Source organism: Hesperophylax consimilis, chromosome 9 (genome assembly GCF_061612785.1).
Source record: "Hesperophylax consimilis isolate HC1 chromosome 9, BYU_Hcon_1.0, whole genome shotgun sequence".
NCBI classification, from domain to species: Eukaryota; Metazoa; Arthropoda; class Insecta; order Trichoptera; family Limnephilidae; genus Hesperophylax; species Hesperophylax consimilis.
Window position 1 is genome coordinate 35,602,048 of NC_142844.1, and position 144,179 is coordinate 35,746,226.

The window sequence follows — 144,179 nt, forward strand, 5'->3', positions numbered from 1 at the left end:
ATCACCATCAGCATTCAGCCATATCGCCCATAGGTTAAGATGAAGTGGCCCAGAAAGTCAAAGTGAGATAACTCGATACAGCTGAAACATAAAGCGATAGGCCCAGCCTCGCCTCGCAGTGATGTCCCGAAAATCTCAGCGATAACAAAAACAACACCAACACATCTCTGGGAGATAACTCAACTCAACTCACTCATTCACTCAATCCACATGATTACATTACTCAAGGTAAGAACAATGTGTTGGCACATGTACGAGTACATATTGTACCTACAATATGTTAAGTGTTATATACCAACATTGTTGGTAGTTGTTGTGCAAATGTTTTATTAAAATTAATCAAGAAAACACATATCAAGCCTACAATGAAGTAGATTTATAGTATGACTATGGTTCCCAACCTGTGGGTTGCAACTCCCAGTGGGTTAAATATTGTTAAATATTTTTATGGAGGTAGATAGTTTACTATAATAAAAAAAACTTTTCAAATGGAATGCTTAGTGCCGTATCTTATTGATTAGTTTCTTGAAATCCTTTAAAAAAATATATTTAAAATATATAAATATATATGTGTGTAAGCATCTCCCGTCATTACAATACATTTCGTACCGTGATTATAGTAAGGTGTGACATGTTACTTAAAGTTATCTTATATATTTATTTTTTTTACTATTATTAACAAACACAGACCCGTGAAATCATAGGATTGTATGATCTGTAGAGCTAAATTGATATAAATATTAGAATAAAAACTAAAAAATAAAAATATATTTTTACTTATGAAAATTATAAAAAACATGAAAATTATAAACAACATAAAAACGGCCACGGCTGAAAACTGCATGTTGACCGTTTATTACACCACAAATTATATTCGTCGGCCTCCGCGGTCGAGGGATAAGGCTCTTGACTAGCGAGCTGGAGGTCGCCGGTTCAAATCCTGGCATGCGCAAGTAGATTGTATTTGATTAATTTGTGTTGTTTCACAAATGACTCATTTTTAATAACATAATAATGTATTTGCTGCACGTTCCAGGGTGGAAGATACTCTATTTCTACTGACTCTTATTTTCAAAATTTACGAACAATATTTTAGAAAAACATCGAAATAAGGTTAAACTTATTTGATTTTATTACTTTATAATGTGTGGTTGTGCGGAAATCTTTCGTACGCAATTGTGCGGGGGGTTGCGGTATTGCGGATGCGATATAGACTAAGACAAACAAAAACGAACGAATTGAATTGCCTTAGTGTTTTGCAAGAGGAAAATGAGTAGGAAAGGCCAAAGACTTACCCTGGTCTCGTGTTCCTTAAGCCGCTGGTTTTTTTTTCTCTTATCAGTTTGCATACAATTAACATTAACACTTAACACAAAACAAAAACACAGTGACATTCACTGCGGCGGGTAAAAATGTTTCACTGGACGATTGTGCTCCAAAATAATCACAGCCGAGTTCAAACATATGCGGGTTTCAATATGACACGAAATGTTTGCGGGTAAGATGCAACGATAACAACTGATAACATTACTCCTTGTCTTTGGCCCGGATCACGGAAAGGGGACAAGGGGCAAAGGGGGGTGAAGGGTACACATTTAAGGCTATTCAATTTTAAACCTCACGCGCAACTAATGTGTATAATTTGGTTATTTATTCCTTCAATGTGGATTAGATATTTTGTAGGTGGCATCGAACATATTTTAAAAGGGGTTCGCGATGTCCAGAATGTTGGGAAGCGTTGTTATATAACATTCATATGAACAAACACAATGTACTACAAAGTCTCAAAACATATTAATTATCTTGGCAAGGTAGTTTGCATATTGTTATCTTAAAAGAATACCAGCTATTTTACTTTCCTCCGCTATTCTCAAAATCGTGAGATCACACTCACGTGTTTATTTTCTGTGTGATGTTTTCAATCAATTAAAAAAATATATAATACAACAATTTGAAATACTGATCAACTTGCGGAATACACCATTCTTTGTATTTTTAAGCATATATAATACAACAATTTGAAATATTGATCAACTTACGGAATACACCATTCTTTGCATTTTTAAGAATATATAATATGACAATTTGAAATATTGATCAACTTACAGAATACACCATTCTTTGCATTTTTAATAATATATAATACAAGAATTTGAAATATTGATCAACTTGCGGAATACACCATTCTTTGCATTTCCAAGAGAAATTACGTTTGTCTATAATGATGATATTTATTTATTATAGAATGGGTAAATAATGTTTACAATTTTAAGGTTAGTAATAAACATTGGGTTGTAAAAATACTTTCTTATATGTATTACAGTGGTTTAAAATTGGGTAAAAGAAAACAATAATGGTAATAGTAATAAACTGAAAATATTATAATAACAATATCTTGACATAAAAAACATGTTTTTAACATTAAATTGGTTGTATTAAAAATGTCTAGGTATTTTGTTCTACATTCCTACATCATTGGTATTTTCGTTTGCTGAACTATCTAGGCAAAGAAATTGGCGAGTTTGGTACATAATTTGTTTGTGAATGGTGACATTGAAAAAGGTTCTATGTGCGTCGAGTAGGTACTCTTAAATTGACTAGACTTTTGAATTGAATTTAATTAAAATAAAAGTTCGCAATAGTCGAGTTCCGAATTTATTATTTTTAGGAATCAAGGGTCCCTTATCCTTCGGCGACACTCAAGTGTATATATTAATGTTTAAGGTATTTAATAAAAATATATTAATATAATATAATTAAAGTAAAAAAAAAAGCGCAAACTGGTTCTCGTTTAGAAGGTCACCATCTTTGTTTTGCCAATATCGTCGTTATGGATATGAGTATTAAAGGTCAAACATATTACATATTTCAGTGGTCCAGATGCACCCCCGCATATAGAGCGCCTAAACTGATTTGTGAATATACTTAGATAAGCAATACTCAAAGTAGTGATTATATTTTTGAAATCACTATTTCGAAAAATAAATAAAACGGTACATAACCTCTTTTAAAAAATTCTGCTACAGTTCCATCTGCAACATCATATTGTGTTGATGTGTTCCTTAAAGAAGGTAAAACGGTACATTATTAAAATGGAAAATATTTCAGATTATTATTTTAAGACAGTTAGATGGTTTAATCTTATTGAAAGACGTTTCGGGAATGCATTTTTTTATTTTTTTTACAATAAAATTTTTTCATACATATATAATTATACAATATATGAGACAGTAAAAAAGAATCCCACAAAGTCCAAGCCTGTGCGTGGGCATTATAAATTATGTATACAAAATAGTGGTGGTTAAATAAAGAAAAAATAAAGTGCCTGTGATGTATGGTAATAAGGTTGAGTATTTAAGCGCTAGTCATAAAGCTTACTCCAGAGTCCGTCAGATGTCGCTAGAGTGTAACAAGTACTTGGGAGATGACATTTACAGGGAACAAGCTTCTCAAACCAGAGAATTACCAACCTTCGGGTAATGAACAGTGTAGCTAAATCCAAACCTTTTTATTGTAACTTAAAAAAACACAATTATAAGAAGAACCTTTTACTTTTAAAAAACAGTTCCCAGTACCGAAATCTGAATAGCAACACAGATAAAACAATACCTTTAGATATATGAATGTGATTTTACTGGAGTATCTGCGAATTAAAAAAAAAAAAAACAGTGTTGATGAAAAATAGAATTTAAAGTAATTTTAAAAGTATTTTTTTGTGTTAACGGTAATGGCATATTTTAGGCATCATAGGCGTATTACAAATTATGGAAAAATGTTCCTCACTTCGAGATTTTGTCTTTAAACATTTATTTTATGCGAGTTTAGGTTTTGGCACATGTTGATGGAATTCGGCAAGGAATTAAACAATTTTGGGGCAATATTGTTAATGTGTCTTTGGGCCAGCCTGGTTTAGCAGTGGGGCACTGGATTTGGGTTTTTAATGGACGAGTGAATATAAATTTAAGACATTGGACACAGTAGATCCGCCTTAGTTCCATAATTTCAGTTTCCTGAAATAAATTGATCGGGGGGATATGTCTTTATAACTTCTGGTGCATTATCTTTATAATAGAATTCTGAACAATTTCTAGAGGTTTCACATGGTTATTGTATGTTGCTCCCCAGGCAATTATTACGGGGGAGGAACATACATAGTTAGGTATCTCTTAAGATAAAGTAAAACAAACTTTCAGTTTATTATTTTTTGCAAGGTGCTTTATTACCAGAGTCTATATTGGCATACCCAAAGATATTAGAAGAACGAGATGTGCTATGCGCAGTTCGTACTGAGTGGAATTGTTTTGCCGAGTGTCGCCGGTTTTGTTCACCAATACTACTGCACACCTTCACTTACGCTAAGGCATCGCTAAGGTATCCGCACTAATACATAGAGCAGATTTCTGTGCGTACACGTCCCGATGCCGTTCAAAGTACCCTAATTAGGTAGTACTCCGGCTACGGTCCGGCGGCCAACATAGCATATCTCGTTCTTCTAATATCTTTGGGCATACCATACCACCCACACAATTCCAGGAAGAGTTGTCGGATATTTTTGTACAATAAATTAAAGTTTTCGAAAAATAATTCAGAAAACTTCTAAGAATACGTACTATTCAAGTCGATGACTTCATAGAAGAAAAGATTTATTTCATTGCGAATTTCAATTATTCTATTTCAAGAATCACAATCCTTTTTTTAATATACATACAGAAATATAAGTATTAGAGTAGCAGAAATATGAGAAATATTAGCATTACAATTAACTTTGTAGCTCTGATGGAATAGGTATATACAGTTTTTGAAATTAATGCTTTTTATTTCACCTTAAAAGTAATACGTCCTTTTATTTTACTTGAAAATTAACACATTTATCAAAGGAACATAAAAATTATGTGTATTACATGGGATATTTAAGGCATAGTTCATGGAAGATGTGTTATTATATTGGTTTTGTAAAACTACAAGTACTTAAAAACAGATTTTCTTCAACGCGAAACACTATAATTACAATTTTGATATCCAAAATTGTCCTTCCCAAACCAAGTATATCCGTAATACAATAAAGAACTGCAGTCCATTTTTTCAATAACGATCTTCTTACTGAAATAACAGTATTTTGTTATTGTTTAGTTAGTTTTAATAGTTAAAATAAATTTCAAAGCTTAAATTTTTCGGGTCTCCCCAAAACACATCAAATCTATGGATGTGACCCGTGACGTCACCAGTCTCAAAAAGCTTACCTTTTTTTCAACGGTTATGCATTTTTTATAGATTACCCGATTTTAACATTGAAGAATACAAGCTATGTTAGCATTTCGTCAGTAATATTAACGTATTGAACCAAAGCACAAAAATGCATCCATGACTGCACTTTACCGGTGTTTAAAATACTGTATTAAAACATTTTCATCGGTTGAAACGTTGATGTGGACCAGAGTTGCCAATGCATATGTTCTATAATACCCACAAGAGATGAAGAGTCGTTCAAATTCCCCACAAAATCCTAACAAGTGCCTTTACCTCCAAAATGAAATAAAATTGTATTAAAATTGGCATTTAGTGTTTATTATCTCGTCATTATCGGATTTTCTCTTCCGTTCAGGCTTTAAAAATTGTTCTCGAAATTCAATTTGGTTTAATAATCAAGGAAAGCCCAGAATCCCTCAATTTCCTCACAAAAAGGTTCTCCCCGCAAAAAAACTAATTCTTGAAAAATTTTATAAATTCCCCTCATTTTGGAGTATTCTCTACGAATTGGTCATACGAACAGGTTGTTGCGGATCAGCAGATTCAGTCGTACCAACTATACGGTGTTTTAGTGTGATTGTGTTTTATTGGTTTTTAAATGACAATTTATATATTGTAAGTGTAAAAATATGTCTATATATAGTAAAAATCTATTTATTGTTTAAGACATATTATTTTTCAATGGAGTTTCATGAATTTTGTGGTCGGTTAAATAGATTCAGTTATAGCTTCTTGCACTAAAGAGTTAAACCAATGAAGTATGATGTAGGCGTGTAAAATTGTTTTCAATTGTCGAAATTCTTTGTTGATCAGATAATAATTTCATTTGCCTGTCGGAGGCCTAGAAGCCGAAATTTCTTCTAGGTATTATGTGGTTAGTGGCTTATAGCATATTTATTAGAGATGTTCCGACTAGTCGGCGACTAGTCGGTAAAGCCGACTATCCGGCCACTATTGTAGTCGGCGATTAGTCGGCGACTAATCGGCAAAGAGCGCCGACTATCCGGCTTCTTACGTTGTATGTATTTCTCAATAATATGAATGCGGGGGAACTACATGAAATAAAAACCTTGATTATATATATTTTCTTTTTATAATCAGTCTTATACATTAAAAAATGTAAAGCAATCTTTCCTTTGGTAATCACTTTTTAAAATTACTTGCTTGTAAAGAAAACATAATTATGACATTTATTGAACAAAATTAGCATCTATCCTAATTAACATAAAAAACAACATAATATCTTCTTATCTTCAATGAACATTTATAAGTATTTCTTATTATTAAAATAAAAAGTAGATTTTTTAAATTAACAAACTCAGTTATATGTATTAAATCAAAATTGTATGTACAAGATGCACAGTAATATATGTATATATTATATATATATATATCCAAAAATTCTAAACATGAACTGTTTGATAAAAACAAAAAAAAATGAAAAAAACATATTTCTTATAACCATACCTACATAATCTAATCAAATCAAAGTCACAATTGTGACAACCAAAAATATCATATCTCCTTATATTTTTTATAACTTACTTATATTTTTTAATTAAGGGTAAATTATGATGTAAGAAGACTAAAGCTTCTGCCTTTCTGGTAGCAATCGATTTCTTTTTGTTTCATATACGTTTCCGGCCTCTGAGAACAGCTTCTCACTGTAAACAGAACTTGCGGGACAGCAGAGGTACACTTTGGCCATGCGCGACATTTCAGGGTACCTAGAACTATCCCCGAAACCGTAATCGGCTTAGCCGACTAGTCGGCCGACTAGTCGGTCTTATTACAACCGACTAATCGGCTAGTCGGCTAGTCGGCGAAAGTCATAATCGGCACATCTCTAATATTTATAAATAAAATAAGACTTTTGGTACCAAAATATACGACAACCTTGGCTCAGACACCATATTTAAATAAAAAAATATATTTACATAAATTTTTTTTTTTCATATATATATGGCTCTACTCTCCAATTAAAACACGACAAACGTTTTTCTCTATTGAATTGGGTAGTTACGTTATATAGAAAATATTTTATTGTAATTAGTTTTTAGAACCATATGTATTTCTTCTGTAAATCTGTCATTTGTATGTATTTCAAATAAAAAATAAAAATAATATATATATATATATATTGCGAAAAATCCCGATGATTTACAAGACGCCTTCATAAATCTTGAAAGTTCTGCCAAAAATATGGGTCTTGTAGTAAACCAGCAGAAGACCAAATACATGGCCGTAGGATGTACCCAACAAACCCCATCTCTCCTATGTGGAAGCCAAAATTTTGAAACGGTACCAAGATTCACATACCTGGGCTCCCTGATAACAAACAATAACAACACTACAGAGGAGATCCAGAAGCGCATCGTGAATGCAAACCGCTGCTATTTCCGCCTACAAAAACATATAAAATCCAGACTGCTTTCCAGAACCACCAAGGTATTAGTGTACAAAACACTAATTAGACCAGTGCTTACGTACGCAGCCGAAACGTGGGTTCTAACTAAGAAGAATGAGCGAGCACTGGACGTTTTTGAAAGGAAAATTTTGAGGCGCATCTTCGGACCGGTTCTAGAAAATGGATTTTGGCGCAGACGTTATAACAATGAGCTCTATACTCTATATCGGTGGCTAGGTCATGTGGAGAGAATGACCGAGCATCAAGAACCAAAGTCCCTGCTGAGCTCAAGACCGATAGGGAGAAGGAGCCTGGGAAGGCCAAGGTTAAGATGGAGCGACAACGTCCTCAAAGATTTGTCTGCCTTGGAGCTTCGAAACTGGAGAGAGCTGGCGCGGGACCGAGATGAGTGGAGGAAGACTCTTGAGGAGGCCAAGCAAGACCCACCAGGGGTTGTAGAGCCAAAAGTGATGATGATATATTATATATATATATACGGAGAACACTTAGTGATATAAAATATTGTTAGTTATTTAAAAGTCTGGCGAAATTATTAGTTTTCCCATTAAAAACGGAACTACAGGCCTTTAACGAATGTATTGTCAGGTTTTATAACAATCTATCAATAAAGCAAAAAAATGTTATGGGGATTATAAATTAAATATTATATTTATTGGGACAAGGCCACCTGCATGCACACGTGTTCAAATATATTCTGAATGACTAAAAAAAATTTCTAGGAAATTGTCATGTAGTCGCATTTTTAACAGTATTTTAAGGATTAGTAGGAGAAACGACCTTACGTATACAACAAACTGTCAAGCTACCGTAGCTACCGTCTTGCATTTCCACTCCATATTATTTATTTATTTTTATATTTCCTAATCGTCGTATTTTTAACCATATGTCTAAAAATACACTGTTTTATTCATCTTTTACACACCACACACTTTATTAATTCTTCTACGTCAATAACATTGCAATTAAATATTTATACTGTACCTTCCTGTCACCCACCCCCATCCTACCTCAGAAAAGGTTACATCTAGTGAAGTGGGTAATGTAAAGAAAACAATTAAATTACAGGAGTAATGCCTTATTACTAATAGTGTTGTTTACTTTTTGTGAAAGTGTTAAATAAATATTATAATACACGCCGATTTATTGGCACTGAATAGATTTGAAAATACGCCATAAATTAATCCATTGTTTTTTTATTATCAATTTAATGATTTTGCATTTGCTGTTGGTACCAACTATTGGACTTGATCAGACTTCATTGAGGAAATAATCATTGGGCATCAGCATCAGTACCTGCAATAATCAACGGGCATCAAACAATAATCATATTCATGTTGAATAATTTAAGCGTAACGAGTCAACAATTATTATATTGCTGAATGCGTCATGAAATAACATTTTAACTATAGTCGAAACAATCAAATATTCAAATCATTGCATTCCCAAATAACAGAAGCTAACAACATATACTGACATCAATAAATTATAGAACGTGCATGTGTACATTTAATAATGAGTAGCTTTTATGATTTCCGAAGCACCCAAAAGATTTATTTTAACAAATGTACCAATATGACTTAAAATACTATTAAAAATGCGAAGGGTGGTGAGGGTGGGGAGGTGGGATGGTGAGGAGTTTTGGGTGGGTGGGGAGGGAAAAGAGATTTGATGAGGAAGATAAGGAAGTACCTGTCTATTTAGATCTTGTTGAGTTATTGTTGTGTGAGGATGATAAGGTGGCCTTGAATAAGTACTCCAATAGATTTATTAAGACCGAGTATAGGATTGGGGAAACGTCTTGAATAGTTAGCAGAAAATAGAAAAATCATCGAGATAGTGATGTTTCTTTTGAGAAATCATATAATTCCTATAAAATAATAAATGTTTTATAATGAAGTAGGTAGATATATGTACCTACTTACATATCCTATACTATCAGAGGAAATTTTGATTTATTTAATAAGTGAAAATTAGAAACGTACTTTTTTACACGCATGTTCACAGAACTACTAGTTCGACATTCACCTGATCAGTGTACAAAGTCTACGTGCGTCGTTTGCGAGCCGAACCGCGAATCATGTGAAAGGAACAAACCAACGGACGCTTGTTTTAAGCTGAATTAATTCCGACATACACCAGTACAAAACACGATCACAAAATCAAATACACTTATCGTCATCTACTTACACGACTAAATTTGGAATTAACTCCTTACAAAATATCGCATTTAAGCAATAAAACTCATTACCTAGTAAAACATCCAGCAACGAACAAAAAATGGCCAGAGCTCTTAAAAGCTATTTCCTCAGCAGTTTTATTAATGAGTGACACATTCTTTCTTTGGAACTTCAAAAGAACTTCTGCGTTTATGTGTTTATGAAATATTTTCCATTTAACTGTATTTAGTCTGTCTAGTCTGTTTTAAAATCTATGTACACTGTTCATTGAACTCCCTTTTAAATTAGTATTCTAATGTAAAAGTAAGTTCTTTTTATTTTATTAATTTTAATTAACGTTGTCTTTCCCGAAATGAGTTTTTTTAAACTAACTGGGAATAATATATTTTTTCCGACTTTATCTCCGGGTTAAATCTTCCCCACAGGAAAAAACTAAACCCTTCCACACACTTTTCCACAAATGATCATCTAGTCAATACACATTATGCAAGCGCATTATGTAAGCAAAATAAATACAAAACAATACAAGAACAACACGTCAACTCACCAGAGATCAAATGGGAAAATAATTCACCGAATCCAGATATTTTCATATCAGAGGGTTCGGCTTGGTAGAACTCCTAACAGGGCCTATAAATCCTACTGATCCCTCAACATAAATATTTAAAAAATCTTTCGTTATCCTACATGTATTCAAAATGACCGACTTTTGCATGTTTATATATAATTTTTTTGATAGATTTTTTTTGACGCCTAAATTTTTAATGAGAGAGCTAGGTATAATGATAATTATATATTGACCATAACCTTAGATGGATACCTCACATCAAACAAATCACAAATAAACTTCTCAAAACAATACTCATTTTCCTAAACATAAGAAACATATATAAAATAAAACAATTGAAAACAATATATTTTGCACTTTGCCAATCAATAATAGAATATGGAATTATTGCTTGGGGAGGAGCAACAAACTCGGCTATCAATTACATAGAAACCGCACAGAAAACGATCTTAAAGGTAATACTAAAAAAAACATAGACTGACTGATACAGACCAAATATTCAACAGCTGTGACGTACTAGATATACGCCAATTATACATTAAAACACTACTAAACTACATTTTTGACAAAAATATAAATTTCAACATACACAAAATAACACTAACAGACCAGTTAGACAAGCGTACAAAGAAAACATAAAAACTCCGACAGTAAATTCAAGCTTTGGACAAAGGCACTACCAATACCATGCAATAAAAGCTTTCAACAGTTTAAAACTTGAAATTAATATTGAGGAAATTAAAAATAAATTCACACACAAAATTACAAAATGGATAAAAGAACAAAAAAGACAATATTACCAAAATTTCATAGCATAAAATAAAAATAAAACCTACACGTAACACACAAAACCAATATAAACACACATCACTCCCAAACACACAAGATTATTTTCAATGTACTATTTTTTTTAATTTTAAATATATTGTTATGTATTTTTAATTTTAAAAATATAATTTTTCTCATTAAATGTATTATGTAGTTTATATTTTCATATTATAAAATGAAGGCCTCAGCACGGGCAAGCCACCCAGTGAGGCCTACATTACTGGAAAACTTGAATTGTAAAAAATATTGTACCTAATAAAAAAAAATATTTAAAAAAATGCCAGTAGCCGAAATAACAAATGGTAATATTTTTATAGTCTGAGAATGCCAAATTCTTTTAATCTCATTTCCTAAATCTGTGTATTTTCTTATTTTTTCAGAAACAGATTTTTGAATATTATAGGAATTTGGAATAGCGACATTATTTTTTAATGTATTATTACTAAATAAAACAATATTAAAAATGTCGTGCAAAGTGTAAATGTTCTGTGTTTGCTATTCGAGTTTATTTTAAACATTGTATTCATAGTGTTTTCTTTTTTAATATATAACCTTAATAAAATTATGTATCTCGTGTGCTTTGCCACACTGGAGGGAAAAATGGCATCGGACATTCGGAGTTTCTTTATAAAACGCTCAAAATAACTTTGTTTTTATTTACCAAAAGCAACCAAAGAAATGTTTTTTTGCTGAAGATAAGATTTTAGGCTCTACTCCAACCAAAATATATGGCATCGTTCTCTTGATGTGTTTGTTATCTTTTTACGTAAAAGTTTAAGTGGTGCTGTGTGGTGTATGGAATGGTGCTAGGTTGGTGTGTATGGTGCTAGGTTAGTGCTAGGATGGTGCTGGGTGGGCGTCGCGGCGGTGGAAGAGTGAGTAGATGTGCATAAACTAGCAGACCTGCTTGCTATTTGGAATGTGAGATGGGCGGATAACATTAGTCGTTCATTTTGCACATGATACAGCTGGCACAAGGTTTTCTATTAGCAGAAAATTTCTTCAATAACCTTTTGGCATTCAGAGTTTGTAAATAGGCTTCCCTCAAATACTTTCATTGTTTTCGCTTCTGTTTAGTGTGCAGGACATTTCGTCGACTCTTCTCATATATAGGAGACGTCTGCTTCTGCGTCATCTATGCATTGTGCCACGTGTCCAGTATCGAGCATGGGTAGTCAGGTTTGAGGGTGGAGATCGTGATCGAATTGACGATAACCTTTTATTTACTTCTAATTTGGCAGAAATATTTTGTACTTGTAAATAATTGAAGAAAACTAACTCATTGGATAATCAACACCTCAACCATAGGTCACCCGTATACCCAAAGTGGTTTTAGTCAAGTTTGGTGACTTAGCAGAAGTGACCGGGTTCATGGGGTGAGGTTAATCCAGTTCTTGACGGCGGATGCGCCTGTCCACTTCTCTTATTTTTTTCTTCCTCTAAAGACCCTCCACAGAGCATCGCTAAAGATGACGCAAGTCCTGAGGGAAAATAAATTTGCTCGTGACCCCAGTGTGGAGCTTACGTAAAAATATTTAAAACATACTACAAAAATAAATCTTTTCAACGGAACCTCATTTTTCCTCAATTTCCCTATTTTTTCACCACTAAGACTTCCAATAATATCTTCATCCCTTGTCTACAGTTAAATATATTAATTAATCCATCCGTTCATCCTCGAGTAAATACACACTGCAAAAAAAAAATTACCACTGGAAAAAGCAAACAAAAAACGTTGCCATCTCGGTCGCCATATTGTTTACTGCTTTCTACATTATCGCTGTCCTTGGCATCGCCATTCTAGCTCCAATCGGCACTTTCTACTGTTGCCACCCGCTTTATGCACGGAACATAATGTGTCTGGTGTTATCTTATAGCCGGGGAGGAGGTTCAACGATGGTGATAGCTACACTTAATATATGCCCTCAACGCGCGACATTCAATCCAATTGCACGCTAACTAGAGCCGAATACCAATAGGCCTAGCGAGGACTAGACTAATAAATGTTACATCCAGAGATGTGCAAAATGGGTACCCAAAACCATTTGAAATGCCAAATGGAAATGGGTCAAAACTTTTCCATTTGAAAATGCAAAATGCAAAATGGTTTTTAGAAAAGCATTTTAAATGCAAAATGCAAAATACCTATTTTCAAAATGCATTGAAAATGCAAAATGGTTTCTCAGGTTAAATAATTATAGAATTTTTAAACAATTTTGTCATTTAATAATGGAAATCAATGTAGAACAAACATATTAAACGATGGTAAATCCAAAAACACCACGACTACAGATTATGAAACCACAAAAAATTTGCGCGGGACTTATGTTGCCAAAGTAAAAACATAGAAAGCGTCATGGCCCCATGTTCAGTATTTGAATCAGTATTTTTTGTAATGGTATCACTCAATTGCCAGGGCTCCTACCAGGGAGCAACTTGACAAATGAAAATTATCTCTCATAGCGAGGTTGAGGACCGACTGATATTTGGGGCTTATGAAAAAAGATGAGAGGAGATAGGAAGAATGTTGCAAAAAAGCATTTAAAATGGAAAATGCATTGAGAAAAGCATTTAAAATGCAAAATGCAAAATGGTTTTTAGAAAAGCATTTAAAATGCAAGAAAGAAAATACCCATTTTGCATTTCCGTTTGAAATGGATTTATTTGAAATAAAGCACATCTCTTGTTACTGAAGACGGAGCTCACTTAAGTGTAAACTGATTTACCTGATTACATAAATGAAGAATCATGATACTGCCTTGGCACAGCTTTATTCAGAGTGGTACACATACCTATATCTATACTCTTGGCAGGGCCGGCTTTGTGCCAAACAGCACCTGGCCAGTACAATCCTCAAGGGCGCTGTGTTGGGCATTAGATAAAACAGCGCCTTAGCTCCTTGACTCTTTGACGTCTTGACAACTCGATGACTCTTTGTGAAAGAACACACATCAGTATCAAAATTTCGCTTGAAATATCTTTATACCCTGTTTGGTGGCCAGATCTGAATAGCCAGGTAGGTACTTCCTCGCCCGTCCTCTCCACATCTCCTTCAGACTCGCGAGATACCACAATTGGGGATGCCATAGTTTTACTAACTCCGGGCAGTTGGTACTCTAGTGCGCGCACCTGGAACGAACAACATGAATAATATGTTTCACATTTTAAAGACCAGCATGAGCATTGAACAAATACTTACCTTTACAGCCAGAGTCGCTCAACTTGGGTACAGACAGGGGCTTTCTTGTATCTCACATAAAATTTCAAATAAAACGACGATTTAAAAGCACACAACATTTTGTGCAATTGTGAGTTCTTACCTACGAGCATAGTGACAGTTAGGTACAAAACAATCCCTTTTAATTAATAACAAATATTAAAATGTTTTATTTTTCCTTTTGGAAATTGGCAAAGAATTACTGCACAGAAAATACGATATTAGCACCATCTATCTTTAAACGGTAGAATCAAAATAACAAATCATTCGTTCATTTTATCAATCAACTCCCACTGCAACGGGAAAATCGAAAAAAATATTGACATTTTTGTAACGGAGATGTTGTAAATGATGTGAAAATAATAAAATAAAAACTAGCACAAATAGGAATATTCTTACGCGACCTTTTTCGATGAAATTAAAGCATCAATAAAAAGTAACGCCGGAAAACCACCCACAGAACTGCGAAGTTACCTAGGCGGTCGAAAATGGAACTAACGGACAAAAAAAATAAAAAATTTTCCTAATGAAATATTTCGCTTTATATGTCGAAAAAAAATCCATTCTATTTTGTAGTGCAGTACCTAGCCAACTATTGAGCTGAATTCGATGGTTCATGGTTGTAACTTATGTTAAATGATATATGTAGGTATACGTCAATTACATAATTTCGCCGAGAACACGATATTTAATTTATTATCTCAATATTTTCGTAACTTTTTATGAGTAATAAAAAATCATAATACCAATCATAGATATTCAAATATTGATGTCATTATTTCGTTAATAAATTCATACGTTCATCTTAATTATTCATTTTTCTGTCGCACTTTATACTTTATTATTCTGATCTTGCAGAAATGAACAAATCTTTTTAATAATCGACTGTTCCAAGCCTAAAAGACGTAAGTCAAAATAAATTCTCTAATTTTCGGAAGCGCAAAAAATAAATTGTACCATTGGTATTCCTACGATTTAAATTTTAATGTATGCATTTTGGTTTTTTCAAAGAGTTGTATTTTTTAGTCTGGAAAATTCTTTTGGCCTGGAATAGTTAATATTTATATTTTTGCGCTGTGAAATGCGTAATAAATATAAATGGATTCACTACGCTGTTGAAACTTTTGCTATTGTCTTATTATACACTAAAACAATACAATTAACCCGTTATGAAACACTGAAACTTTCAAACATTTTTCATAATAATGTGAAGTAACGGAGCAAGTACCCCTACCTACAACTGCTGTTCTCTGTTTATTTTCTCTCCGTAGTTCCTATTGCTCCCGCCAGGTGCAGTTTTGTTTGGACCAATGGGAGAGCAGCGTGCGCCCCTTGGTGCGCGCGAGTTCTGACAATGCCGAATGTCGGCGTCTGTCAATCGCCGTTCTCGGCCTCGTGTACTGTGTGTTTGATTTGTTTGTTGTTTTTTTTGCATTTAAGTGAAAACTAGTTTGCAAACATGCTAAGTGCATTATTTAGTATTTGTTGACATTCTGTGCCGGGATTGTTTTCAGTCATAACAATCAACATTTTCGTAAATATAACCTTAAATCCAAATGACTAAACTATGTTGATATGAACATAATAACCTGAAGATTCTATGAAATGTAAGTGTTTTGATCATTAAACCATATTTATTAAACAACTAAATGCCCCTTATAAGCGCTTTCGATATGTATTTAATCTCAGGTATTCATGTCGGTTTATTTTTATCGAATACAAAAGCTACCTCCAGACGGTGTTTTTTTATTATTATTTTTCTCCCAGTGAACCCGTGTGAACCGCGCATAATTGCATTCAATTTTATTTAAATGTGTATTGTTATCCGTGAGGTTTGGCCTAATTTACTTAATTATAAAAATCAGACGATATTCAACATATTTCTCGACGAGTCTGGGATTGTTCTAACATTCTAACCAGATTCTAACTAGAATGGGTAGGTCCCTGTTTATTTGTCTTATTTTATTTTTTTAAATGGAATATCGAAATAATTCGCTACGTAATTAATTATATTTCGTCAATCTTTTAGAATTATTTGGAAGCTTCTATAACGTAATGGTCAACGCATTTGGCTTCGAGTCGTGAAATTGCGGGTTTGTTTACCCTCTCATTGCAAAAATAATCGATCAGTTTTTTTTATTTCTAATTTTTATATTATTTAGGCCTTGCCGCCGTATTTTTATTTTAGTTTTACTTTAATAAAAAACAAAAGTTAAAAAATATATTGGGTGGTAGCTAGGTACCTACCCACCTACTCTACCTAATGTTTACATCTTCAAAAAAATCTTTATTGTGCTGCTTGTAACGTGGTAAGTATCTACGTGTGTTCACTTTAGAATATAATCTTATTTTTAACTGTTATATACATGAGTCAGATATATCGCGTTGTCAAGAGCAAACGTTCTAAGACTATTTCGTATCTCTTCCAGGATGTTGAGATTACGGCAAGATGGCTTCTAAATTTCAATAATGTGATATTTACATCGATACGGTCTGACATGCTGATACAAGCATGACCCCTAACCTTCAATCTGTGTGTCGACCCAGGACGCATGCGTGGCTCCATATTACATGTTTGGGTTCCTACCTACTCGTGATCACTATTTTCAGTGTTGAATGAAATATGTCTTCTGGCCATACGCCAACAAGTATGATCTGAATGTTTACAAATACGCCAACTTTAGATCTTTGTATTTTTTTTTTAATTGTAATAAGACTTACAGCCATGATGCTTACAGTCGTGTTCATTGGGATTATAATGAAACGGGGGAAGAGGGACCCTGCGTTCACCCATATAATTACTAAGCTATTTATTCTAAATGTTTTTTTTTTATATTTGTTCCACCTGCGCGGAGGCAATGAATTTTGTAGTTTAGGGAATGTTGTGAGGAGGAAATTGCAATGGAAAAGAGGAAAAAGAATTGTTTGGCAGTACTTGGCTATACTATATGCATAGCTATATCCATTCTATAAGCAAGATTCTCAACTCCCGAGCATGAAAGAAATTGGATGGAAGATAGTGGTTTTATTTTATGTGAGTACTGCACAAGAGTACCAACTACTCCCGTCTTGAGCCGTGAGACTGCGGCATCCCCAATTCGGATTTGTTGTGATGCTGAAGGTAGTGGGGAGGGGAAGAGGAAGGTGGGGATATACCTGGCTATTCAGATCTGGTCACCAAACACGTCTAAAGCAATTTTAGCGAACGTTCCGATTCTGAATGGTGATCTTTCACCAGGGAGATAAGTACTGAAACAGAATAAAAGGGACAAAAGAAATTCCTTGTGGACGTGATTCGTAATACAAATATTTGCCCAATCGGGGCTTGAATTTCCAATACAAAACTGTTTTTACGAAATTCAAATAGGATAGAGATCTACGATTACAGGCGAGTGTAAATGAGACGGAGCGCTGGTCTTTTGGGCTAAATGCAACACTTTTTGCCATTCAAATTTGTATGGAAGGCACTTCTAGTTTTCTTAAAAAGTATCTACCACTATGAAACTCTGAAAGCTTTTTAAACTGTTTTCTACTGATAACTGAACACAGCTAAAGCCATTATATGTATACCTAATGTGCATATTTTTATATTAATATCTACGCTAAAGTAAAAAATCTGATTTTTAGTTTCGCTGAAACCTTATAACGGTGAGCTCTGGCGTCATGAAATTTACTCAGTTTTTCTCTCCAGATTTTCTAGTCAATTTAAGAGTATTTTAAAATAAATATTACTTCATGTGTTTTTGTATCGCAATTTCAATCGGTCAGACACCGCTTACCTACTTGAATAATTTGAGTTCGTTCCAATAATGCGTTTTTGGCAATAACCTTTACTTGCGCAGTGCAAAAACAACTTTTACATTCGCTATCGGAATTCCAAGTACGATGACCCTTTTTACCCAAACAAACTGCTTTTGTGAAAGCTCGATTTTGGGCCGGTTGGTACCTAGAAACTTGCATGCTAAACTTAACCTAAAGATATAACAGCCCACATGTATAAGCTATTCCTATTTTTATTATTATTGAACGCCCGTGTGGCTTTTACAGTATGATTAATACGTGTCGAACAATAATAAGGTAAATATGTAACATTGGTTCGTTGAACCAAACTATATAAATAACATTAAAAACTTAAAATTACACAAGTACCTACACACTAAGAACCGAAAACTTTCAAAAACAAACAAAAAATATTGCCAAAAGCTCTTAAAAAGATATTTCAAAAGTAGCTTTATCAACAAGTTACACAATCTTTCTTTGGAACTTTCTAACTTTTGTATATTAACTTTCTTAGGACGGGTTGATTCGGAGTATTTGAACAATTCATCAAATTTCAACGTTCATTTTCAAGTTCTGTGAAAGATTTTTTCAAGTTCTGTTTTTATTTCAGTTTTGTCAAGCAACTAGCCTATAATGATATAATAACAGAACTTGAATTGGACTTTCACAGATCCCAGAAATGAACGTTGAAATTTGATGAATTGTTCAAATACTCCGAAACAACCCGTCCTAATGTTTTTTTATTGAAGACACACTCTCCCGGGTTATGAATAACCTGACAATATTTGAAAACCTCCTACTTGAAAATCTCCTACTACCACCACAGTTAGCGGAAAATGTTGCTTGTGTTGTGTTGGCGGACTTAGCCAGCCGAGGAATTGAACACACTACGCCTGAGTGGGACCCAAGCGCGATGTCAGCTCAGCCACCGACCGTTCGAAATGATTTTTTTATGAAATACTTTTTAATTAACTTTATTATACAAGACTATGCCCTAAAATAAAGCCAGAATCTTACCAACGGAAGTGAAGCAGCCGTGCACAAAAGTATGCGACGCGCGGCCTTCGTGTATTGGACAGACCAGCGGTTGAATTTGCCCTATCAAATCTCTAAAATAAATTGCGAATCTTTACGACATAAGTGGTGAAGTCATGCAAAAACAATAATCGGCGCGCAGCCCGTTGTAATGGACGGATCTACGATCGATTTTGCCTAGTAGGCCTAGTATTTCTATCCGTGGAGGTTATTTGAATTATTATGATGAACGTATTACTAAAATCTCAAATATTTCTAAAGGAAGTTTTTTCCCCGGGAAGTTACTAATTCATCGTTTATAAAAATAAATTCTGGTTCTTGTTGCTAATTTTATAGTTTAAAAAGCTTTTATAAATTTTTCATTGAGTTTATATAAAATATTTTAATGGTTAGGTCCCGTTTTTATTAATCTTAAATATAAATAACTTACATCCCTCTAAAGGTTTTAGTAATACGTCCATCAGAAATAATTCAAATGTGACCGTCGAGCAAACCCCCGTTTAAATCCCACCACTACGTCGTGTAACATTTTAAATCGGGCCACTAACAATAACACTCTTATGTAGATGGCGACAAGGTTTATATTCCCGTTCAACACCAGCCGCACGTTTTGATTTACTTATGAAGAAAAAACATCGCCCAGAAGTGTGTATTATTTTATTTTGCCAAGTTCGGGCACAAATATTTATTTTTTTTACGGTTATTTATCAAACAACAAAACCATAACCGAAAATGGGTTCGTAAGCAGGAGATGTTGAACTTTAAAGCAGTTTTCATAGGCCTGATGCTTAATTTTTTCTGGACCTTAAAATAACTTTATTTATCGCATCTCACTATACGTAAATCATGTTTTTCTAAATCAACCTCACTAAGCCTGTATCGAGGTTAACAATTTACATTTGAGTGAAAAAATAGAGTAATCAGTAATCACAAACATAAAGTAATACTGCATATAAACACAAAATATTTCAAAAAAATATGGTTCGACGAGTTACCAGATTGGTAATTTGACAGTATGTTGTAACAATATTTGAACCATAAATATGTATTAATCATTATTTTTAAGAAGAAAAAAAACAAGTAAAAGACAGACAGAAAGTAAAAGACAAAGACAAAACAAAGACAGCTAGGGTGACATTCAGTTTTTAGCAAATGGGACTTATATAAAATCTTATTATTTAAGAAAGGGCAAGGATGAAAAAATATTACGAAAATCGTCTGTCAATACAAACTTTAAAATTTAACTAAGGAATTGGTAGACTTAATATGATTTGGAAGAATATTAAACGTATCAATAAAGTGGTCGAATATTTCAAAGGCCAAGATGTGTTCTGCTCACAGTATTTAATGAAAGTATCTAAAATATTTGTAAGCGATCAAAATTTCAAACCAAAAACACATGATTTTGCATTTCATGCTTCGCCTTAAGTCTTCAGTCCTGTTCTAAAATTATGTTTCTACACTTCATTGAACTTTCTTTTAAATTCGTATTCTTATAATTTATTTTTAATCATATAATGTTGTCTTTCCCGAAATAAGTCTTCTTAAACTCGGTGGGAATACTGTATTATAAATATTATTGTCATTATTTTGTAATACATTATTACTTCAATAAATAAATAACCAATTGTTTTTGCTTTGATATATACTATCGTATCTTCTAACCCCTTTTTGGGTCGTCTTGCATATTCTTACGTCTTACCGCCCCCTCTTGTTCCTTCTAAACACTTCTTGCTTCTTCTTGCATTTTCTCGCCCCTCCTTGGCTAGTCTTGTCTCTTCTTACCTCCTCTTGCCTCTTCTTACATATTCTCGCGCTTTCTTGTCTCTTCTTGGCTCTTCTTGTCTCTCGCATCTTCTCGCCCCATCTTGTTTAGACTTGGCTCTTCTTCAATCTTCTTACTTATTCTCGCGGCTTTTCGTCTCTTCCGGACTCTTTTAGTATCTTCTTAGCTAGTATAAGAATATCATTAATCACCTAGAAAGTAGCGGTAGTTTTAGATTGGACATGTTTTGTAGCAGATATCGTTTACAGGTTTGTATATGCTTACATATTTAAGCATACATATCAGTGGTGTGCTGCCCATAAAGGTTGCCTATCATGGTGTAATGATGTAATGATAATCAACACCTCTAAAACCTACCATTACAAACATTGGCATATGGTAGCTCTGCTACGTGTAGAGCACTGAATACAGCTGAATTTGAAAAGTATACGTTGTGATACCCAATGCTTCGCTATGGCTAATGTCTTCATCGGGTGTCTCCGACTTTTTCCACCATTCACTACTGTATACGAGAATGTTACTCTTAAAAAACTACATTACATCGACTTTATCTCTCTTGTATCTCATTCCGGTGCAGATATATTGCATCGAGCATTCCTCCGGCGTCCCCGACTTATTCTACCATTCAAACTAATCTCTAAACATTCCTGGCACTAAAAAGAACAAACTTTGAAATTTTCAGCGATATCGGTTGATTACTTTTCGAGTTTTGCGAGCGCAAACATTCGCACGCTGAATTTGTATATATTAAGATTATATGTGTTTTTTGGCAAGATTTTGATGGCAGTAAGACGTAAAGAAAGTAATGTTCATTCTTCGAAATAAAATAATATACCGGCAATAAATTTAAAAATTTACAATAATATCTGTGTAACTATCTAATTACTTTCTAGCACCGCTTATTATTGTATTTTTGTCTACGGGTACTTATTTGTCTATACTTTTTGTCAATCCTTACGTCTTAATTTTGGTTCCATGATAACTCAACACAGTGATAATTTAACACACTTTTAAAAAGTAATATACCTAAAGTCATTAGAAACGATGAAAAAAAATTTTTTTTAACCTAACCTAATCTAATCTACATAACCCCGTTAATAAAGTTTTTGTTTCATCATTTTCCATGACTTTATATAACTTTTTAAAGATGTGATGAATTATCATTGTGATGATTTATCCGGTTACCCTTAATTTTATGTTTACATACTTTGTATCCTGATGATGAAACCTTGTTGATATATATAAATAAATATATGTTTTTTTTTTAATAATAACTAATAATAACTTTTAAAATCTTGGTTCTCCCTCCCGTCTTCTGTCAAGAACGACTTTTTTCTGACTTTTACTTTCGCTTTGCAAACAATTTTTCAATTTTAAAAGTTTCTACCTTGGAATATGAACAAATTGTAGAATGCTTGTATAATATACTGACCACCTTACTAATAAACGTGTTTTGAATTTTGCCTAGCTGATAAACAACCATTTCCGATACATCAATGGTTTTTAGTAAGGCTCTTACAAAATAAACCTAAGCAATGGGGTGCAACGAAATTGACTACAATGTAAATGCAACAGGTTAGCAAAACAAACTTTCATGATAAATATCGTTCATGAGTCTCCTCTCTGATTTCCAAATGACCGTTTTCACCTTAAACGTAATTAAAAGTGATAGCAGAAGTCGTGAAGTAATTTTTTAAATTCGTTTCTACCCTTTGGTTGTGAAAATTGGCTATTTAATAGGAGTCTCTTTGATGGGTGTCTAAACACACAAAAAAGAAAGAAAAACATCATCAATAGGTAGTATTTTTTTAGTTCCATAAAATCACAAAATTAGAAATAAAAAGTCACGCCACACCGCTGCCCGCACTGCAATCCGTGTTTCTCACTCGTGTGCATTACACCTGCAGACAGCATGGTATGAAGGTATTCATATTATTAAGTACTGATTGAAATGATCGTGTTACTGCGGAATTCGTTATTCGATCGGTTCTCGTCTTTCAAGGATGAGCTCCTAGCGAGAAGAACGTACGAATAACTAGTTTTCTTCTGATACATTTAATACATCGTTTCTAATAAATTAAATTATATATTTCTATTATTTTCTCCCTTTCCTACATTATTTAAAAAAAATTAAGACCGCATAAGATATGATATAGTCCGCCGTCCAGAGCCAATGACACTATGGCACCCTCAATTAGGTGTATGTTGTAATGCAGAAGAGAGCGGAGAAGCGAAAGGTTGGGTAGCACCTAGCTATTCAGAACTGGTCACCAAACACGAATAAAACTATTTCAAGTAACGCTTCTATTCTAAGTGCTAGTGTTTTTACCATGGCGATACTGAGAGTATCTACCACATTATTTGTAATAATTGGGAATTTTCCACTTGAATTTTAGCACATTATCAAGTTTTGTCAGTTATTTACATTATTATCTGTTATTTTCTCTTCATCTAGATTAAAAACGATACATCTGATAGCTGCATCACTTTTCATCACCTTTGGGGTGTAACGTACTAGAGCATGCGCTCTATCTCACTTACATTCTTCTGACATCGTTGATCTCCATCCCATTTGAATTTAGTAATTGTTTGGAATTGTTTAGTTTTGTATTGGAAGTTTGAGGACCGATTGGGCACATAAGTACGTACATGTATTTCATGTGTTCTTCTTTAATCTACGTCTATGAAATAATTACGAAAAGTAACACAATTATGTATGTATAAGAAGTAGAGATAAATGCTGACAACATCACAATATTGGTTACTGTCCATGTAGTTGAGTTAGTTAGAATGGAAATGGGCTGACCTTTCAATGACCTTTTAAGGTGTCTCCATAGGTGTCAGTGTGTACCACGTGATAAAGACATCTGTCAGACGTTTGGGTCTAACACCCGAATGGTTACGAAGAAAGTCGATGTTAGCCGATCAACAGGCGAGCATCTTCAGTGTGCAATTCCCCCGTTTCAGAATAACTTAGAGCATCCTGTTAGATATTCATTGTAAATACGAAACGATAATAAACAGACAAAAACAATTACCATAGTCAAAATGATACAAGCAATTGCAATGCCGTTTATTTTTTGGGATGGATTGAGGGATTTTTGTTAGCTCAAAAACCTTTATATGTTAGCTATTTGATCTTCTTATAAGAAAATAGGCCTTTCACTAGACATTTCATCTTCTTTATATTCTCATATTCGGGTAGAGGGCCCATCGCATAAATACTGCTTATAACGCAAATAAATTAAATAAAATCGCGATCGCTTCAAAAGGTCTCCTCGCATAGCTTCTGGAGTTGTAAGGATTTTACACGATGCATTGTTCATACCGATCCTTATTTAGAAACTATATGAGGACCCACATGAAAAATATTTAATTTACACGATCATTATTTTCGTACTTACGATTTTAACACTGAAAAAAAATGCTGGTAATTTACTAAAAAGAATCCTCAATTTATTGGTAATTCCTGTTAAAAACGGGATTGCAGGTCTTAGGAATGAATTAACAGGCAGTGGCGGCCTAATAAATATCTGGACGTGGATTATTGGGATTTCCGGATAAACTTTTATCAAATTACGTTATATTCGACAATCGACACCCGTACACATGAAAATCCTAATATCTTTGCATTACAATACGAATATTTTACGGTAATATCGTCTAAAATTCCACGGCAAATAGTTTAGTATCCGAATAAAATGTAATTATTATGATTTTGGACGAATGCCTTACTAGGAATTGTAAGAATAAATTATTACTCATAAGGGTTAAATATTACTTTTATAATGTTTTTTTTTTGTTTAATCAGGATATATTATACAGCACCCTTGAGGTGATTTCTCACGAAAACGGCGCTATATAAATTAGCCAAATATTATTATTATGAAGGGTAATCTATAAAACATCCCTAAATTGATGTTTTATAAGGCCTGTTAGTTTATCGTGACGGCAATAATAGATTTCTCTCCGTGAACAGATAGTTGCCATTAGAGAATAAATAATATTTTGGGACGGTACTAAATCGTATAAAAATGGCAACACTTTGAACATATCATCCACAGATCACATTCAGTCATTTTCCTGAGCCGTTACCGTCAACAATTCATCAAAAAATACACGTGAAATTCACAATACCAAGCATTAATACACGTTCACAATCAGTGCACGGAATATAGTTACATGAAGGCTATAGTAACATACCTTAAATATTAATAATTGATAAAAAAGCTAAGCATAATACTATCATTCTGCGTTGATTTTCAATATAACTAATTGCAAACTTTTATTTCTTGATGACTGTTGCAGTAAACTATTATGTACAATAAATAATGATAATTATAAATAAATAAATTATTGTTATTTGTTATTGGGGTGTTATGCCGTGTTGCGCTAACTCCTTCTTTAGCCAACGTTTCGGACAGCATTGCAGTGTCCATCATCAGGGCAACACCCCAATAACAAATAACCAAAATACTTTTGGCCGTGAAAATCTGAAATCATATTTAAATAAATAAATGAAGATAACTGTACTGTAGACCAATTTATTTATGCGGTGGTTAAAAAAATCGGAGTTTTATCATGTCCTTTAACGCATCTACCAGGTTTTTGGATTATAATGATTTACACTCAAATTTATAATGCTATAAAAAAATTGTTAAACTGAATAATAAAAAAATACACACCTTTTTTTCGTAAACGGTCGATAGTTGCAATAAATTTTGTGGTTTAAGCAAAGTATTTGTTTTAAATCAAAATCGACCTGTTTTATTTAGATTTCTAATCAATAAACTAATTAACTGACATCAGCGCTAAAATTTTCTTGGTTATATTAAAACGCGTAACCAACGTTTTGATCGCAAGCAAAAAGATAGTGTGCAAAAATCGTACGTAAAAAGGTCGTAACTATCATTTGATCCCACGGAGGAAAATGAGTATAGTTAATTTATTAACAAATATGATTTAAGATTTTCACGGCCAAAAGTATTTTTTTTATTTGTTTTTGAGTTGTTATGCTGTTTTGCGCTAACTCCTTCTTTAGCAAACGTTTCGGACAACGTTACAGTGTCCATCATCAGAGCAGATGTGTGTCGTCGCATGTCGTCATTATATATTATCAAAGCAATTGCAGGTACATGAACACGTGTTCCGATATATTAGGAATTTACTAAAAGTTTATCATAAAACTGCCTTTAATCCCGTTTTTCACCGGATTACCAGTAATTTGAAGAGATTCTTAATAAAATAGCACTGCTCATTTTTCTCCGTGCGTAAATGATCGTAAATTACAATTTGATCGTAGAATTTGCTTATTATTTGCCTACGATCATTTGAGAGTTGCAATCATTTAAGAATTACAATCATTCGATTACGATCATTTGATTACGATCATATGATTACGATAATGTATGATCACCATCTTCGTAAGCACACTTCAAAACTATTATGCGTTTTTTTTGTACCCCATGTACAAGCGTTTTGAATTGTTTATCAGTGCAGTGCCTGGTTGTGTGGAGTAATGCGGGCAACTATTTGTAAAATAACTGAACCAAGCGACAAGATTATGCCTTTATCCCACCGCACCTATCTTCGAAACCCGGATTAACTGCTAGCAACATCCCGTATAGCTATATCTGACAATGGCAAACGGTTCACTTATTTCAGATTGATTTATCCTCTGCAATATTGTTCACTAACGCTTTCTTAGTCGAATTTTAAAGGAACAGAAGTTATTTTTGACTAGACCATTGAAAAATCACAGAATATTCTCGGCGAATCAGTTGCAATTTTTAAAATCGCGATTTAAATGTTTTTTGTTGAAAATATTTTATTATAGGTACTAACTTAGGTACTTTGTCGCTTGTCTGAATTCTTCAAACCTACATAATATATAGATTTTGAAATTAGTTCACCATTACGAAAATGACACTTGCATTCAAACCAAAATTGAAAAAATGGAACAAGATTTCATCCAGGACTAACGCACACACGGAGAAAACTTACTCACATAAAATATTGATAATTTGTTAAGAGTCTTTTTAAATTATTCGTAATCCGGTTAAAAACTGGATTATAGACCCTTAACGAATTAATTGACAGGTTCACTAATAAACTGTAAAAAAATACGAACGTATTATTACGATGTCGGAACACGTGTTCATAAAAATGCTAATATATCAGCATTTCAAAATTATTTCATATGTACTTGTGTAAAAGCCCTACTGGGTAAAATGAATAATCATCATTTTTTACATGGCAACTGCAGGTGCATGAACACGTGTTCCGATATTTTAGGATTCTACTATTATCAGGAAGCAGCTTGCAATCCCGTTTTTTAGCCGGATTACCAATAATTAAAGAGATTTTTAATAAATTAGCAATACTCATTTTTATCTGTGCAGGCAACAGAAATTAGTATGTTTGATATTAATAAATTTCAAAAGTAATTTTTCCAAATTCGATTTGGAAGTCCTTATATTAATGAGGCCCTCAAGTCAAATAATTTCCCTACCTTTGATGGCCTTTTTAGGGCACAATTATTATGGTATTTCATGGATAAGTGGCAAGTATACTAACCAGCCATATATTAATGCGGCCATCAAGTTAAATGATTTCCCTACCATCGATGGCCTTTATATGGCACAATTATTATGGTATTTCATAGATAAGTGGCAAGTATACTAACCAGTTGTATATTAATGCGGCCCTTAAGTCAAATGATTTCCCTACCATTGATGGCCTTTATAGGGCACAATTACTATGGTATTTCATAGATAATTGGCGAGTAACCAGCCACCTACAAGAGCAAGACGCGAGTTTAGAACCATTGGTGTTGTATCTCTATGAAGGAACAGGATAAAATGTTATTTAAATATTATTTATCAAGATATATTAATTCCTCTTGCTAATTTGTTCGGTTTTGGGAACAAACAGCTAGTAACCGTAGAGTCAATTTGTTGGCTTTTTTTGACAACTCTTGTTATGGTATCATAGAAATCGTTGTCTCCATTTCCGTCATAGTTAGAAATATGAACTAAACGATGTTAGAAAGAGAAAACACCCTGCTTTATATTCAAATCAAAGCTATTTCAATACATTATATTCTAATATCTTTGGTTCAAATATTGAAGTTAACCACAGAAAAATGAATAAAGGATTGTTTCAGAGATTTTGAACAAATTCAAATTTAAAACTTAATTTTCAAGTTCTGTCAAGTAACTGCTCTTAAATGATACTTTCACAGAACCCGAAAATGAACGTTAAAATTTGATGAATTGTTCAAATTCTACGAAGCAACTCATGTTTAATGAAATTGTGAAAAATTTATGAAATTTTGTGTTGTTTTTTATCAACTATTTTTATATGAAATGACAAAAAAGTGTGGCTTTAATGTAAGAAAACATTTGTTTAAAATATGTGTTTTTTATCAGTAATTTTAGTGCAGTGTTTAGACCAAAATAAATTAAATGTGTAAAATTTGAATGTGTATTTAATCACTTTTCAAAAACAGTTTTTAGTATCGGATACGTTCAGAAATATTCCATTTATTTGGATTTTATTGAGAAGCGGAAATAAATACACACAAACTCTCCGACTTTCTGACAACTTCTTTAAAAATATAAATATAATAGTCATTGTATAATAAACAATATGTTCAGACGAAATAAAAAAGATAATATTCTGTAGGTGGGTACTTAGTATGTACTGATTTTTATTATCCATTGAGAGATGTTATTCCATCCAGAGATGTACTTTATTTCAAATAAATCCATTTCAAATGGAAATGCAAAATGGGTATTTTCCATTTTGCATTTTAAATGCTTTTCTAAAAACCATTTTGCATTTTGCATTTTAAATGCCTTTCTCAATGCATTTTCCATTTTAAATGTTTTTTTGCAACATTCTTCGTACTATTTCCACTCATCTTTTTTTCATAAGCCCCAAATCTCAGTCGGTCCTCAACCTCGCTATGAGAGATAATTTACATTTGTCAAGTTGCTCCCTGGTAGAAGCCCTGGCAATTGAGTGATACCATTACAAAAAATACCGATTCAAATACTGAACATGGGGCCATGACGCCGTAATATTAAATGTTAGATAGCTGTTTCTATGTTTTTACGTTGGCAACATTTATCCCGCGCAAATTTTTTGTGGTTCATAATCCGTAGTCGTGGCATTTTTTGATTTACCATCATGTAATATGTTTGTTCTACATTGATGTCCATTATTAAATGACAAAACTGTTTAAAAATTCTAAAATTATTTTAATTGTTTGACTTGAAAAAACCATTTTGCATTTTCAATGCATTTTGAAAATAGGTATTTTGCATTTTGCATTTGAAATGCTTTTCTAAAAACCATTTTGCATTTTCAAATGGAAAAGTTTTGACCCATTTCCATTTTGCATTTCAAATGGTTTTGGGTACCCATTTTGCACATCTCTGATTCCATCGAGGCCTTTATTCAAATCTTCTATATAAAAAGGTTCAAAGTAAGGTTACAAACATAAGCTTATCGTATTAAATATTCTATGTGGCGTGGTTAGGATATTAACGATTTATTTTTGGAAAACCTTTGCCCTTTTCTCGTCAATTTTAGTCATTCTATTTTATTTATAAGAAAACTGTTTTTGACTAACCTTTTGATGGGGGAAAAAAGCAAGCTTAAATGCGTATAGAACTTTACAGCGATTCGGATTATTTTTACTGTAGTAGTTAGGTATGTGATTTATAAATTTTATATACGAAGATGGAACATAAGCATATCAAAAGTTTAAAATTATTTTTTAGCATATAATCTTTATTTAGGGTTATTTACAATCATGTGCGCTACCCGACTCACTAGACAATATCTGTTCTGAGCCGGGTAGCAGTATCATTACATAGCAAAAGAATACATAAAATAATTTAGATATATATAAAAAATAATTGAACAATCTTAATCTGAACTAAGTGCTTTTAAATCTAGATATGCAGTGACGTATTTGTATAAATTTTTGTTTTTTTTTCAGTTTTCAATTGAAGGCCTAGTGTGGTGGTGAAATGGTCGGTAACCGTGGAATGAATAGTGGATGAAATGGTTTTATTTTTAGTTTTAACAAAAATATGATCAATACAGGATTTTGACTCTAGTGAGATTCTTGTCGATAGTGAGCTAAAATACTTAAATATTCATGAATACGTGAACAATGTATCTTCATATCTGTGATATCCTAGTGTAGTTTATATATACGAGGATAGAACATAAGCATAGCAAAAGTTTAAAATGTATCTTCATATCTGTGATATCCAACTGTAAAATATGTTTTAAGATTTTCACGGCCAAAAGTATTTTTGTTATTTGTTTTTGGGGTGATATGCCGTGTTGCGCTAACTCCTTATTTAGCCAACGTTTCGGACAACGTTGCAGTGTCCATCTGCCCTGATGATGGACACTGTAACGTTGTCCGAAACGTTGGCTAAAGAAAGAGTTATAGTTAGCGCAACACGGCATGACACCCCAAAAACAAGTAACAAAAAAAATATACTAGTGTAGTTTATATATACGAGGATAGAACAGAAGCATAGCAAAAGTTTAAAATGTATCTTCATATTTTTTATTTTTTATTTATTGAAACATATAAACAAGGTTACAATTTTTTTAACAATATAAACACCAATATATCAATCACTCTCCTAATAAAGCAGCTGCTTGTGTTTAGGAGAGGACAACAAAAATATTTTTACATTTGTTTAAATTAAACAAAAAATATTAGTAATAAAACAAAAAATAACACAAAAAATAACAATAAAAGTAATAAAAATATAGGTTAGTTAATAAATGATTCAAAGAATTTAAAAGGCAAAAACATATTTCTAAACAATAAGTAAAGTTATGAGGTGGTACAAGAGTATTTTAATTTAATTTTTTTTAAATATTTTTCGTAGTTTTCTTCCGATCGTATATCAAGGGGTAATTTATTAAATAATTTTACACCCTTGAATATATAGTGATGTTGTGCTGTTGTGGTTCGTGCTAGTGGCACGGTTAGTCCTCCAACAGATATTATTCTTTTGCTAATATTCAATTGTGGTAAATTATTTTTACTAAAGAAATCTTTATGTATTTGTAGAAATGCAATTTTGTCATAAATTTTTGTAAGTGGGGGAACCGGGAAATCTTGAAAAACATTTATAGTTGGGTAGTAATATGGCTTTTTTAAGATGATTTTTATTAGTATTTTTTGAATAGTTTCCAGTGATATCTGTGATATCTTAGTGTAGTTTATATTTAGGCCCACTCCTCTTTTCCATATTTTCTAACGATATTTCAGAAGTAATTCTGCGCGCTAGGTTTGTTATCTTTGCTGATGACCTAAAACTTTTCTTAGAAATACTAACTTTAGAAGACTGCTATCGACTCCAGTCGGATATTGATAGTATTGTTGAATGGAGTAAAAGGAATCGAATTGAGTTCAATGTTTAATGTTGTCATTCACTAGGGCGAGTCATACCAGGTATTACCGGTATACAATGGACGCCCGAAGTTTAAAACGTGTCTCCACCATGAAGGATCTTAGTATACAATGAACGCTCGAAGTTTGAAACTTGTCTCCACCACGAAAGATCTTGGTATACAATGAACGCCCGAAGTTTAATACATGTCTTCACCATGAAGGATCTTGGTATACAATGGACGCCCGAAGTTTAAAACGTGTCTCCACCATGAAGGATCTTGGTATACAATGGACGCCCGAAGTTTAAAACGTGTCTCCACCATGAAGGATCTCGGTATACAATGAACGCCCGAAGTTTAAAACGTGTCTCCACCATGAAGGATCTTGGTATACAATGAACGCCCGAAGTTTAAAACGTGTCTCCACCATAATGGATCTAGGAATCTTGTTTGATAGTAGGCTGACATTTCATGATCATATTGAGACAGCTTGTAGCACTTCACTGAGAATGCTGGGATTTGTTGCACGCACTGCAAGGAATTTTAGATATTCCCAGGTTCTCATAGTTTATTCAAATTTAGTATGTCAAAATTACGTCGGTAATTTGGATTCTATACCAGGTAAAGTATTCTCTTAGGTTGGAGAGAGTACAGAAGATTTTTATACATGGGGGAGTATGGCTACTACCCGTGGCTCTATCCTACCAACTTTCTTTAGGGTATGCTCAGATTGAACCATCTACGAGTCAGAATCAGAAGGGATGTACACATTGCTACACATTTCTTCAGTTCGTCGATGGTTTGAAAACTCGGTTAACATGGAGAGCATTCGTTTCTATAATCCCGATGGTTATCTCCGTCACCGACAACATACTATTCTATCTCCCGGCCTGCAAAACTAACTTGCCAATGGTCATGTCGGTGGGGACAGCAATCTTGTTGTTATTTCGGATATCGACATTTTTAGCATCAATGAAGCTGCCTTTAAAAGACAAGCTCCATTATTAATAGTATAGTTGATGTACCCACTGTCTATATTTATGTAAGTATTTAAAAACGCATTAAAATGAACAATGTTGTAATGTTTTTAAAATTAATGAATTGATTTTATTTGAAAGAAGTTACCCGTAGATGGCACATAGCTGTCGATAATGCATGAATTGAGGCGATAATAAATACCATTGCAACTTCAAGGTCAAAGCCCGGAATAATTCCTACCGCCTGCTAAATAAGCCATCAGAGCTCATTGTTATCGTTCACAAATAAAATCGCATTGTTCCGCTGACCCCGGAGTTTTATTAAAAGAGTTGTGAGACAAACCCGGAGTTACGACAATGAACATAGCAGGGTTAAACTGGTTCAGTCTAAAATGGATATGTAGAACCAAAGATATAAGTTCTTTAATCATATATTTCCGATGGAATTCCACCAAAATTAAACCGCTTGAAAAATTCCAAGATGTTCTAATTTACATGAGCACATGATGTCTTTATGCAATTGAAGAAAGTACACTTTTCATAAGAATCGTTATATTTATCGGTATATATGAGAAATTGTAAGAATTGGTTATCAACCTTTAGTTTTTAATTTTTATTATATTATAACCATTCATTTTTATCAATCAGTGAGTAAGTACATGCACACAAATACCGAGAAATAAAATTTTATCAATATGACAAATTAAACGTATGATTTTTACTTTGGTATGCAGTTCGTTTGAACGATTGCGTACCTACCGCATTGGGGACATCTGATGGTATTGGTAAGCGTTTATTTTATTGGTATCATTTGGGAGGTGTTCCAAAGAAGATCTTCGGCATTGACTAATACACACTGCACAACCTAACGCAAGCCCAATATAAAATTTGAACATCCATGTGTTTTTTTTATTGTAATATAAATATAAATATCCATGTGTTTTTATTGTAATGTAAATGTAAATATCCATGTGTTTTTGATTGCAATGTAAATATTCATGTTTTTTTTATTGTAATGTAAATGTAAATATTCATGTGTTTTTATTGTAAGTAATGTAAATGTAAATATTCATGTGTTTTTATTGTAATGTAAATGTAAATATCCATTTGTATTTTATTGTAATATAAATTTAAATTACATTTTATAAGTACCTAATTTTCATTTAAGGGCATTTTTGGTCATCTATAATGTATACCATCTGAAAAGATGACGTGTTCGAACACGTTTTCCGAAATCGTATTAGAAATATACTAAAATTTTATCACGAAACATGTTAATTCATTAAAGGTCTTCAATCCAGTTTTTAACCGGATTACAAATAATTTGAAGAGATTTTTAATAAATTTGCAGCACTATTTTTTACGTAATAATAGATACATAATAATATTTAATTTGCTTATATTATTTATAAAATAAATTCTTGATAGATTATTGTAATTTCTATGGCTTGATAAATGAATATAAGGTAGGCGACAATTAACGCTGCACGCATCATGGCTTGGTCTATTTCAGCATATCTCTCGCCATATACTACCAATGCGAATGTATGGCGAGCGATACGCTGAAATGGGCCAAGTCACTAAATATAGCGCGCTTACAGCGTGGTCAGTCACGAGCTTAATGGTTTTCTATTTTCGTTGTATTAAAATTAGATGTTTTAAATTGGTTTTGATTTTTCGCATAAGTTTGTTGTAGGTATTATTGATTTTCCTTGATATTTTTCTCTTTAGATATTTTTAAATCGGAACTTTCTTAAAATACATTCAAGGTTTGGTAGTGCAGACAGTTAAAACTTGTTTTTTTGAGAAAATTTAAATAATTGACAATTTTCACATGAGATTGTGCCGTTTTCTTGGCACGTTTTAAGTGTTTATAATTTCACGATCTTTGTGTTTCCTCTCTTCTACAAGTTTTCTTTCTCTCCTAAACTTTTTCAAATAACACGCACAACATCCTCAATCTGTATGAGGGAAGCCTCAGGGCCTCGGAAGGAGTTCATTTTATTTTTAAATCTCCATTTTTCCCTTTCCCTATTTGGGTCTTCGATAAGGCACCTCCAGACGTCTCTCTCATGGGCTAGTACAGCCTCCGTTCAAGCAGGTCCATCCAGCCTCTCCACGCAGTCTCCTTACCTCGGCTTTACCTTAGACGTTAAGTCGTCCTTCTGGAAACATTTCCTTTAGTATTTTGTGCAGAAGTCAAGAAGCCCAAGCCATATCAACTGCAACTTTTTTGTTGTTTATTAAAAAACAACAAAAAATTCAATGGGCTCATAAATCTTGTTGAAGCGAACCCCTAAATCTTCAATTTTGGCAGAATAAGCCATTTTAAATTATGAAGTATTAAAACTTAGTGATGGATGCTAATCAATCACTAGCAGAAGTGCGACGCCACGGGAAGGTCACTAATATATATATTGCGATTCTTTCAAGGACAAAGAAACCATCCTGTCATTTCGAATGCAATCAACAATGTTCTCAAAATTTGTTTTGACAGCATCGCCATTCCATTGTAAGAATATTATGTACTAAATACACAATTTCGCTGTCCTGAAACGGGAATCCTTCCCAGTTGGACAGACAAAGGTTCATTTTGTTTTGTATTATTTGTAATTTATATATATAAAATAAATAAATAAATATATATATAAAGATATTCATTTTCGTATTTCTGCAAAATCATTCTCGTTTATACTATCATCGGCAATTTATTAATATTATTACTATCATTTGTATAACAACGCGGAAGTTGTTGGAAGTTGAACTCGTTGCCGCTTATCGTGCAACTTTGTATCAATTTCTCATCGTATGATTTATATATATTTAATTATATAAAAATTTATTTTGCAAAATAGCGTGGTAGGCCAATGCAGCTTGCATAAAAGGCCCGACACGTACAAGCAAAGTGGTTGCCGAACTTGTTAAAGCATAATTGCAGCCAAATCTGAAAACTTCTCGTACACCGAAAATGATCAAATATTGTTAGAAAAAATCAAACATTTATAACATCATACTCTGGAAAAACATCTCATGGGAATACACGAGGACGTAATAATCGAATATTTTTAAGGTAGGTTAACCGCAAGTCGGTTTTATAATGATAGATTTTGATATAGTTTTCATCAAACTGAATTTTAATTACATAGTAATTGACGGCCTCCGTGGTCGAGGGGTGAGGCTCTTGACTAGCAATTCGAAGGTCGCGGGTTCAATACCGCGTGCGCATGTGAATTTTATTTTATGAATATGGGTTTTTTCACAATTTATTCATTTAAAATCATATATATAGTATATTTGCGGCATGTTACAAATTAGAAGATTCTCTCAGTATCGCCCTGGTGTAAGACCACCATTCAGAATTGAAACTGCTTGAAACGGCTTTGGCCGTGTTTGGTGACCAGATCAGAATAGCCAAATACATCCCTAACTTCATCTTCCATATGTCCTTCCCTTTCTCAGAAACTTCAGCCTAACAACATACCCCAATTGTGGATGCCATAGTCTCACAGACGGTTGGGAGCAGTTGGGACTCTGATAATGAGCTATTTGCTCCTTTTATACAAATTAGTTAATGGCTCAATGGATGCACCTGACATAACAAAGCCAATAAGTTCCGAGGACCAAATCGTAACACGAGGCTTCCGTAGTTGTTCTTTGTTTATTCGTCGAAAACAAACTATTTCATTCATTCCCCAGTCTAAAAGGCCACATAGGCTTAGAGATAAATTGAGTTACGTTTATATTTACATTTATTGTACACTAAAATTTAAATCAGAAATCTGTATTTTTGTTCATTTTCACTATTTATAATAGAGACAGGGACCAACGCTGGGTTTAAATATTGTATATACTGTGTTATGCACTATTTTAATGTATGTATGACTTGTTTTTATATAAAAGCCCTAAAGATGTTAATAAATAAATGTATAAATAATTAACTAATTTAAAACCTGAAGTCATGGGAAGACCCAAAACACATAGAGCACGTCTAATTGATACTGAGGCGATTGAAATTTATAAAATTCCATTTAATTTTGATAAAGACGACGAGGCTTATCTCTATGGTTCTTGGTATCCGATAATTAACGGCTACATCAAAACTAAACGCAGAAAACCATTTTAATTATACTGTAACATCAGCTCTTAAGCACATACTTCACTACAATATTTACACATCAGCCCTAAAAATTCACACTGTAATGCTGTCGGAAACGTTGGCAAAAAAGGAAGTAACGCAACACGGCATAATACCCCAAAAAAATCACTAATACTTTTGGCCTTGAAAATCTCAAATCATATCCTACTTCAAAGGTCATAAATACACCAATTATATGAATTCATTACCAATATAATAATATGTAACTATGTACATACGATTCTTACTAATCAGTAAACATACGATGAAGGTACGTACAACTTCTTATCATTAGGTTCGTTTTATTATGCTTATTCCTTCATTTCTGTTTATTGATTCTAAAGTTAAAATATCTTATTTACTGCGATACGTTCGTTTACAGTTCTTATGATATTTCAGATGAGTATTAAAGTTTGTTTTTTTTTTTTCTAATAGTGTTACAAAGTACCTACCTAGATACTGAATGAAAATATTATGCTGCTATATAGATACTTACGGGACATAGTTGATTTTATTATTATTATTATATTACATTTGTTTACTGAGTATTATCTAATAATAACAATACAAAGCGGGTAATAATGTGAACCTATATACAGCAGTAGTTATACATTAATCTTTCTAATTTTTCAATCTATGGCAACATTTTTTCAATATCGTGCACAATGAACTTTATTTTGTTCTTTAAATGTGTACAAGTGTTATTATGTCTTCGACGACCGGTAAGTGGCTGAGTTGGCATCGCGTTTGGGTCCCACCCAGGCGTAGTGTGTTCAATTCCTCGGCTGGCTAAGTCCTCCATCACAACACAAGCAACATTTTCCGCTTACAGTGGTGGTAGTAGGAAATTTTCAAATATTGTTAGGTTATTCGTTACCCGTAAATGTTTGTGTTCTTTTGAAAAAATTTCGTTATTGTATGTTAGTTCCTAACTAGGCACTCGGAGAAAAGGGATTCTGATAACATATTAGTCATTCAGAATATATCAAGAAAACGTGTTCTTTTCCTAATAGATATCATAGTGGAAAGCTGCAATATAAGCATGTCGGTATCAATATCGGTTTTTGTTGAACACGTTTTCCGCCGTTCTCATAAAACATTTATTTTGGACTTATACTTTGTTAGGAAATGTTTCAATTCATTCGGCATAGGCCCGCAGTCCTCTTTTTAACAGGAAAACGGATAATTTTACTAGATTTTTAATAAATTAACTTTATTCCGTATCAGTATCTTGATACAGGAATGCCCTAGTGAGATGTGCAGAGTATGCTTTTTATGTAAAAACTGTTTTTTGAATTAAATAAATAAATAAATAAAAAAAAAAAAAAAAAAAAAGTATGTTTTCTCGGTACTGATTGCCTTTTCTAAAGAACCAAATGCACGCGAAAATTCTAATGCCATTTGAAAAATAACAATATAAGTTTTTATTAAAACTATTAAATAAGTGGTGGCGAAGTCGAAGCAGGTATTTTTATCTTAACTTTGTTAAACTTCGTAATCATCATCTCTGATGCACAGGGCAGAATAAATCATCGCTAAATAGTAGAAAATAAAGTTTTAATCCGCGTCCGTCTGTTTGTGCGCTTAGTTCTTCTAAAATACGCAACGGATTTTGATAGAATTTTCACTGTCATTTAAAGCATTTTTTCTGGAAGGTTTACATATATGACACATACATATTATATTTATAGAAAGTAGAGAAAAGTCGATGTTTTATAATCAAGTCGTAAAAATATATTTTCGGGCACTACATTACTAACTCTGGCTTAGCCTCATGAGATACATCAAAATAATGTAGTACGGAATTGTTTATCTTAAAAAGGCCCACAGCAAAGTCCGAGATGGTATATGTCTATCTCCTAAGGACAACCCCCAGGCATGCCGGGTATAAGTCAGCTATTTGATGATCTAAAATCTGAAGTATTTCACTACACAGTAGTGAAGTATTGAAGTGTTTCACTTTCAATACATTTCGATGATCTTATAAATAGTTTATTGGCCAAGATAACGGAAGAAATGATAAGTTTATAGTTTCAGTGTTGCCGTCGATAAAAGTCACTGTAAATATTTTATAAAGAACCGTCTGGTCTGAAAGTCGACCATTGAACCGAATCTGCGGCGGATAGAGCAAATTAAGCTATCAAAATAAATTGTTTTAAGAGCAGAGATCTATTCAGTCATTTAGTAGTTACTTAATTTGTATTCTCGAACGATTTGTGAATACTGTACACTTATCTAAAGTTTTGTCTGTTTTCAGCAACAGGAAAAACTCTTGAACAATCGAAATTGGCACAGATTATGGTATGTCTGGAATTTCTAATTCATCACAACTACAGGGTTTTCCAATAAGAGGTGTTATTTTGATATTCAATCGTAAAAGATCAATGGGTTCGTTGCTTGTGTTGCACGTAGCGCCGTCTTGTTGAAAGTAAACGTTGTCCAGATCAATACCATCCAATTCCGGTCATAAAAAATCATTAATCATCTCTCGATAGCGCAACCCATTCACCGTAACTGTTGCTCCAGCCTCATTTTCGAAAAAGTAAGGTCCAATGACTCCGCCGGACCATTAACCGCACTAAACAGTCACACGTTGAGGATAGAGAGGCTTTTAAACAATACCTCTTGGGTTTTCCGAGCCCCAGATTCGACAATTTTGTTTGTTGACGAAGCCACCGAGGTGGAAATGGGCCTCATCACTCAAGATGATTTGCATTTGATTCACTCAAGTGAATTTTAATAATTTCGATGCGTTGTTGAAGCGTGTACCGTCCCATTTTTATCAATGGCGTAGTTTCTACTTGTCAAATGTCAAAAAATGACAGCTTCAAAAGTAACATCTACTGAAATAGCGGGCTATTCAAAATAACACCTCTTATTGGAAAACCCTGTATTATGAGCTCGCGACGTTATTTCCAGCCCGATGTATGTTGCTTTGAAGTATTTTAAAAATAAACGACCTCATCTTTGTTCTGTATATTTTTTAATTGTTAGAAAAATAATATTGAATGTCTTGCAAAACCTGGCAGAAACCACTAGTTGGTAACTACATAGATATATTTATAAATGAAGGTTTTTTTTTTGTACCCTATATACTCGAAAACTACTGGACCGATTTCGCTGAAAATTTCAACGATTATTCTTATTAGTGCCACGAGTGTTTAGAAAGTGGTTTGAATGTTAAAAGAAGTCGGGGACGCTAAAACTTTACGCATTTCCTCTGCAAATGAATGAGATACATGACCGAATTAAAGACGATGTGATGTTGTTTTTTTTAATATACAGTATTGAATGGTGGGAAAGGTCAGGGACGCCGACGGTTATATCTGCACTGGAATGAGATACGGAGTAGAATTAAGGTCGGTGTAGTTTTTTTAACAATGTGGATTTCACGATATACTACAAGTAGTGAATGGTTTTCAAGTGTTTACTGTAGTATTATTTTCACATTAAAAATGCATCCAGTTTTCAGTTACATTGGAATTACTACCTCAAAACTTTATTCCAAACCATTGATAACCCCTAGCAACGCCGGATGCAAGTCAGCTATTATAATATATAATAGCTGACTTATTATAAAAAGCATAGGCTATTGGTATTGACATGCTCAAATGCTCAGTTAAGAATGTTGAAATTGAGTAGGTACCTAATAATTAATTGGAATTAATTAGGTACCTATGCAGGGTAAGTAACGTATAGTTAACAAAATGGTAGGAATTGGGCTACCTATGCAGGCTAGGTAACGCATAGTTAACAAAATGGTTGGAATTGAGTATCTACCTATGCATGGTAGGTAACGCATAGTTAACAAAATGGTTGGAATTGAGTATCTACCTATGCATGGTAGGTAACGCATAGTTAACAAAATGGTTGGAATTGAGTAGGTAACTTTGCAGGGTAGGGTAATAATAGTTCACAAAATTCGCTAAAAGTTTTTCATTATGTTTTGTGAAATCGCTGGTTAGTTTTCTATTTGATGTACTTATTAATTAATGAATCGTCAATCATTTTTTTAAGTTTCGAAATTTAATCTACAAATTAATTACTAAACATATTAACTTCGGTTATCTGTGCATGGATGTGTGAATTGACATTGTATTCAAGTTATTTAACTTTTAATTTTCAAAATTGGAACTGATAATTATAAGGCAAATTATCTTTTCAATTGGTGTTCTCTTATTTGAAATATATATTTCTGGTATTTAAATGTTTGACAGAAATTTTGAGACAGAGCGCGTGGTATCATTGAACTAGGTGTAGGTCCAGTGGACAAATTGACGTTCTTTATCTGTCCTTCATATAGCTATTTCGTACGTACCTACACGCGTATTATTTGAATTGCTGTCCTTTTCATAAGCGGTGCTACATTTTACGTTCGATTAGCATGTATTTAAAGTGTCTTGTATTTTAATTAGGTTTTTTTTAAATATATTTTTTTACTGAGGATTGATCCTTCTTTACCAGGGACTGGCTCTTAACTGCTGTAAGCAGGTATGACTGACATTTATTTCGTATATTAACTGCTGTAATGTCATCCTGTTTTAGAGAAATGCATATATGTACGTGATTGCCACAAGGTGATAGAATGCATTGCTATCAACAACGAGTCTATCTGCCGAGTGTCAGCTCAATCGGATGTCGGAAAGTGGGTTGATTTCCGCTTCCAAGATTTGCATTAATTTATTACCGAAAACAAAAGTGAAATTAAAATAGATATTTTGAAAATAAACGTCAACATCACATTATTATCATTTCTGTAGTACCTACTCATAGAAACCTTAGCAAAATACACATAATTTTGTTCCAATGGGAATATGGGTAGTATAATTTATTTTCTCTTTTACGACACCATAATGCATGACTGCATGCCCATTTCTTAGTAAAATATTAGTCATTCAGAATATATCTGATCACGTGTTCACGCAGGTGGCCTTGTCCTAACAAATGTAATGGACGAAATGCGAAAACATTATCATTTGAATACGCGTTCCGACTTCCCCAAAACATATTCGTGCTTTACTGATAGTTCGTTATGAAACCTGTCTATTCGTTCGTTAAAGGCCTGCAGTCCCGTTTTTAACAGGAAAACGAATAATTTTTCAGATTATTAAGTTTTCTCCGTGTAGAACCCGACCGCCAACCGCAACTTGTTAATCCAAGATTCCTTTTTTTATATTTAAGTGCCAGCCTATTCATTTATCTGGATCATTTTAAAAGCGTGGCCCATCAAGGGGAGATGATCCTAAATCCTATAATGGCTTCTGTGCATTAAAAAAAAACACTCTCGCAGAAATCTTCATGGTACTGTTTTTATTTTTTTATTTGGAGATTTTCTTTCCTTCTCTTTAAATACATAATTACAGCGATATTTCAGTGGCAAAGACGCGCTCTTCCCAGTTTACATTAATTTATTTCAGTCCGTTCGGGCGCAAATTAATGGTTAACTTTTTCCCCAAATTAACTCCGACATTAGAGCGACTTAAGGAGATTTTATGGCTTCTGTTTTATTTTTATTTATATAATGCTTAAGTGGTTTTTATTTGGCTATGAATTTATTTATATCTACTGTGCGGACAGATGTTGCGGGTACACACACTAACCTAAGTATATCTAATGTGCAGATAGATGTTGCAGGTACACGCACTAACCTATTTATATCTAATGTGCGTACAGATGTTGCAGGTACACTCACTAACCTATTTACATCTAATTGTAAGGAACGATGTTGCAGGTACACGCACTAACCTATTTATATCTAATGTGCGTACAGATGTTGCAGGTACACTCACTAACCTATTTACATCTAACTTTGCGAAAAGATGTTGCAGGTACGCACACTAACCTATTTATATCTAATGTGCGGACAGATGTTGCAGGTACACTCACTAACCTATTTACATCTAACTTTGCGAAAAGATGTTGCAGGTACGCACACTAACCTATTTATATCTAATGTGCGGACAGATGTTGCAGGTACACTCACTAACCTATTTACATCTAACTTTGCGAAAAGATGTTGCAGGTACGCACACTAACCTATTTATATCTAATGTGCGGACAGATGCTGCAGGTACACACACTAACCTATTTATATCTAATGTGCAGACAGATGTTGTAGGTACATCCACTAACCTTTTTTTTAAGAGTTTTATTTTTTGCAATGTATATGCATTTGTTACTTAATTTTGATAATTCGCTACCGGTTTCAACTCGTCGTTAACAATTTTTTTCACGTGATTGGTTAATGCCCTAGAAATACAAAAAAACTATTTAATTTATCCAACAACGGTTGAGTGGTCCAATGCATCGGATTTCTACCTAGACGTCTAGTAGCCCAGTCAATGAAGGTTTTGTGTCGGAACTAATTCCCCGGAAGCTGAATTTTTCACAGATGTTAGAAGACCTTCAGACGTGTATTTTTACAAAAGTCCCCGACTTTCCCCCTTGTGCTTCCTTCCCCACCCCCTCTTGAATATATTTTTCAAAGCCTTTCGGAATACGCTAATATCTCCTTAACGGTTTTATTAAATCAAATTATTTATTTTTTATTTAGTTTTTAATTAGTTATTCTAAAAAATTGTATTCTTTCATTTTTGCGAGAAAAGCTATACAATCTCTACAATTTATTAGTAAAGGACAAATATCAGTTTTTAAAAAAGTATTTCAGAATATATTTGCACATAACTTTTTTCTGAGCCTGTTAACGAAAAAATATAAATCAACAAAACTTGTAGACAATATATTTAGCTATAAAATAATGTATATAATGATGGGTTTTAATTAATAATAAGGCACGTAGGCTGTTAATAAGGAGCACGGCGCGCAACGGCTCGAACGCGCAGCGGTTCGCGGCGCAGCGAGAAGTTACAAAAACCTGAGGAAAGTAATGATTAATTCATGTGTTTGCTTTATTTTAATAACAAATTCATCTAACGTTGAAGAGTTTTATTGTTATTTACGTTTGATAGTTCGGAGGGGAGGGGGGGAATATAAATATTTTCCCCTGCCCAATGAAGCGCTTTCATTATCCACTAACCGCCGTGCCCCGGTCTGGCTAAACAGTCATATTATGTTGTATGATTGTTTGTAACTTATTATTTAAATAAAGGTATGTGGTAAATTTATGGGAATCAGTTTATGCGTCCTCAACAGTAACCCACATGCTCCAGGAACATGAATATTCTCGGGCAAACAGAGCCTACACTTTAACAGCAGCGTCTCTTTTCCACGTAATGAGAGAAGAATACCGAGATATTGATGGGAAATTAAGACAAATAGAAAATATGTATCAAGATTTAGTTACGTGGAAAAAAGATATGGAGGAGGTTAATAATTATGACAATCTAAAAGAGACGATTCCATATACTGAAGCAAGTGAAGACAGGATTAAGGAATCTTCGAGTAGGACTGCCAAGTTGTGGCTTTACCTACTACATTGAATCGACCTCATGCTTAGATTTATATTTGTCCGGGAATCGGAAAATGCACTTAAATAATATTGTTGATAGGCTTCCATTTTTCCATCGGCAGGACATTTACCATACAAAAAATCAGCACATATGTATGTTCAAAGTATGTTGCAACTCGAATCAAGAATAACTAAAGAAGAATATAAACTATTCACTGAAAATGGGTGCTTTACAATAAGAAGAAGCGACAGATATTGGTCCGGTACGTGGACGGACATGATCATCGAGCAGTGTCTCATGCGACCAATGAAGTCAGTAGGAGGTTTGACACATGGGCGCGGAATCACTGACAGCGCTTTGTCAAAGTGGAAACTTGGAACCACTTACTGCGTGAAAGTGCAAGAGAGCATTGAAGAATTCATCGGTATAGAATTTCATTTTACTGAACAGCATGTTGAGCTGCGCGAATCACGGAAGAAAAGGGATGAGCTAGATATAGGAAAATATACATCATGGCTAAGACACCACAGCCCGTTCACCAAGCTCTCAGGGGAGCTGATGTCCTTTATCTTCAGGGTTTGTTTCAGATAATAGTGTCAATTGTGATAACGCCTATGAGGTGGTCCTGGCAGCTATGCAAAAAATGAAAGGATGTAATTTTGGAGATATACGACTGAAAAGGAAATACATGGTGACTACCCAGCAAGATTCAAATCCGCAACTGTTAGGACGAGACAAGTTGCATTAAACCCCCAGCAGCTATTTAACAGAATACTGTGCATTATTGATAGTCCTAGCAAGCTTTAGACCTACTTAGGATATGAATTGGCTTCAAGACCCCTTCAATTTTTGATGAAGTCTCCCTTCGTAAAGGAACAAAATCATGTATGGCGAAAGTATTTAGCGAAAGTATTCTTGATGAAGTTGATTTGGAAAATGCTGCAATAGTCATCGATGGGGGATACCTCCTATACTCTGTTGTTTGGCAAACTGAAACAACTTACGGAGACATCATTAAATCATACTCACTTTTCGTCCATACTAAATTTGGCAAACATTCTATTGTCGTTTTCGATGGATACCCTGAAGAACCAACTGTAAAATATGAAGAGCAAATACGTAGGTCGGCTAACAACTCATTGTGCGATATTGAATTAAACTTCACTACACGTTGTTTGACTAAGAAGGAAGCTTTCTTATCTAATAAGAATAATAACAAAAATAATTATTGAAGCACTGTGTCATGAATTTAGTGAATCTGGTTTGAAAACTGTCGCAGGTGATGCCGATATTGACATTGTACTAACCGGCATCGAACAACTCAACATCTTCTCACAAGTGATTGTTGTTGACACGGATAGTGATCTTTTGGTATTACTTGTAAGTCTTGCTCCTGAAGGAAAATCTATTTTTTTCCGTAAAGATGTTGGTGGAAAGGCCCCTTCAAGAACTTTCTACACCATAGAGAAACCTATAATGTTACATAAAGATATTCGCAAAACATGCTATTTACCTATGCCATTACGGGCTGTCATACAAAACCTCATTTTTATATAAGTAGGAAAGATAAAAGCTGTTGATATAATGAAAAACAATCCCGAAGCAAAACGCGCAGCGAGGCATTTCTGGAAAAAGATGCAACTGAAGAGAACGTTTTGCAAAATGGAGAAAAATTCGCTCTCGCCATGTATGGTCTTGGTAGCTACTCTAATTGAAACGAAGCTCGATACTATAAGTTTACCAGACTAACGACAAAATCAGCTTTTAAATCTAAATTTGACTTGGAAAAACTACCACCGACTTCAGAATCGTGTCATCAACATTTGTTGAGAGTTTATTTGCAAGTACAGTTTTGGTTAGGAAACAAACTAAACCCTATAAACTGGGGATGGAGGCATGAAACTGTAAATGAAAATGGTGGAAAGAAGAAATTTTTGAAACCATTTGCTCCTGATGACCTTCTTTCTCTGGTGTCCTGTTCCTGCAAGTCTGGATGTGGAAATTACGGTGGCTGCAGAAAATCTGGATTTACCTGCTCTGCCATGTGCTACAACCGTAACTGATTGTAGTATGATGAAGAAATGGAAGACTCTCTTGACTAGAAAATTATTTGAATATTTGCCTAGTTTTGTCATAGATAATATTTATATATAATATAATTTACAAACCGTTTTGTCATTATAATATTTTAAGGTATATTTTAAGAAGCTTGTTTGAAAGTAAACCATTTTAGATCTATGCTCTATTTTAAGTGATTTGTTGTTTCGGTATTTTATTGTTGATAGGTGCACATAATAAAAAAGTGAGAATTACCACAAAAGATTTTTTAGAACTTCGCCATAACATAAGGTCTGCAATATTTTAATGTGGAGAAAGGGTAGTCCCACGCTGTTGTAGGTATTTTTGGCTTATTTCATATAACTTCATTTAAATAATAAGTTACAAACAATCATACAACATAATATGACTGTTTAGCCAGACCGGGGCACGGCGGTTAGTGGATAATGAAAGCGCTTCATTGGGCAGGGGAAAATATTTATATTCCCCCCCTCCCCTCTGAACTATCAAACGTAAATAACAATAAAACTCTTCAACGTTAGATGAATTTGTTATTAAAATAAAGCAAACACATGAATTAATCATTACTTTCCTCAGGTTTTTGTAACTTCTCGCTGCGCCGCGAACCGCTGCGCGTTCGAGCCGTTGCGCGCCGTGCTCCTTATTAACAGCCTACGTGCCTTATTATTAATTAAAACCCATCATTATATACATTATTTTATAGCTAAATATATTGTCTACAAGTTTTGTTGATTTATATTTTTTCGTTAACAGGCTCAGAAAAAAGTTATGTGCAAATATATTCTGAAATACTTTTTTAAAAACTGATATTTGTCCTTTACTAATAAATTGTAGAGATTGTATAGCTTTTCTCGCAAAAATGAAAGAATACAATTTTTTAGAATAACTAATTAAAAACTAAATAAAAAATAAATAATTTGATTTAATAAAACCATTAAGGAGATATTAGCGTATTTCGAAAGGCTTTGAAAAATATATTCAAGAGGGGGTGAGGAAGGAAGCACAAGGGGGAAAGTCGGGGACTTTTGTAAAAATACATTTCTGAAGGTCTTCTAACATCTGTGAAAAATTCAGCTTCCGGGGAATTAGTTCCGACATTGGGTCTTTTTTTCCCTTCATTGACTGGGCTATAGGGTTCAATAATCTGCGAGCTAACCCATCATCGTTGCGCAAGCAAAGTGTTCTGATTGTAATGATGGAAGTAGAAGAAATTAAAATATCGTCAGGTTATTCGCAACCTGGGAATTTCTGTATTTTTTGCGTTACCCCTTTTGAAAGAAAATAACAAAACGTATGCACATTATTTGATATCAATAACCTTAAAATAAGAGCATGGTTCGTTTTTATTAGATTTGCTCAAATTTTCCTCTTTCCTACGATAAAGGTATCTTCAATACCCTACCTTAGCTCAAAAATACCTCAGCACAGCATGACCAAAGATGACATTCACCCATATGACGTAAATGATAAAAATTTCAATCGGAATCTAATAAAAAAACAAAACCAGTTATTGTATAAATTTAATGATCCTAAAAAAATTAAAATAAATTTAATAAAAAAAGTTGTTTCACGGAATTCGAACAATTCATCAGATTTCAATGTTGATTTTCAAGTTCTGTGAACGTTCTTTTCAAGTTCTGTTATTATATCATTATTGGCCGGTTGTTTCACAAAACCGAAATAATAAAATAACTTCAATAGAACCTTCACAGAACTTAAAAATCAGCATTGAAATTTAATAAATTGTTCAAATTATGTGAAACAACCCGTCCTTATTTTTTTTTACCTGCTCCCTACTTAATAGAATTGATATCTTCACGATTCTCTTATTTTTGGTATTAAAATAAATTTTACACTAATTTGCCAAGAGTCTGCGGGATCACCTCCATTTGAAGACCGATGTCTGTATTTTACATTCCGTGAGAGAACTCGCTTCATATAAGGATAACTAGTTTGTGAATGCATTCTCGTGCCCGGCTAGCCAGGTATAAATATGTTCGGAATGGGATTTAATAATTTTTTCTATCTGCAGATTTGCATCTCTTAGAGGAGTGTTGGCCCTCATTACTTGGATACATTCAATATAAGTCGATTATTTTTTTTTCAGGCTTTTGGTAATTTGTTTCTTTGTAATGTTAGGTACTTACTTGCGCCGTATTTCTATAATACTCATGAATAAATTGCTCATAAGCAATAAGCAATAATTATTAGTCTCAAACACAAATATAAATTGAAAAAATCTTCCGGGAAAAAATAAATGCCGCCGACGGGAATTGAACTCGCACCTTGTGATTGCCAGTCAGGTGAACGGAACCACTGTGCTACTTCGGCTTATTTCTAACTGCCAAATAATTATATAAATACCAGTATTTCATTCAACTATTACCTCTTGCTTTTTTTCACCTGAAAACAATCGCTTTGGTTGGTTCCGTGCAGCTGACCGCCAATCAGAAGATGCGGGTACAATTCTCGTCCACGGCATTTTTTTCCCAAAAGATTTTTTCAATTTATATTTGTGTTTCGGGCTAATTATTATTGCTTATAATAATTTGTTTTCCTTTCTGCTTTGCCTAAAACCTTGTCTTGTAAACATATGTGTACCTTTAATAATTATTAATAATAAATTGCTCGCCTGCTTTTAGTCCTCCTTCACACGCCCATCGCCATAACAGTAATGAAGGAAAAAAAACTTAATTTTTGCACCGTGTAAGAATTGAACCCGCAATCTTCCAAGTTAAATTCAAATACGTAGACCAATGCGTTACGGAAACCATTAGTAACTGAACAGGTGATTGCACTACTGATCGCCTATTTTAATTACCTATTTGTACAAATAGAACTGCAACTGAATACAAACTTATGTGTAAAACAATACAATGCACAAAAAATACAAGAAGGTCGAGAGTGTAGACAAACGTGGAGAAAATAATCATGTATTGAATTCCGCAAGTCTAAACATAAACTTTAGGGTGCACAATTTACACCCGCGCTGTGCAAGCGTGTTCCCTACAGAGCATCGGACCATCCCATAGAGGAAGCTACAAGCCAAATATGTTTATATTCTTAGTATACCTTATATTGTAGGGTAGGTAATAGGCATTAAAATCGCCTTACAAACGGAGTCTAGAAACGTTCGATTTCAAGCACAAAACGGTTTTTTTTTTATTATTTTGTAAATAATTTTATAGCAGAAGTCGGGGACGCCCGAGGAAGACATGGCACGATCAAGTGAATCGGATACTCGAGTCGGGCCATGTCAAGAGTCAGAATAATAGAAGAGTATGTATGAGACGATGTATGAATGTGAATGAGGCAAGGAGTGTGTGCCAAGACCGAGTTGTTTGGCGGTCCGTCCTCTCTGCCTACCCCTGCGGGGAAACGGCGTGATGGTTAGTTAGTTAGTTAGTTAGTTAATTTTATAAGAAAGCAAAAAAGTTAATCAAGTAAAACTGTCACAGATAATCTTAGCTACAATACTGCAAAAGTTGTTTTCTTCATGCGGGTCATACATTTCTGTTGAATAATTTTTTTAGTAGTTTACATTAGATTTTTTATTGAGTAATTTATTTTTTATTTGTATTCTACTCAAGCGAAACGATAGGAAAACCCTTCAATTTATCTAAAGCATATTCTTTGGTATTCATAATGTACACCAATTCGTTATAAAGATTAATCAAAACAATTATTTAGCACTAAGCTTCGCCTTAGAGATATTGACTGAGCATAGCGAAGTCCTTTTTCAACTCGACCACTTTTTATGTTTTCCGGGTCCAGTCAATATGGTAGCCGTGTTTGATAATACCTTTTATTCCGCTAGAGCGTTCTGGCGCACGATCTGTCAAATCGGAATAATCAACATTGCGCGAAGTTTACTGTTACAGAACTACTAGTTGCTATTAATTTATTAATTTGTTGAAATGTGAAAAAATTCACGCTGCCCCAAGCGCCATTTGACTCTTTCGGCGTGGTTTTGGAGACTGATGTGAGTTCTAAATATTTTACTAACTCGGTTCAAGTCTTGCTTTCTGCAAATAGATTCTGCAGATTTTCGGGGGCCATCTGTGTTTTCTAAACGTCAAAATGTGGCCGGGCTTGGTTAATTTTTACAAGCCACTGTTTAACAATTATATCGCTGCTTATCGTCAACTATTCCGCCTACTGAGATACTGCAGCGCTACGGAAATGTTCCTGGAGGGACGAGTGCACTCTTTCAAAGCACTTCTGACGGCCGGCATAGTCCAGTGGTAACGCATTGGACTGCCATTCCGAAGGTCGCGGGTTCGAACCCGGCGTGCGCAAATAAATTTTATTTGATTAATTTGTGTTATTTCACAATTAATTAATTAAAATAATATATAGTATATTTGCGGCACGTTCCAGAGTGGAAGATACTACCAGTATCGCCCTGGTGTAAGACCACCATTCAGAATTGAAACGTTGCTCCAAATGGCTTTAGCCGTGTTTAGTGACTAGATCTGAATAGCCAGGTACTTCCCCACCTTCCTCTTTCCCTTCCCCACTTACCTTCAGCCTCACAACATCCCCCAATTGGGGATGCCATAGTCTCACTGGCTCCAGACGGGAGCAGTTGGGACTCTTGTGAGGTATTCACTATAAAAAAATTTAAAAAACTTCTCCGCCACCACATGGGAAGCTTATGGCGCAGACTACGTCAACCAAATAATCCTGAGTTACTCCAATTAATCAGCATCCACATACCCAAAAGATCTTGCCGAAATTTATTAAATGCTTTTGTTGTAACATTTAATTTTTTTTTTTCATTTTTCGTATTATTATGTTTCCTTTATTGTTTTAATTTTTTAGAATTTATAATAACTGTGATACTCTACTATTAAACTTTGTAGTGTGTAAAAGCCCATTAGGGCGTGTAATAATAATTAAATAAATACAATCATCACTCCCATGTTTGCCTGGATGGAGTCCCCAGTAATGGCCCTCTGGAGACATTTTTGTATTTAATATTTTTCACTTCTTTTCCGCATTTATTTTTGGTTTTCTTTGGTTTCCTGTTTTTTTAATTTATTTTTCTTATTATTTGTCCGTTTTCTTTTTTTGTTATTTCAAAATATTCAATGTATTGCATTGCACTACTCCTGCATATATTCGTTATTATTATTACTAACATAATTCCTTGAGATTAGACGCAGTAGTCTGATGTCTGAATTCATGGCGGGGTTATCATATTTTTAGAATTTTGTCTGAGAGATACGGGGTATCGCTGTTTTTTTTTTTAATTTTTAAATATATATTCATATATTAAAATACAAGGTTTTCTTGTGCATTGTTCCGACAGTTTCGTTAGCCAGTATGGTTTCGCTGTGTAACATAATATATTATGATAAAAAATAACAAGTAAAGAATCAATGATAAAAAGCGACATAAAAAGGAGATTAAGTCATAAACACGAACCAGCTATACAATTTGTGTGGTAACGTGGAAACAGAAGAAAAGCCGGATTAACCTATAATAAGCTTCCCTAAATTTTTTTATTTACTATTATTTGTTTACGACTTAACATATTTGAAACATCATTCGATAATGTGAGCCTTACTGGGTTCTTTACCTGTGCTAAGATATATAATTATCGATAACTACTATTATTATATTATATCATCATTATTAAATAAACGACTTAACTTTTTTATTCAAGATTCTAGACTGTTGCGAACTTCTGCAACTCATAAACTTACGAATACCTACAATAACAACACGACAAAATACACTATTCCACTGCAACACACATATGCGCGAATACATTGCGAACTCCCCAATACAACGGTTTCACACTATGGGAAACCAATACTTAAGTGATGTCGATATATTTAATATTAACTTTACGAATTTTGTAGATTACGTAAAAGACTTATTTCAACACTATTCCTAAATGGAAGTTATATTTTTGTAAACCAGTCAAATCGCTGTATTTTTTAATTTATGTTCTTGTTATTTTTAATTTTGATTCTTGCATATATTATTTTTTTATGTAATTTTATTTTTATTATTTCTTTCTCATGTTTCAAAACTGTCATTAAAATTGTACCACCTACATGTAAAAGCCCTCTGGGCGTTAAATAAATAAATAAATTATTATCTTTTAGAAAGGATTACATTTATTTGCCCAGAACGCCACACCATAACGATTTATTTAGTACTAGCTGACCTGTACCAAACCTCATATATCACAAGGCCGGGACACTGAATCAAATCAGCCTCCTAACTTGTAACTAACCTCCAAAAAATGATTTTTTTTAATTAACTCTAATATTTTAAGATGTTTTAATAAATAAGAATAAATTGAAAAAAAAAGCAATTTTTTGTCAAATTTCATTAAGTTAGGAGGCTGCTTTGAATGACTGTCCCGGCCTTATGATCTAGAAGTTTTTGCATGTACCTGGCATTGGTCGAGACTATGAATGGTTTAGAGTTTAGAGTAAAGTTTTAAGCCCCCGCATACTCAATTACTTTGGATTTATATCAAATTTCTCGTTAACATTTTAAAGTTTTTAAGTGCGAAAAAAAAGTTATTTTTTAAGACATTTTCCATGTTCGATAATAAAAATCGCAAAGTAAGCTCTGAAAATTATTAAAAACACGTTTTATTCTGTTATTATTAATTTGTTATAGACATGAAAAAATTCAGTGTACTTAAATGCAACTAAAGCATTTGTAGAGAGATTTTCGCTCTATTTCAAACCAATCGTATTTTATTAAATATTTTCGCTTAATTTTTTTTTTTTTAATATTAGCGCGCTCCCTCTAACATTTGTAAATGCGTATCTCCCTTTCAAACCATCTGTGAACGCTTACTACGGTAATACGGTGATATTACGCTAAGTCATCTTCGGGTGTCCCCGCGCAATGCTGAATACCACATTATTACTATTAAAATCTACATTATATCGAATTCGATTCTGTATCTCATTAGTAAGTCTTTCTCAGGTGTCCCCGACTTCTACCATTCTCTGAACACTTTTGGCGCTAATAACAAATATTAATTATCTGCCAAATCGGTTCGTAGTTTTGCAGTTTATAGGGCACACGCATACGGACATTGCATTTTATTTATGTCGAAGGTACAACATTGTAAATCTAAATACTCGTATATCCGCAAAATTCATTAATGGAACTTATCTGCGTAACATGTGTAGTCATTTTTACCAGTACGTTGTAAATATAAACTATATCGCTCGCAAAACAGGCCAAGCCCACAAATATTAAGAGAGTATAGCGATCGTGTGTGACTAGCATAACTTGCATATCCACTTATGCGTCATAATATCCTTTTCTCCAGTTAACATAATAAAAAACAGGTTTAATATGTCCTAACAACCGGTTTCGGTTTAAACTTGTTTAAAATACCTGCGGTCAAATGGTTTAAATATGAGATTGTAAGAATGATCCATTTTGACTGCCTCCGTGATCGGGGGTAAGGCTCTCGACTCGCAAGCCGGAGGTCGCGGGTTCAAATACCGGCGTGCTCAAGTAAATTTTATTTGATTATTTTGTGTTATTTCACAAAGTAGACAAATATTTTTTTTATCAAAAAACATTTATTTTTATATAATAATATATTTGCAGCACGTTCGAGAGTGGATACTCCTGGATGGATGGCTTTGGCCTTGTTTGGTGACGAGATCTGAATAGCTAGGTACTTCCCCACCTTCCACTTCCCCATCTCCTTTCTCTCCCCACTACCTTCAGTCTCACAATATACCTCGATTGGGTATGCCATAGTCTAACTGACTCCAGCAATGGCTGAAGCAGTTATTAATCTTGTGCGGTTAAATATTTAAAAAAAAATTGTTCTCAAATACTTCGTAAGCATTTTTTACGTAAATTAACGATAAAATAAACGCAGTTAAATATTTGAATAAAGAATTCGTAGTAACTTTCGTCGCTTTGGCAAAATTTATTTATAAAAATGGCCTTAATATCTAACCATAATAATAAATATAAACCAAATTTCTTTCACTTTCATTTATATTCATTTGTTCAGGTTCCCATTTTCATCTATTTTCACTAATCCCAACTCTGCATATTTTGACTGAGTTAAAACACTATTCTTTATGTATTTGTATATTTTTCTTGATTCTTTTATTGTATTTGTTTATATTTATTTCATAGTACTATTTTTTTTTAAATAATTCTTCTAATTTTGGAAAAATCTGTTCTTTTAAATAACAAAAAACACCCACTACTATTGTGCACAGGTTCATATTTTTATAATTTTGTTATTACCTATTATTACCAGCTCTGTATTGTTTTTGTTAAGTTCTGTTTATGTTATGTTTATGGTAGGTTTAGGTTTATGTTTATGATATGTTATGTGTATGTTATGTTCATGGTATGTTTGTGTTATGTTTATCTTTATGTTTTATAATCACATTTGTTTACTCTCATATGCTGTGTTTGTTTATAAAATTACCAATTTCATAGTTCTGTTTAAAAAAAAAACGCTACTAATTTTAGAAAAATCTTTGGTTAAATAACGAAAAGCGCCCAATTGTACACAGGTTCCTATTTTTATAATTTTGTGATAACCTACTGTTACCAACTCTGTGCTGTTTATGTTAAGTATGTTATGTTTATGTTATATTTGGTTTATATATGTTACGTTATGTTAATTGTAAATGGCAAAGATCACCCCTAATGGGTGAAAGCCAAAATAAAGAATTTAAAAAAGTTTCGTCGCTTCCGAAATATTCGTTAAATGCGCTGTTTCCGCGTTTGCATTAGGAAGGAATGGCGAAATTCTGAAAGTTTCCCGAAAGGCTTCCATTCAATAATGGTTCCGAACCACGCAACGAATTCCCGCGAATCGAAATTTGCATATTGCCGAAAGTACCTACACCCCATCACGAACATCAAAGTAATGAAATGTTACAAGGCTTTTGGAGTATCCTAAACTTTTATATGTAGACCTGAAGTGTTCATGATGAGTACCTTTATAAGTACGTGTTTGAGTACCCCGGTTCATATCCGTAAAGTGCCCATTTCGCCCGGTGTAACATTATTATTATGCTACATAGTGCTTATTAGCCATTTTAAGCCAAAACGTATGTGAGGTGTTTGTGAACGCAAGTAGGTAGTAAAAAGAATTGGAATTAGAATAATGGTAGATAGAACCTTAACTGGATTGCAGAGAATGTGTTTGTCTGTTTGTGAACTCTTAGCATGCCCAATAAGGAAGTCCAGTCCTTTATTTTTTTTATCAATAATGCCTTCTAATATATTGTAATTTTTTATAGTTAGTTTTAATATTTTAAAAAAATTTGAAAGTTTTCATTTTTCGGTCTCATCAAAACGCACCAAATCTGGTTCTTCTCAATGATTTGTATGTGTGACGTCACCAGTCACAAAAGCCTACGTTTTATTTTAACAGCCAATTTGTATGGCTGCCGCGGCGTCGGAAGTCAAGACTTTTTTGTTCTTAAGTTTAACCGCTTTTAGTACTGAAGAACAGTGGGTAAAATGTCAGCATCTGTGCACTACTGTTATTGTATTATACCAAAGTGCAAAAATACCTGTTAAACAATTGATCAATGCATATTTGTAATAAGCATTTACTTTGTGGCTCGTCATAATTTACAATAAAAGATATAAATTTCTTTTAGCTCTAAAACAAATTTATATCTTTTATTGTAATTTATCAATGTTCCAAAACCTGCATTATTGTGAAGAAAATGGTATTACGCCATTAAATTAAGCATTAAGAAAAATGCTTCTTTATCACTTGGGTCAACTGTATTTTGTGCCGGGGATCATTTTGATGCAAGTACAATAGTTGAATTTAAGTGATATAATAAATGTTTGCTACAAATTTAACCTATATTGTGTTTGTAAGTTTGATCACACCTTGGTGTTTCAACTGCATTTATTCTTTTAAAATTTAATTATAACCTGTGCTTATCATTAATTTTCTAAAATATAAATTATAGGCGCCCTAATAACGTTTCAATTCGGTCGACATTGTTAAACAACAGTAATAAAATCTTTTAAATACACGCAAATTGAAAATACTAAACCATAATGAAATGTGACTCGTGACGTCAGAATCAAAAGTCAAGATTCAGTCGTGCCAACCAAACAGGGCGGTTTAATGTGGTGGTGTTTTATTCATTTTTAAATGACGATTTATAAATTCTAGATACAATTATATACCTTTAATAAAACTTATGTATTCAGAATCAGCGTTTGTTGATCTGTATGATTTTTTAAGCCGTAATATTTTTAACAAATTATTATAAGCAATAATTAGTCACCTGAAATATCCATATAAATGCCGCCGACGGGAATTGAACCCACACCTTCTGATGTCCTGTCAGGTGCTCTGGACCACTGAGCTACGTCGACTAATTATTGCTTATAATAATTTGTTATGCATATAAAACCTTGTCTTATATTCACTAGTTTATCATTAAAAAATACATAATATTTTTCATTGGTGTTCTTTATTGGGTCATGTTGTGAGGCTGAGGAGTGGGGAGAGGAAGACGAAGATGAAGATTGGGATGTACCTGGCTATTAAAATCTAGTCAATCCATTTAAAGTAGCGTTTATATTCATGGTTGTTGTATCTAGGTAGGACTGATTCCGAAATGATACTAAAAAATGTAAGTCTAGAAGACAAGGGTCCTGGGTTCGAGTCCCAGATGTGACCGTTTCCTTTTCTGATTTTTCTGTTTCAGATTTTCGTTTAGAAATCACTAATATTGTCTTCAATATTTAAAAAATGTAATTTGAAAATTATTTATCACGAACGCCTCTATGTATTTTTATGTATCTTTTTGTGTATCTTCGTTTAAACATGCTTATTTTAGCTAGTCTTAAATCCTGTATTCGTCTAGGATAACTTGAAACCTGTAAATTTGACTGTCCTAAAAAGGGAATCCTTCCTAGTTGGACAGTCAAAATCATAAAATGTAATCAATATTATTAAAAATAAATATTATGAACTTGTATTTTCACCAGGGTGATATTGAGAGAATCTACCACTCTTAACCTAAGTTGTGACAGTAATTGAAAAATCGTTAACAAAATCAAGTAAATCATCTAATAAAATCGTTAAACCAGGATGAGGCCTCAGTCTCGTGATAGTAAATGGAACAAAAAGAAGATTTGTGCGTGTCTAGAATACACGTATGCAACTTAACCGATTGTATTTGCAATTCAGATCGCACTTGGTCAAAATAATGGTAATTCTTACTATGCCAAGAATGCATTATTGAGTCTTTTAAATGGGCAGTAACACGTTTAAGTTTATGAAAGAAATTTAAATTTTAGTACATCTATTTAAATTTTGATTTTGTTTTCTTTAATGAATGAATGAAATGGAATCATTGGATGTGTTTTTTAACCCACTTGCCGACATGAGCTGAAACTCGGCATATGGACTCGATGTCGATGACAATGCACTCTTTTAACTTTTGGCGTAACACGAATTTTTCTAAAATTGGATCACATAAAAATTTACAGCGGTTAAAATACGAAATTAAACTCGGCACCATCCAATCAAGATTTGGCGTAAGTAGTAGCGCGGTTCACTAGTCAGTCTCTGGGGAGGAAGGTTTAATCCTCAAATAATCAGTCAAATAAAAAAAAATATTTTTTAAATTATAGTAAAAAAAAATTGTTTATTTATTTATTTTTATAAGCAATAATTGTTCGCCTGAAACACTCATCCACATTGAAAAAATCTCCTGATAAAAAATACATGACGCCAACGGGACATATGACATATTTACATATTATTTTACAGTGACATGTCCCGTTGGCGTCATGTATTTTTTATCAGGAGATTTTTTCAATGTGGATGAGTGTTTCAGGCGAACAATTATTGCTTATAAAAATAATTGTTATCCTTTGTGCTATGCATAAATAAAATCTTGTCTTTAAAAAACATTAATTTATCAAAAAAAATAATAGTTTATTTATTTTTTAATCGATTATTAATAATAATTTGGATGATTTTTATAGCGCTGTTTTATGCAAAATCACCTCAAGGGTGCTGTACAGCCTATTATTAACATTACAGGTTTGAAAAAAGTTATGTGTAACGATTACCATGTATAACTATTTCACATTGTGTACCTACATAATTCCAAAAGTCTTATTGGCTTCAAAAACTATATAATCAAATTCCATCCCCATTTTTAACGGCCTCCGTGGCCGCGGGGGTAAGGCTCCGACTAGCAATCCGGAGGTCGCGGTTTCAAATCACGGAATGCGCAAGTAAATTTTACATGATCAAGTTGTAATATTTCACAATTTATAATTTTAATATAATATATAGTACCTATACTTACGGCACGTTCCAGGGTGGGTGATACTCTCGGTATCGCCCCGATGTAATACCACCATTCAGAATTGAAATTGAAAATCGACCAGATCTGAATAACCAGGTACTTCTCCACCTTCCTCTTCCTCAACTCCTTCCCCTCCCAACTACCTTCAGCCTCACACATAACCCAGTTGGGGTTACCATAGTCTCACTGGTTTCCAGATGGTTCGGAGTAGTACTCTTTTGCGATATTCACATTTAAAAAATTAAATTAAGGCGATGCAATACGTAGTAATGCAAAATCGTGTTTTTTTGGTTTGAAAATTTGGTCGCCTAGAAATGTTTCAGATGCTTTAATTAAATACTGCGAGTAGAATACATCTTGGCCTTTGAAATAATCGAGTATTTTTTAGATAGTCTTTTTATAAGCCCAGAAAAAAATAATGTATAAGGCCCATGATAACTTCTTTAAAGTTCAAAATCTTCTTCTTACGAACCCATTTTCGGCTATGATTTTACTGTATAATGTTGCAAATTAAGTTATTTATAAAACGATCGGAAAAAAATTAAATATTTATGCCTGAACATCCACAAAATAATATAAAAGGCACTTTTTGGCCATGTTTTTTTCTTGCATAAATCAAAACAGGCGGATGGTGTTAAACGGGAATTTAAACCTTATCGCCATCTACGTAAGGGGTGTTATTGATAGCGGCTCCATTTAAAATATTACACGATGTAGTGCATCGCCTTAAAACATTTTAGTCGCGCAAAAGGTTGAAACTTTTTCGATTGTGTTTTGTGTTTCTACTTCGAGTCATGAACCATACAATATTTACAGGCTGTAATGAATGTTAGGCTGTTATGGGTCGTTCAGTGTACAAGATATTGAGTATTATTGAGCTCAAATAATTCAATTTGGCTCCAATTAATTCAGCACTCATGAGTTACATAGAATCCCAACCTAGGTACAAAACTAGATTAGGATTGGGATACATAGTAGGATTCTATCCTATTCATTCACTACACATGTCGTAGAATGAATAGAAATCTGTTATTAAAATAATTCAATCGTTTGAAGCTTAATACACTGACTCGGTTCCCCGAAACTTACATACTAGTACTTAGATACTTGAATAAAGTTTCTATTTACGCAAAAAAAAAAGTTTTAATAAATTAATGTAGTGTTATTTTACATAATATTATTAGTATATATACTTATTTTATTTTCATTTGTTTTTTTTCCGATTTTATGTCCGGGTTAAATCTTCCCCATAGGAACAACTAAACCCCTTCCACACACTTTTGCACAAATCTAGTCAATCAACATTATGCAAGTGCATTATATAAGCAAAATAAATACAAAACAATACAAGAACAACCCGTCAACTCACCAGAGATCAAATGGGAAAATAATTCACCGACTCCGGATATTTTCATATCAGAGGGTTCGGCTCGGTATATAACTCCTAACAGGGCCTATAAATCCTACTGATCCCTCAACATAAATATTTAAAAAAATCTTTCGTTATCCTACATGTATTTAAAATGACATTTTTAAATATAATTTTTTTGATAGATCTAATACGCCTAAATTTTAGGCGTATTAGATTTTAGGTATAATGCCAGTAGCCGAAATAACGAATGGTAATCTTTTTATAGTCTGAGAATGCCAAATTCTTTTTATTCATTTTTATTATAATTATTTTGTTTATTATGTAATATATAATAAACAAAATATAATGTTTATTATATTTATTATTATTATGTTAATAATTATTCATTCTATCCCTCTTATCATTGTCAATATGGTCACCCTATTATTGTGGCTGATAAGCCAACACAGGTACTTTGTAATACTTATTTAGTGAACAGATGTTATTGTTGCCAAGTTTAAAAGTACTGCCCCACTTTAAGTTTTGTTGAAACACATTTTCCTGCACATAAGAAACATATTTAAAAATAACAAATTAAAACAATATATTACGCACTTAGCCAATCCATTATAGAATACGGTATAATTGCTTGAGGAAAAGCAACAAACTCAGATATTGGTCATATGGAAATTACACAGAATTTATTAAGTTACTTTATTTATACTGGGTTTTTACAGATGATCTCAATTACACAACAACAATCCAGTTATAAAAACTCGGTTAATTCACAAATAGGTTAAACAATTACACAAATCTTCTCAGACATAGGATACGTTAATGTTCATATATCTAAATATACATTCACAAATAAAAATACAAAAATATACATAATATAAGTAGCGCAACATGTTTTTTTAGCAACAGCAGAACATTTTTTCTGAATCCGTATAAATTATCGACGAAAATGTCTACTTCAGCACACTCTATCTTATAATATAGTCGACGCATTTATGTCACAAGGCTAAAATAGGCGATATTATTTTAAAATATAAAACATTATAAGTCGTCTTAAACAATATTGCTAAGACATAATGCAGTATCAAGGCGGCCGTGAATTATTTTTGTGTAAACATATTAGATAAGTCAATTGCCTTCTAATTTTAAATGCATTGATCTTGAAGTTTTTGCATTTTTTTAATAGATTCTCCAATTTTTTTGTATTTAGAGTAATGTGGATTCCAAATAGTGCTTCCACATTCAAGTTTACTTCTAATTAAAGCACTGTAAAGGGTTAAAATTGATTGAGGGTCTTTGAAAGGTTTACAAATTCTGCGAATAAATTTTAAGTGATTTGCACTTAATGTCGTTAATGTGTACATCAAATATGAATTTAGAATCACGAGTGATTCCCAGATATATGGAAGACACTATTAAAAGATTATAATTATTAATAACATAGAAAAAATCCTTTATAATTCTATTTCCAGTGATGTTTAAAGTGTAACATTTTTCAACATTTAAGTCCATATCATTGACATTACACCAGTTATCGAGTGTGACAAAGTCATTTTGAAGCAGTTGATGATCGGAAACAAAAGTAAATTTGAAAAAAGCATAATCACCGTTTAATTTTGAACCAAGGTCTTTAATGAATATTAGAAAAAGCGAAGGGGGCAATATTTGACCCTTGTGGTACACCAGAAGTTATAAATATTACGTTATTTATCGTAATATACATATTTTATAAATAATTTTCCCATTTATTTTGTTGCAGATTGAGACTGACCTGTTAATGATTCTCCATAATGGATACCGGATATTTATCAAAAGAAAAATTGGCAGGATTCGAAGCTTACAAGGTAAACTATTATATTTAATCATTTAGGGAGATAATATCAACAACAATCTCAACTGATACTGTGATATCCTTGATATTAGTATATGAGCTCATGAACCCATAGATGACACAATATTATTCTATTAAGTTACCCATAGATTGCTTTAGCTGTCGATTATTGTAAAGACCGAGGGGATAATAAAAAGGTGAGGTGATACCGAGGGGATAAAAACTCACTGCACATTGTTCCGTAACTACTTTGATGGTACCCACTTACTTCTTTTGTACTCTTCAGATAACAACAAAAATAGAAAAATTCAGACAGAACAAAAATATTCAAATAATAAATTTTTTTGGCAGTTTTGTAAGAAGTTCATCCATAAATTTGTTTTTCTGATTCATATTTTAGTTTTCGAGATATAATACTTTTGGTAGAACCCTACATTTTAATGTTTGGGGGGAAGCAAGCGGAGGAGGAGCGAGTTTTTTTTGTGAAAATACTCCCTTATGTAGGTACTTTTAACATGCAAAATTTCAACATTCCCCTAATTTTTCCAGTTAGGGCTGATTTTTTGCCTAGATTATTGGCTGGGCTATGTACAAACTTATTGAACTCCTTTGTACAAATTTATATTGTAGTAAAACTACGTACTTGTATTTTACCTGGATTTTTGTGTGATGATTATTTTGTTTTATGATATAATAATAGTGAGATTTCTTAAGAATAATATTTCACGTGTATTAATGTAACATTCGGCTATTAATGTTAAGCATATTATTTCGGTGACCTCTTGACAATTATGGTAGGCCTTTCCTTTGCGATAACAAGAGTTCAAATTATAATAATCAGTAATTTATATATTCAAGATTTCTGATCCTTATGAAATATATATAGCAATACTAAATCCATCCTTTTATTTAAATACATTCATGTATACATATTACATTTCGGTATTAAAAATAAATCCACCCGAAAAAGTTTTTTTAATATAATATCTATTTTAAATTTTCTATCTAGTTGCTCCATCTCTTGGGCCGGTTAGTAGCCAAATTCTATTATTTTTTTTTGGTTTGACTGAGGATTAAACCTTCCTCCCCAGGGACTGGAGTCAATCGAGCTAACAACTGAGCCAAATCCCGGTAGGGTAGGACTGACATTTATTTCGTATAACTGCTGTAATGTCATCCAATTTCAGAGAAATGCATATAAGTCCGCGTGTGTATGTGATTGACACAATCTACAACGAGTCTATCTGCTGAGTTTCAGCGCGATCGGAGGTCGGAAAGCGGTTTAATTTTCACTTACAAGATTTGCACTAATTTATTAACGAAAACATCAATCAAAATTCCAATAGGTATATTTCATAAATAAGCATTTGGAAAACATCTAATATAATATTTATTATTTATATATTTAGGTACGTTCAGCTAGTTTATTATAATTTTTTGTGAGTCCCAACTGCTCCCAATCTTCTGGAGCCAGTGAGACTATTGCATCCCCAAGCGGATGATGTTGCGAAGGTAATGGGGAGGGGAAGGAGATGTGGGAGAGGAAGGTGGGACAGTACCTGCCTTTTCAGATCTGGTCACCAAACACTGCTAAAGCCATTTCAAGCAAAGTTTTAATTCTAAATGGTGGTCTTACACCAGGGCGATACTGAGAGTATCTTCCACTCTGGAACTTATTTATCACAAATATACTATACAGGGTGTATCGGCACGTACCCGACAAAATTTAACCAGATTTTCCTTAGCACATTTGGAGTAAAAAATCTTATGGGCACTTTGCTGTCCGGTAACATTTTTTTGTAATAAAAAATGTATCATTCATATTTTCACCACATGTCACCACTGTTACACCCTGATACACCCTGTATAATGTTTTTAAGATGAATACATTGTGAAATAATACAAATTAAACAGAAAAAAATTACTTGCGCATGCCGGGATTTGAACCCGCGACCTTCGGATTGCTATTCGAGAGCCCTAACTCTCGACCACGGGGGGCCGTCAACAGTGTATATACAGTGTGACCTTCCTCTTGTTTTGAAGGTCAAGTCCACTCCGCCCGCATTAGACAATCTTATCTATATAAACAAATAAATTCAGAGATTTACGTACTTTAGGTCTATTCAAGTAGTCATTAGCGAACCGAAACGCGAGCCGAGCCATGAATTGAGTGATTACGTTTTTCTCGCATCTGCGTTTGCTTTGTTCCTTTCTCACAAGTCATGGTTCGGCTCGGCAGTTCGGTTCGCGTGTGTATAAGCAACATAATTGTACGTATACATTTGCGGAGCGAAACGCGAACCGAGCCACGAATTACGGGAAAGGAACGAAGCAAGCGGCGTTGCTTCGCTCCTTTCCCTTGAGAAAGGTTCAGCTCGGCAGTTCGGCTCGCATATGTATAAGTAGCATTAGGAATTGAATATGTGGTAATAATATGTACGTAATAATTATTACATTGGCATGAGACTAGTATTTATAGTTGTCGAGAGAATTCAAATAATTTGTAATATCTAAGCCAATTTTTAAAAAAAGTGAGTGGGATTCTTTGACTAACTTTTTCGTCTTCATCAACTTCGACTACTTTATTCACCGTTCACATGATTTAAGTCGGCTATTTTTAGTGCCTACGCGCGTGTTTCTGATTTCTGAAGCTAACAGGTACCTGCCCAAACAAGATGTGTGGGTGGGATTTGCGCGCGTAGATTTTTCAAAAGAGTTTTTATTTTATTTTATCGGCCATCAAAGACCTGTCGTAACTTGACCATTTAGCACTTCATCTGTCAGTAAATTTGTTTGTTTCGTTCCTGTGCCGGTTCAAGATGGTAGCCGTTTTAATGGATAGTAAAGATTTGTTTTTAAAATGTTAAATGATTATTAATTATTAAATGAAAAAGCACAATTTGTAATACCACTTTTTATTGAATTAATAACTGACAGCCAACAAGGTTTTGCTTATCTCAAGCTTCTTCAGGGCTATTGTATTAACTAATTATAATTAGATACAGATACATAAGAAAATACAATGAGGGAAAGAGACAAATAGTGAAGAAAACATCTTATTGGTGACAAAAAGAGATACAAATAGAAAAGAGGGAGACAAAATATTATAAGATGCTCAAAATATTATGATACCTTGTTGGCTATCAGTTATTAATTCAATAAAAATATTATTATTTAATAAGGTACCTTAACCTAGGTATTTAAGTACTTACCTTCTTACTTACAAATCTTTTTGTCAAATAATGTTTTGATTCTTTTATTGAATAAGAGAAAATTAGAAACGTACTTTTTTGGACGCGAAGTCTACTTTTCAAGAACTACTAGTTTATTATTATACAACGAATTTGTTTAACCCTTCAGTACTTTCATCACTTTTGTTCTGTTTGCAATGTTTTCTGTGAATTTGAAATGCGCTATATACATCTTATTTTTACCGTAAAAACAAAGACTGTTTTAGAAACTAGATATTTATCTTTTCGGTGTATGTATTTAAAATAAACATTACTATTTCTAAATAATAAAATATTAATATCAAACGTGAAAATGTTGTCAAAACTAGCCGCTAACCACATTTTTACTTAATTTTTACTCCAATCATAGAATAATTGAGATAACTTGATATTTCGAAAACACATTCGTTTTGTTTGGGAAATTTGTAAGAAAAATGTACCTTCACTTTTACCTCGTTCATATAATAAAAAAATAAGAAATAATTTTTAATGTTAAACCAATTTTTACGATAGCGGCGCGAAATATGAATGATTCATTTTTCTATTTTATTCATGGATTCCAGTATAACTATTTGAGGCAAACTGAAAAGACTTATTATTTTTCTTTATATTGTCAAAAAAAAGTATTTCTACGCGATAGAAAAAAAAAACTTTTGTAAAATATGGACACCCGGTCATATATGACCCTAAAATACTGGAGGGGTTAACTATCTACAATTTCCTTTTTGCCAGTGAATCAATAATAAACATCTTTATCAATGGACGTATGATAACGTATTTTACTCCAATCATAGAAAAATTGAGAGAACTTGATATTTTGAAAACACATTTGTTTAGTTTGGGATATTTCTAAGAAAACTGTACCTTCACTTTTACCTCGTTTATATAATAAAAAATAAGAAATAATTTTTAATGTTAAATCTATTTTTACGATAGCGAAATATGAATGATTCATTTTTGCTATTTTTTTGTTTTATTCGTGGATTCCAGTATAACTATTTGAGGCATACTGAAAAAGACTTATTATTTTTCTCCGTAATGTTAAAAAAAATTATTTCTGTGCCATAGAAAAATAAAAAACTTTTATAAAATATGGACACCCGGTCATATATGACCCTAAAACCCTGGAGGGGTCAACTACCTACAATTTACGTTTTGCTAGTGAATCAATAATAAACATCTTTATCAATGAACGTATGACAATAATATGTATTAATAAATATTCCGTTGTGTTTATCGCAAAGGTTCAAGGTTAGTTCAATAGGAGTTCAGCTCGATCTTTTGTAGGTTAAGAAAGTTATTTCGTAATTTATTTTTGTATTTTCTTCTAGATAACAATATTTCTAGACTCGGGCGGGCCTAGATAATAGTTAGCATCTTTGTGCTAATTGCGTGCTAGGGATGAATCTTCCGCAACTGTAAAGAAAAAGAAGATTGAAAAATCATCAATATTATTTAAGGCGACACGAGACTCTAATAACGAGGGTTTACTTGAGGCTATATTTCAATTAATTCCGACGAATTCGTAACTGTAATATATTTTTTCAGACCAATACCCACGGATTTAATTTATTTATATTTAAGATTAATAAAAACAGCACCTTAAGATTAAAATATTTATAAAGTGTATTTTTTTTTATAGTGAATACCTCACAAGAGTCCCAACTGCTCCCGTCTGGAGCCAGTGAGACTATGGCATCCCCAATTGGGGGATGTTGTGAGGCTGAAGGTAAGTGGGGAAGGGAAAGAGGAAGGTGGGGAAGTACCTGGCTATTCAGATCTAGTCACTAAACACGGCTAAAGCCATTTGGAGCAACGTTTCAATTCTGAATGGTGGTCTTACACCAGGGCGATATTGGTAGTATCTTCCACTCTGGAACGTGCCGCAAATATACTATATATTATTTTAATTAATTAATTGTGAAATAACACAAATTAATCAAATAAAATTTATTTGCGCACGCCGGGTTCGAACCCGCGACCTTCGGAATGGCAGTCCAATGCGTTACCACTGGACTATGCCGGCCGTCATATGTATACAATTTAGCGGTAAGCACTAGTTTTTATCTTTCTAGACGATGAATTAGCAACTTACCAATGTTTTCATTTAGAAATATCTGAAGTTTTAATAATACGTTTATCAGAATTAATTCAAATAAACCCCGGGAAATTTCAATTTTCTAGGTCTGCCAGGGCAAATTCGACCGTTAGTCCGTCCAATACGCTGGGCCGCGCGCCGAATAATTTTTACACGTCTTCTTCGCTTACGTCGTTAAGATTCCGACTTTATTTTAGGGTATCGGGTCGTCTTACGAATTGTTTTATCTGTGTGTTCAATTTCTTCATCGAATTTTTTTTTAATCCACTGGAGAAATAATGGATGGCGATTTTTTGGAGTTTTTTTAATTATTCTTTTTATGATGATTTTTTAACAGTTCGTAATAGATAGTAAAAAATGTCTAGATGGAATACTAAGAAACAATAAAAACAATATTTTTTTATTATCTTTTCATAAACCTAAAAAAATATATTTTATGAGACCTGAAAATGTTATCCAGTTGATATTATTGTAGAGTTTAATCGGAAACCATTAATTAATTATTTTGTTAATTTTTTTCCAGTATAACTCAATAGACACATGTGTTCTCAGTGTGTATGTTATGCACCCATTTTGGAACTGGTGTGTTCAAGTAAGTCAAATGATTTTCTTATTATTACTATTTCATTTATACTAGGAATGTCTTTTTATGTACTGAAAAATATTACAAAAATATATTTGTTGACTAATGTGGAAAAAATCTATTGAGAGACGTACATAGGCCCAGTGTATCAGTAAGTTTTATCCGGAAAGGTAGTGTCCAACGTCATTTTGATAAAAATTGTATATTGATAATATTTTTATGAAATTACATAATATTGCAATATTTTATTTATACGGTGTCCGGAAACTTGTAGTACAACCGGGAAAATGGTTAATATACCATTTGGAGTCATTTTGTGGTGTAACTTTTTTGATTCGAGCTTTCGTTTTACAGAAAATCGAGTCCGAAGTTGGAGTTTTTTAGGTCAAATTTGAAAAATACGGACGCTGGGGTGTTAATCCATCTGTTTAATTTCTTTTACAATGCATCAATGAGTAGACCTCCAAATTTTTTTTAAATCGAAAAAAGTTTAAAATAAAGAATTGCCCAGATCGAATTTTCATCAGAATCCAATTTCCCGTTTGTAATTTCCGGACACCGTATTAAATGTATTTATTTTTACAAATAATTAGATATGTACTTTTGCATTATAGTAAAGTATGAAAGCTGTGCTTGTGTGTATGGAGGGTATTATTAATTTAGTTATTATAGAATTTATTCCTAGGAATTTATACTTGTATACATCCAAAGTTTTTTTTACATATTGGAATTGGTAATGCATATTTTTGCTTTTCTGAAATGTGCTGTTTTATTTTAAACATCTTCTTCATGTCTGTAAAGTTGCGTGGTACCGAGGTGTATTTAATTTTGTAACTCAAATTCTTAAATATAAGTTCGGAAGAATAGAAAAATGATTTATTCAAGATTATTCTAATTGTTAGTTTTTGTGCAAATATAAAGGAATTGTGAATGAGTTTTATAAGAGCAACCCCATCCTATTATATCATAATATTGATTTATGTATCGACAGAAAGCGGAGTAGTATTAATATTGTTAATTGTTTGTCGACATTTGAATATGTTAATAAATACGGAAATATTTTTTTCAATTTTTACACATGGGATACGTTCCACAAAATACCGTATTATAAATAAAAGTGTAAAAAAATACAATGTGTAGGAAAATGGGAGATATATTCTATTGTATGAAAATCGCTACAGGATATCAAAAAATAAAACTCCTTATTGTTTATTCCTACGCTATTAATTATTGGGTAGTGTATGTACAAGGAAGGGAAAAATCTAGGATTCTAATAATTTGGATATTACTATTACGCTTTGTTGACTGTTTTAAGTATATCAAAATAGTGTAAAATCTGAGGTACGCATCAATTTTGTGACACGATGAGCAGCTCAATAATAATTTTTTTATCACAGCATTTTTTAATATTTTTATTTGATAAAATGCTTGTATTGTTGTTTCCAGTATTGTCCACAATGGGTAGCAGCTAATTTATTAACCTTCACGGGCTTCTTGCTGACGGTACTGAACTTCTTGATCTTCTCGTGGTTCGACTATGGGTTCTACGGCAACAGCGCCGGGGACTCCCCGGATGACTACCTGCCCAGCTGGGCCTGGGCCTTCACCTCCATCAGCCTATTTGTCGCCTATACTTTAGGTAACAACTATTTATGTTTTCCGGAACATTGATCCCCACCAGTAGTTGTACAGCATCTTTGGACGAAATTCTATCAAGCCGCTGCGCATGTTCAATGACCCATCAGATGGAATGGACAGAAAGCAAGCGCACCGCACTGGTACAGCGAAGTTAATTGACCACAGGCTGACCTTATTCAACATCTGCAACAGATTTAACTAACCATCATGACATATTCGGCGGTGCTGATCCCCACCTGCATCTGCAGACGCACCGCCTTCGCGCCTCTGAGCATGTTCTTCATCATTGCAAATAAATAGTTTCTTTAATATTCCAGATGGAATGGATGGAAAGCAAGCGCGCCGCACCGGCACCAGCGGCCCGCTGGGTGAGTTATTCGACCACGGGCTGGACTCGTACTCAGCGGTGCTGATCCCCACCTGCATGTACAGCATCTTTGGGCGCAACGCCATCACGCCGCTGCGCATGTTCTTCGTTATCTGGAACATCTGTCTCAACTTTTACCTCACGCACTGGGAGAAATACAACACCGGCGTCATGTTCCTGCCGTGGGGATATGACTTCACCATGATTGTAAGCGACTTTTTACTTGGTTTTTGAAGAGTTTTATTTGTGATATTATTAACTCCACACAGGCCTATGTTATTCTTGGGAATAAGCACAGATTATTTTTAAGTGGAGAAAGGTAAAGGTAATCATACATCTTGTAGAGAGACTAATGTTGTACGTAGGAAGGAGGAAACACAAAAACCGGATAATCGTTCCAGAGCATAGAAATGTATCGTAAAAACGATCCGTTCAACAATGAACTAATGCTGGGCATGCATTTGACATGTCTCCCAACTGCCCATCGGTGCTAAAGGGATTGTAACGCTTCTTTGAAATAGCAGTATAAAAACAGCTTTCACAAGTCATCGTCAATCGATCTGTCAAGATAGAGGAGTCTATCAGACGGATTGCCCGTTTTTGCACAGAGTCAAGGGTTCTAGGAGCTCCAAACCAGGGGCGGTTATCAATAGGTTCTGGTTCGTCAAATCCTCGAATGTCAGTGTGGTTGTAAAAACTTAAGTAGTTAATAAAATCATTACTGTGAGATGATAACAATAAAGAATAATTTGTTGACTTGTCAATTCTGAAAATGCTCTACCTATTAGCTTGATGCAATTTCTGATAATACTCTACTTATTGACTTATCAATTCTGAAAATTGTCTTGCAGACTTGATCTCAACTCAACAACAAAAAATGATTCTATAAGGTCCATTACTTGTTATTCATTGACATTATTTAGTGAAAAACATGTGTTGTGATTCTACTGATAAACAACAATGTTAACACTGAAATTATTTAATTCTGTTGAGGTATGGTTTAATTCTAAATAAATCATGTACTGTATAATTTTTTGTAATTGCTCACTATAGCCGTGATCTTTATAACCAAGTTCGACTGTATATCATATTCCTTTTAAAACTACTACATTCGTATTTATTACCTTAGTTATTATTTGTACCTTAGTTCACTGAACCCGAAATCTAACGTTTGAAGCTTTCGGAGAAACTGACCACCAGATCAGTGAGAATAGTTAAAATACAAGGATGTCGCTCGACACCAATATTTGTATAAGTTATCATTCGTAACTTTTGGAGATACACACTACCGAATCAGCGATAACTGCCAAAATACAAGTTCTAACTTAGCTAAACCCATGGTACAAACATTTTGAAAGATACAGACTAGGCGCCCAGATTGTTTTTTTTGCGTGGTAGTTTTTTTTTATCAAAATATTTTGTTTTTTTTTCAGGGAGCCGTATTGGTGCTTTTCGTGACGGCACTAACTGGCCCCAAGGCCTGGGATATTCAGTTCCCGGGAGGAATAACTCCGGGATTGGTGTTTGAGCTCACCCTGTACTTTAGTGCTATGATTACTAGTCAAACAGTCATTTTATGGAATATATACAAGTATGTATTATAGTTTATTCTCTTTCAACTTTCAACATCTGCCCCTGCATTTAACAATTATAAGTTGGGAAGAATTTATGTGCGTTGAAAAACCTTCAACGCACATAAACAATATCGATGTCTTAAAGACAAGATATTGTGTTTCCATAAACTATTATTTTGATGGAAAATTTTATTTTAGCGCACTTTATGATAGAGATAGTTATGTAAATATGTATCTTTGGAATGGTTGGAATTAGAGATGTCATATTTAAACAAATACAAATTTGGGTTCTCCTTAGTCCAGTTTATAATTCATGTTCACCAAAACGCGAAGACCCGCCTTTAACTCGTTCAACGATGCTTTTTTTGTTACCGTTAAAAGTAATTTGGTCAATCACTCCCACGGGTTACAATGGTTCTTAATAGCAATAGTAACAACAGCTCCTGGCAGCGAATGTGTTAAGCAAACAATTTGTGCATCTCACGAAATAACACACGAAAGACACAATGATAAGAAGAAGAGGAAGACTAAAATTGTATCACACTTTTTTATGCATGTACAAAATACAGTTGGGAACTTAACCAAAAGAAATAATCATGTAAAAATATATCGGATAGCAATGCCTTTCCCACCAGAAAAGTATGACCGGCGTTAAAGGTAGATCTGCCCTTCCTGCTTATAGTGTGTTAATGTAATGTTTGATTCTTTTTCCAGATCATATCGGGATAAAACAGGAAAGATGAGAAGTTTGACGGGCGCCATCAGGCCGCTAATTCCTCTAGTCATATTTTTCATAGTCAGTTCTCTGTGGGCCGTTTACTCCCCCAGCAATATTATCGACAGGGACCCTAGAATATTCTATGTGCTTACTGGAACTGTCTTTTCTAATATAAGTGTGAGTAAACATCATTTTTACCCTCAATAAGAATACATTATGAAAAACAATTTATAAACATACACAAAGATGGTCAAATAAGTTAGAGCCATAATTGATATAGTGAAACTCTCTTGATGCACTACGTCATGTAATATTTTGAATCGATCCGCTATCAATAACACACCTTACGTAGATGGTGACAAGGCTTAAATTCCCGCTTAACACCATCCACCTGTTGTGATTTATGCAAGAAAAAAACATGGCCAAAAAGCGCCTTTTATTTTATTTTGTGGATGTTCAGGCACAAATATTTTTTTTTTTTCAATCATTTTATAAATAACTTAATTTGCCACATTATACAATAAAACCATAACCGAAAATGGGTTCGTAAGTAGGAGATTTTGAACTTTAAAGCAGTTTTCATAGGCCCTATACATTTATTTTTTTTGGGCTTATCTAAAAAATACTCGATTATTTGAAAGGCCAAGATGTATTCTACTTGCAGTATTAAATTTAAGCATCTGAAACATTTCTAGGCTACCAAATTTTCAAACCAAAAACACATGATTTAGCATTACTACGTATGGCATCGCCTTAAGGTTAAACGCAAGTTATAATCTAATTAAGAAGTGTTCCAAGGAACCGGAAAGTATTAAGACATCTGCAACAGATTTACCAACACTTTAACTAACCATCATGACATTTTGTTTAATTTACGGCCACCTTGGTGTGATTATTCATAAAATCGGCGCTGTACTAATTATCCAAAAATCTTACAGCATTATTAAATTAATGCTTTGTACAGATGGTTCCATTCACTAGCTACAAACATAATGCTGCCATCTCAAATATTCAAAGAGAAATTACATTCTAGTCATTATTATTATTGTTTGTTTCAGTGCCGATTAATAGTCTCCCAAATGAGTAACACGATCTGTGAGATCTTCAACCCGCTGCTTTACCCGGTCTGCCTGGTGACTTTCCTGGTGCTGACCTTCCAGGTGTCTCCGCTCTTAGAACTCTTCCTGTTATACATAGTAACTTTGACTGCAACAGTGGCGCACATACATTATGGTTCTGGTGTGGTAAGTTCGTTAACCACTTCGCCTAAATAAATAGTGATTATCCCTTGCAATCGTAATGCTAAAGCAATAATGTTAAGGCGATCGGGGTCCTCACAGTTCGAAATGACGTATTATGCCACCCAATAGTTGGAAGCCCGCTTATAAAACAAACGATGCGGGGGCCGGCTGTAAGTGATTAATCTCAACTATAATGCATAAAATCGGTCTGAAGCAGTAAAAACTTCTGAACGATGAGATCTTGATTTATGAAAATTGCACAGCTTTTCCATCTGCAATTTCTGAACTAGCAACCACCAGTCGGTGGCCGAGTTGACATCGCGTTTGGGTCCCACCCAGGGGTAGTGTGTTCAATTCATCAGCTGGCTAAGTCCTCCATCACAACACAAGCAACATTTTCAGCTTACTGTGGTGGTAGTAGGAGATTATCAAATATTGTCAGGTTATTCGTAACCCGGGAATGTTTGTCTTTCTTTTAAAAAAAAAAAAAATATTCATTTGACTGTATGACTAGACTTCATATCATTTTTTGTTCCGTTTCTTTCTTATAGAAAGAAGAGTTTTTAAATGTCCAGTAACAGTAGTATTCAAATCTTTGATCAACTGCTGTTAATATTTATTTTTCAAGGTAAACAAATACCTATTTATTCCAAATTCATCATTTAAAATTATTGTGTCGAATATTAAATAATCTTCATAATACATAATCAAAAAGTAAACATATAAATTGGTCCCTTGTTGATTAGCTGACCGTTAACTTTCAGCCATAAAAGGCTTTAGGGGATATGAAAGATTAGGAGATTGTAACAGTTACATGACAAAATTACTCCTACTGGAATTACACAATTCAGAAACCTAAGCTAACATAACTTTTGTTTTTTCCAATACGAAATTCCAACACAAGCACTTGTTTTAGTGTTGAGGATATCGCAACCAAAAAATGTGTATATTCTTAGTGTGCCTTATATCACCACGAATATTGGCATAAAAATCGCTTGGCAAATGGAGTCTAGAAACAGTTGATTATAGTGCAAAAGTGGTTTATTTTATTTTGTGAATAATTTTATACGAAAGAAAAAAAAAGTTAATCAATTGAAAATGTCACAGATAATCTTAGCCATAAAATTGTATTTTTTTTTTAGAGTTGTTTTGTGTGTTCGTTCATACATTTATAATGATAAAATACATTACAATACATATTAATATATAAAAATTCAGCCTGCATGTGTTTGTGCTCGCAAAACTCGAAAAGTAGTCGACCAATATCGCTGAAAATTTCAAAGTTTGTTCTTATTAGTGCCAGGAGTGTTTAGAGAGTGGTTTTAATGGTAGAATAAGTCGGGGATGCCCGAGGAATCCTTAATGCAATATCTCTGCACCGGAATGTGATACGGAGTTGAATTAATGTCGATGTAATGTAGACTGTGGTATACAGTAGTGAATGGTGGAAGATGTCGGAGATGCCTGAGAAAGACATTAGCAATAGCTAAGCATTGCGGGGTCTACTAGTATTTTTCATAGTAATTAACAATTTTATTATAATTCTACCACAGGAAAAGCTTCAATTTATCCTAAGCCTGTATAAAATAGTGATTTTGCATTAAGCTAAGCACAAACTTTAACACTAATTTAAACATATTAAAAACAGATTAATAATTCCAGTAGGTGTAATTCTCTCTACGTGTAATTCCATCCGTGTATAATTTCCTCCCGATATTAATTGTTTCCAACTATTTGATTTCATATTGCGTTGTGGAAAACATAGTTATGACCAGTGGCGGTTTATGGTCCTTTTCACTGGGGTTTCAGAATATCAAGAGAAGTTATTATATTTGCGTATCTATTTTTTTAAATTTTACAGATTTCTCTCATTTTTAATTTTAAGTCCTTTTTCATACAAACTCGCATTATTTTTTTCAAGTAAATAACACTACATCTCGCCATTGTGCAATATTAGCTATAACAAATAAGAATAAGTGCGTCAAAATTATTAAATGCAACTGCTTTATTGTCAAAAGTTGAAACCAAACAAAGAAAATGCAACACAATATTGCATTACTAGCTACTTAATATAATTAAGAAAAAATCTGTTTTACTGGTAGTTTTTTTATAAATGCCATTAAAAGCAAAAAGTTGTAGAAACGCAGGAACAAGAAAATAAAAATATACAAAAGTTTACTAAAAAGCACTAAAGAAAAATAACCTCTATAAAGTGCAAAGTTCAGCTGTCGGCGCATGACATCAAACATTGTCTATCACGGCGCACAATGATTGTCTTGTTTTGGCGTACGTTATATCATTTCACCGTCAGTAGGAGTATTTTGTTTTAGTTTTTTTTTTTATGAAGTATTTTGTGCTAATTCTATAACCGTGTTTTTCAGTCTCTTCAATTTTACAGGCAGAATTTTAATGGCGCGCTTTTTGCAATCTCATATTTTTAATGAGGGTTCATTGCACAAACGCATTTTAGAGAAAACTGCCACTGATTTTGACCCATTTGTTATTTTTTGTTTATGTTTCATTAAATTTTTCTTTCTCATTTCAGGTGCTAGAAATGTGCAAACATTTCAAAATAAGGTGCTTCCATATAAAGAGTAAACCACAAACGTAAGAGGACTAAATGTTCACACAAAATAGTCAATAATGTTCCAAAGAATTAATTTAAATAAGACTTTTAGCTCAATTCTTTTATTTTAAGTTGAATCTCATGTTGTGATGTTTTATTGTAATCTTGGCATTTAGTTGTAGGTAAATGATTTACTTAGATTTCCTTTGTAAAATGCTTGCACTGTGTTATTCATATTTAAACGAGAACAATTGTTGTAATTAATTGCGTTAAACAAACTTATTAGTTGCAAATTATTGTGATAGTAATTACTTTGCCAAATTAAGTGTTTCTTTAGAAAAATATTAAGCGAGCTTCTAATTCCTATTTGCTACTGTAATCGATAAACTAATGACATTTCCAGACTGAACTGTTTTCTTCTTAAAACCTTATGTGAATTATCTTATATTTAAATTGAGGAACTGAGTTTTTTACAAGAATAAGAATTTATGATAAAATTAACCATGTTGTTTGCAAGAATCATATTTAGCCAAAAGAAAGCCAAAACAAAAATATTATAATTAAATTAATATTAAGTGACCAGCATTCATTTTTTTATTAGGTGACGTCAAATCTATTCACTCATTTGGCGATCAACTCATTTGAAAAGCATTTTTATCAGGCTCTTTTCCTGATCTACACAGCTTATATAATCCATCGGCGGCAATCCCCGTACGCGGATGTCGCATGTGTGATCCATCGGCAGCTATCCACGTACGTCGCATTAAAGCCAGAGTTGAAAGCAATAGCAATACAACATGGGTTATAAAATTCACCACTCTTCTACTTTTATATAATCTATTTTAGATGTAATTTATGACGACCTAAAACTATCTAAATAAAAATGATCAGTCGACATACATACATTAGAACCAATACAATATCGAACAAATCTTGAAAACGGGTCATTCGATGGAATGATTTATCTGTATACTCAATAAATATCATGTCAATTATAATATTGTCAAAACTTTACATTTACATTTTACAAAATTTGATCTAGATTAAAACTACAAATTTAGTAACCTGCTTTTTAAAGTTTTATAGAATTCAATAAAAAAAAAGATGTCTTCAAACCGTGCTTAACAAAACTGCGAATAACTAAGCAATACTTATATATAAAATCTTTATTTAAAACAATAATAATATAACAATGTTTTTTATATTATGGAATGTTTGTTCGCAATAATCTCTCAACTAACTTTGATTGTATATAAAAGTACTATTTCTCTATTTTTTATATAAACCTATTTCAATCACGTTTTATATTCTGTGAAGATACGTAATATTGTATTTAATAATGAATAACCATATCTACTTTAATCATTATAATATATTAAATTAAATAAACGGTAAATTTGTATGTAAATGGTAAAAGTGTAATAAATATATATTTGTGTAAATAAGTAATACATACTCATTTGAATATAACTGTGTTTTGGATGAAATACTTAATAAAAATATAACATATCCATATTTTGTGTTAGTTACTGGAAAAATATTCTAGCGCTACTAAAACTGAAATACAGAAGGGTGAACTCCTGCTCCAGGACTGTTAGCTTCTTCTGCGTCAAGGCCAGAGCCTGGTTTATTTGTGTGGAGCCTTTAGCCAGCTGGTCTTCAACGTTCTTCCTTTCCTGAGCAATATGTTTATTTACAGATTCAAACCAATGCAAGGAGTCCATTCCTCGATCCTAGAAATAGAAAACACCACACACATCAATATTACACTGTTTTATTATTTATTAGTTTACAGATAAAACGAAAAGAAAAATGTGTTCTTACTGAGGTACCCCCTCATAAGGTCAAATTGTACATGATGTTGATATAAAACATCAATTTAGTTAGTACATGCAATATTAAGGGGCACTTCACCACCCTCTCTATAGCCTATCCGTAGGATAACATATATTTTCGATTAATTTATTTAAAAAGTCCGAGTTTACTATTCGGTACTCAAACCTATGTATAGTGGCTATATACAGATACAGAACTTGCTACCATCAATAAAATAACCCTGACCTGGGTACCAGGACATAAAGAAATTGGGGGCAAAGAGCAGGCTGATGGACTAGCAACGAAAGGGGCGAAAGCACCACATGCGGGATCCAAGCCGGCCGTAGGAGTAGCAGCTTGCCATACCAAAATACATATTGAAAGGTGGGTCAAATCCCGGCACTGGGAGGAATGGGAAAGGACACCCGGAATGAGGCAATCCAAAGTACCCATAAACGGACTTGACCCAAGGCGAACCAGACTACTCAATATGGACAGAAACTCACTGAGGGAACTGGTAGGACTACGAATGGGACGCTGCCATCTCAGGAGAAATATGCAGTTGTTGGGAGTGGAAAACACCAACAGATGCAGGAAATGTGAAGAGGATGAAGAGACTCCAATTCACATTTGGTGCCAATGTCCCGCTCTGATGGGAACAAGGCTCAGATACCTGGGAAGACACATTGTACAACCAGCATACATAGCCACATATCCAATGACAACCCTGGTGAACTTCATTAAAGGGATCGGATTACTGTTAAAGGAATGAGTTAAAATGGGAGGTAGCACAATGGGCCTATGGCCTAAGTGCTCACAGGAACCTTATGTCAACTGTCTCCTATAATAAAAAATAAATATATATATCAGTCAAGTTACCGAATTTTCTACCTATTGCGAGTATTTATTCCTTTATTTATTAATATACGTTATCCTATGGATAATCTATCAAGAATTACCACCTAGATATTTTTTGTATCTATGTAATAGTATGTAAGTAGTAACATTAATAATTATTATGAAGCAAAAAAATATTTCAAAAGTACATAAAGAGAATGATAGAGAATACTTCATAAGTACATAAAGAGAATAATGATAGAAAATACTTCATTAGTACATAAAGAGAAGAATGATAGAAAATAAAAGTAATGCCTAAAGGTTATAAAATGTGATAACCGGACAAATCAACACACCTTTGAAAAGTGATTAAAAAAATAACCAGGTTAGTTTTTTTCATTGTTTTTAATGACTTTATATTACTTTTCAAAGGTTTGTTGATTTTACTAAAGCATTATTTCAAAACAGACGTCTAAAGTTAGTAAAATCATGGATAGCAGCGGCTTTGAAAATGAATTGTTTGGTTTATTTACATACCTGATCAAGTAATCGAAGAATGTAAGCTAACCCCATTGCAAAGCCATCATCAGTGAAAGCCGCTCCCGTTGTGTTCTTTTTGCTCATTTTATCTTTGCACAGAAGTAAGTTTTCAACGAAATTCAATGTCAACGGAGGTATTATCATGAAGAATGTTTTTAAATGCACATTTTCCGGATTCCTAAACACAGGTGCAAACACATCAACCAGCAACTTAAAGTACTCGGTTCCGTGGGAAAAGTTCATTGTTAGATTGTTGATTGTCGATTCCAGATTTTTTAAAGCTTCATTCATGGTGTTATCAATGTGTTCTCCGAGTTGTTCTTCGTAAGATATCTCTTCCTCTAGAGAAGGAAGGAAGACACTTGCGTTAGCGCAGCAATGTAAACCCCCGGATCGAACCATCCTCACATACCCCATTGCATTTCCAATATGGCTGATAAGAATTCTGAACAAATCTAGATAGCTTAGACCGTCTTCATTCAAGCCCAAATTACGTATCCCCTTATTAAACTTCTCAGCCCTCTTGTAGCTGTACATTTGCTCAGTTTCTGTGCCGGATTCCCTGAAATGTCTCATATCTTTTATAAGCCTTGACTTGATTTGTTCATCATACATGAATTGAGAAAATGTGTAAAATTTTTTCCTCAAAAATTGATAAGTAAAATTGACAGTTGTGTTCATTATACCGGCTCCGTGAGTTCGGATAGAATTAGCAATGTGGATTATGTTTATCGTGTTCAAACTCTTCTTATTGCTGCTCTGTTCGATGAATATCTGGTTGTTGAGGTTGTATAAATATTTGGATACAAACACGTGAATGTTTCGCATAATATCGAGAGCATCTAAGCCCTGCTCCAGGGTCTGCGTGGGAAGGCCGTCTTCCACGGTTGTCAGCTCAAATTTGAACTGAGCCAACTGCCTCATTTCTCCGTAGGTTTTCCAATCATGAAGCACAACTGTTGTTAAATTGTAGAACATTTGGGACAAGTAATTTTCAATGCCGCAGCTGACGGAAACGTAATTATTATCAAATTTAAATAAATCTAGTTTCAGAAGAGGATTATAATCTTCAACCGGCACAGAATATGGGTTCATAGAATCGAGCTGCAAGTGAGAATGCGTGTGTAAACGTAGGTTTGTCTCTACTTGCTGCCCGAGGGGCTCGATGATCGTACCTCTGAAAAACGTATCTACATCGTTATAAAAATGCGTAGAAACTGTTCCACTGGAAACGCATTTTTTGAAAACATTGACAGCTCTAGAACAATCATTGAGAGCTTCAAAAAAGACACTCAATCTCGGCATATCTTTTTTGGAAGCCAATACATTTTGAAAATATATCGGTACTATGGTTTTGTTCCAATACATAAACATACAATCACATAGACTGTTCATTTTGGTCTGAAGTTCGATAACTGTTTCTATATTCTCCATAAGAGAAACAATTTTGTTATAGCCGTCATCTGCGAAAACTTGGGTAGGTATTAGTGACAAGGCAACATTAACGACAATTCTTCTCTGCAGAGTCAAGGGCCCGCGAAGAACTCTCTCAGCAATGACAATAGCCGTTAGTTCATCCAGACGTTGTTTGGCGTAGTTCTTGTCAGCCATCAGACCTTTCTTTGCCAAACTAAGCTTAGAAATTATTTGAAAAGCCAAATGTTGAATAATTAAATTCACGGAAATGGCAATTGAGGCATAATGATTGTGAAAAACAGTCTGTAATCCTTTCAGGATTTCAATGAGCTTGCATATCACCATTAACGAACTCTTTGTCATGGGTAGTCCTTGAGACATGTGTATACTTGTGAAACATGTTACTATAAAATTAATTTGAGAAGCAAACTTTACCCCTTGGCCCAGAAGTTGCATTCTGTGGTTCATTTGCACAGAGTTTAAATGCGATTCTCCGATTGAAAAGGTCTGCACCATCTCCAGAGACCACCGACTACTCTGTAGTTGGGCGTTGATAGCATCTCTCTGTAGACTTTGTTTTTTATTGCTAATATAGACCTGCCTCGCTTTACCCATTGTCTGTGACAACTTGCTGGCATTAGAACACAATGCGTTCGCATACCTCAGAAGAAACTGTTCAGGATGCCAGACTACCAGACCAAAGAGAGGAACACTGTGGGCCTGGAAACAACATAATTAGATTAGGGTTTGACGTTGACTTCAAATTTATTTTCACTGCATTTTCAAAATCAATAAATGCTTTACGTATTGCATCACCAAAAGATCGTAACAGACAAAACGAAATTTTACAATAGACGATTTTTTAAGAAATATACTTTTACAATGTTTTGATAATATTATCATTTTTAAAACATTGCAAACAACATTATAAGTTACAATGATTAACATAATGTATCGCTAAATAGCCGGGCAAAACAACATAACCGCCATTTATCCTCAAAGCAATGCAAATTTTCATAATGTAAGTTGGATGGTATCAATAAAATAAACATACGCTATCAATTTTGGCACTCTAAGGATACGAGGGTGGTCTGAAAAGTTTCCGACCTCAACGCAAAGATGGCGGTACTCGTCAATAAAAGCTAGTGAATATAGTTGTGCATCTTTTGACAGTTACTCACCAAAGTTTAGGCCATTTTTACGCAAATCAAAGATGAGTTGGACTCTGTGTATGGGGACTCTGCACCATCATTTACCACAGTGAAATTTTGGGCAGCTGAATTTAAACGTGGCCGTAGGAGCTTGGGAGACGATGAACGTTCGGGACGTTCCAAAAACTGCAACTACTGACGATAACATTGCTAAACTTCACCAAAAAGTGTTAGACGAGCGCCGAATTAAAATGAGAGAGATAGCAGAGGTTATGAAAATGTCCAAAGAACGCTGTCACATATTAAATCAAGATTTAGACATGAGAAAGCTGTCCGCGCGTTGGGTGCCGCGTTTGCTCACGTTAGACCAAAAACGTGTTCGAATGAACATTTCCAACGCTCTGTTGGCGCAGTTTAGGCGCAATAAATCCGAGTTTTGGCGCCGATTAATTACTGCAGATGAAACTTGGATACACCATTATACGCCCGAAACAAAAATACAGTCAAAACAGTGGACTGCAAAGGGGGAACCGGCTCCAAAAAAAGCAAAAACTGTTTTCTCAGCTGGGAAAGTGATGGTGACTGTTTTTTGGGATAGTCATGGAGTTATCTTAATTGATTATGTTCAAAAAGGAAAAACTATAACAGGAGCATACTACGCATCATTACTCGACAAGCTGAAGGCAGAAATTGCGGAAAACGGCCACATTTGCAAAAAAAGAAAATTCTGTTTCACCAAGACAACGCGCTGTCTCACACCTCAGAGGTTGCCATGGCAAAAATCCACGAATTACGGTTTGAACTGCTTGACCATCCGCCTTACTCACCAGATCTAGCCCCAACCGACTTATTTTAGTTTCCTAATCTAAAAACTGCGATCGGAGGACAGAGATATTTTAATTTAATTTAATTTTTAATTTTTTTTTTTTTAATTTTAAATACATAAACGGCTATACTGCCTTGTATAAATAAACATATAATAGAGTACAAAAATTTTTCGTCTAATGAGGAGGCAATCACCTTTGTGAACAATTGCAGAGATAAACGCCGAGTACTATTTGGATGGGTTAGAGAGATGGGAGCATCGCTGGGAGAAGTGTGTAGAGTTACAAGGAGACTATGTAGAAAAATAAATAAAAAACTTAGGAAAAAAAACCTAGTTTCATTGTTAGGTCGGAAACTTTTCAGACTACCCTCGTACTTGAATAGAACCTTCACCGAATTTGAAAATCAACTTTGAAATTTGATGAATTGTTCAAATTCTCTGAAACAACCCATCCTAAGTATATTTATTTCTATGTAAATCTAAAAATCACAGCCAGCCTGTCAGATTCAGACATACTTCAAAAACTCGAGTTGTTTTTTCTGTCTTTTGCTAAAGTCATCTAGCAACCATTGTAACTCCACTAACGCTAGCGAAAAACGGAGTAAAAAAAACTCAGGGCAGTTGTTTTACTGAATATCATAAGCAACACAATAATTGTATGGGACGTGCTGACGGGATCATGCCAGCACGTGTAATATGGTCACAACTAGTAATGTGAGCCCAAGGCGGGACTCGGCGTGACCACGGGCCCGTTAGTCAGGCGGCCTAGTGGGAACCAGCTCTCCCGGTTCGGTTCCCAATTAAAAAATGTGTGTTTTAACTTTGTAAAATATGCACTTTCTGTCACGGGAGTATTTGTAATTGTTATGTGTTATTTGTAAAATAAATACAATGTCGAAGTGAGGCTAGCTAACAGAGAGGTTTTCAATGAAAAAGGATGCCGGCCGTATGCCAACCTCGCTTTCTGCTAAACTAAATTTTAGACCACTGTAATATATGACAAAGTGTATAGTGAACAAAATTCATTTTGGGCACTATAATTTGGTATGTTCACATTTAGGACGCTTATGATCAAAAAACGCTATTTGAGCATAACCGTCTGTTACAATATTTGGCGATCATGGCTCGATGTAACTGAACTGTGCATACCTTTATGTTGACATCCGTAAGAGTTTTAAAAATCCTTTTATCTGCATTACCAAACACATGGAAATGGAATACAAACAAAGCATTCACTTTGACCCACTGAATGGCAGAACTGGACTCGTACACATCGATACTTGATTTCTCTAAATCACTCAAACAAGTCTTCAAATACGTGGAGAATTCTTCTGCAATCTGAATACCGTTTTTGACCACCAATTTATTTTTGACAGAAGTCAATGCATCGAGGCAGTTTTGGAATATCTTGTCGGACAAAGCCTTGTCCTCAATGTTGTTTAGGACTGCGTCAATTGAGTTCAGACTTTCAATTGTTTGGTTGAACTTGCCAGGATTTTGATGCAGTAATTTCTTGCATTTCCTATATGACATCCAATGACTCTGTATTGGTGAACAACATACTAAATGATCCAGAGATACCAAAACCAATAACATATCACCAAGGTAAGAGATGATGTAACTTAGTTTAATGCCCTCTGTAAATAAAAATTAAATACAACATTAGAAAAAAAACACAGTATCCCTGCAATACACGGGGTGACAAACTTACATTATTTGAAGTAAAAAATGTTGTGGAATTTTGGTCTCCGGTGATTTTTTGCATGTTGTGATGTGTTTTTTACATGTCGTCACTGGTCGCTCAACCAAGTAAACCTCCCAACCCCTCACAACGACCCACACTCTACAGAACCTACTGATTTTTTTAATGTTTTTAGTTGGAGATCAAAATCTTTGGAAATGTCACCGGAGACAAATATTTCATCTAAATTTTACTCCGAATAATGTCATGAATCGGTGGTTGAAGTAAGTCAAGTATGTCCCTTAACATTTGATTGATCATGCAATGTCTCTTGGGCCATCGCTGACTTCTTCCATCTATTTACACTTCATGTACTCTCCTGAGACTATATCTCCGTCTATCCACTTCACATGTCCAAACCATCCATGCATATTATCTTTCTCAACCTTGTTGATTGCGCTTACAACAGCATTGCATTCTTTTCGAAACTCCTCATTTGTAAAACAATTGTGGATGGTTTTAAGACACATTTGCCATGAAGATCTCCTTTCTACAGCAGTCGGTCCATTTCAGTTCCATGTCTCACTGTCATACATCAGGGCTGGTATCAAAACACAGTTGTGTACTGCTAACTTGTTACCTTTGACAACTTTTATTAGGGATTAAGGACATTAATCCTCCCTCCCTTAATTGAAAATCCTGCATATATCCTTCTTCCAACTTCCTTATCAGCCTTCCCATCTTTTGTGAATATATTTCCCAATTACACAAACTCGTCCACTAACTTAAATTACTACATACATCAATGGTCAACATTATTAATAATAGATCTCGCCACCAGAGATCAATTCAGTTACATATTATGGTGATTATGAAAATGACAAATATAACTCACTTAAATTGATAAGACCACAAGTAAACAGTTCGCAGATTTGGTTGCAAAGATTCACAACAACACTGTGGCATCTCTTGACAAAAGCAGTCAGCGAACTGAGGTTTACAATCAAACTGCTCACATACTCCTCTGGAGTTACATTGTTCTCTCGAAAGTTCTCCCCGTAAAATGCTAGGAAGTAAAAATGCCTGAAACAATTATAATAATTAACATACTGGTCATATGCGGTATGTGGCTGAGTTGACAAATGCATTGTGTTCCCACCCAGGCATTGTGGGTTTAATGCTCTGTTGGCTAAGCCCTCCATCATATTATACTATTAGAATAAATAAAAAAACATGAATACAGTGGGAGTGAATATAATAAGAGTGTGGGGTGCCTTACATTTAAGATTATCTGATTAAATAAAATAACATTCTCCTATCTTAACAAACAGATCGCAATCTTCAGGGAATGCTGTCCTTGTTCAACCAGTATTTCAGTGGAAGATGCCCAAAGGAACTAGCGTTATTTATTCCTTTGGCACAGTGCATAGTCCTGAATGACGCCAAATGTGCATCCAACAATGGAGTTCCACAGGGTTCACACCTTGGCCCAATCTTATTTATCTTGTTTATGAATTATCTTACAAAAAATGTTCATGATGTATCTATCTTACTTTTTGCTAATGATCTCAAAATTTATAGAACTATTCAAAATATTTACCATTGCAACATTCTTCAAGACAATATCAACAAATTATTAATTTGGTGTAGTGAAAATAGACTTTACTTAAATATCTCAAAATTTCAAATAGTAAGATTTTCTTGAATAAAAAATCCAGTGATTTTTATTACAACATTGATAACAATGCTCTTGAGACATTAACACAAATCAAAGACTTAGGCATCACTTTTCAATCAAATCTTTAATTTGTTAACCACGTAACAGAAATCTCTAATAAGGGCTTAAAAAAGAATCCACATTATAATATACACGTACAAGCTGTTGAAAGAATACGAAACAAATTCTTACGTTTTATAAATTTTAAAATGGGTATACCAGCAATTATGTTTAACTACAACACTCTGTTAAATTATATGAATATGCTTAAATTGTCAGACAGAAGAATATTCACTGACTTGGTAATTCTATATAAAATTCTAAAGTTCGATTTAGTTGATAGTCCGGTATTGCTAGAATTGACAAGCTTCCGGATTCCACAACATAATACTAGAAGTCAGGATTTATTTCAGTGCAGAAATTCTGGGACTAACTACCATATGTATTCCTCTTTGCCCAGAATACTAATGGAGGGAAACAATTATACCAAGTCAGTGGACATCTTCAATTTATCTTTAAAGAAATATAAAATGTTGTTAACCGTTTGAGTGCCAAAAAAATTCATACGGTTGCTTGTAAAATGCCACCAAAAAAAGATTCTTTTTTATGAAACTATATATTTTTTTAAAACCCCATAAATTCTTTGAATTTTCAAGGATTTCAATGATTTTTTCGGTGTTTTATTAAAGAATATTGGTTTAGAATCACGCGGAGGAGGATACCGAAGTCCAGGCGTTTCGAAAAAATGGGAATTTTACGTACAGACGTACACGCGAATCAGAACACGACTGACGCAATCGACGGAAATCGACGATCGGCAATCTTCGCTAAAACACGAATCGACGATTGACACCCAAACGGTTAATGAAGCAATTCCGTTATGTACAATAAATAATATGTATTTCTTAATATTCATATATAAAAGCCCCAAAAAATGGCGTTAACAAATAAATAACATTTGTATAAATATGATTGACACTATTTGTCACACGAAAAAGGGTTGTTTCTACAACTCGTTGTTGAGTTCAACAGCTCGGCTATGGAATGATTTGCTGGCCTATGTGGTCTCTTCAAGACCCATGTTCTCTCTCGCCAAAAGATCTTCCACACAGCATCCCCAAAGACAACATAGGCCCTGGGGGGAATTATTCTTCCCATGGCCTCTTGTGTGGAGTTAATGTAAAAAAAGCAAAGTTTCGATTCTAAATAATGAGGTGGTTCTATACTACATTTATGTATAATAGTATACCATGTTTACCTTTATTTGACGTTGCTAGGTTTATCCATAACCTCTGAGTCCAGGGCCAAGCATCCTACCACTCTGATACAGAGGTTATTGTAAAACAATGAATGTACCGTCTAATTAAACAATAATACTAGTAATTGTAAGCCATGAATATTGTGAAGTGATAAATCAATGGAGAATAAATATGATCTCACCTTTCTTTGGCTTCCTGCTGCAAAAAGTGTATTTCTTTACACAATGAAGAAAACACTGCTAGAATTTTATTCAGTATTTTATTGTCAGACTCGATAATATCCAGCAAATGTATGTCTTCATGGGGAATCACGTCAATGGTTATCGGATACAGATGCTGATTGCTAGGTTTTGATGTATAAAAAGTTTCAAATTGCCTTTGAATATCGTAAAATGTTTTGTCCTGGTGCTTCAAAAACTTCCCGTAATTCCGCAATATTTGGGCACCAACTTCTGTGTGAATATCTTTATCGCTTTTTTTGTCCAAAGAGAACTCGCGTTGGGAAATCATGGCAAAAGATGTCAATGTTTCAAACGATTAACTTAAACTTCACTCGATGAAACCATAATTTACCATTTTAAGTAGAATACTAATACAATACAATAGGAGTTTCTATTGTTCGATTCAATAATCAACATTATTACCGAAAAGTAAAGAAAACAAGACAAGAAACTGTCACAGATAAATGAATTGACAGGGATTTATCTATGGTTCTTCTGTCATCTTGACATAGAGCATTGTTTCCCAAGCTACGGGTCGCGACAAGCGATGGGCACAATCACTGCCGCACAATCAATGAATCGTCAATGATTTACTCGATCTTTTTGATCATCGAAATATTTCGATTCACTATCATGGAAAAATCGATTGTGTCAAAAATCATCCGTAAAAAATAATACGTAATCCCAATTCCCAGTGGATATCAATTCGTATTAGGTAGTACGTAACACAATATATCACGGAAATAATATCTCGTTTGTCAAGCAATCCGAGATACTTTGAGCTTTCTCGGAGTTGGGAATCGATTTTCGTTTTCGAGTGAATTCTGATCAATGACGTGACGGCTGTGGTTTCGAAAGATCTTCGAAACGATTGTCTCCGACTGTGATCATTTTCGACAGAATCAATTTCTTGTTCGATGACATATTTCGATGATCAAAAAGATTGAGCAAATCTTCGATGATTCATCGATTGTGCCTATCGCTACAACGAACTAAATTCACCGATATACATATAAAATCTAGCGAAACTCGGCTTCTGACACCATAGAATTATATTTTTTCTAGAGTGTCTAGGATATATTTTTTTAGAGATTGTGTTAAAAAAATCATCCGTAATTGCGTTCAGGGTATGTGAATGGTTCTCGTCTATTTAATTAAGAACGCAAGTTTTGAAAATATAAATAGTTGCGTTTGGAACATAAGAGTGATTTCTAACCGACCACCTTCGTGCATTTTAATTTTAACGTTGGAGGTGTTAAAACTACGTTTATGACGTGGGTATGGCTTCTTTTCAGAGGGCACATAAACTTTATTATTTAAGGATACATTTATAAGAATATTTATAAATGAATTCAAATCATGGAAGTTTCTTTCCAGAGTGCATAGAATGTGATTGATCCAACCGCCTCAACGCACGCTTGTGTATTAATAGTTAGTTCCAACATGTACATAATAATGTTTATAAATAAATACAAGATAACGGAATTTATAAAAAGGAATGAAAATTATATGAATTCCTCTGAAAAAGAACAGCGCTGTTAGAAAAAAACTTAGGCTATTTGAGACTGGTCATTGGTAGCGTTACGGGCCACTTCCAAAGATTTGATGCGTTTTTTGGAGTCCCGAAAAATTACGCCTTTTAAAACTAATAATAGTATTTAAGTTAGGTCATTATTGATAAAAGATGGACTGCAGTTCTTCATTGCTTAACGTGCCAAACTTTGGTACAAACTGGCCATTCGGACTGCGAGTCGATTGCTATTACACGTACGTTTTGCCCACATTTTGGAGCAAAGTGTGGTGTGACTCGCAGGCCGAAGTGTACGTGTAATAGCCGCTATTATATTTCAACGTCAAAAATAAGCGGTTCCTAAGAGAAATAATGTGGACGGTTCCAGTGATAGGAACCGTTTCCTTGTATATATACCACCATCTCTATATAACACAACTGTCACATGTGATTGGTTTATTTATGTGTCACATATTATTCTATGGCAATAATATCTGATGTCTGTGGTGTCTGTGTCGACTGTGTCTGTTTGCGCAAAACCGCCAAATTTGTTGTGCTGGGTTTACAGGTTAAATACGTTCATGATAATTTTCCATTTGAAAGTTTATAAATATACGTTGCGCATGCAGACGCATTTCTGAAATATATAATGGATATTATAGCCGTTCCCGATTCGGTAGACGTTCAGGTAAAGCTAACCTTAAGTTTTACTCCTGTCAGAATGAAAATGTCGATGTTTTATTCTATGTGTAATATTGTTAAATGATGTACAACGTACAACTGTTTATTTTGTTCGTGACAGGCATTCCAGTTCAAACTTCAGCGATGTGTCAAAGTTTTTGATGCAGCTTTCCCAACCTTACCGACGTCTTTGAACCTAGTAGCAGCCGCAAGCCGGCTCGGGGTTTTATTCGTTGGATCCCCAAACAACAGCTTACATGGTATGTATAATTCGTAATTATTTACCTAACTGCCGCACTTTTAAATTATGCATCTTTTACCATTTCTCCCGACGTAAATAGTTGTTTCTTGTTGTATTATGTTGAAATAAAGTGTAATTTACGTAATCTGTGCCTATTAAAAGTGCAACGGTTGGGTTATTTATTTACCTTAGAAGCCGTGACTTCTGGATACATTAACGGGGATCTTAACTACAGAAGTCCTCCGTCATTGATCTTATTTCGATATTATTGTGCAATAATTCTGTGTCTCTCTTTGGCCCAAAGTGTTCCAGGTCAGAAGCCTACTAGCTGAGGAGGGACCCCAAGCCCGGCGGAGAGTGTTCCCTCTGGCCGCGTGTCCCGTCAACCTCTCGCTGAACTGCACCCAGGATCTGCTGTGCATCGTCACCAACAACAACAACAACAGTCTGGTGGCCACCATCTATCTATCTAAGAGCTGCGCTTCTGAGGTTTGTTAAACCAACTTTTGAATCAAGCACCAACGAATGCCAGCAAACTATTAACAAATCACTCCATTTCTGCTCATCGGCAAGAGACAACTGTCTGCGCACCTTTTGCTTGCAGTTTAGCTATATGTGAATACCACACAAGAATCTCAACTGCTCCCAACCGTCTAGAGCCAATGGGCTATAGCATCCCTAATGGGGATATGTTGTGAGGCTGAGGCAGTGGGGAGGAAAAGGGTTGGTTGAAAGTAGAGGAAGTACCTGGCTATTCAGATCTCGTCACCAAACGGCCAAAGGATGATACTGAGAATATTTACAAGTCTGGAAAGTTCCGCGAGTATACTATTATTATTTGAAATGAATTAATTGTGAAATAAGGAAAATTCCTTAAATACAATGTATGTTCACATATCGGGATTTGAACCTGCCACCACTGGATTTGTAGTTGAGGATCTTACACATCTACCACGGAGACCCGTGGTCGATGTGTAAGAGTATAGCCGTCTAGTTAATAAGTAATAAGTTCATTCACAGACACATGCAATATGTATAGATCTGGATATCAATAGTGCGACCGTGCTAGGTAAATCGATGCGATATCATCAGTAGTTCCGTCTATCAATCCGATTTGAAAGTTATTGATATATACTGGCAACACTGGAGGTATTTGATGTCAAAATTCATGCATTGGCAGTCCGTATTTACTTTTTGGCACTAAAAAGGGAGTTAATCATTTAACAACTGAGTTAATTGGTGAATGAGATCTTTAGCCATAATACGAGTTATACAAACAAGTGTCTGAATATTGTCTCTTTAATTCGAAAGGATTTAATTGATCGCATAAATGACGTCTTTCAATCAAACGAGCTTTATTTATCTGCCTCCGTTCATTAATAAACCAGTAATTTTGCATAAAGAATGATATTATTAAAAAAGTTGCGTATATCTACAGTCACCCAAATTTAACTGACGGGCTTTCTTTTGTCTATCGTCGGTCCGAATTTCTTATCAATTGTTGACCGTGCTAGGGAATATTGCTAACTGACCATAGATCACGAATTTAGTCAATACACGAGGGAACGTTTTTAAGTTCGCGGAATGGGGGTAAGGAGTGGAAATAAAAATCCAAATTTATTTTTCCTCTTCAATATATTCACCAGCTACCCTAATACATTTTTCGGATCTTTCAATTAATTTATGTATACCCTAAAAAAACTAAAAAATATGCCGAAACTGCATTCTTCACTTCTTTATCACTTGAAAACTTTTTCCCACTAAGTTCTTTTTTCAAGTTTGGAAAAAGGTAATAATCACTGGGAGCCAGGTAAGGACTGTAGGGTGGATGTGGCAAAATTTCGAAGCCCATCTTCTGCAGGGCAGCCATCGCAACACGGCTCTTATGAACAGGCGCGTTGTCGTGCAGAAGGTGGACACCTTTGGTCAATTTTCCCCTTCTTTTCTCCTTGATGGCTTCCTTTAATTGCTCTAGAATATAAGCGTAGTAAACTCCAGTTATGGAAACACCTTTATCTTTGTAATCGATCAAAAGACAGATGACCTAATTACGATAAAACCCGGTATTTATACTAATAATGAGTTGCTCAATTAGTACCAAATTCAGCGACACCCCCACTAATCACCTACCTACCCATTCCGCGAAATAATTACGCCCCCTCGTAGTATTGACATATCGATCGTCCGTGCTAGACCTCCTGATGGTTGGCAGCCCATTACTTGAATGTATTTCTTTTTCCAGAATTTATCCATCTTCAAAGAGATCCGCCTGAGTCCATCATCAGGCATCCAGCTCTGTGGGTTGCTATGGAATCCCTGTATGGCCGATATCCTTGCCGTGTGCACGTCAGATGGCTCCCTCTCTGTTTACCAGTGCAAGCAGACATCGCTGGATGTGCAGGCAAAGCTGGCCAATGCTAGGTTTGTTTATTATATTGCAGCTCATCAGATTAACTTCACCACTATCAGCAAAATCTTACAGTCGACAAGTCAGATTAAATAAAAATAATAATATTTATATATGGTTACGGCAAATCGTTGACATTTACATAAAGTTACACAATATCGGTATATGAACAGATTGTTGCATACTTATTATATTATACACAGTGACAGGAAACTGGTGTACCTACATCACAACTTTATCGTAAATCGGCATATTCTATGTCTAATTTGAAAAACTCAGTAGCTGGGGGGTAAATATCTGTTTAATGTCTTTTAAATGCTTCGAAGCATATACCCGGCTCCAAAAGATGTTTCAACCCTTTTGTGGCCGAAAAAAAAATTCACTATTGAAAAAAATAAAAATCGGTTTCTTTGAAGCGTAGATTCGCCAGTTTCCCGCTTGTACTGTGAGTTTCCGGACACCGTGTATAAGGTAGAAAAGAAGTTGAAAAGAATACTGCATATTATTATTATTATCTAAAAGAAAAAAAATTACAATTACAATTGTATGTATAATTCTTGTTTTCAGAGATTGCCCCGTGTGGGGAATGAAATCTGCTCTGTTGACATATTTAACTGAACATTGCTTGCTTCAAAAATTGTGTCTATATTATGTATGTAAAAGCCCAATGGATGTTTAAATGTATAAAATAAATATTGTAATATCAGAAGGGGTTATTTTAATACATTTATAATATGGTTGTAGAGTATACCACTATTAGTATAAGGTTCAGGATTATTCATTTGGTGATACTCCGAGATTGATTACTTCGTTTATTGTTAACAAAGTTTACAGATATGTGGTTAATAGTTGCGAGCTGAGATGTGAGATGGAGATCAAATTAAAACATGGGCTTTTATACAACTGAAATCTATCTGTCTTCCTCTGCACTTACAGAGTCAGGCACCTGACTTTATGGTCCCACAGTTATGTTACACTATTTTGTGTTTGTAAATTGAAGATGGTGTTATGGGATGTTAACACCTTAATTGGTGCATCTTCTCTTCCTGATCGTCGGGGTAGGCTCACAAGCAGGCCTTACGTGAATATGTTAAATTTAAAAAATAAAAACTGCAATGTATACATTGCTATTTTTAACAAATTGAGTTAAAACATCAATCGTTATACATATGTATTAGTTTTCTCAGTGATTAATTTGTGTATTGAGGATTACTCTTAATGTTTACACATTAGTATTTGTTAAAGGTAACAAACTCGGTCAATCAATGAATGGACTTTTGCAAGTAAATAATCATATTGTTCCACTTTGGATAGATAACAAGACAACTTACAAAAGCTTACTACTTGGACTATCGTTAGAGATGTTTAGTACGTATTAATATATCACAAATTCAAATTTAATGCTGGGGCTTATCTTTACATCATTGTTTGAATATTTCCAGATGTCTATCATGGAGCCCCAAAGGAAAGCAAATAGTGACGGGAAACGCCGACGGGTCGTTGAGTCAATACAAGCCGGATCTCACGCTGGTCAAGAACATCCCGCCTCCACAGTTGTTTGGCCCCAATCACATGGAAGCCATCTCCATACATTGGATATCCAATTATCAATTCGGAATCGTCTACAAAGATGCTCAGAATGCTGATAATAGACCAAGTAAAAATATTTTCTTGTTAAGCATTTTTAATAAAATTTGTAGTAGCTTAGGTTTCTTTTAATTCTTCAGAAATGTTTTTATGTGTGAAACAAAAACATACAACCGTTTAACGACATCTATCCTCGACTGAATCCAGAAGTCACAGGTTGGAATCCCGCCGTGTGCAAATAATATTAATTAATAAATATAAAAACACAGTATATTTGTTGCGCTTTACAGAGTGGTACATAATGGAATGACCACCATTCAGAATCGAAACCTATCTTGATATGGCTTTAGTTTTTGGAGACCAAATCTGAATAGCCAGGTACTTCCCAACCTTCCTGTTCCTCATCGGCTTCGCTTCTCTAATCCCTTCAGGCTCACAACATACCTAAATTAGGTATACCATAGTTCCACTGCCTCCAGAGAGTTAAGAGCAGTTGAACAATTGAATTGCATAGCTTTTTGCATTTTTTTACATTAACCTCACACAGGAGGCCCTGAGGAAAATAAATTCCCTCTTGGCCTATGTCATCTTTTGGGATGTTCTTTGGAGGGTCTTTTTTAAGGAAAGGAAGGAATGACAGTTCTGGGAACGTAAAAGGTATGAGGATTGGGTAGGAATCTAGGGAACAGTGTGACCGGGAGTAAGTTACTATATCGAGATAATGATTAAGAAGACGAGATACAACACAGACAAGCCTATTTATATGTCTGAAAATCATCTCATTCATACACAAATGTATCTGTCATATCTTTAGCTACACATTGATTAAACTTTTAACCTAACATTTTTACTTTTATTTTAGGCGTTACAATTGTAAACACTCCCAAGGCTGGAACCCCCAACTGTTTCAACTATGAAGATATCTGTTACAGTATGGGCACTGCACGACCCATTCAATATTACCTCTCTCATTTTCCCACCTGGTAAGATCCCAAACAAAGTACTTTGTTTATAAGATTACTATTTTTATTTCGATGTATAACTAACTAACTAACCATCACGCCGTTTCACCGCAGGGGTAGGCAGAGAGGACGGACCGCCAAACAACTCGGTCTTGGCACAAACTTCTTGCCTCATTCACATTCATACATCGTCTCATACATACTCTTCTATTATTCTGACTCTTGGCCCGACTCCAGTATCTAATTCACTTGATCGTGCTATGTCTTCCTCGGGTGTCCCCGACTTATGCTACCATTTGCATCATATATCCTTACACTCCTTTCTTCGCTCATTCGCTCTACATACCCAAACCATCTAAGCGTCCCTTTCTTAATCTTACTCGTTACAACAGCATTCAATCTACTTTCATCCTTTCTTTGCCAGTTCCATGCCTCATCTCCATACATCAGGGTAGATACCAGCTAACATTGTGGACTGCTAACTTCGCTTCTTTGGACAATTTTTCGTTAGCGCCAACTGTGTTCAGTCCTCCATTAATGGAGTTACATGCATTTACCCTTCTTTCAATATCTCTGTCAGCCTTCCCATCTCTCTAGAACATTCTTCCTAAATTCACAAACTCATCCACCTGCTCCAAATATTCCTCACTCACAACTATATTGCACACTGTTTTCGTACTCTCTCTTTCAAACACCATTACTTGAATTCGATGTATAAAAGATGATATTTTCTTGTAGGGGTATTTTGCTAGCACTATCAGCAAACAGCATGGAAATTGGTGTCTTGGGAACAGGAGATCAAGTCAATTGGCAGCAGTGGATTCAAGTAAAACTTTTTTCTTTCTCATAAAAAAATACAATGAAACCCTCTTATAAGGTATTCCAAGGGATCGGAAACCCGTGAAAACCTTGTATGTGGGATTGACTGGGCCATTTTTTAATTTCAGTCTTCAAGCGACTAAAAAAAACAATCTTTTTAAGTGGGAACCTTATATGGGGTTTTCACTGCATGTATTTCTGAATACAAATTCATTCAACTATCTATGCTAATTTGAGTTACCTTCTATTATGTACACCAGCGGGCCTACTCTGTATCTTTTGAAACTTTCCTGCCGCCGGTTTAGCCACGTCACAAACCCGTATTAACCCTTCCCTTACGGTGTTCAAAAATTCCTCGTCCTCCGGTGCTGTATAATCGGTAAATATTTATATGTTGTAATTACTCAATGCAATACATAAATATATTGCGGAGGAATACCTAAAATTTGAACTCTGTTTTTAGTATATTTAGAAAGATATTTTATTGGTTAGAGCCGATGTTCACTCAGTTGACAGCACCGGCAAGGAAAGGTTAAACCACAAACTTACTGGTTAACCCGAAAGATACAGAGTAGGCCCCCAGAACTGTCCAATTTTAGTTAACCTTTTGGCCTCATTATAAACGCCAAAACGAAGGCAGCAACCAGATTATTAGTTGCACGTAAAACTTAGTAAAAATAAGTACACACATACAATGAAACCAATTTTTTATTACAATGGAATTTCACCAAGTATAGTAAATAATAAACATTTTAATAAAAGTACTCATGCTTTTTAGCTTCTTTTGAAACTTGTGGTAGTAGTATGTATAGGTATCGCAACTAAAGTTGAACACAGCACTCACATAGGTGCATTGCTTTCATACAGCATGTTTGTGAAAATGAAAAACAGTTCTTTTTTAAATTATAAAGAACACATTGTAAAATTGTTGTATCCGAAACAGTATAAGAATTATGCAGCTTGTAAGTGGACTGTAAACAATTTAAACGAAATGGTGTTTGATGGAATTCGGTGATGGATTTTGTGGGATAGAACAAGGTATGGGAAGGAAATAGATCGACCAATCACTTATCACTGTAGCAAATCTGAGAAGTAGCACACAACACAATCACAATATAGTAAGTTCCACTGTGATACCTCTAGGTAATTATTGCCAAACAAACGAATGGGTTCTAAAATCCGAGATTATATACACTGACAACATAAACAACTTGTATCCAAGATAGTTATCACGATAGTCAAATCCTTCTTGGTCACAGTGCACAATTTTCTTGCAAAATTTTAAATCAGTTTTCCAGCTAAGTGATGATTGGGGAAAGGTAGGAACTCGATAAATGACATCCCGGTAGGAACCAATCATGATCAATTGTTACATAAAGGATCATTAACAAGATTGCCAACCTTGGATTTTTTGACACACTTCGGTTGCCACACCTGTGGTCGGAAGACAAAACCTGGAGAGTTCTAAATTGCAGCTTTCATTCCTCGAATGACAGCCAAGAGCCTTGGGCCACCTCTGGATTGACGGACGACTGATCCGACAACTCATGACAACCATTACCTGATATTGGAGAATGGATTCTTGAAGAATTTCGTAATTGGGTAACATCTTCCTATCCTGCACACTTGCGGACTTTTGTCATGGAGTCATGTTTGACAAGGCCACTCTTGCTCTGGAAATTACAGTACTTTTTGGAAATTCAGCCGAAATTTTATTTCTGTCTGCCATGCTGTTTATCAACTACGCTTCCAAGAAACGGTCGATATCACATCATTTTATTACTCTAAACAAGCCCTTTTTGCCAGTCAGATTAATTTTAGGATGCTTTTGATATAAATATAATTATTTTTAAATTATAACTCTTTCTGTTGTAAAACAAAGTCCTTGGAAGAATTTTATAATTCATTTTATTATTTGTTGCCCTCTAATCCCACGGTAACATCATTTCAATACCAAACAATACCTTCCAACAACATACTTTCTAACTAATAAAAATAAATAATATGTGTAAACAAGGCAGACGGCTGCCGGTAGTGTATATATACAGAATATCTTTTGATATCGCTCTTATTGTGTATCAGGCCCGCTCATCTGGAATAGACTTCCCTCAGCTCTTACTAATCTCTAGAATTTTACTGAATTTAAACGGGCTTTAAAAACAAAATTGTTTAAAAAATCTTACCATTCATTAATCTTAACTTCTTTTCAATATTTTGTAATAAGCCATATTCTCAAACTTCCGGTAATTGTTTGGTTTCAGTTGCTTTCCTATTAAACCTTTTGTAAATGTCTGCTTAGAAGATTCTCATTTCTTGAGCAATGCCTCTTGTTTTATATTATGTTTTAGTTTTAATGTTCGTGTTTTATCCTGTCCTGCTGTTATAAGTTTTGTGATCACTTTGTATAAACAGTATATTTCACAGACATATGAATATATAGACTAGAAATTAAAGATGAGGGGTAAAATCAACTGTTGAAGAACGAAGGGGGTAAAGCTGACTGTGATTCGTCAATAAATCAATCTGACAGTGTATAGGCATCTCGCATTATAATATCACCATTTAGTTCTTAAAAGTAAAATCGATGTGAATATGCTTAAAATAATGCTTATATATGGAATGTAATACGACAATTGGGTTTATTCTCTTTTTCACATCTATTTTTACAAGTTTTCATACCACAAGCCACCATTTTGCCGTGTTATTTCGTAAAATGAACCGATGATGCCTCGACCATAGTTCGCACAAGAATGATGACGTCACGTTTTCTAAATTCACTTGAGGCCATAAGCGAGCACAGCCGGCTCCAATGGAACCGGTATGGGGAGTGGGGAATAATACGCTTTTAATCACTTAGGGCAGGTCTACTAATATTCATATGTCTATGGTATATTTAGTGTTAGAATATTAGCTATGTATTGAGTAAGGCACACTGTAGGAATAATTTGAAGAACATGACCATTAATACTAAATTACCCTTTTTAAGTTTGTTATAGTAAAGTACACTTGAAGTGAAATGACACTAAACTGCGCTATATAAATGCCATGTTATTATTATTATTATCAATATGCACCAATACACACAATCCTAAGAATGCGTCGTTTGCCTCAACTCTTAATTATGCAACCTATAATTTGGTCATTTAAAAATAATTATTTGTTTTTCAGATGGATGACGCTAGGGCAGAACTACCCTTGACGGAAACCAAGCAAGAAAACTACCCCATCGGCTTTGCATATGATGATGCAGCCATTCATCAACTGTCTTGGGGTAACTCAATACTATATTCATCATTTCTGTGAATCAGTGGCGGTTCGTGACTCATCTCATTGGGAGTTCAATTGTTGATTAAAAAAGGAAGAATAAAAATCCATCATCTGGATCATTGATTCCCATTGATGATTTCCACGTGGGAGCATTGGTGAGATCCAGGGGGGCGGTGGAGGCCTCGAGGGCCAATGGTGGGCTGTAAAAGGCTTCAAGGGTGAAGGGCTGAAATGACGGTCAAAGTAATTTAAAAAAATATATTCTTAATGAAATCAACCAAGTCGTAGGTACATCATTGCAAGAAACTTGCGGATGAACCGTTCAATTAGTGATTATTATTTCATAATTTTTTTTGTTGATAATATTTTTTCAAAAATCCTCGAAATAATAAAATAATGGCTATAAATAATCTCAGAATATTGAAAATCCGCCCACTTCCATCATTATAAGCAGAAAATGTGGCTTGTGCAATGATGCAGACTAATGTAGTAAAACTACCACGCTATCTGTTGGTCTCAATATTGCAAAACGTATGGTGACCTTTCCCTTGCAAACATGTAACTTTCACTTTTTGTGTCACAAAAAATGTTTTAAATACTAAAATTAAAATTTACTCAAGAAACATTTATTTTTATTTAAAAAATTACGTCTTCAGTAATTAACTTATTTTAATAACGACTTATTCTTATATCACTATTATATCAATGATCACTACTAGAGCTACTAGTTTAGGCAGTAGCACAGACATAGGAATTAATAGACGAGAAGATAATGGCGAGGGGTAAAATCAACTGTTGAAGAACGAAGGGGGTTAAGCTGACTGTGATTCGTCAATAAATCAATCTGACAGTAAATAGGCATCTCGCATTATAATATCACCATTTAGTTCTTAAAAGTAAAATCTGCCTTTGAATGAATAGACATTTTTACATGGGAGCGCAAATTACTCGCCACGTTATGAACTAATTTGCGAAGTCCAAATTCGGCAAAGTAAATTTCTTCTGTTTGCAGAGTCGTAGTTAGTTTCAGGTTATTTAGTTAAGACACTTTTATAAATGTTCATAATTTACTTCCCAGCAACCCACCAGCTTTGTGTTTCGCGTCCAGACGTTTCTCGATGTGATAGTAACAACTGATTCATATTATACGATGTGAATATGCTTAAAATAAAGTAAAATAATGCTTATATATGGAATGTAATACGACAATTGGGTTTATTCTCTTTTTCACATCTATTTTTTTAAGTTTTCATAGTACAAGTCAACATTTTGCCGTGTTATTTCGTAAAATGAACCGATGATGCCTCGACCATAGTTCGCACAAGAATGATGACGTCACATTTTCAAATTTCACTTGAGGCCATATGCGAGCCCAGCCGGCTCAATGGAACCGGTATGGGGAGTGGGGATAATACGCTTTTAATCACTTAGGGCAGGTCTACTAATATTCATATGTCTATGGGCAGTAGCCATTTTTATATTTTCAAATTTTACTTTTGTGTTCAATCTCGATTATTTTTTTTTAATGTAAGTTTTGAAGGTATTTTTTCAATATAATATTTTTTTAATTGAATCCAATGGTATTTTTTTTGTGAACAGTAATTTTATGTGAAATATGCCTTCTAAGATGTAATGTTCTTTCATATAAAATTTGCAATAACTTCTAAAGCATTTAAAAAAAAAAATGCCAAAATGCTAATTTTAATTCAGGTGTGAAAGGGTAAACAAATCTCATAAAGCTGCGCACCTGAGCAGCTTCTGTATCAATTAGTTTTGCTCGTGTGTTGGCTATTATATGTTTATCCGTAGGAGTGGCTACAATCTAATTTACTTACATATTTTTCAGGTGAAAATGAAACATTGCCCCACATGCCGATGGTGCATGTTTTGAGCCACACGGGAACTCTGGTTACCTTCTTCGCCATTAACTTTGCCAAGGACAGCCCGGCCCTGTGCAGCCCACCTCAGGAGTTGACCATCCCTGAGCATTGGATGATATTGTAAGTTTTCAATAGGTGCATATTAATTGGTTATTTTACAAAAAAACATAACTTATTATGTACATACCATATTCAGTGTGATAGAAATGGCACAAAATAATTTATTTATTAGCCGCTTGAAGGCCGGTGTATCGGGTGGAAATATTTAACATTTGTACCTGTCCAGGCCGTCAAATTTTATGGTATTTTGAATCTTAAAAAATGCCCCTTACGTAAAAAATATACTTTATTCACTTGGCAAGGATATAATATCATATATTATTCTAGCTTGTCATTTTGTCACTTGTAAATATATTTATTTTATTCTATGAAAATGTGCGATGCAAAAGTGAAAACATCATCGACCTTGCAACAGAGTTCTTGTGTTTGTTTATGTCATATTTCTATATTGATTTAGATTCATTGTGAAGGACACGTGTTTAGCTTTATGAATATATAATAAACCACAAAAATATCTTTGAATTTCTGTATTTAACATTTTTATATAAAATGAGGAAGAAAATTCATTTCTCTGAATATAAGTTATTGTAGGGAAACTTCTTATGCAATAAAATTTTGACGAGTACATAAGCACATTATCTGGTAAAACAAAATCATAATTTTGCAAAACAATATTGGCTTGTAAATGCCATTTTACAGCCGGCCAGCTAGCACGGCACCCCCATCTATATTTGGCCGAAGCTCAGCAAATTTTCGTGAAATGGAGTAGGTGTTAGTCAGGATGGTTTTTGCGCGATATCGCAAGTTCAAAAAAGTGGACTATGTTGCTTTAAGGATGGGTTGTTTCGGAAAGTTTGAATAATTCTTTATAATTTCAAAGTTAATTTTCAATTTCTGTTATTATTTCAGTTCTTTAATGATATAATAGCAGAACTTGAATAGGACTTTCACAGAACCCGAAAATGAGCATTGACATTTGAAGAATTGTTCAAATTCTCCGCAACAACCCGTCCTAAGAGTTTCCCCGTAAGTCCAGCATTATGGTCCGGGGCAAACGAGTGGTTGTGAAGGACTGCTTTACTACCCGACATCACCCAAGATTTGTGAAAAATTGGTTTGTGGTGAAAAAACAATATTATGGTGTTTTATATTATTTTTTTAAACTTTTGTGTTAGTGTTTCAAACACTGTAGCTCATAATATTATAATTTAGCTTTTTTCTAATAATTTATTGTAATACACAAGTAATCAATATTTTATTTTGAATTTTTATTCTTATTGTTTGTTACAGAGATGCCCAGCCAAAAGTTCAAGCCCAACAGCCCGCGCCCGCTGTATTACCTGAAACTCCTACGAACCCTCAACAAGACATTTCTTTTTTGCCACAAAATATAGCCACGTCTACGCCCACTGTAAGTGAATTAACAAATATATTTTTTCTCCTTTCTTCATTTCATCTTTATCTCCAGCAAGATCCAATAATTTTTAAACCCATTTTTTTATTATTTATAACTAGCTTTACCCCGCCACGCTTTGCTATAGCTCAGTCTGTCTGTACAGATAGATAAACAATAGCGCGTGTTGCTTTTACATCCAACAGATGGTACTGTTTTTAAAAAAAGCATGTTTTTACCTGTCACATGTGACACCTATATAAGATAGATATATAAAAACACAGGCATATTTGAATGCAATATTGTGTCAAAATTTCAATGCAATCCGTGAAGAACTTTTGGAGACATTGAGCAAACGAACATTTACATATTTATTTATATCGATATATATACCTACAGTATCAAGACGTACCTCGTGGATTATATCCAGTTCAATTACAAAAAAAAATATTACACATATCACCTGACCCACCAGGCTGTACCCAGTGGCGACGTGCGATCGAAAAATATATTTTTATTTTTCATTGAAAAAAAACATCATTGAACAGCAAAATGACATTTACATTTTGTACTCCAAATATGTCCAGAAATTTCCGATTAAAATCCTTCAGGTACGTGCTGATCCACTCTGTATACAAGATGTTAAGAGATGTACCTGACTTATTTTAACCAGTGATTCCTGAGGTTATTTGGAGTAAAACATTAATGTATAATGTAAGAAGACATTTTGGTCTCTGGTGACTTTTTGTTTTAAGTTAAAACATAAAAAATTGGTAGTTATAGGACAGTTAGGGTCGTAGTGGGGATTGGGTAGGTACTCACTGGTTAAAGTAAGTCAGGTACATCTCGTAGCACCCTGTATGTAAATGGTAAACTTTATATAGCGCCGTTTTTGATGATATATGATATATTAGACGAACTGTCGTGTTGAACACCTCTTGCAGTCTGTTCAAATGTAGGCAGACCAGCTTGCAGACCTGAAGACTACGAGAGCATTTACCTGAGTCTTGGCAGAGTCTATTGGGAGCCACCTTCTTATGGATTTTTGCTGTCTTAGATGAAAGAAATTAAACTTAGCGTATAAGTTATATCGATTGTAATATTTTTCAGATTCCCAAATCAAGCAGTCCATTCGCTCAGACTGGCAACAAACCTGTGGCCAACCTGTTTGGAGGAGGGGGAGGACAGGAATTGCAGCAAGTTGTGAAGCCACTGGCAGCCTCGGGGCACCACCAGAATTCTGAAGAAGATAAACCACAACAAGATGCTGCCTCTAAACTATCCTCGTTTCTGCCAAAGCCGGCGCCACAAGCCCAGCCAGGTTAGATGTTTATTAATATGATAGCTGCAATTATTTTTGATTTATTAACTTTCATTTCGAAAGTATTATGGCCCGGTATATCAGTTGCTTTTAAGTAGCTTAGGGCCACTTAGCACATAATCTGTATAGAGTTTGTAAACATAGATATCACCAATATTACGCGTTTAGTCTGTGATTTTAATAAAGGAATGTGCTTCTTTTTTCTTTGCAAAACCAAACTACTTTCATCGCAATGCTGGATATCTATACCGATGTTTCAAAATGTCAACGACATTAATATTATTGACATTCCTCATAGCTCGATATTTCACCAAAGTCAATACTGATTAGTTTAGACAATTTGTGTAAATTTCGGTGAGATGAAATTATGCAATTATTTACGTAAATGTCAATTTTTCTAAAAAGGGAACTAGTTTGCTGCTTATCAAGGATTGAGCAAACGATTTAGCCTGCTTAAATGTGAGTGAGGAATGTCATACATGGCGAGGATTTGGAACAACTGATGTACTGGGCCTGTGTATTTATTTTCATTTACCCTGAATATTCAAAACGAGTAGACGATCTTTAAATATTTTTTATTAAGGACGGGTTGTTTAGGAGAATTTGAACAATTCATCAAATATCAACATTCATTTTCGGACTCTGTGAAAGTCCTAGCCAAGTTCTGTTATTATATCATTGTAGGCTAGTTGCTTGTCAGAACTGAAATAATAACAACCTGAAAAAAAAATCCACGGAACTTGAAAATTAACTTTGAAATTTGAAGAATTGTTTAAATTCTCTGAAATAACCCGTCCCTACTCTTTAATCGCTTGAATTTTCGATGCTAGACGTCCCTGTAAGCGGCACTCTTTCATTTATGTGTGTTCACATGACAACTGTTGTGACATCCGCTTACGGGACATGAATGTTCACAACCCAACTGCTGTGTGGTCCACATTCAACAGATTAAAAATGTGAAAAGTGAATAGTACAAAGTATTTTGTTTTATTTACAAAAAGAACTTGTTGTATTTATAAAATATGTATTTCTTTCCAGAAAAAGCCTTCTCTGGTTTTGCCAAACCATCTGATTTCTTCAAACAGCCACCATCAGCTCAACCTGAAAAAGTACCTGAAAGTCAAGCAGTAAGCAATTATCGTAAATGGGATTTACTCAATTTTTATTGTTTTAATTTGCTGAAAGTGGGCACTTAGTCCACACAGTTTTTAGTTTAATTTAACTAATTGTAGTAATAAATGGTTTCTTTGATTTTTACATTTTTACAAAAATTCATACATAAAAATGTGTGAAAAGGTAATAATAAATAATAAAAAATAAGATATAAATTTCCTTTTTCTACACTTTCTTTATACGCTGTATGTAGTTTTTTACGCTGGAGACTTGTAATGAATTTATTTCAGGTTCAATCTGTGCCGAACCAGGCGGCCAAAGCAACAAAAGCTCACCAGGATGAAGAGCAAGCCAAGTCCTATGAGACGTTGCTAAACCAAGCTTCCAACGAGACTATCAAAGCTCTGCTGCTCAAGGAAATCAATGAGTTCCAAATGGAGCTATACGACCTGGTGAAAAGATGCAAATCTATCGACACGAGGGTAACAGCACACGTTTATCCATTCTTATATTGATATTGTATTTACTTTAACCATCTTCAGCACTGAACAGCTAATACTAGATGTGTCCAGACGTAAGATGACATAAGTCCTGATATACACAGCGCTGCTAGGAGTTATCCTTATGAGATAAACATATACCGTCGCCGACTTTTCCGTAGTACATTATTTTGATATACATATCTCATAAGGTTTAGCCAGCATTAGCAATGTAAGCTCCCAAAAATATTTTTTACCACTTGATGACAAAATATTGACTTTTCTCTACTTTCTATAAATATAAAATGCATGTATTAGACATTTAAACCTTGCGGGAGAAATTCGCTAATTGATAATGAAAACCCTATCAAAATCCGTTGCGTAGTTTAGAAGAACTAAGCGCACAAACAGACAGACGCTGATAGCGACTTTATTTAGAGATACCCATTTGAAAGAAAACTGTTGTCACCGTGATACTTTTCGACCGCTGGCCAAACAATTTTTTTTTATATTTTCTTATCTTACTTCCTACACAATAGACATGCCCACAACAGACTACTATCCGTTTATCTCTTCAGTGATTTCACCCATCTCCGGATATACATAATGTTTTTAAACATAACCTACCCTAAAAGATTGAAGACGAGAGATGAGGCCCTCTTCCCTCGTGGGGCCTTCAGGGAACCAATTGGAAGCGGAGAGGAGAGTTGAGATCTGGGAAGATATATTGTGGAACTGGAAGACGCAGCCTCTTATCCAATGACAACCCCGGTGAACTTTATCAAAGGGATCGGGTTACTGTTGAAGGAATGAGATAAAATGGGAGGTTGCATTCATTCTGACTGTTATTTTTAAATATTCAATTTGTACCTGTTTTATCTGTAGGTGGGAACTGCGAGCGAAATGAAAGAGATAATAGCAGTAATAGAACAATATGACCGAGAACCACCAGAGAGTATTTGGTCCAAACAAGATGTGACGCAGCAAATTACAGCACTGAAGCAAAGCTTAATCAAAATGTGTTCTGTGCTGGTCAAAGCACAAATGCAACCAGAGTAAGTTATACATACTAACAATTCGAATACCGATGGTTCGCCAGTGAATTTTTTTATTATTACTGAGATAGGTCACCGGTGACCCTTATAATATCGTCCGTGCTGGAATTTTCTCAATGCGATCTAAGCCTTTATGCTTTGAAACTATATAAATACAAAATCAGAATTGCTTGCACTGATAAAACTGTAGATTAAACTTTACATTTCATTAATGTAGCGTCTCTGACTGCTTAGAGAAAATTTTATCTATGCATTTCAAAATTAATTTTCATTCAACCACGTTCCAAAATGAAAATATTTGAATCACGGTATTAGTATCACGGTCATTATTTGTTTGAAATCATCTTTTGATTATTTTTTCAAACACAACATGCTGCTTAAATGTTATTAGCGGTATTTCATAAGCTTTCTAAATATTTCCTTCTGTATTTTTGTATGTTTTCTCCGATATTATAAAAAAAAATAATATATTCATTTATTGAAATGTCTGTCTTTATAACTGGGATGGGGGAATAATAGGCGATATACTGTAATACATATAAAGTATTATACAGGGTGTCCGGGGGTAAAGAGCAGAAACTTCAGGAGGTGATTATACATCATGGTAGAAGTAAAAAAGATAAATAACTTTTTTCAAAATTACATTGTTTTTTTCCCGTACAAAAATATTTTTTCATGCAAACAACTCGACTTATTTACCTGAAAACTACCGGTAAATAAGTCGAATGTTTTAATTTCGAAAAAATAATTCATCTTTTTTACTTTTATAATAACATAGAATCACTTCCAGAAGTTAGTGCTCTTTACCCATAGACAACCTGTATGCATATTACTTGAGCAACTCTTTCACGCCAGAAGTGAGTAGCACAATTGTTGCATGTGTGTAATTTGTAATGTTGTTATTTTTTTAGGACATTGGAACTCGAGCAATTGGCAGTTTTGGACCCAGTTTCTTCCGGGAAGCTTTCGGCCATGAAGCAAAATATATATTACATCGAATCGCAGCTGAAGCAAGTCAACAACGTTCTGGATGACCAGTGGGACATATTCCAAGGAGAATGCAAGAAACGGATGACGTAAGTAGCAATTATTCTTAGTTGCATTTGACTTATGGTTTTACAACTTTCAAGTTTTTATTTTTCACAAATTATGTTTCGGATGGCTTTTTTGGTCGAGAGTTGAACGTTGCTTGAAATGGGTTTACCCTCGCTTGGTGACCAGATCTAAATAGTCAGGTACTTCCCAAGCCAGGTTCTCCTTCCCTTCTCCGCTCTCTTCAGCCACAGTGAAGTTTATTAGTCTATTGCCTTATACATTTAGTCTTAAGATCTTATTGGCTCCAGGGGTTTGGGAACAATTGTAACTCTTGTGCGGTACTCACGTAAAAAAAAACAGTAATAAGAATAGTTACAATTTCTTTGAATGTTTCCAGGGCATTTCGAGGACTGAATGATGGTGATTCCATGAAATTGCCAACTCTAGACAAGGTGTACCAACCGCTGGTCAGGCAGCACGACATCCTGGCGCGACAGGAGAGCACCATCAGGGCCCTGCAAAAGTTGGCTGAGTCGGTCAAACCACAAATGCTCAGCAGTCAAATTGGCAAATCTTTGACCAATGCGTACAAAGACAGGTCAGAATTTTTTCATTCTATTCATTAGATTACATTCAATTCATTAAATTTCATTCAATTAATTAAATTTCATTCAATTAATTAAATTTCATCCAATTAATTAAATTTTATTTAATGTCATTAAATTCACTAAATTTTATTTGATTTATTAAATTTCACTTGATTCATTATATGTAATTTAATTCATTAAATTTCATTCGATTCATTAAATTTCATTTAATTCATTAAATTTCATTCAATTCACTAAATTACATTCAATTCATTCAATTTCACGCAACACTGACTGAAATGCACACCTTCTTTGAATATGCATCCTCGGCTTACATTTATGCAAAGAGTTTTGTTACCATCTGTGGCAGTTGTCGCATGAAGGGAGAAGTTGGTTGACAATCTCCTTGAACAATTTATTTGACCATTCTGCAGAAATGTTTTTATTTTTATTGTTCACACAGTTGTAGATGTTTGGTCAATCTATCTTGATATGTCACTAATCTAAACCAGGCCAATAATCTAAAGATTTCCCTCTAACAATGCTTTATGGCGCTTTTAATCATACAATAGAAATAAAATAATTTTACAATAGAAGGAATTGGTTGACATACCCATTCAGAAAACGGGAAAATTTCAAGTTGAATGGATTTTTTTCCCAAACTATAAATACTGTTCAAAAAATTTGGAAGATTTAAAGTTTATGTTTCTGATTCTAGTCATTGCACTAAAAATGTGTAATTTTAATAATTTCATTCATAATTCTTGATTTGAAAAAACCGCACATTCTGATATGAAAAAACGCAGCCGCCACTGGCTGATAAGATGGCTGCCACCAACATTGCCAGGTGTGACGTCAACGCACCGAATTCACAAATAAAAATGAACATGTGGTTTTGGCAGCACATTTCATATTCCTTCAATGTTATTACATAATATCGTAATAATTTAGCATTAAAAAGTAATTTTTATTTTGAAAATTAATTTCTTTCGTTTGAATATTTATTTATTTATTGTTTATTTGCAAAAACAGTATGAACCAGAACATTGCAATATCGATAATTAACATTTACAAAAAAGTGAATAACAAATAGGTACATTTACAAGTGGGACAAAGAAAAAAGTTTCAAATTTAGATTTACAATTTTAAGTATTGAGTAATAATATTTCACGTTTAAATACGTTGTAGGACATGTGGAAAATATCCACATTTCCTGCGAGGCAGTTAATTAACCTAGTGATTCTTCCCAAGGGCATCACCATTGGTAAGTTAGTTCTGCACCTAGGAAGAATCAAAAGCCTGTGTTGGCGGCCTCGCGCGAAATTATCCGGGACATAAAATCCTATTTTAGCCAGAATGTCTGGTATTGATACTAAACCGTTTAGTAGCTTATACGCCATCAGGAGTAATGCAACATCCCTTCTGGAACTAAGGCTGCATATACCCAGCATTCCCGAGATAAATGCTGTTGGAAACAGCCATGGGTAATAACCAAACTCTCTCATGTAGAGGTATCGTAAAAACTTTTTTTGTATCTTCTCGACCATTAGTACATAGACAGTGTCCTCTGGCCCCCATACCTGAGATCCATTCTCGAGAATGCTACGCACTAAGCTAAAGTAAAGCAGCCTTATTACTGCAAGGTTGGTCAAGTCTTTCGAATTGTGTATGACAAAACCCAACATCTTAGTGGCTGATTTACAGATCTTTTCAATATGAGCGTGAAATGTTAAGCGAATGTCGTACACAATTCCCAAGTCCTTGCAAGTCACCATGTGCTTCAGTGACGTATCTTTCATTTTGTAATTAAAATATATGGTCTTGTGTGCCCTTGTAAAGCACATCACTGAACATTTTTGGAAGTTGAACCCAAGTTTGTTATCAATACTCCAGTCAATAATTGCATCGATATCTTCCTGGAGCTTTCTACAGTCTTCTATCGATCTTATTCTCAGAAAGAGTTTGATGTCATCGGCAAAAAGTAGAAAACGGACGAATTTAATCTTTCCCTGAATATTGTTTATAAAAATTAAAAACAATAGGGGTCCTAAATTGGATCCCTGCGGCACACCAGAATTTGTAGGATATGCATTAGAGTTGAACTCACCATAGGACACGAATTGTTCTCTTTCACTCAAATAGTTACAAAAGAGTTTCAATAAGTTTTCCGAAAAACCAATTTCTTCGAGCCTATTTAGAAGCACTAAATGATCAACTCTATCGAAAGCCTTTGCAAAGTCATGGTAAGATGCGTCAACTTGCTCGTTGTTATCGAGTGCTCTCGACAAGTAATCTGTAAATACCATTAAATTTGTAGTGGTTGATCGACCATGTCTAAATCCATGTTGTTGTTCGATCAAGAATGGTTCAACTTTGGTATAAACATATTTATGGATAATTATTTCCAATAGTTTAGCAGGTGCGGAGAGAATCGCTATAGGACGGTAGTTGGTTGTTTGATACTTGTCGCCATCTTTGTGTAAAGGGGTGACTTTCGACAGCTTCCATAATTTAGGAAAAATTCCGTTTTTAACCGTAAGATTAAATATATATAGAAGTGGCTTACATAATGGTTCAGAACATCCCTTAATAATAAAGGGTGGAATGAAATCAGGACCATACGATGTTTTTGGTTTCAATTTCTTTACTGCTAAAACAAAATCTACAATATCAACGCTATGAATAGATATATTTTGAGCTTTTGTTGATTCAGTCTGTCTTGGAACATAAGATTCAAAATCAACTTTTTTTGAATTATATACGGATTGAAAATACTTTGCGAAGGCTTCCGGTATGTCGGATCCTTTGTGTGTGCTATCATTTAGATTAACATGACTTAAGAAACCTCTGTCACGTTTCTTGTCAGAAATATATTTCCAGAATGATTTCGGATCGTTTTTCACGTTATTCTCTACCTCCGAAATATAATTTTTGTGGGCTATTGAAATATTGCGTTTAATTCTAGTACGATAAGTTTTAAATAACTCGTGTTCACTTTCCAAACCTGATTGTCTCCACCGCCGGTGATGTATGCGCTTCATCTTTATGTCCCCAATAATTTCGCGCGAAAACCATTTAGGATAGTTTTCTTTTCGATGCCTTTTTTTTCTTGGGAAGCATTCATCTAAATACGCGAATAGGATATCGTAAAAACATTTAACTGCCTCGTCAACATCGGAAATCTCCAAGATAGCCTGCCAATTGTGGTCACGCAGTTGGCTGTACAGCTTCTCCAAGTCTCCCTTGTAGAAATTCCAACCACGGAAGTTATTTTCTGATAGTATATGATGATTTTTTAACGGTTTATCATGTTTAAGGTTAATTTCTGACAAAAGTGTGGGATGATGGTTGTCTTCTGGAACAAGACAGAAATCAGATTTTTCTATGACCATATTAAAATTACCTAGCACTAGATCCAAAGTACGACCACTTGAGTTCAGAACTATATTAAATTGTTTCAGCTGAAATAGTTCCATAACATACGAGAGTTCGGTTTTCACAGCACGTGGATTTTGTGAAGAATTGATATTAAAATCACCAATCACTAAAATTTTCTTGCGAACAAGGTAGTTTAAATTACTAATTAGCATTTCGAAAAAAGTCGTGTAAACACTTGTTTTGGAACTGGGTGGTATATAAACCGCACAAATAAACAAACAAACGTCGTGAATAGTGACCTTGACCCATAAATTTTCATCGCCCGTTTCTAGTTGTGAAAAACGTTCTGTCTTCATGTTTTCTTCATTCAGTAATGCCATCAGTAGTCCACCACCTCGTGTTTGTCCAGTGCTTCTGTCCTTTCGGAATACGATGTATCTACTGTCAAAAATCTGTGCGTTGAAAATCGATTCATTAAGCCAAGTCTCAGTAATTACGATAAACTTATGTTCTTGGCTAAGAACATTTTCATAAAATTTGTTCATCTTCGATCTGAGTCCTCGCACGTTTTGGTACAATAGTAGTCATTGTGTTTGAAGTGGCTTTTTATTGTTTTCTTTGTCAGAAATACGTTTTTTGTAAAAACTAAAATGACGGACAACCACTCCTCGGGGCCAAAGTTCTTCTTTTAATAACAACTCGATGTTCCGCTCGTCGACTCCTATTTTAAAGGATGAGTATTCTTTAGAAAACGCCATAAACTTTTCAGCATTACAGCTGAGAGCTGTATTCGTTTTGACATGGGAAATGACTTCCTCCGTCGTCGTGTCGGGATCTAAGCGTGAAACGATAATAAATGTTTGTTTGGGTATTACTTTAATCTTACTCGAGTCATTGGTTCCTACGACTAAAATTTTGTTTTTATTGCGTAAGGCGGCACTGTATGATAACAATGGGCAGGAGGGCGGCTCGGTGCGGGGGGTTTGCTTGACGTTAACGCCGCTGCTCTCAGCCGGTGTAACCGACTCGGAGGCGGGGGCGGGCGCAGGGGAAACGGTAACTGGTTCACTGCTGTTTGCCAAACGAGGCTGGCTGACTGCAGGTGTGAGAGAGATGGTATCAATATTCTCACCTGAGTTTGAATTTTGGTTGATTTTTGTTTTCGATCGCGTTGTAATCACCTTGTCATTCGCACTGTAGGTACTCCGAAAGACTTCAATACTCGTAACGAGCCGCGAAATGATATTATTTTGAGTGATTATTTCATTCGATAATTGCCGAATTATTCGCTCCTGTTCGAGATTTTTAGTTTTCATTGACGATAGTTGCGTGTAGCAATCATCCAGTACTGCGATGCTTTGCTTATTAGACATATTTATTATTATTATTCGTTAACAAAATACGCGCGACGAAACTGTGTGCGTCTTAACTCGTGACGTTTTGTACAATTAAATATTCTTTGCATTACCTTTGTTTTCAGTCACCCTCTTTCAGCTTTGACAAAAAACCTCTTGAATATGAGTCTACAGCCAATAGACATCCTCGACGCAAAGCATAAAGCAATCTGTGAAAGAGAAGCAAAACATACTTCCAAGAAACAGAATGCTCTCAGAGAATTGCTGGTGAACCATCACACAGTCAGAATAAAACCTTCAAAAGTAGAACAATCAAATAGACTTCAGTCTTTCTTCAATCGTAACTCTTTAAGTTCGTTCGAACCGGAGCCTAAAAAGGAGATTGAAAATATTCCTGTGAATAATGCTTTAAAAGAAGCAGTTAAGAGTGCTGGTACAGGTGCTTCAAAACTTTCAACACTCAATTCAAAGATGATGGAGGCGATTCTCAGACCGACTCCTCAATTTTCTGACAGCAGTCAACCACTGACAAATCTGAACCAATTTGTTTCAAATATACCTGAAAGAGCTAAGCTGAATACTCCCGCTATCCCCATCACCACTGCAGCACCTAAACCTACATATTCCGATAAAATCGCAAATCAATCGCCATTGGTGACTGCTCTTCTGCAAAACAAAAGTAAGGTTTTAAATATTTTTTTGTTCCACATGTAAAGCCGCAAACACATATTAGCAATACAACATGCAGTTCAAAGGTTGCAACAAATTACCATAGTGTTCATGCCCGTTCGTTGTGCGCACGGCAACGTACATTTGCGTATTGTGTTGCTAATATCTGCCATTCAATATTTTTTTTTTATATGTAAAACACTAATCTGTTTTAGTATGATTTATTCAAATGGTCGCTAGTTGACATTTTTTTAGTACTTTTCCAGAAATTACCATAGATAAGCACAGTCAAATTATAACATAGACATATTATACACAACATTTCTAAATTCATTTAAAAAAAAAATTTTTAGCCCCGCAGCAAAGTGCCAAACCTGAAAATGTCAAAACAAATGCAAGTGCCGTCATTGCTTCGTCAACTCCAGCTAATGTTCCTGCGTCTGTTAACAATCAGAAAAGTAGTACTTTTATGGGACAGCCAATATGTTCACCTACACCAAGATCCACAGGTTATTTCTAATTCTTTAAATATTATTTCTTTAATAGGTGTAAAATTACTCATTGTCATTTTGATAATATATAAAAATGAAATACTTTGTTAACACCAAATTTTGTATTATTGTTTCTTAGATTTTGTTGTACATACATGTTTTGATATCTGATCCTTAAAGCCTTTTTTTGTTTTACTTCTAGGTTCTATATTTGGGACAGCCACTTCTCCACAAGTTCCATTTGGTTCTCCAACTGGCAATTCTGTTTTCTCATTACCAAAACAAACAACTTCATCTTCAACCACTAATGCAACATCTTCAGAAAGCTCTGCATTCAAATCTTTTGCCCCACCGCCAGCTTCTAAAGAAACGTCAATATTTTCAACACCTAAACCTCAAACCACTTCTCCATCGATCCATGGAGGTGTTCGAAAGGAAGTTCAGTCGCCAACTCAAGAAAGCGAGAAATCTGGAAGTAGTTTGACAATTGGTTCTTTAACTATTTCTAAAGTTTCCAGTGCATCAACACCGATTTGTGCATCGAGTCCAGCTGCAGCTACATTTACCGGAAGTATTAGTTCTATTTCCAGGACTCCGTCTACTGCAGGATCTGTATTTTCTCCAACCAGTATTCCTGCCATCAGCAAACCTTCTGCAGCTCCCGCTGTGACCACTTCAGCTCCCCCACCAAGTTTCACACTATCTAACACTATCCTGACATCATCAAATGCTGCCGATTCCTTATTTTCCCAAAGCTCTCCATCGACTGCTCCTCTTCCTTTTGGAACACAAAGCACATCAATATTTGGATCTACAGGTTCCAGCAGTGCAACATCAATATTTGGTGGAACTAGTGTATCTACAACAGCCGCTCCAGCTGTGAGTGCATCAGTCTCTTCACCCGGTGTGGATACTGTGGCAAAACCGGCTCCTGAAACTAGTGTAGTCACCACGACTCTGGCCACAACTACACCAATAAGCAGTTCACCGGCAGCTTCCAGTGTTTTTGGAGCTGTTAGCAGTTCACCAACTCCGGCTTCTGTATTTAGCCAACCTTCGCCTCCACAGTCTGTGTTTGGTGATACCTCACCAGGTAGTGTGTTTGGGACAAGGCCTACATCGACAACTACAAGTTCAATGTTTGGAGGAACCGTCACCTCAACACGGTGCTTCGGGAACACTCCCCAGGCACAGCCGTCTGCAGCCAACTCTCTGTTTGCTTCTGCCAACGCAAACATCGCACCGGGGGGATCGATGTTTGATGCTCTAAGCGTGTCATCAACCTCGAGTCCGTCCAGTATATTTGGAAGTGCTACGACGGACACAAATGCTTCGACACTATTTGGCGCAGCGAATGCCGCTGTTCCTTCGACCATCTCCTCACTGTTTGGTAATGCGAGTATATCTACCACAAGTGCGCCCTTTGGCAGCCCAGCCAACACGGGAGGTTCTGTCTTTGGAGGCGGAGCTGGTTTTGGATCTCCTTCCACATTCGGGCAGTCTGGGGGATCTGTGTTCGGTGGCGGAGGTTCAGCTTTTGGCCAACCTCAGACCAACGCATTTGGAGGTGGCGTTGCATTTGGAGGATTTGGTTAGTATTTGTTTTAGTTTAATCATGAAACAAACAAACCCTCTTGTCTTATTTTTCAAAACTTAAATAGAAATTTAAAAGCGCTTTTTTCCTGATGAAAGTAGTTGATCAAAAAGTTCCATACAGAAAAGGAATCCTTCCATGATGCTATTATATTTTCTGTAAGGCTGCCTTTACACACATAAGTTTTTCTCATAATTCGCTTACGTAAGTGACTTACGGCAAAGTTACCAATGTAAACCGGTCAGTGGTTGAGTGGGCATAGCGCTTGGGTCTCACCCGAGCGTCGCGTGTTCGATTCCTCGGCTGGCTAAGTCCTCCATCACAACACAAGCAACATTTTCGGCTTTCTGTGGTGGTAGTAGGAGATTTTCAAACATTGTTGGGTTATTCGTAACCTGGGAATGTTTGTCTTTCTTTTAAAAAAAAAAAAAAAAAAAAAAAACGACACTGTAAGTCTCTTACCATAATATGTAAATAGCAATTCGCAAAAGGCGTAAATTTTTCACAGGTCTAATCGCGTCCGCGCGAACATACAGCCTACTCACAGCTTATTAAATCAGTTTGATAAGTTGAGTCTCTATGTGAGATGTTTGCAAACGAGTTACAAGAAGTATTCCTTCATCATGGGATCAATTTTCTGCTTAGCTCTGTCCTCCATCTATTCTCGAGCAACATTTTCCACTTATTGTTATGGTGGTATTAAAATATTGTCAGGTTACTCGTTATCTTAGAATGTTTGTCTTTTTTAAAAAAAAATATTTCATAATTTATTCAAGAAGGTACGCAAAGGTGATGCAACGCGATACAACAATTTAGGAATGTGTACTGTTTTATCAGGTGCCACATCGCCACCCGCCAGCAACATATTTGGTCAAGCCCCTGCCCAGTCTGGGGGGGGCATGTTCGGCAGCCCCACCAGCCCCGTGTCGCAGGGCTCCCTGTTTGGTGGGGGCTCCATTCAGCAGGGGCAGTCCATGTTTGGGACCCCGACCGCGGTCAGCCCACAGCAGGGTGGATCCATATTTGGGTCGCCAACCGGTCAATGTAAGTTATAATATGTTTTATTTTCACATCATTAAAACCATTACATATTAATTTTGTCTCTTTTCGTGTACAATGGCATGTATCAGTACACGCATCATTACACAATATTTTGATATTGTGCCATGCCAAAAAATTGTACATATTATGTATTAGTTGCTGCCTGGCTTTACCCAAGTTTTAACACTGTTTTCACGAGATCTCCTTAATGATAATTTTTGTTTTCACCCCCTTAGATGATGTGCCCTATTTTATAGATTTTAACTTATTCTCCGTGGCCTTTAGGTCTTTGAATAATAATAATATTGTTAATTCGTTTTCTTTTTAGCTTCCGTCTTTGGAGGTGCAGCGACTTTTGGATCCAAACCAGTCTTTGGGCAGACAAATAGGTATGCTATAACAATATATATCTCTATAATATTTTTTACTAGCCGACGTGTACCCGGCGTTGCTTGGGATTGTGAATGATTTGGAGTAAAGTTTTGAGGTTGTGAATTTTAGGATAAACATCGGCTTTTCTCTACTTTATATATATAAATAAACCTTTCAGAATAAATTTCCTAAATGACAGTATCTATCAAAATCCGTTACGTAGTTTAGAAGAACTAAGCGCACCAACAGTATTTTATTCTATTTAGAGATTATATTTGACTTCTTTTCTTCTTCTCGAAGTTGCTCTGTGTATTTTACCATGAGCCTTTTATCATGAATTTTCAATTATAAGAATGTTTATATTTTCAGTTTTGGGGGCTCCCCGACTGGCAGCGGTGGTTTTGGGGCTTTCTCCGGCACCGCAGATCAACAGAATGTGGCGTCTGCTGGATTTGGTTCTCCGAGTGCTTTTAGCAAACCTCCAGGTTATGTTTTATCCATACTAATAATATATTAATACCTATCCCGATCATGAATTAAAGTGACATTCAAAAATACAATAATTTGTTATTAACGAAAAAACATTCTTATTCTTGCTCACTGTTCAAATCTTATGATAGTAGATAAACTTTGATTAATAAATGGAAGAAAAGATACGCATTCAAGCTGTCATGAAAATAAACTCCCACAACCAAAACCTTTTTAAAAAATATAATTGTCTATACCCTGACAAGCCTGTAGCAGCAGATACGTAGTCATCTTGTTCAAACTAATGCATTTTAGGTTCGTTTCATTTTGTTTTTTCACCAATATATACATCTTTTTCTCAATTATCACATTAACAGTATATATTTAGATGTATTACAGATTAATAGTACAAACTAAAGAAGACAGATGTAGAATTTTTTTAATTAGACCTAATGTTCAAATTGATGCCCATTTTTATCTAGACATTATAACGCGAAGCAATAGAATCACAAATGTGGCGAATCATTTCATTTGTAATTTCGTTGCATTCTCTATCAATTTCCACCTTCAATTGATCTATTGTTGCCGGTTTCGACAGATAAACCTTATCTGAGCCCTCACAAAAAAAAAATAGGGGCGTGAAGTCTGGAGAGTGCGGGGGCTATTCGATGGCACCTCTTCGCCCAATCCATCTGTTCGGTAGGTTTTCGTGGAGATAAGCTCTCACATCACGATGATAGTGGGGAGGTGCTTTGTCTTGCTGAAAATAATAGGGTGTACCTGGAAAGAAATTTAAATGAGAAATAATGATGTATTAAAGTGTGTATTTTAGCAATTTTGTTTGAATAAATTAGCGGCCAAATTGGCTGTCGGTGTCAATACATTTACATAGAAAGGTCCTACACAAATCCACAATAAGATACATGCTGTGAGATTTGAAATCAGTTTTTTATATTTTTTTTATTATAGTGACCATTTAAACATTGTACACACAAAATATGATAGTGAATATAATATGTAGTTATCTGACCAATATAACAAAGGTCAGTAAAAATATTGAAATCTTTTAAAAATGTCTTTTCAACGCTAGAATAGGCACTGTTTCACATGTTATTGATGTCAGTATTCATAATATTTTGCTGTTTTTTATGCGATTTTTGTTTGCGATCTATTAATAAGATGCAAAGTGTGCCGCATTCCATTTTATATTATGGTAATCCTATTTGCAGGAACATTTGGTGGGAGCCCATCATTCGGTAGTCCCACGGGCTTCGGGGCGCCTTCGACTTTTGCTCCTTCGTTCAGTTCTCCCGTTAAACCGTTCGGTCCACCGGGCACCGATTCAGGTGTGACCATTTGTGCTTTCGCGTGTGCTTTTGTTTTTTGTTTTTCTTTTAGATTATTTGACATTCTTTTTAAATGTGCTCATCTAGAAAATAACTCACAATATTGACGTATTTGATGTGATCATTACTTACGTGCAATATTCTAAAATGCCTCGGATCTTGCATGTTTGGTTATCGTACGAGACCATTGGTTATTTGAATTTTAATTGAACCAGTTGAATTCACAAAATTATTATGTTTGGTAACTAATCTCTGTTTCAATAATAACTAGATCATTTTAACCTTATCTACGTGGCTGTCTCATATGTGATCCATCTGCAGCTATCCCCGTACATGGATGTTGCATATGTGATCCATCTGCAGCTATCCCCGTACATGGATGTTGCATATGTGATCCATCTGCAGCTATCCCCATAAATAGATGTTGCATATGTGATCCATTAAATTTCACTAAAACATATCAATTGTGTCAAAACGTGCCGCGTGATGGTAGATTACGTTGAAATGGCTAGCGTTGTAAAGGTTAAAAAGATACAATAGTACAAGATTTAAAGGTAAATAATAACTAAAAGATAACATTCGTAAAAACACATTATCTACATATATGCTTATTATATTAAATACAGAGAACAGAAGTGTTAACCACAAGTGTTTGGATTAACAAAAAGGTTTTTTTTTCTACCATTTCTTTTTGCAGTACCTAGTCAATAATTGCAAAAAATAATCAGTCTTATGAAAATGAAAACTGTTTTTAATTGTAAAGTTATTGGAATGCATGCACTGTATTAATATGTTGGGATATGGAAGAAAAAAACATGCACCTTAGCAAATGCTAACAAATTCTGATAACATTCTGTTTTACTTGTATTCCACCGAAGAGATAAACTAATAAGAAATGTTTGGTGGTCAAAATAAGGTCAGTTTTATCCTTATTTCAAATAACAAAATATTTTCAAAGTTCTTTCTTGAACAGATTTTCAATTACGTTGGCCTGTCTGAAGCCTAGAAGTTAGTCCTGGGTCGATTGTGAACTACCTCATCATTTTATTTAACCCGATCACTAACCACCAACGATTGATAGAGTCACCTTTTCAACAAAAATTTGATCATTTGATTGTTGAGCTGTCAGCTCATTCAGCACCTGTGATGGGGTTGGTGAATGACCATGATTTAATACATCTTGTAGAGCAGGCGTCTCCATTCGCATTCTCGCAACAGAGAAATAGAGATGGTAAGATTTGTGCCTATTATGCAAATCGGATCATATTAGCAAATAGATTCCGATAAACCTTCCCGCCACCGTGAACCGGTTCCAAAAGTAACTGTAAAAGAATGAATTTCATGTATCAGTCTCTGGTAATTGGAACCTGGAATTGCATTGACAGTCCGTTTCACATTAACAATCTCTATTTCTGTGTCGAGAGAACAGTAAGACAATCGATCCAGCTCTACTAGAAGTCGAAAAGTCTTACGTAAATTGGTAATAGCAGTTTTCTTTCAAATGTTTGTAGATTGCACTTCAAGGTTTTTTCTGTTCGGTGTTAGTGGTTTTTGGAATTGCGTTTTCTAGATTTGAAGTGTTTATAAGACTTGAAATAAGTGTTGAATTTATTTTTCAGCTTTTGGCAACTCTCAGTCTTCAACGTTTGAGAACTTGGCGACACAGAGCACCATCGGCTTTGGGAACCTCGCCCAGCAGTCTCCTCCAGCCCAGGCCGCTGCTCCGGCCTTCCAGGGGTTCGTTCATTTCCTATACAACATTTACAGTGAAAAAAAAATTTTGTATTTCAGTCTTCAAAGAACTCAGAAAAGAAACGCCTCTGACATTTTGTCATCAGGTTGGAATATTTCCACTTTGCAATATAATCCGAATAAATGGAATATTTCGTAACGTATCCGAAAACTAAAAACTGGTTTTTAAATACGCTTACTCACCTTACATTTTTTGTAACTAAAATTAATGATAACGAACACATAAAAACACACCCATATTATGTTTTACAAACCATTATTGTTTTTTTTTTCATAAAAAAATAATTAATACAATTTTTTTTTAAATTGCAAGTGCACATTTTAATTATTCCGTGGTTATCTTCTAGATTTGGATATAAAGCGTGGTGTTTTCTTTTTCTAACCATGATAGTAAGGGAAATACAACGACCATATGAATTATTCCCAAAAGTGAACAAATTAGCCTGAAGATTAGATACATTACACAATTTAGTGATGCTTCACGCCCAACTGTGCCTTGCTCTAAACCTACAAATACTATACTTGGCCTTGCTCTAAACCTACAAATACTATACTTGGCCTTGCTCTAAACCTACAAATACTATACTTTGCCTTGCTCTAAACCTACAAATACTATACTTTGCCTTGCTCTAAACCTACAAATACTATACTTTGCCTTGCTCTAAACCTACAAATAATATACTTTGCCTTGCTCTAAACCTACAAATACTATACTTTGCCTTGCTCTAAACCTACAAATACTATACTTGGCCTTGCTCTAAACCTACAAATACTATACTTTGCCTTGCTCTAAACCTACAAATACTATTCTTTGCCTTGCTCTAAACCTACAAATACTATACTTTGCCTTGCTCTAAACCTACAAATACTATACTTGGCCTTGCTCTAAACCTACAAATACCATACTTTGCCTTGCTCTAAACCTATAAATACTATACTTTTTTTATTGTCTATTATGATCGCCTTAAATTGTCACGGTGTTTTTTATCAACAGACTTTCACGTTTGACTGTTCTGATTGACTGAAAGCTGCTTATTTTATCCAGACTGTCTGCACCCTAAATAAAGTTGTCTATATTATGTTGATAAACGTTTTTAGCACAAATTTCATTTGGGGAAACGAAGTTTCAATAGTTATTAAAGTCAAAAACAAATCCCTAGAATTTTATTTTTTTTTAAAGAAAGACAATTATTCCCAGATTACGAATAACCTGACAATATTTGAAAATCTCCTACTACCACAGTATGCGGAAAATGTTGCTTGTGTTGTGATGGAGGACTTAGCAAGCCGAGGAATTGAACACACTTGATGAAATTAGTTTTGCAAGACATTTAATTTCAATTAACTTTGAAGTTTCTAAAGTTCCTGTGCACTCCACAGAAGATGTATGATTGCACGCCACAATAAACTGCCTGAAAATTTATACTTTTTTTTTCATAATTATTCAAATTTTATTTTCCTTCTTTTTTCTTGAGAAATGCTCCGCTTGACAACCCTTATGGACTGCTTTATCTTTATTTGTGCTTCTCCTGGTGCACTCTCTTATCGGAGGTTGGCTATCATCATTGCATTCTTCTCTGTGTAATCAATTTACTCCTCTGCACAAGTTTTTTAGCCACAGCAATCTAAATATTGTTTCTTATGATTTTTTTTTTCAGAAATCCATCCTTCTCCATGTGGCGCTGAGATGACAGCCTGAACTTAGATTAATTAATTAGTTATTATAATTACCACGTAAATTATATTTTTGAACCATGTTATAAGAACAATGTTGTAAGATTTTATATTAAATAAACTGAATCAAACTTTTATTAGAATTTTTTTTATTTATCACAAATAATTTACAAAATAGTTTTTTTTTTAAATTTTTTTCATTTTTATATTACAATGTGCAGATAAGGGGGGTGCATTTTATAGATCCCCCTATCTTATCTAACCATCACGCCGTTTCAACACAGACAGGATAGACTGCCACAAACTTCTATCTTGGCACACACTCCTTGCTCCATTCACATTCATACATACTACTCTGATACTATCCATTATGTTTACATCAGCCTTACATCCTTTCCGGATCTCCACGTTTTAACTCAGTCATACATGGTGTTTAGTATTGAAACAGTTTTGGATAATATCTACCATTTTTCCCATCATACCTACTGTTATACCTACTATCCATTTCCTTCCTTAAAAACAGCCTTACCCACACTTGAAAATAAGAAGATTTTATGTTGCATTGTAAATTGTCGCAAGTCAATGGTTGAATTCGTGTCGCATAGCAAGAAGGTGCTATCGTAGGTTCCTCGTTGTATTATTCACATGCTTTGTGCTAAATATCAAAATCACATCTCGTTTCTCTCGTTTCGGAGGAAATTTCATCCCGTGAACAGTGCAAGTGCGTCGACAGCCCTATTGCCGGGATTCTGGGGAATTCAAGGTAGGCTGTTCCTTCATTCCTCTTTTCCGCGTGATTTATTCAAAACCAATTGAATGAGCTCTTCATTGTAGTATTTGATTTACGGTTCATTTTACGTGTAATAGAACACGTTACACATGGTTTTACAACACATTCACCTCAGGGATCTCATTTCGAGAGCATTCAGTCTACTTGCATCGTTCCTCTGCCAGTTTCATGCCTCACTGCCATACATCAGGGTTGGTATCAGCCAAAGATATTAGAAGAACGAGATATGCTATGTTGGCCGCCGGACCGTAGGCGGAGTACTACCTAATTAGGGTACTTTGAATACTGTCAGGACGTGTACGCACAGAAATCTGTTCTATGTATTAGTGCGGATACCTTAGCGTAAGCGAAGGTGTGCAGTAGTATTGGTGAACAAAACCGGCGACACTGGGCAAAACAATTCCACACAGTATGAACTGCTCGTAGCACATCTCGTTCTTCTAATATCTTTGGTATCAGCACTCCAATGCGGACAGCTTTGGCTTCGCTTCTAACAACAGACGGATTAGTCATTGTATCACAGACGCCAGATGGGAATGCTCTCCTTGTCCTACTGGTATTTCAATGGAAGATGCCCCGTGGAACTAGCTTCATAGCTAGTTCAGATCTGGTCACCAAACACAACTATAGCCATTTCATATTTTTATAGCAAATTTCATTTCTGAATAGTGGTCTTAAAACAGGGCGATACTGAGAGTATATTCCAATATGGAACATGCCACAAATATAGATATCTACTGCATTTTATTTTTAAATAGTAAATTGTGACACAATTGTAATTAAACAAATAAAATTCACTTGTACAAAATATAGTAGTTGTATTTATGTAAAGAAAACCACTTAGGAGTGCTTTCTTTAAGTTTGAATTTGCCGCGTTACCGACAAGTTAGTTGGTGGCCCACTAGATGTCACTGCTGACAGCTTTGACATTTGCGAATTAAAGCGAGATATAAAAGTAAAAGGGTCATCATTATTTCATTAAATACACCGAATACACCTGAATATAATATCTCACATTATTAAGAAACCTGAAATAAGGGCTTTGAATGTTGTTTCTTTTGTTTTTACAGAGAAACGCAATTACGCCTTTGATTTCAAATTATAGTTTTAGATTATAAAAAAACTATTATAAAACAACATTTACCGCAACTATTTAACGAAACATGGAAAAATTGAGGTTTGATTTTGCTGTGAGACTGACGGCAGATGGAAAATCAAACGTCATATGCATAACCTCAATCGCTACACCCAAAGATATTAGAAGAACGAGATATGCTATGTTGGCCGCCGGACCGTAGCCGGAGTACTACCTAATTAGGGTACTTTGAACGGTATCGGGACGTGTACGCACAGAAATCTGTTCTATGTATTAGTGCGGATACCTTAGCGCAAGCGAAGGTATGCAGTAGTATTGGTGAACAAAACCGGCGACACTCGGCAAAACAATTCCACTCAGTACGAACTGCGCATAGCACATCTCGTTCTTCTAATATCTTTGGCTACACCTGATGGTCGGATTTTTGGAATACCACTCGAATCCCAATCTACACCAAGAAATTACAAACACTCCAAACTATGCTAAGGTAAAAAAAACATTAAATAAAAGACATCAAACAAGGAAAATATGGATAACCTTGACGGATGATATGTCAAAAATATATTTAGATACAGAACAAAACTTACAGTTTAATAATATTTACCTAGAAGAAATTACGGAAAACACAAATAATGCTGAGTCTATACCTATTGGATCAAGTCAAACGCTGGAAAAACTGTTAGAGAAATTGCTTGAAGGTAAACAAACAAAATCTGAAACTCAAAATTTAGGGAAAATTGCAAAGGATTTTATGATTGGTAAATTCACTGGCAGAAGCTCAAATGCAAACCAGTGGATTGAAGATTTTAACAAAGAATGTGAACGCTTCCAAATCAACGAAGACAAAAAGAAAATTGAAATTTTAAAACATTTTTTGGAATACTCCGGTGGAGAGTGGTACAGCTGCATGCTAATGAAACTTACAGTGGAATCGGAGTGGGACACATGGGAGAAAAAATTTTGTGATACGTTTGCAAACAAAGGATGGTCACCCATTAGATATGCTCTTGCCTTTAAATATCAAGCAGGTTCGTTGCTCGAGTATGCTTTAAAAAAAGAAAAATTATTGCTGGAAGTAAGGAAATCAATTGATACTGGGACACTTATCGAACCTCATAGCATTTGGCTTACCTAATTATGTGACTGATAAAATTGACAGAGAAATCTTACAAGGAACCGAAGATCTTTACAATAAAATAGGAAAATTAGAACATCTTGTTGAGAAGAATAAGTATGAAAAAAAAAAAGTAATATTTATTCTGACGCTAAATCTAAAAAAATTGAAGAAAAAAAACCATGCCGAATCTGTGTTAATGAGAAAAAAGGGAAACGTTACCATCGTGAGGAAAATTGCTGGTTTAGGGAGAAAAATCAAAAAGCGGTTGTGAAAACGGTAAATAACTCTGAATTAGAAATTGAACTGAATGAGAAGAATCCAAAAAACTAGAGGTGCCACCATTAATAAAAGTCAAGTTACTATTAAATGATACTTAGTTTCTGGAATTTATGATTCGGGTTCAAATGTATCATTGACTAATGCAAAATTATTGAAGATACAGCCAAGAGCATGTACAAGTGATATACAAATAGTTAACTTGAAGACTATTAACGGTGAGAAGAAAACAAAAGGTATGGTAACACTAAAAATAAAAATCTACAATATAGAAAGAATTGTGGATATATTTGTAGTAGATAATGAACATTTTAATTACGATTTTCTAATTGGTTTGGATTGTATCAAAAATTTTAAATTATGCAAAATGAAGAACTAAAGATCATACAATGTAACAACCCAGAAGAAGTGACCTCAAATGAAAAGGATATAAAAAACAATAACTACTCAAAAAATGATATTTCAAATATAACAAATATCAAAATTCCTGACGTACTAGATGAAAAAATTGAAGAAAGTTTTTTTTTTACATTCTGAGGAACAAGACACCAAAAACACAAACAAAGGTGAAATAAATTTCAACGAACATATAAACACTGATGGATTTGAACTGATAATAAACCATCTAGATTTATATCAACAATCAGAGATTGATAAGTTGATAGAAAAATACAAACCAGTCTTCGCCAAAGACAAATATGACGTCGGTACCGTAAAACATTATGAAGCTCATATTGACTTGATGGTGGATAAATACTGTTACAAACGTCCATACAGATGCACAGCGGAAGATAGAAGACAAATAGAATATCAAATATCAAAACTATTAGAGAAGAATTTAATTGAGGAATCTTATAGCCCATTTGCTGCTCCAGTAACTATGGCATATAAAAAAGAAGATGAACAAAAAACAAGGCTATGTATAGATTTCAGAGAATTGAACAAAATTGTCGTCCCTCAATCACAACCTTTTCCGTTGATTGAGGATTTGATGGTTAAAACTGTAAATATTTTTCTACTTTTGACATAAATTCCGCATTTTGGTCAATTCCTTTGAAAATTCAAGACAGATACAAAACTGCATTTGTTACACAAGAAGGTCATTTTCAATGGACGTGTCTCCCGTTTGGATTAAGGACGGCCCAGCCATTTTTCAAAGAATATTGAGCAACATCATAAGAAAATACAAACTCTCCAGTTTTGCAGTAAATTTTATAGACGACATATTAATTTTTTCAACTTTTGAAGAACATATGCTACATATATCAAGACTAATGGAGGCAATTCTAATAGAAGGTTTTAGACTAAAATTTTCCAAATGTACTTTTGCAAAAAATTATGCCAAATATTTAGGTCACATAATAGAAAACAATTCAATCAGACCTCTGAAAGATTATTTAACCGCTGTCAAAAACTTTCCAGTCCCGGAAACAAAAAAAAATATACGCCAATTCCTAGGAAAAATAAATTTTCATCATAAATTTGTGCCACACAGTGCGATTATCCTGGACCCATTACACAATTTATTACGGAAAGACGTGAAATTCATATGGTCCACAGAATGTCAGGAAACATTTGAGAAAATAAAAGCATTGCTATGTTCAGAGCCACTTCTAAATATCTTTGACCCTGAACTACCAATAAGCATTTACACGAATGGTAGTATCAAAGGAGTGGGAGCAGTGCTGAAACAAAAAGATAAAAACGGGGTCAGTAAGCCGGTTGCTTATTTTTCAAAAAAATTGACTGAAGCTCAAAAAAAGAAAAAAGCAATATACCTAGAATGTCTGGCAATAAAAGAAGCTGTGAAATATTGGCAACACTGGCTTATGGGAAAAGAATTTACCGTCTACTCAGATCATAAACCATTAGAAAATATGAATATAAAGGCTAGAACTGACGAAGAACTAGGGGATTTGACGTATTATTTATCCCAATATCAATTTAAAATTAAATATAACCCAGGAAAATCAAACCAAGAAGCAGACTGTTAAAAGCAGAAATCCAGTTCTAGAACCTTATGAAAATACTGACGACTTTTTAAAAGTAGTAAATTTAATAAACCTAGAAGATATAAAAAAGGACCAACACATCAATCTAGACTTACAAAATGGAAAACTTATATTGGAGAATGAAATATACTACAAAAAGAATAAAAGAAGGAAAAAAATTGTACTGTCAGAAAAACTTAGCAAAAGTCTAATAGCGAATGTCCACGATACTTACTGCCACATTGGGAGAACCCAGATGACAAATAAAATAACACCATTCTACACAGCAAAGAATATCATCGAAAACATTCAAAAAAATTGTGATGAATGTGAAATTTGTATAAAAAACAAATCAAGGAGGAAGCCAAAATATGGTTTAATGTCACATTTAGGTCCAGCAACACGCCCATTTGAAATTATATCTATTGATACCATTGGAGGCTTTGGAGGGTCACGCTCAACAAAGAAATATTTACATCTTCTGGTTGATCATTTCACAAGATATGCTTATATGTATTGTCACATCAAGAAATCAAAACTCCAGTGATTTTATAAAATTAATAAAAAATGTGACACAAGGATACAACATTGATATGGTATTAACGGATCAATACCCTGGTATAAATTCCAAAGAATTTAAAGAATTTCTGAAGAAGGAGAACATAAAAATGGTTTTCACTGCTGTGGATGCACCGTTTTCAAACGGGCTGAATAAAGGCTAAATCAAACTTTAGTGAATAAGATAAGATGTAAAATAAATGAAAGTGATAAGAAAACAGCATGGACTACGATTGCACAGAAATGTGTAGAAAAATATAACGAAACAGAACACACAGTCACCAAGTTTGCTCCAAAATACCTCTTGGAAGGCGAAAATGTGAATATTCTACCACTTGAATTGAAATCAAGACATACAAGTGAAGACCTGAAAAGAGATAGGGAACTAGCCCTTAAGAACACAATAAAATCACACAACTATAATAAAAAATATTCAACCTGCACAGGGAAGAATATAAATTAGACGTGGGAGACAGAGTCTACGTGGAAAACGGAAATCGACTAAATAGGAAGAAATTGGAGGAATTGCGGATTGGACCAAACAAAATTTTAAAGAAGATCTCAAATTCAATCTATGAAGTTGATGCCGGACACAGGAAAGCAGAATCAAACCTCTACCACATTACAAAACTGTGTCCAGTGTTTGTTAGTAAATGAACATTCGCGTACATTCTCTTTTGCAAATGTTTCTCCCTAGGGGGGAGATGTAAAGAAAACCACTTAGGAGTGCTTTCTTTAAGTTTGAATTTGCCGCGTTACCGAAAAGTTAGTTGGTGGCCCGCTAGATGTCACTGCTGACAGCTTTGACATTTGCGAATTAAAGCGAGATATAAAAGTAAAAGGGTCATCATTATTTCATTAAATACACCGAATACACCTGAATATAATATCTCACATTATTAAGAAACCTGAAATAAGGGCTTTGAATGTTGTTTCTTTTGTTTTTACAGAGAAACGCAATTACGCCTTTGATTTCAAATTATAGTTTTAGATTATAAAAAAACTATTATATTTATATAAACAAATGTGAAATAACACATTTTAAATAAACAGAATATGAACCCGCTACATACGGATCGCTAGTCGAAAGCTTTACCCCTTGACCATGGAGGCAGTCAAATACAGTTTCTTGTAGTCATAAGTTTACCGTACATTTTTCGCCATACGTGCTTATTGTTATCAAATTAATTAGATATTCCTTTCCCTGCTAACGAGACTTTAAAACGAAAGTTAGAGAAATGACAAAAGTCAACCGTATACAATTGTTGGACTCGCGTTTTGCGTGTTTCCTGACTGTGCACTGGTGACTTTGGGATCAATGACGCTAGTTCCTCAGAGCATTCTCCATTAAAATACCTGTAGAAAAAGGACAGCATTCCCACCTGACGCTAGTGCTCTAAAGATTGCAATCCATTAAGATACCCTACATAACCTTCTCTAGGCTATCTAGACCCTCCACACAGCATCCCCAAATATTACATAGGGAAATTATATTCCTCAGGGCCTCCTGTGTCCTGTGTGGACTTAACGTAAAACAAAAAAATCTAGCATCGACAAAGGAATTATCAACAACAGTTCACGTCGAATAAATTAAGAACACTTAGTCGTTGCGAACTGCTGTTTGTTCGTTGGAGATCTGCACTCATGCTAGGCAATGATAACAAGTTACCTATAGATTCCCCGGTCGCTTCTATGACACGTTCTTGGTTCAACATCTCGGCTGTAGAACGGTTTGTCGGCTTATGTGTTTCCTCCCTCCTTCAACATAAATTGCGCCATAAAATTGAAAACTTTGAAATCCAACTGCACTCACCGAGAGTCCCCAGCGCCCCCGGCGAGAGCTCACCGTGACTAGAATAAAGGCGGCAAACGAGACGAGAGCCGCATGTGCAGTGTGCACACTCGCACCCCGCCTGCGGACGCATAGTCTATTGGCGAGTGTGTACAGCACTACGGCGGACACCTGCTGGTTTGTTGCTTTCCCATGATCGTGATTCATGATTTGATGATAAAAAAAGACGTTCCAATATGCAAACCATCGGCTTGCGAGCCATTCGGCTTGTGCATGTATACTTACCATTAGACTATTATCTCTATAGTTTCTATATTATGTTACATCTCTTTAGGCTCTTATGCTTGTATACATAGTTTTTTCTACTGTTGATTCACTTTTGATCTCCACATGGTTGATATTTAAAATCTTTTCATTTTGTTGTCTCTGAATTAATATTATATTTTTTATAATGTGCATGTATGTATTTGTATAAAATTAATAATACATCATACATGTACAGTACATATCTCTCTTAAAGTAACTAAGTAAAATAAAAAAAAATTCACTATTAAAACCACCCATTGACAAACTACTAAAAAGTACTTTATTGGGACTTTTCTCTGTTCTTGTATTATTTATTTCTTATTATATTGTATTATTTTGTTTTCTTAAATAAAATAAAAATAAGATTACTTAGGAGACTTAAATAAAATATGGTTCAATAGAACAAGTGAAATAATAATAAGAGAAGAAAAATACAACTATTGCAGGTTTGAACAGATTGAGTAGAAACAGACATCTACTCATTGACATAAATACAAAGATACGTTATGTTCATACTAATCGAACAGAAAATATGGCACGTTCCGACTTCTAGATTTAAATTGAATAATGAAATGCACCAAAAAAGAATAACTACAATGAATTTGTGTGATTGAATGAAATGGCTATGAATAACATCATACATAGCTAAATGAAGAGAACGCATTTGAAAGAGTTAGCCATTGAAATAATATGTGTGCGGGTGAAATGACTATATTACTATGAACGCCCCTCGTTATCAGTTGCAAGCTCAAGGTGAGGGCGAGCGTGTCCGCAGCAAGCATGATGTCACAGGCTAGCGACGAGCATTTTTTTATCGACATCTTGCTCAGAACAGCTCGGGAAGGCATTTTTTTCACAAAAGAGAGCCTAGAGTGATGTTTTTGTGTCATCCGATGACAGTTTGTCTGACCGACAGGCTTATGTGTGATACTAAACGCAGTAAATCACCAGCTTGTCCACTGGACCCAGTTCAGTGTACAAGCAGTGTACTTGTGATTTTCTTAAAATTCTTAACTTCTACTTTTATTGGAGGACTAGTTGAAGATTTTAATTATCTGCCCGGAATACCAAGGTTGTGAAGTCTGGGTATTGTGTTGAGGCGTGATAAAGTACATTTACCAAGTGGAATTAGGTAGTAGGAACACAATATTTCAGTCAGGTTGTAAATATAATTTGGTAAAATTGCAGCATTTCGCACATTTATACACACAAATTATCGAATAACACTGCCTTTCAATTTTATTACTACATGAAAGAATTATGTACATCGGGGGAGATGGAAAAACAAAATAGGTTGTTTGGGTTATTTTAATAATTTATGGGTATTACCCAAACTTAACACTTACACCGCGAAGAATGTAGAAAAAAACATGGTCGAAACTATCAATACATGTGAAATTTTGAACATTGGAAAGAAAAGGAACTTTAAAGCATCTTTCAATTTGGGAGGCGGCTATGGGTACCATTTATTGGATAACCAACACCTCTGTCATAGGTCACCCACCCCAAGTGATTCGCTATGTGTGGTGACTTAGCAGGGGTGCCGTGTTCACGGGGTGAGGTTTGTCCATGTCTGGGTGGCGAATGCCTCTGCCCCCCAGCTGCATGGCAGACTGGATTGGGAGAAGCCGGGTGAGGGAGACTCTTTGACGTCTTCCACCGACTCTCTCGGTCCCAATACTTTGCATCGCAATGGGAGGAATGTAATCATGCATCAATCCTGGAAACATTGACCACCAAATTCCTACCCATCCCTCATACCCTTTTCCTTCCCAGAACTTCCTCTCTTTCCATTGCTTAAAAAGACCCACCGCACAGAATCCCCAAAGATGACGTTGACCCTAAATGAAGTTATTTTCCTCGGGGCTTCCTGTGGGGAGTTAATGTAAAATAATCTGTTACCGAATATCCTATAATGAATACCTCCGACTTCTGACATTTCCCATTCATTCTGATAGCAGCATGCTACGCTAGACGGAAGTTGCGCGTCTTGATTTTCTTTCATACATTTTAATGACAAATTTAACATTATTCATAATCTGCTCATTCACACATGGCGCTAACTTAATTATTTTAGGAAAACATACTTATTGTTTGTTTGCGCTTGTAAATATGGAATACAGTAGAACCCCGTTAATTCGATCCCCGATAATTCGAACAAACGCTTAATTCGAAATTTTCGCGAAAAAAATATCCATAGAAAATTTTTTTCATACAAAATGGTTTTTTAATTCGAAATTCGTAAATTCGTAATTCAAAATTTATTTTTGTTCTAATTGTAATTCGAAAAAATTCGATTTTTGCCAAAATAAATCATAAAGTTTCAAATCTGAATCTATATTATATAATCTGTATAAATATTTTTACATATAAATACAATATTGTATTGGTGATTCAGTCCGATATTGTATTTGTATAGAATTGATCGAATTGGTCCGATATTGTATTTGTATAGAATATATATATATATATATATATAATATATTATATTCCACCAACTATGTGGTATCCTGAAAAACGATATAGATTATTTTTGTTTGTAATTATGACATCCGTGAACTGCACACACATAACCTATTTTTTGGGATATTTTTAAATACATCTATTTGAATTTCACGAATGAATGAATGCAAATATCGGAAGCGGAAATTACACCACTTCTCGACATCTGATCGAGCTGAAACTTGGCAGACAGACTCGTTGTTGATGACAATGCATTCTATTCTAAGGTACCAATCATGTACACACACGCGGATATACGCATTTCTCTGAAGTCGGACTGCATAAAGCAGTTAGTATGCAAAATGAATGTCGGTCCTACCCGATCGGCGTTTGGTAACGTTGGTAGAGTTGTAAACTGCAGTTCCTGGGTAGGACGGTTCAATCCTCAGTCAGACCAAAAAAAAGTTTTAAAAGACATTTTTTTTAGATGTATTGTAGTAAAAAAAACAAATACTACAAACAACATTGATAGCGGCCAGCGTTGGTTATCCTACGATTAATTAGGGTATTTTCTTTTGTATCTTTTACCATGATTTGACCACCTCACCTGACATAAATAGTAGTCTCTTGAAGTAATGAAGCTGAAATCAAGTATCATTTTTTTAAATGCGTGAGGCGGAAATCTTCAATGCAACCAATTACTGAGAAATTATTAGGTCGGAAACTAATTTTGAAATACAAATTTGTCCTCACGAGAGCCTTCTACAAGTGGTTCAAACATGGTTTAACTATCTGAAGCCAGTCGAATGATGGCTTCCCAATTTGAGGACTGTTGTGAGGCTGAAGGAACGTTCTTCAGATCTGATCTCACAAAGTTACATATTTCAGGTAATATTCTATTCTGAATGGTCTCACCAGGACAAAACTGAGGATTTCTCGTTCTTCCTCTCCAAAATCCTCTTTTGATTGATTGATTTTCGAAATGTAGGTACCTACCTATACAAAACAATATATTTTTTATTTTAATTGGCAGGTAAGCACCCGAAAATATTTTTTTATCCAAGTGATAGAAATACATACTAAAAGTTTTTTTCAGGTGGGAGATTAGTAGGCTATAAATCTTTATAAATATAAGGTGATAGAAAAAAATTTCTTGTTACAATGCATAATATCTCAATATTTGTTACGAAAATACTAAAACCCAAGGTTTGTTATGGAAAATATACATTTATTTTTAATGGCCATTTTTTGTATGTATTTACATTTGTTACTTTTATCAATTAAAAAATCCGAGTATTCCTACTTGCCATAGATTTAATAAATTTCTTTTGCTTGTTATTATTTTTTATTAACGATTTATGTTGTTTGGAATAAATTGTAAAATAATGTGAAATTCTGCGGGGGTTAACCCCCCTCGCCACTGAAGTTTATCAATTAGGGGGGTAATTTTTTAGAATTTATCTAAATTCTAAAAAATTATAATTATAATTAAAATTATAATTTTTATTCAAATCTTTGAATAAAAATTATAAGTACAACTGATAATATATTGAAAATGAAAATTATAATGAAATAAATAATATAAAAAAACTATAAATATGTACAGCTTGTTATAACTCTACTTAAGGGAGTTAATAATTAATATTATTCATGTAAAAGATAAGGAGGAACGAGTACAAAAAAAGAAGTTACTTAAGTTCGAACACGATTAAAATTTATTTAAAAAAATGTATAAAGAAGGGTTAGTCTTAATCTAGCTTAATGATAGTTTTAAATTGTAATTCTTAAAATTAATTGTCCTTTTTCTTAATCCTAAATTATTGTTCATTCAATGTCTTAAAAGTTGGGTCACGTTACGAGATAAATATGCAAAAATTGTTCAGGCACTTCCCTTTACGATGATTCTGGAACCGCGTACTCCACGTTCGCACTTATCACTGATACACAAAAAGCGGCAACTTGGGCTGGTTCCGAAGGGCGGAATCAGTTCAGCTTGGGCCACGGCTCCGAAGGGCGGAGTCGGCAGGCAGCGACTTCTGAGAGGGCAGCTTCCTGGGCGGAAGTCTGGCGACCACTCTGGCTTCCTGGGCGGAAGTTCGCGGGGTTACGGGAGAAGCCTCAGTGACCGCTCCAAGGGGGAGGGCAAGAGGTTTCTCGGCGGACGCGAGATGGTGACTCCTGAGAGGCGAGAGCGTGACTGTTGAGAGCTGAATCCGTTATATTCACCCGCGCAATCCGGCGAGCGTAGCGCGCCTGTGGTGGGTGCTGGAACTATAGAGGTTCCGCTTTACACCACTTCGGTGCGTTGTTTGAGTCCGTGGCGCTGGCATCGCCATTCTCACCGCTAGATTGCGCTGTCTGGCTGATTCGTACTAACTTACGGTTCAAAATCTTAATATATATTTAAGTATCTTAACATTATGCATGCATACACATAATTAATATCTGGTTGCAATTAAATTTCTAATCTAAGTTGACAATTACTCTTACATCTAGATTTATACTTAATGTTCAATATTTTTAAATTACGTTTTTAAATATGACCTTCAAACAATTACAATTTAGCCTAGCCTTGGGCGAAGGTTTGTTTTATTGCCGGGTCGCTGGCTTAACGTTCCCATTTCAGAATTACTACCTAATGAGGGTCTAGAGATAAATCTGCCGACTAATGGGTGTATTGCTTGAGTTGGCTTTCTAAATTTTTATTGCGATTTCCGGCAAGGCTCTTTACTAAATACGGTCTAATAATATCCGACTGCCGCCTCCGTCTGCGTGTAAAATCACAGTCACAGATGCAGGCGCACGTGTTTGCTTTGGCCTTTCTGTGAATTCAAGTCACATGGATACCTAGGGACATATCAATCGCCCCCGGTTTGTTTGACTTGAATTCACAGGGAGATTATAATTAACTTATTAGCTATTATTAACTTTACTATTGCTACGATATTAACCTAACAACCTAAATTTACATTATTATGATATTGATATTGGCATAAGTTATATAAAAAACTAGGTATCGCTTGGCGTCTGTCCTTCTGGCCTGGGTGCTGGACGCAGTTGGTCCGCGTGTACCTTACATGGTTTCCCTCTGCGTTCGATCCAGTAGATATTGCCTCGGCCTGTAGGTATTAGAATTTTATGAGGTCCACTCCACGTGGGGGCAAAACCCGCGTGGAATCCCGCTGCCAGATCTGATTGAGGGTGTTCCCTCATAAAGACCTTTTGACCCGTCTCGTAGTTAGATCTCTCTTCAACCGGCGGGGCATAGCCCTCACTGTACTTTCGTTGGGAATCCCTGATTGCTTGGTCTTGTTCTGCGCGCTGGCGTGCGGTACTTGCCGGGTTCGTAAATTCATCAGACGTGTGCACCATCCACTCGCCGGGTCGGGGGAGGTCGTAACCTAGAAGAGCTTGGCTAGGTGTTATCCCTGTGGCGGCGTTCTGGCGGCCGCGCAGGGCCCCGAGGAGCGTGGGTATATGGGTATCCCATTGCGCGTGAGCCTGTCCTTGAAGGTAGATTCGTAATCCTTTTTTTATTTCTTGATTGCGCCGTTCCGTAACGTTTGCTCGGGCGTGGTATATGGCTGTAGTCCAATGCAGGCATTGCCAACGCTCGATGGCTTGGCTCCACAAGGCGTTTCTGAACTGGGGACCGTTGTCGGTGAGCAAGGCTCGAGGGTAACCGAATCGGTTGAAAACCTCTGTCTCTAACAGCGTTACTAACTGCGGGGCTTTACTCGAACGAATCGGGAAGGCTTCAACCCATCTAGTGAAGAGATCCGTAACCACTAAGATGAATCGTTTCCCTCTGGCGGTCGTGGGATATGGTCCCATCAAGTCGATGGCCACGAGTTCGAACGGATTTGAAGCTTGGGTACTGCCAAAAGGAGCTGCGGGGCGTCTTGGCCGGGCTCGTGTAGTTAAGCACACCATGCATGCTTGAACATGTTTTTCTACATCAGTGCGCATGTTAGGCCAGAAATAGTGGGCTTGAGCCGCCCTAAGGGTCTCCTTTGCTCCCGGGTGTCCGGCCACAGAACTATTATGGTAGGCGGTGATAACTTTGCTAATCATACTGGTTGGTACTACCAACTGGGGCTCGTTGTGGTTCCTTCTTCTCCAGAGGTAATCGCCCATTTGCTCGTAACTTCGCATGTAGCGACGATCTTGTGCACTGGGAGCATGTCGTGCGCTAACTTGGCGTAGCCGCCTAAGTTTCTGTTGAGTTTCTGGGTCCGTTCTCTGCCGTTCTCTGATTTCTTCTGTTAATGCTAAGTTGATCGGCGTGTCATTGCTCTCCCGGTCCTGGCCTTCCACCTCCTGGAGTGGGGAGTCGCTCTCCTGAGCGACTTCCACGTGCATCACCTGAGCACCTGATTCTTCAGTGCCGCTGTCGCGCGTGGGGTACATCATTCGGTCCAACTCCTCTATGTCGGGATTTATGTACGTATCGCTGGGCTGGCGTCGTGGAATTAGATGAGTACTCAGCCGTTCGCCACGGCCAAAGTGCAAATATCCCCTGTAGAAGTCCACCACGGCTCTCTGAGCGGTAAGCCAAGCGTTTCCTAAGATTAGGGCTTCCCGTAATCCGTCTATAACCAAGAAATTATCTTCGAGCTCCCTTTCCTGTATGGTCCAGTGTAGCGTTGTCTTCGCTAAAATAGCCATTGACGCGGATGCGTGGGCCAAGTTTATTGTGTTAAGCGAGGATTTCTCGCAATTATCGACTGAAACTAGTTCGGCCCTTACGAGGTTATGGGAGGCTGCCGAATCGATGAGTGCTTCGAACTCTCGCCCTTGAATCTTAACTCGAATACGAGGCAGGAGGGTAACACTTTCGGCTGTTGCTGTGTTGCACGTTGGATATGTGGAATGAATTTCCATCTCGGGCATATTTGATACTATGACCGCTTGGTTAGGTATATCTGGGCTGTACGTACTTATTAGCGGCGGCACGTGGTTAAACTCATGTTGCGTAATATTCGTCAGAAGTGCGTGTTGGGTGTTTTCTTGCAATATATCGGGTGCTCCGTCTAACGTAGTAGAGACTGAGTACATATCCTGGCCACTTGGCCCGGCCAGTGGCTCTTGAGGTGTGAAATTAATTTGTGCAATAGTAGTGGCATTATCCGGTGTAATGGGCGCGCGCGCGTGAGGTGGGGGTTCCCTGACTGGAACGTAGGCAAAGGAACATTGAGGGGACTCTTGAGTGTTTTGTGGTCCAGTTCGCCCTTCTCGTGGGGTACGCTGGTAAAATTCTGGGGGCCCTAGGCGCGACGTTGTCCGACCTGTTCGGCGCCCGGGCTCTGCCAGTTTCCCGCCCTGTGGGACGGACGTTCTGGGCAATCGCTATTCCAATGTCTCCCTGGACAATATTGACACCAGGGGTCTCGCGGTTCTCTCCTCTCGCGGTCGTTACCGCGTCTATTTCCCCTTTCCTGAGGTTGGGGTGGCGGCGTACGGAATAGTGGCTCCTTTGGAAAATCTATGAGGTTAACACGCGAGGTAAGAGTCTCCATCGTGTAAGCCCCGAAGATAAGGCCCGCCTCCAGCAGTTCCCTGTAGCGGGGCGTCATCAGCCCTATTAGCTCTGGGCACAACTCGTCCATGCCCGCTTGTCCAAAAACGCGTTCGTAAACGGCTCGCTTCCGTCGTAAGAAGCATACGCCACTCTCGTTGCTCCGTTGTTGATCCCCATACAACGTGACAATTAGCGATGTTCTGGCTCCATCTACGCCGTAGCGCCTGCGTAGCTGGGCTGTAAAATCTTCCCAACTCCACCGTCCGCGTGAATGTGGCAGCCACCATTTTTGCGCTTCCCCTTGCAACCTGTTAACTGCCTTCTCGACCTTCGTTGCAGGTGAGCAGCTTGTATAATTAAAATACTCCTCGCACGCGGAAATGAATACTTCCGGGTCCTCTTCCGCTAGACCTCCGAATCGGTCTTCCAGAAGTCTTGATTGGCACGTGGTCTGACCCTTGTTCTCCATTCTTGGGGGAGGCTGTGGGAGAGTTTCTACCGCTCCTGCCGCCTGACTAACTTCTGCTGTGGCCGCTCGCGTAGTCCGGGTGCTAGCTGACGCCATTGTTCAAAATATTCTAAATTGTCTAAAAGTAAAAACTATTCCTAAATTTAAAAAAATATATATACCTAATTTAATTTGAAAAAATCTATACCTAAATTAATTAAAAAAATCAATACCTAAATTAATTAAAACTAGCTACAGCTAAGTTAATAAAAAAAGCAATACCTAAATTAAAAACAAATCTGTACCTAAACTATTACTAAGATTTTTGGGCGCCAAATACTCTTTTGATATGGGAAGTATTAAACCCGGATGTACATATTATAGAGACGAAAAAATACTGTAAAACATAAATCAAAATTGCCACTTAAAATTAAACAAAATTATAAATAACCTGAAAATCTTATCCTAGATTCTAACGAGGCTGTGGGCGAATAAATTATTTTACAAATTATGAAAATCGTTCCTCCTTTTAAATTAATTGCTCTAATCTCAGGGTCGGGAATCGGAAGTATGCACTTATACTTCTACCAGCCTAAAAGCCGGTAGGCCCCACGTTGGGCGCCAATTGTTATAACTCTACTTAAGGGAGTTAATAATTAATATTATTCATGTAAAAGATAAGGAGGAACGAGTACAAAAAAAGAAGTTACTTAAGTTCGAACACGATTAAAATTTATTTAAAAAAATGTATAAAGAAGGGTTAGTCTTAATCTAGCTTAATGATAGTTTTAAATTGTAATTCTTAAAATTAATTGTCCTTTTTCTTAATCCTAAATTATTGTTCATTCAATGTCTTAAAAGTTGGGTCACGTTACGAGATAAATATGCAAAAATTGTTCAGGCACTTCCCTTTACGATGATTCTGGAACCGCGTACTCCACGTTCGCACTTATCACTGATACACAAAAAGCGGCAACTTGGGCTGGTTCCGAAGGGCGGAATCAGTTCAGCTTGGGCCACGGCTCCGAAGGGCGGAGTCGGCAGGCAGCGACTTCTGAGAGGGCAGCTTCCTGGGCGGAAGTCTGGCGACCACTCTGGCTTCCTGGGCGGAAGTTCGCGGGGTTACGGGAGAAGCCTCAGTGACCGCTCCAAGGGGGAGGGCAAGAGGTTTCTCGGCGGACGCGAGATGGTGACTCCTGAGAGGCGAGAGCGTGACTGTTGAGAGCTGAATCCGTTATATTCACCCGCGCAATCCGGCGAGCGTAGCGCGCCTGTGGTGGGTGCTGGAACTATAGAGGTTCCGCTTTACACCACTTCGGTGCGTTGTTTGAGTCCGTGGCGCTGGCATCGCCATTCTCACCGCTAGATTGCGCTGTCTGGCTGATTCGTACTAACTTACGGTTCAAAATCTTAATATATATTTAAGTATCTTAACATTATGCATGCATACACATAATTAATATCTGGTTGCAATTAAATTTCTAATCTAAGTTGACAATTACTCTTACATCTAGATTTATACTTAATGTTCAATATTTTTAAATTACGTTTTTAAATATGACCTTCAAACAATTACAATTTAGCCTAGCCTTGGGCGAAGGTTTGTTTTATTGCCGGGTCGCTGGCTTAACGTTCCCATTTCAGAATTACTACCTAATGAGGGTCTAGAGATAAATCTGCCGACTAATGGGTGTATTGCTTGAGTTGGCTTTCTAAATTTTTATTGCGATTTCCGGCAAGGCTCTTTACTAAATACGGTCTAATAATATCCGACTGCCGCCTCCGTCTGCGTGTAAAATCACAGTCACAGATGCAGGCGCACGTGTTTGCTTTGGCCTTTCTGTGAATTCAAGTCACATGGATACCTAGGGACATATCAAGCTGTCGGTACAAAAAATAACAGGACGAATAGGTACTGGTAATCTTGATTATCCATGGGCCAGGCCGTGGCTGTCAAAATTCCAAATACAAAACAAACGTCAAAAATGGTTTATTTATGGTTAAAAATGTCTTCGCCAAAAGGGCTTCATGATTGCAAACGTGTTATTATTGTAAAATTGTAAAGAGAAAGCGACTAGAACGCTTGAAAATGTGAATCTGACTCAGGTAAATATAGCTTTCTATATGAGCTTAGCTGTTAAATGCCAAGAAGCCGCGAACGCGACCCGTGCACGGCGAAGGCATCTGAAAGAATTCACGCCACGTACTTCCAACAGCAATAACATGATAATGAACGATGATTGCCGCTGTTATCTTTAATCACATCAATTATCCTATCACGAGAGCGAATTTCATTACATGATTTAATTCTGTTGACAAACGTCAGCAGTTGAAACAGCTGCCTGCAGTCAGTGTCAGTAGGTAATCGTGTGCAGAAGTGTTGGGATATAATCGCTAGTTCTTGTTGTCATAATAGAAATATCACGAATTTAAAATGGCACAATGGAAAGATAATCCCGCAATCAAAAACTTCGTAGAATATCTTCAAATCCCTAGTGTACAACCAAATGTCAACTATGGTAAGTTTTATTTTATTTTTAGTTCAACTTTCTTTATTTTATTTGATGTGTTTTTTTTTATCACTTTTCGAAGTTCAGTAAATTAATTCATTTTCACTTTTCTTCCTAATCAAACATCAAACCGATGTAACTGAATTCAAACATTTGAACTATCGACCTCTGCCTCTTCCGGAAAATTTGGCAATTCTCCATAAATACTTGACTGGACAGATTTTTACAGAAATGTGTTTGAATATTATTTAAAAACGTTTTCTTTTAATATTTGGGTAACTATTTCTCTAACCGCTGTAATTTTATACACCTATTTAGCACATTAGCTTACATAAGGCCAGTGTTTCAATAACAATAGAGGATAATTTGTAAATAAAATCTATTTAACTGAAAACCGCTAAATCGTCGCTAAACACTGTAAGTTATTGAAAATTACGCTTTGTTTCAACAATTACTGTATTAGGTTCTTAGTTTGGGTTAATTATGTCATTTATGCGTATTTACCTTGAACCTAAATTTATGTAAGTGTCACTCCATACAAACAAGTAAAAAATGGTGAAGGGACCGTTTTATAAAGTGAATTTTGAACTTTGACTAAAAATGGAATTATTATGTATCTTTTACCATTTATCCCAACATAAATCGTTGTTTCTTGTAGTAATTAAGTTGAAACGGAGGGTAATTTCCATCATCTGCGCCTATTATTAGTGCGGCGGTTAGGTAAATATTTACCTTAAACAATATTATGTAGGTATTTGTGCCTTAGATTAGTGGAGTTGAATGATACCTACATGAATGTGGGTTAAGTTTAGGTATAATGTTATCATTATGTTTGTTTAAAACTAAATGTCTTCTTATCACCTTATTATTGTCATACAATCTCCTTATTATTTGAGACCTTCCAATAGTTTTGTATGCAATAATATCCTTTTTCTGAGAGAAAGGAATTTCAGTCACCGCCAAAACTAAAAGTTTTATATAGTCCCATACGTTTGAAAATTAAACTCAATACCATTTTGTCAAAGGCCGATTCTGATTTTTCTGATTGATTTTCCAGAAAATTGAACTCAATACCATTTTGTCAAAGGGCCAATTCTGATTTTTCTTATTTTCCAGGCAAGGGCTCCAAATTTGAATTTTAGAAAAACCATTTTCTTCCAACTGCCAAAATTAGAAAATCCTTTATATAAAATAATTTCTCCATATAGGTACCTACTATTTATTTGAGGTAGTGTTTGAAAATTCGAGTAGATATCGAACTATTTTTTTATAATCGTTACGTCCATCATGCAGTCGGCATTAAAGTATATTACTTTATCTGCTTACCAAATGGAGTAAACGTTACATAAAAAAAATACATTTTTAACCTAAAATGGGTAAATGTTCACCAAATTTTGACACCCTATTTTATACTAATATATATTTCAGTTTACGTTAGTCAAATAAAGTACCCGACACCAAAAATTATACCAATTAGTGAATGTTTATCACAATTTAAACCCCAGCTTATTCTGAAATCTTATCTAAATATGACCTTTTTGTTACTCTAAAAAGTTAGGTTTCCTCAAAAAAAGTATTTTATTCTTTAATGGATTGTGAAATATATAGATCTCGGTGCCTATTTTATATTTTGTGATGCAAAAAATGTAGTCTAATTATGACGCCTGGTAGAAATTTCTGTCGTAGCAATAAGGTCCCCTAAATTTTACCTACTCCTTCTGTATGTGTCTTTTTGTTGAATGTAGAATTTTGTATTGTATTGTTCGTCAGAAAGAAGGTCGAAGAGTTGTAGATAGTTGTAAATAAAAGTCATTAATTATAATAATAATAAAGTAGTAATCAATCGTCGAAATGTTAGCTAATTATTGAATTATCAAAGCTTTTTTTGCTTTGGCCGTCGTCTTTTGCGTTTCTGTCCAACAGGAACAGTTCTTGTTTCTGGAGGTGCCTCCACATACTTCAGCGGAATTGCTGAACCCATGGTATGTTTGCAAATATAATCTTTTAGATATTTTGGGCAGTTGCATCTGCCATTCAGCCAATCACTCTTGTCTCGTGGTAATTTTACTTCCCACTCAGAAAAATGTTGTACTTTGTACTCTTCGAACGTCTCCCATGGTCGTTCGTAATTTTTGCACCCCAAATCGGCACCAGCTGGAACTCTGTAAGAGCAGACCATGTCAAGGAAATTTTCCCCATTGGTAATTTTCCGTCCACATTTTGGCGCGGGGAAATAGTCAGCCGCGAGAAAATCTACATTTGGCTACATTACAGTTATAAATACTTCTTCATTTGCGATGCGGATTTACTATTTTATGCATTCGGTTTTTGGTACACATTTCTTTTTTTGGTGTTTGTCATTTTAAGGGTAAAGTGTTTGTGGGAGCCAGAACTTATTTTGGTAAACAATATATTTGTTACCCTTTATCTGAATTGAATTAAGCGTGTGCAAATATAAATGTTACTATAACATGTGGTACTTCATATTGTAATCTAATAAATTCTTATCATTTATTTACCTAAATTTATGTTGCTTAACAAACCTCAAACAACAATACATTCACCAAACATTATCTTCTTTCAGACTTACAAATTCCCATCTTGTTTTGAATTTATGTTCTCCATTTCATTATCCTTTGCAAAATACATATTACAGGAATGAGTAGCATGCACAGAGTTTGTAATTAGGGTAGGTAGTAGAAAAAACAGCAAACAAATTATTAATGTTTTAAAAAATTACCCCAGACGACCCTTCGTGCGAGTTTTCGCTAGGCTAATTATTTTTCTTTCATTTTCTGCTTTAGATATTAGTCGTCGACTTTCAAAACCGCTCTGGAATTTTTAGTAAATCTGTAGATTTCACGAAAAACTGTTTGGAACACTGTGAAAATATATATCTACATAATTTTACATTATTCTTTTGGTATTTAGTGAAAAATATTAATAATTTATTCATTTTATTTATTTACTTACTTAAGTACTTTTTGTAAATGTATCACAACCAGCATAAATTTCCAGAGCAGATTTTGCAAGTTGACAACTCATAAATGTATCACAAACAGATTTTTTTGCAATCTAGTTAGGATGTAACATTGTCTAAATATGTACTAGTTTTTGTTAGTTCAAAAAACATATTTCTGCCTCATAATGACATTTTATTTTTCCGATTTTAATGAAAAAATATCTTATTTTATTTCTAGCACGGCAAATACTTTATTTTCTCGCAATGCAGTTGTATGACCAGACCTAAATGATGCAAACTCTGCAATTGATTATAACAAGTTGCTAAATTGATGGCTTCCTCTATATTCCGATTGGTCGTTACAACATGCAACAAGGGGCAATGGCTGACCTAATTCTCCGCTTTGTGTCCCTCTTCTTGCTTTCATTTGTTTATAATGGAATATTTTCTTACACAAACAAATGCGTAGAATAGGGTTTAGTTTAACAGCCTTAATGTAAACAGAAAGATATATTTATTACATTTGGTAGATTATATACTATTTTTATAAATATATAAACATATTATCTGGTAAGACCAGTTTACATAAAAAAAACAAGTCAGTTATGACGATGGCGCACCGGGACAATTTTCCAGTGGCACACCGAGATTTAATACTTTCATAGCATAAAGAAAATCACATTCAATTCTAAATACTTGGGGACAGTACTCTCCATTATTTCAATAAAAAAA

General features: G+C 34.9%; 4 protein-coding genes across 6 annotated transcripts in view; 3 read left to right on the forward strand and 1 right to left on the reverse strand.

Moving 5' to 3' along the window:
* Positions 1 to 15,826: 15,826 nt before the first annotated feature.
* LOC149421272 (ethanolaminephosphotransferase 1) lies at positions 15,827 to 76,811 on the forward strand. Its single transcript, XM_089635921.1, has 9 exons — positions 15,827 to 16,072; positions 61,552 to 61,636; positions 67,475 to 67,543; positions 68,981 to 69,173; positions 69,490 to 69,746; positions 70,973 to 71,130; positions 71,828 to 72,008; positions 72,890 to 73,075; positions 75,618 to 76,811. The coding sequence occupies exons 2-9, from the start codon at positions 61,583 to 61,585 to the stop codon at positions 75,681 to 75,683; spliced, it is 1,164 nt and encodes a 387-aa protein (XP_089492047.1). The 5' UTR covers positions 15,827 to 16,072; positions 61,552 to 61,582; the 3' UTR covers positions 75,684 to 76,811.
* Positions 76,812 to 76,845: 34 nt separating this feature from the next.
* On the reverse strand, positions 76,846 to 87,566 carry SWIP (strumpellin and WASH-interacting protein). The gene is made up of 5 exons (XM_089635920.1): positions 87,062 to 87,566; positions 84,800 to 84,987; positions 83,373 to 83,860; positions 78,828 to 80,966; positions 76,846 to 77,371 (listed from the first exon to the last, which is right to left on the reverse strand). Exons 1-5 carry the CDS (start codon positions 87,388 to 87,390, stop codon positions 77,165 to 77,167), a joined length of 3,351 nt encoding a protein of 1,116 aa, XP_089492046.1. The 5' UTR covers positions 87,391 to 87,566; the 3' UTR covers positions 76,846 to 77,164.
* A 1,554-nt stretch (positions 87,567 to 89,120) lies between these two features.
* Positions 89,121 to 121,760, forward strand: Nup214 (nuclear pore complex protein Nup214). 2 transcript variants are annotated; one of them, XM_089635922.1, is made up of 25 exons: positions 89,121 to 89,299; positions 89,414 to 89,552; positions 89,838 to 90,022; positions 91,776 to 91,954; positions 93,383 to 93,597; positions 94,390 to 94,510; positions 95,228 to 95,315; positions 98,477 to 98,579; positions 100,422 to 100,575; positions 101,806 to 101,926; positions 103,019 to 103,229; positions 104,268 to 104,356; positions 104,633 to 104,824; positions 105,707 to 105,876; positions 106,788 to 106,952; positions 107,309 to 107,509; positions 112,357 to 112,910; positions 113,254 to 113,409; positions 113,594 to 114,982; positions 115,823 to 116,029; positions 116,355 to 116,415; positions 116,768 to 116,883; positions 118,096 to 118,212; positions 119,832 to 119,949; positions 121,623 to 121,760. In XM_089635922.1, exons 1-25 carry the CDS (start codon positions 89,261 to 89,263, stop codon positions 121,648 to 121,650), a joined length of 5,118 nt encoding a protein of 1,705 aa, XP_089492048.1. In that variant the 5' UTR covers positions 89,121 to 89,260; the 3' UTR covers positions 121,651 to 121,760. The 2 variants fall into 2 exon arrangements, with proteins under 2 accessions (XP_089492048.1, XP_089492049.1); XM_089635923.1 differs by lacking the exon at positions 118,096 to 118,212.
* Positions 121,761 to 139,953: 18,193 nt separating this feature from the next.
* LOC149421275 (aminoacylase-1-like) overlaps positions 139,954 to 144,179 on the forward strand; it is a 30,887-nt gene continuing 26,661 nt past the window's right edge. Inside the window, exon 1 of one of the 2 annotated variants that reach the window (XM_089635926.1) lies at positions 139,954 to 140,081. Coding sequence is in view for 1 of the 2 variants with exons in the window: in XM_089635924.1 (XP_089492050.1) it covers positions 140,410 to 140,494 (85 nt within the window). In the remaining variant the exon portion in view is untranslated. Of the gene's footprint in view, positions 140,082 to 140,330; positions 140,495 to 144,179 lie in introns of those variants that run through there. The other variant, XM_089635924.1, reaches the window with a different exon arrangement.

Bases quoted from the DNA above. Each gene is read 5' to 3' on its own strand.
- LOC149421272 (XM_089635921.1), top strand. From the start codon at position 61,583: ATGGATACCGGATATTTATCAAAAGAAAAATTGGCAGGATTCGAAGCT. The intron at 61,637-67,474 runs GTAAACTATTAT...ATTTTTTTCCAG, and splicing joins CAGGATTCGAAGCTTACAAG to TATAACTCAATAGACACATG. The intron at 67,544-68,980 runs GTAAGTCAAATG...TGTTGTTTCCAG, and splicing joins TTTGGAACTGGTGTGTTCAA to TATTGTCCACAATGGGTAGC.
- SWIP (XM_089635920.1), bottom strand. From the start codon at position 87,390: ATGATTTCCCAACGCGAGTTCTCTTTGGACAAAAAAAGCGATAAAGAT. The intron at 84,988-87,061 runs GTGAGATCATAT...TAATTGTTTCAG, and splicing joins CAGCAGGAAGCCAAAGAAAG to GCATTTTTACTTCCTAGCAT. The intron at 83,861-84,799 runs GTGAGTTATATT...TTTTATTTACAG, and splicing joins TTGTGGTCTTATCAATTTAA to AGGGCATTAAACTAAGTTAC.
- Nup214 (XM_089635922.1), top strand. From the start codon at position 89,261: ATGGATATTATAGCCGTTCCCGATTCGGTAGACGTTCAG. The intron at 112,911-113,253 runs GTAAGGTTTTAA...AAAAATTTTTAG, and splicing joins TGCTCTTCTGCAAAACAAAA to CCCCGCAGCAAAGTGCCAAA. The intron at 113,410-113,593 runs GTTATTTCTAAT...TTTTACTTCTAG, and splicing joins ACCTACACCAAGATCCACAG to GTTCTATATTTGGGACAGCC.